The 117,417-nt window shown below is 39.6% G+C and overlaps 1 protein-coding gene across 1 annotated transcript; it reads left to right on the forward strand.

The window, feature by feature from the left end:
* Positions 1-43,270: 43,270 nt before the first annotated feature.
* LOC108893983 (roundabout homolog 2) lies at positions 43,271-115,957 on the forward strand. The gene is made up of 26 exons (XM_018692498.2): positions 43,271-43,916; positions 47,979-48,305; positions 85,665-85,822; positions 85,950-86,070; positions 86,225-86,363; positions 88,767-88,903; positions 90,760-90,884; positions 91,632-91,803; positions 94,958-95,163; positions 97,043-97,124; positions 97,251-97,416; positions 97,771-97,937; positions 98,023-98,144; positions 99,993-100,224; positions 104,950-105,074; positions 105,188-105,359; positions 106,492-106,668; positions 107,623-107,649; positions 107,821-107,860; positions 109,425-109,552; positions 110,198-110,470; positions 111,246-111,408; positions 111,756-112,013; positions 112,952-113,160; positions 115,382-115,543; positions 115,683-115,957. The coding sequence occupies exons 1-26, from the start codon at positions 43,862-43,864 to the stop codon at positions 115,955-115,957; spliced, it is 4,218 nt and encodes a 1,405-aa protein (XP_018548014.1). The 5' UTR covers positions 43,271-43,861.
* The last annotated feature ends 1,460 nt before the right edge of the window (positions 115,958-117,417 follow it).

Below are 117,417 nucleotides of genomic sequence, written 5' to 3' on the forward strand. Positions count from 1 at the left end.
TAATGCAGGCAGTTATAGTTCCTTCAAAACACCCTATATATGGCAAAACTAATTTCTAGTCTATAAACATAATTTCTTGGAGATCTTCGAGATTGAAGACAAGCAGTTAAGTAAAAGGTTTCCACACAGACATCTTTGATTAATAGATGATGACCAACACAAGCAGTCTGCACACAGACAGTGACTATTTCTATGTCCCAGTAAATGGAAATATATAGTTGAGAGATTGCACTCATTTTTGGCTTTACATCCAAATCAAGTATAATTTCTGGTTAAACTAGCAGTTTCTTGACATGTACAAGTTATCTACTTCAAGTCTGTGATATAATCATGTTCAATAAATTTTATTTAGTATAATGTTATTACAGACATTAGAAATGATGGCCCAAATCTGTTAAAATAATATCTAGATTATGCTAAACTGGGATTATCCTTCCACACCAAACAAAACTGATAACAATGTAACAACAGAGTAACTACTATATATTGCTCTGTCATTTCATTTCATTACAATATTTTCTTTATTTGTCTGTGAAGCCTTTTTAATAATACTTAATAGAGTTGAAGCAATAACAAATACAAGCTGTCACTTGCTGTGGGCTACTATTATTTTGAAAAGCTCAGTTGTAGTTATTGCTCCAATTCATCCCATGATTTCCCAAGCACCAGACATGCACCAAGAAAGGTTTATTAAGATCTAATATCATTATCACTGATTTCATTTGTGTATGATCACATTTTGATATCGAAACCCCTGACAATGTAAGGCTTAAAGTGTGCAGAGAGCAAGTTTCTTTCCTCAGCTTCAAACTTTTAAATATCTCAACCATATTAAAATGTAAAGATCTGATAAAAAATGCTCACTGTGTGTTTTAGTCACTTAGACCTCATGAAATATTTCCCAGAGTGCAATGAAGCGACCAAATGAGGCGAGTGGATGACTTCTTCCAGGCCTGGCCACAGCTCTCACATTAGACAGCCCATCAACAGGCACATTTGCACAGGGGGGAAAACACTAATGGTGTGATTAGGCTGGAGGTGAATCTCAAGGCCTCAGACAGCAGTTTACATCTTGGCATCCAATGACCACAGAAAATGTACTATAGTGTCCAGCTTACTATTGCACTATATTGGTTTGCCATTTATAGTAAATGTACTATTTGAGGAAAAACATAATTAAATATCATCTTCATACCAACATTAGAAAATAAGGAATATTTCCAACATAAGACGTGAATCTTTAAAGTTGAAAGAATGCCACATGGCAAATCTTTTAATCCTTCACAATCTGTGCTGCAATGTAAACCAGGGACATACAGGATGGATGAAGCCGTTTCCATCCATCTGGGTTCAAAGATCCAGTGCAGTTGTACACAGTAAGTCGGCAACTTGTGCTTTATATTATGTGAAAAGGATGAAAAATTTAAGATGAATGATGATAATAATAATTTAAAAAAATACTTTAGGAAAAGGTAGTGTAGCTCAGGAAAATGATCTTGTGAGGCTAGAGGCTATTCAGTACCACTCCAGGTCAGCTTTATCAGGAAATATTGGCAAGTGTATCCTAAGTAGCAAATAACCTGTAATGTTTCACAATGAACTCCCATTCCCTTTGTCAATTTCAGTCAGTTTTACTTCTTGCATTTCAAATATTTCTGGAATCTGGCAGATATTATATAGGATTACAACAACAACACATATAACTGTATGATCTTCAATGAACCTACTTGTGATGAATAGATTGGTTGGTGACTAATCTATTATTATTTATGACATCTACCAAGCAAAATACCAAACATTCATTTGTTCCTGCTTTTCAACCCTGATGTTTTGCTGCTTTTTTATATTATTTTTACATTTTGGACTGCCAGGTGAACAAAAACAAACCATTGAAAGAAATCAGCAGAATAATCTGACAAAGATAATCATTAGCTGCTGATGTGAAACTGCAATAGTTTCACTTTAATATATAAGTAAATTAATCTATAGGACACAATAACATTTCTCTATAGTCATGAGGAAGTAATTATCAGACTGACCTGGGAATTCCAATGCAGAGTTCAGCACCACTGTGGAATTCTAAGGTCAAAATAAAAGTCAGTTGCAAGATCTAAGGGTGTCTTTTCTTCTTCTTGCTGATATGGATTGTTTATTTTGCAGGCGTCACTATTTCAGAGAGTGCAAAAGGCAGGTATGTTTCCTATTGTTTGAGAATACACAGTGCAGTGCAAAAGCTGTCGACAGCACTTTCATACTATAATAGCTGTGAGGGAGAGAAGAAATGGATATGAGGAGCCATACATGCCTTTGTCCATTGTACTCACTTTTCGCTCCCCCACAGGCCCTCAACAGTTTCTGCCATGTGGCACACGAAATGCTGGCTGGAGATAGAGCCCAACTGGAGGAGAGCACTTTGATGAGGATCCAAATATTCCTAGAGAGGAATCACTTCTTGAATATTGTTTTCCAAACATCTCTTTCCATGTCGAAATGTAATAGAAGATAACCGCACACAAAGAACCAACAGTGTAAAAACATGCAATGTCAAAGTGTCTTATCAGTCATAGAAAGGAGCTGTCTTTCAGCCATGCGAGGCACGGCAGTGGTTAAAAGAACAAGCTTGTGCCAAGAAATGGTGCTTTCTTCAGCAGCAGCAAATCTGGTCAGGAGGCTGAGAGAGGAGCGACCTCACCTCTGTCATCCACCATAGCTGAAATGCCCCTGAGCAGGGCATTAAACAAGGCATAGAGAAACTGCAGTTGTAGATCTGCTCTGAGGCCAACAAGACAAGGTTGTACTGTTTGCACTTGGTAGCTTCAAGAGTGTGGGTACACATAGCCTATAACTTCCCCCCACAGCTATTGCTGTAAATAGGGATGTATTTTTAGCAAATATGGCTTGTTAAATCTGGAATAAGAATTCAAGTTTATCGAACACTGCCTCTGCAGTGACAGTGGAGTCAGTAAAGTCCCATAGTATCTTAAAGGTGGATGCCTCCTTGCACTCCAGGCAGTATATTTTTCTGTGTATGTAAGGCATAAGCACAAGTTTAGTCAGCAGTCTTGTAAATTTGGCATAATAGAGAGTGTCACCATCCCAACATCTTGTGCTCAGCAGGAAGTAACTCGACTCCCTGGTGTTGGTCTTGTTTAGTTTCTATGGTGGTGTGCAATGTAATGAATGATATGCTTGTAGTTTTTCCTTATGTGCCAGTATAAATGGCAAGCATATATTTGTACAAAGAAATACTTCTGCAGAGGCTGTGTGGGAGGAAAAGGCAGAGAGAGGAAGGGGAGAAGGGGTAATTGTTTGAGAGCTTGTTATATCATCACGGAGTAATAATTGCTGTAATTAGTGAGAATGTACATCCATCTCCTTCAGATCGGCTCATGGAAAAAGAGGGATAAATTTGACAATAGGGCAAACAGATTGTTTTGTTGCAAAGCTTGCTTAGAGTTTAAAATCATATCAGATGTGGGGCAAATCTCCTCTGTATTCAAGCAGTCAGTGATAAGAGTCTCTGGCGATCCATAATGTTTGTCTGCAGTAATTAACTTGAGGTGAAGATTATGGGAGATTTCTTCTCTAGTGTGTACACATCATGCAGAATTCATATTCTGACCTAAGCCCAAAACAATGGGCTTCGTTTATAGCTTCTGCTCCAGCTGATGGAGAATGGGTTTGACAGCGATCAAAACTGCACAGTAATCTACCCAGCTGGCATTTGTCATTGATATGTATTTATGGCAAACGCACCATGCATTTTAATGCATGTTTGCATTATACGCAAGAGAACAAAAGGAGAGATTTGCAATGTTACTGCAAGAGCCAGGTTGACAGAAGAAGTTCATATTATTGACTGTCAATATCCGGGTAGTCATACTATATCAAGGTATCATGCCTGTCATTTCTTCTCACGGAAATATGTCTGTATGTTGCTTCAGCTGCGGAGATCTCTTTGTCTTTTTCTGGTGACATTGTCTCAGCTGGATGGAGGCCATTTGTGTGAATTCCATATAGTATTTCTGAGAGGTATCTCTGCGACACTGTATCATGTGGGCTTAACTAACATTTAACTTTTTGTCTTTTTTTATTGCTTAATTGAATTTAATAAAAGAACAAGTTCAGTCATCGTCTGCAGTAGTTTAATAGATATGCATAATGGAGGAGGGATCTCGTCTCCTTTTGGGGATGGGGAAAAAAATATGACATAATGGCCAAATAAAGGTCATGACCTTTTACTGAGCAAATAATTAACCTATTCACACACAAAAAATGAAGGTTAAAGCTGCCAATGTCAGTTGTTTTCAATTCTGTTTCATATTGATCTGTAAAATGGATTCAAATAGATTAGTGAGTATCAGACATTTCATATACTGTATTACATATAGACACATGCTGCGGGTGAATTATTTTCTTTAATGGTTTAATGGTTTGAACTGGGAGGGTAACAGTGGCTGATGTTGTCCTTTACTGAGGAGACATTGAATGTGATATTGCACTATACAAACAGTCTTAACTTGTCAAAAGCTCCTGATGTCAGTGGTGCTATAGGCTGTGAGAGATGCACTTAGTGTAGGAATGCTATACTGCTGCTGGGCTTGCATGAATAGCACTTGGATTTAAATATGGAGAGCCATGTCCTTTTATGATTACACATTAGCAGCTTCAAGAACAATTGTAAGCTGTATGTGCCACTTTCCAGTTAATCCATTATACATCCATCACCCATCTTACAGAAGCCACCTCTTGTGCTCTCTGAGCACGGCCCAAGCCACGGAAAGGGTTTGACTGTGGAAGCTCCTGCTATTAACAGAATTAACTCCAGCCAGGAGCACAGTTCAGGGAGAACACACCAATTCCATTATCTCAGCTGGACGGAGGCCATTCTCTCTCTGCCACTCTGCAGCCAAAGTGCTCCAAGCATGGAGCCTACCAAACCCATTGTACAGAGACACAACATGCACCAACTCTCAAATGCACTCTATCAAAGCCTTTCTGCTTGAAATATTCATCTACCTGGAAAACCACATTTAAATCTTTTGAAAAAAATCAAATAAAAAGGTACAAATATATAATTCGTTTTTCCTTTTACTGAGTGAGTTAAGTGAACTACAGTGAACTCAGAAATATTTGGTGCACTTTAGTTTACATAAATACCCTTTCCCATGACATTCAAAACATTTTTTTTCCTCAGCTGTCCTTACCTTTGAATAAATATGAAGAGCTTCTCTTAGTGGACTCAGTGAGCAAGTCACAATGCTGATAATTTGTTCCCTGTTCTCAAAATATTGAGTGTTTCTGTAAAAATAGTTGTACATATCTCCTTAAAACATATATTACTGTATATACTCAATATTTTTTTTTAGATACATGCCTTCTGCTGCTCAGGAACACTAATACCAGTGCTAACAAGGAAAGTTGTAAAATATGCTTCAGCTATGTTAACCATATATAAATATTACTGAAGAAAAACACTCCACTCCAAGCAGGTTGACTTTTCCCTTGAACTCAGAGGAGGATGCATGGTTTGTTTGTGCTTCACAGTCAATTTGCCACTTACAAAGTCACAATACAGTGAGGAGACAGAGATACTGAAAAGTGTAATTATTATTATTACTGCTTTAGAAAATTTGTGCAGTTCATAGCATAAGGTAATTTATAATGGAGATAGTTATAATTGATTGTGTAAAGAGGGCTGACAATTTTATAAAATGTATTATTATGACTGGGATTATGGGCAGAAATATCTATCACTAGAGACTGAATCTGAATCATTTATATTTGAATTGATACTGTTTATAATGTCTGCACTAGCCCATAGCCATGCCATCTTTCATTTATGTTCATGAGCTATGCCATATTAACCTGCTTAACCTTCATCAGTTTTCACCTGTATAAAGCTTCTTCTAAATTTGCGTATGTTATATAAACCTGTGAATTGAGCCTTTGGTCATGCTTCCACCTGCTGACAACTGACAATGTTCAGCAGTATCAAGTCCAGAAACCAGAGAGTATAGTGAAATTTTCCTCAAGAATCAGACGTATGTCTCAGTACACTGAATTTGAATTACAAAAACTGAATGTGGAAGTGTATAGAAAGTTGAATTTTCAGTGAGGATCTGATACAGTTTAAGAGGAAATGAAATCATAATCTTACACTCAGTTTCAAGTTTATTGGAATACAGTTGCAAAATAATAAATTCAGTATCAACTTATGCTATTCAGATTCGGTTTTCCAATGCAGTTAGTCAAATTAAACAATACAAATTCAAGTTATGTGATTCAAACTCAGTTTTTAATGCAATCATTCAAGTTGAATGATTCATATTAATATTAATTATTCAAATTCAGTTTCTAGCAACACATATTTCTTTCCATGCGAAACTGCTAGCTCAGTCTGCCAGCCCATTCATTTTGGTAGGAAAAGAGTGAAATATCTGGAATTGCTATTTATGAAGGCAGTGGCAAGTGGCTCCTTCATCAAACAGCAGACATATCCTTGCTCCAGTCATGTAACTAAGTCTAAATTACAAGATGAGAAACTACTGTAATACTAATATAGTAATGTAATATACTAATGAATGCAGGTGGTGGTAGGGTTTAAGCAGCTTTTACAGTGCAGCATAGGTAAACGATTGGCATTTCCTGTTCACATTTTGTTTGACCTATGGTTATTCACCCTAATTTATCGATTGAACAGTTTGTGATGGACAATTAAAAAAATGTCTGTTAATTGCCTGTTAAGGTTCATGTCAATGAAGAGTTGATAAATGGCAAATGTACCTTAAATCTGGATGCAAGTGTGCACTCTAAGCCAAGGGCAGTTAAAGACTTATTGTGAATGCCTGAAGGCTTTATTTGCACATATCATTTGATATGGTAACTCTTGTCATCTTATCATAAAAAGTTATCACAAAGCAATATTTCTAGATGCTGTTTAAACCTAAAAATATCTCCTATGTGTTTTTGACTGAATTGATGGAGTATGTTTCATCATTTCTTTATCATTTTACATTATGTTTTTTAGGAATATCCTTGAACAGAAATGTCACATTTAAAAGTAAAGTAGAATCATTATGCTGAGAGCAGATAATAAGAACCTTTATGGACTTGCTGCTGTTTTTCACCCAGGTTTGTGCTTGGTAATGGAACCCACCACCCGCCCACTTTTAAAGGAAAGTTATTTGTCAGCTAAATAGCTTACTTTTGTGCTATATAGAAACCCATTATGTCCTTGCACGCATGCAACACGCCATTAGCATATGTAATATTTCTGTTCAGTTTTAATGTTGAATTCATAACAAATAAGGACTTGTTTGTTTTTCCTCCTGGCTGTTGTTAAAACAGGATCAGATAGAGTTAGAAAGAATGATACAGCCTGCAGGCAAGGCAAGGAGAAAGGAGAGAAGGTAATGATTAATTTGGGCTATAATAAAGTATTATCACATAGAGCATGTCATTAGTATTTGAAGACTGTTTTACACAAATTTGCCTCTTGGCTAGACAGGCTTTGGAAAGCATGTTTGTGTAGTTGTCTCCTCCAACATGGCCTCCTGTAACCACAAAGCTGGAGAAACATTGGAAAAAGCCCAATGTTACTGTTGTACTGTGACTTGTTTACAATATCCAGTAATAAGACACAAATTTATTACCATTTGTTTGACACACAGCAACTGTTGTTCCTTCCAACATAGAGAGGGTGAAAATAAGCATTCTGGAGCATTCTGTGAAAACCCTCCATTCTTTCTAAGCACAAAAACAGAACAAATTTATGTCTTAGTGGTTTTCAGTACAGGCATCAAAGAGAGAAACAGACACAATGAGAGCCAGGCAACAAGAGGGAAGAACAGCTAAGACTGCACACTGTGAACCGCATTGTTATTTCATACAGCACACTTCTGTGACATTTTCTGCAACATACATGGGTAATTCATAGCAAGTGCAAGATCAAAACAATAAAATAAATTGTCGGAGAATCATATTGAGGTTGTCAATACACTGATCCCAGGGGAGGCAGAGGAGGAATCAAAGAGAGGGAAAAAGGGAAAGCATTACAGAGAAAGTAAGTGACCAGGTAGCTCATATTATCAAATAGAGCATGTCATTGGTGTTATTTTCTGCAATTTCCTCCCCCAGGCAATCCATTCTGAATGACAGAAAATGTTGATGTGATACAGACTGATGACAAAATGAACCACTTCCAAATGATTCATATTTGAAAGTAGATGTGTGAAACCACAATAGATTCAAAAACACTGCTTTTAAAAATCTGAATTAAATGTACTGAAAATCTAACTTTTACCAGCGGGCATCTGTTTATGCCCAAGCAAGCTGAAACTAAAAGTGCATTTAATGAGGCATACCTTGCAGTGATCCTCAGTGTCAAACAGTCTACATATTGTAATTTTCACCTTTCACTGTCTTCACATCAATAAAACTGGATGGTAGACTCCTACACTTTGGTTATAATGAAAACCTGCGTTCTCAGGGGCCACTGATTTAAAGAGGTTTAAGAATGTAAACTGTGAAACGAGTTACTGTTGAAAACCTGCCTGTCTGCCTGGAGCACCAAGTATGATACATAGATTTCAAAAGATTTGTGGGAGAAAATTCATACAACCTTGCATATCTCACTGGCATTGGTGTAGAAATGAGGTATTCAGTGTACTTTCTCTTTAATTTTACAATGAACATCTGAAGAAGTTGAACACAAGTAAGAATGTACCTTCTTAACTGATGATGATGATGATGATGATGACAATGGTAATGATCAAAGTTTCTTTTTCTTTGAAACCCCAGTAACTGGAACAACAGTGCAACGATGATTCTTTTCATTCTTGCAAGCTGTTGAACTGCAGTGAATACACTCAGGACTGGTTCATTTAATTCATGATAAATTCCTGTGAATGTGGCTGATCAACCGCACTTTTCTGGAGAGCATCCAGGCAGAAGTGAAGTAATTCCCAAAGGTAGACAGAAAATAATTGTGTTTGTCCTGAATACTCGTATTGTGTTAGCAAACTTGCCACCACAGTTAGATCTGTATAGGCTGGGCTATAGCACAATCACTGGACATTGATCTATTTGCAGTTTAAGCTCAGTTGAGCTGAGCCGTCCAATTTAATATATTATTCAGTGATTCAGTGATATTAATGGTTAGAGTTAGAATAAAAAAGTCATAAGCACCATAGATACCTCATGCTGTTATTACAGCTATCAAGCTGAATATACCTTTGAAAACAACATGCAGCAATTTGGAAAAGCTATTTTACAAAAGGTTTAAAAGCAAAATGTATACAAATGTATACGGTAATCACAAGATGAAGTATGTGAGTGTATTGTTAATGCCTAAAAAAACATACACAGGCTGAATTTATTCAAAACTTAAACTTAATCACTCAGACACTACCCCTGTGATTTTGATTAAAGCAGAAAGGATGATTGTTTTTGGCACTGTGTTCTGGCAATAGCACACACTTATGTGCCTCACAGGGACATAATATTTCAAGGTCAAAATTTCAGAAATACTATAACTACAAATCCACTGGGTCAATTTTGATTAAAGCAGGAGGAACAGTATATGTTTTTCTGTTTGATTTTGTGTAGCTATCTACTACTCTCTACATTTTACTATATGTCATATTTGTACTCTATATGTACTTGTAGTGTATATAAGATTGTTTGAATATAAAATTGTCACTTTACTTAAAATATTCTCATATTATAAAACCAGAAATGAAACCTCTGTCCATTATGTGCAGAATGCCAGATCAGGTTCTGATGACTCTTCTCACTAGCCCTGAATTTGCTGATTTGCCCGAGGTTTTGCTGAATTTGTCATAAATGACTGAATGAGTTTTCATAATTTGTGTGTTAAATGTTAAGTCTTCATTTGTCACTGAAGCCTGCTGGAACCCTCGGTTCAGAGGAATAATTTATTAAATAGTTCAATATAAATTATTCTTCCTCTTTTTATTGCCACCCAAGCTAAAACTTCAAAAGAGCAACACTTGCAGTCTTGCTACTTACTTTGACAAAAATTAAGATGTCTTGAACTTGCATCAGAAGACACAGAAAGATTTAAAAACATTTTCATAACATAACACATCCAAACAAAAAACAAATGAAGATGAGGAGTTGAAAAGCCTTTGGTGTCAAATCAAGCATTAACTATTAATGCTTTTTATTAAATAGTATAATCAAAAGGAGGTATAAGTAAGCTGTGTGCAGTTCAGCACACATATCATCAAAGCAACATTAGCTAACTTTTACCTTAAAATAACAGTTTCAAAATCAATTGTTGATACACTGACATGCCCCGAATGCCTGTTCTTGCACTGTGTAACTCTGGTGAGGGGATATGATCTCCTGTGAGAAGTACGTTACTGAGATATATTCAATGGCTTAAACTGCTGGAATCAGGCCCAGCAAGTTCAATATTAATTCTGAACTGTAGATTCGTTAAAAGTCTTTAAAAACCAGAGTTCATCTTGGATATTCAGCAAGGAAACTTTTAAAATCTCAAGAATTCTAAACAAAGTATGGTGTGTTTCTTACAGTGAAAGCACTTCCGGCTCTGGAGGCTGGGCATCATAGGTAATATACACTGGCTGTGTTTCAGTTCAATAAGTGGAACTACACAGCTGGTGCACCGGTCAAGTGATTGATAGGCTATGTTTTCTGTACATGAAAATTGCTTGAGAAAAGACATGAGCCCACCAGAACTAATCACCACGTGTGGCTGCAGAGGCCACAGTTTTAAGTTGTAACAAAGACTGACCAATAATAAAAGTGTGTGTGTGCACAGTATCAACAATGAACCCATCTGCACTTCTATGACATCTCAATTAAGCTTTCCATTTTTATACAATGTTGTAGTAGCTGGACACAATGGTAATATACCATTCAGACAGGTAATATACCATTCAGACAGGTATTCACTAATGCTACAGCTTGTATTTGCAGTAAAGTAGCTCAGCCATAATAACCACATTTTCTGTCCTCCTCTCAGGATAGTAACTGCAACCTTAGCATACAGAATGAAGATTATTACTCCTCCTTATGTATCTATATTCTTTCTTTAGCATGTCAGTAGTTTCATTTAAATTAGTTATTATTCTTTGTGTTAAAAATTTGATTTGGGGCATCCTAGTAGAAGTGTCTATACTACTAGACAGTCCAATAAAAGCAGAGAGCAGGACTGACTAGCTCAGGATATGATATAAAATAAATGTTAAGGGCGATAACTGCTGCCCTTTATATATTGCCTTGCATATCATAAATGAGAAATGTGTGCGCTAAATTATTATGTATATGACATATTGTGTCATAGACTTGAGCATTCAAAAGACTGCATCAAGGTTGTTGTGTTAGTAGTCTGCTGCACCTTTGGAGTCTCAAACCTAGTAATTAAATCTGCCTTATATGCCGACCAAGCAAGTCATATGTGGTAGATCATAATACACTCCAGCAAGTTCAAGTTTAAATGGTGCAAATAAGTGTTACCCTAATTTCCATATTTTTTAAACACTGAGTACCAAGGAAGATTGCTCTTCCATTGTGTTGAGTATTTAAGTGTTATTCCCTCTTCACAGACACATATGGGTACATTCCTGTTCTCGTAATCTCTGCCTGAAATTGGAAGCTGCTGTGCACAGTTTTTGGGGTGTATCTTCAGTGTATACAAGCTTTATAAATGAGCCCTCAGAGATTCATGCCTATGATCTGTAATGTCACATTGATGTACAGCCCGGAGCTGTTCTTCTACTTCAATGGATGGGAAACTGACTGGGTGGAATTTTTAACCATTATTTATCCAGTGAAACCTGGATAAGCACACATTGCTACCATTCAGCATGATTGTGCTTGATTCCCACAGCTGTTGAGTAGAAACATAGCACAGTGCTATTGATCAGTCAACCTCTGCACTTTACCACTTTAGTGTTTTGAGGGCACAATTTGTTATTCAAGTGTTAGCAATCGGACTGACCCACTGCTAAATGTCAAAACCTCAGAACCTGATGTTGCTGTCAGACTGACTGACAGGTCTTTTAATACCAATGTTAGACAACAACTGTATCTAGATTTTTAAAGCCTGCTGATATTAAAGCATTGCTTGCATCACTGATATTATAGACACTGCAGAAAACTGCCTCTATACAGATAATTTTTTGCATTTTAAGTCAAGCACCTCAGTCACAATCAGTATGTGAAAAATACCTGTAAATTATCTGGTCAAAAGTAACTGATGATGACTTTTCATGTTGTCTTGTTTGATATGCAACATTGACCACACCTGTCAGACACTGGTGTCTGAAACATCTCAATCCACCAAGTACCGTTTTACAGTGTTGATGATGGCAGTATGTCTGGGAAAAGGCATTTTTCATCCATGTCTTTCAGCAGTTTCATCAGATATTGGGATCCAAATAAATAATTTTACAGTCACTTGTCTGCTTTTCCAACTGCAGCCCATTAGAGCAGAATTTCTACACTATTCTTACAAGCTCTAACTTCTTCTGTGTTCTTTGAGAAATCTGTTCAAACCAGTAAACCTACCCTTAAACATCAAACACTGTTCTGGTTATGTCACAGTTTCCTTTTCAGTCCTTTTCCAAATCAATTATGCATCAATGTGGTATCTCAGATTTGGGGCTAAAACAAACTCTCTCCTGACATTTTTTTTGGATACACAGGAGGAGACAGTGGTGAGTCGTCACTAATGCTGAACAAACTGTCCAAGGGCAAAGGGACTGCATTTTAAAAATTCACAGGTGTTCCCCTGGAACATCCAAATTTATTCAAATTCACTGGCATGGAGTTAGATTTAGGATATTTAATAGGCTGCTGGAATCCAATAAGACTCTGGTGATTTAGCTATAAAAACTAGAAATTATCTATCCAGAAAGAAAAGAGGAATATGCAAGTTAAATGTCACAGAACGATTTCTGCTCTTATGTGGACCAAAAGGTTAAAGGCTTTTCATCCATGAGGAAAAATGCTTTCCCCATGCATTTATTTATACTCTGGCTGTTATGGCTTTTTCAAGTGTCCCTACAGGGCTGTCTGCACTTCCAGCACCTCTCCACTTTGACGCACTTCCCCTGGTGGGGCCTGACTGCACTGGTGAGCATGTAAAGCTCGTCTCAGAGCACTCTTCCTTCTGCCTGGGGAACGACACCCTCAGAAAACACCTACATGAAAATGCAATTAAAAGCTCCTTTCTCTGAATAGTACAGCCTGTTTTAGAGGACAGTGGCAGGAAATGTAGTGTGAGAGCAACATGGTGCGGGATGGACAGAGAATAAGGGACCGAGGTGGGGAGGAGTATGCCATCTACATTCTTCATCTAAGCCACTCATCTTACATCCATCATTGCAGCACTCAGTCTTAATCTAACAGTTTTTATCTGATGAAACACACTGACACACTCACTAACCATAACCCATACACACCCTACCTATTTATAGCAGGTCTAAACAATGCTAATGCCAATGCTCTACTACATCCACCAGTACAGTATGTAACAGGGCCTTTTGATTACAAGGTTCTGACGACATTTATTGCCAATTTGACCTTCCTTATGATACAAGGACTGACCAGTGCAGTGCGTAGCAGCTTAACTATGTACTTTATACTTTTCAAGATATATTACAACTTATTGTTTGTAATCCTCCGACATGCATCATGTATTTTGAGTCATCTAAAAGGTGGAGGGATTATTTTCCATGAGTAATTCCTACCTTTGAGGACCTACATTGAGTGCACAGTGGCAAGGGAAAGCAGAGTTATGTGAGCCAAATATTTAATTACACAAATGTTTCTGTTAAGGATTAGTCAGTCTCTTAAGAATTCTACGTGTAGTTATGGATTTCAAGCACTACCTAACTTTGTCCCAAGAGCTCTTGGATATAATATAGCATACACTTTCAGTACATCTTCATTAAACCTGATTTTTGAGAACCTGACCAATCAAAAGACTCCATAGCTATCACCCTGTAGCTACTGTAAGCGTTATTATACCCACTTGTGATTGCATGCCATTGTGCAGACCTCTGCAAGAAGAGTATAATTTGTCAAAAAAAAAAAAAAAGGTTTATTGAGCAGCAAGGGACCAAGCAGTACGTTCTTTGCCTAGTATTTATGTGTCATATGGAGATGTGAAATACCTTTGTGGTATACGGAACACCCCCAGATAGCATTTGGCAGCAAAATGCTCCAGGTGAAGTCGTCTCTTCAGGAGAGTCTTGAATGGTTCTGGTCCTTCATGCAAGCCACTAGCAGGTCCAGGAGGAATCCTTTAATTGGCATAAAATGGGGCACATAAAGACAGCATACCCTAGCCAGCACAGGTGTCTTTGGGCGAGTGATGCCTCAGATCTATAGATCAGAGTGGATGTCTTATATGCTTTGTGTGCAGCAGATGTTAAAAGGAATCAGATATCTCTCTCTCTGGCCCTCAGTCGTCTGATTTAAACACTGAAGTAGAAATGAAATTTGTAGCTTAGAAAGCTGTTGATTTCAGGCAGCAAATGACTTTAGGCTCAAGGCACACCTAAGGTGCTGTACCAGCATTTTAACAGGGGTTCTGGAGCTGGTTAAGAAAACACAGTGTTGTTCTAACAGCTGGGTCATTTATCAAGTGTTATCTGCTCTTTTAAAGGAAAGAGCTGGGATTCATGTGTATCTATCTGTGTTTACAGAAATCTGTGTTTCTGTCATGTTTTTGCTTGTTGAATCCAAAAGCAAAACAGCAACAACCACAAAAACACCTCATTTAGTTACAACAACATGTCTCTAGTTATCTTTACCATGCACTATTTGCGCACTGTTGGAATGGTTTCAAAAAAGTAATTACCATGAAACAACATGAAAAGTAGTTGTTGTTAGATTGCAGTGTGTGAAACCGTGAAGAAAGTTATAATTATTTAAAGAAGACCATTACTGAAATCTATCCCTCTCATGGATGTGGCATTTCTGTGAAGACACCATAAGTTCTGTGGGTGCTTGATTGTATACCTCCCATTGAGTACTTAAGTACGTGTGTTTGCTGTCACCGTATAATGCAGACATTCATTGCAGATATGGGTAACAATCACACATGTATAACTAAAAATGCCCTCTTGTTTTTACATCAGTCCATTTGCATCTTTAACCAGCCACATGTACATGTACTGTACTTCCAACAGAAATGAAATGTGCAACATGATTAGCTCCTGAGTGTTGCTATGAAATGTGTAAGCGTGGGTTGCTCTTGCTTTGTCTGTTGTCTTTCTTCTCTGCTGCATGATTTTCAGACATTACACAGTTCAGAGTACATATGAAGTACACACAGTTCAGTATAGTCTTGTTTGCTGGATGTGATATGAATGAAGGCTAAGTGTGCAGTTTAAACCTGATTATGCTTGCAAAGCAATGTCAATGAAAGTGACAAAGCTGTTAATACACATTGAACAATGAAATCAGAGGTATGGTGGAAAACTAGATGGTGGATACAGGATTTTTGTCATACCACTGAATGTCATTTGCTACTTCTCCTATATTTGGATTTAACAGGAAGCACAGGGTGCGAAATCAAAAATACTTCTGCATTAATGTTATTTTCCATTGGTTCTCTTCTTCAGCACAAATGAAAAAGCTTTTGTTGTGGTCACATGTTTGCTCTCTCACTGCAAGCATTCCACTGCACAGTATGCTTTAACCCTAGGTTCAAACTGCCTGCACTGAAAATTACCATGGGCTTCTTCTCCTCTCTAATTGCTTAAGATGCTAATTGGACTGTGGAAACATCCTCCTGTGTTTCATTGGGGATTTCCACAATCTGAATGCAAAAATAAGAAGCAAAAAGGTTTTCCAATTGCCACAAGACATCTGGATGGCCTTGCCCTGAAAGCATATTCATAATTAATACACAAAGTCTGGTGGAAGGTGGCTTGTTTGATTGAAAGGTCTCTGCATTACTCCAGCTAAATATAAAAAAGAAGATGTAAATTTGGCATGCAAGAATATGACATCTGAATTAGAGCACACAGCTCTCATTAAATTTAAAGTATAGAGGCCAGATGTAATTTCTCTGTGCACAGCCTTGTCACTAAATGTAAAGGACAGAAAGTCTTTTAGATGATCATAAAACCTCATCACAGACATCAGGTTTTCTTAGTCTCAAGCAGCTGCATCTCTAAACCTGAGTGCTGTGTAAACGTAACGTCAGCCAACATTTGTGAAAAATCTTTCTAGTACCTTAATATAGAGAATACTGGAGTAAGATAATGCTCTTAATTCACACAGCAGATGTTATGGTTAAAGGCTGAAATCAAACAATGCAAAACAAAATGTTTTTTTTCTGTGCATTTGAAGTCACTGTCCTTGAAATTGTAAAGGGTGAGGGAGGAAAGAAAGAATGGCTCAGGTGTGAAGTGCTGCATTTGTATTGTGGCAAGTGGTGTAGCATTAGACATAAAGGTCATATAGTTGCTGAGCTGCCATCGTTACGTTTTGAAAAGTGTGGCAATCTGAAAGCGATGGCTGCCTTGAATGACTGTGTTACAGAAAGGCGGGGTGGCTAATGGAGACAAGCTCTTTCCATTACAACACCATCTGTTCCACTGAACAGTACTGCTGGCAGCTGCACACATGTTGGAGTGAGACCTAGAAACCAGGCAGAAAGGTCCGAGTCCCTGTGCTCTGCGAAGACCTGATGGAGCCAGTTATTTTCCGACAAAGATCTAATTAGCTGGACTGAAGTCCTTTGAATCCTCTGCTTGATGTGTTTTCTGACTCCGCAGATGAACGATGTTTTTAGATGTTCTAATGTTAAATTTAATTGACTAAGGTGAGGCATCAAAGGTAGAAAATAATTACTCTGGAGCATTAATATTTGTTCTACCACAAGGATGTGACTAGACAAAATAAAAGGATGGTTTTATGTAAATATATTACAAATACAGGAAGTTCTTCAATCTAACAATGTGTTTAAATGTGAATGTGTGTGCAGGTATGTTCCATATTGTACATTTCTGTCACTGCTATGCCATAAATTAAATGAAAGCAATAAAACGTGGCTGTTGATTTGGTCAGAGGGATTCACCGTCAAGCCATCCTTCTACATGAAACATTTATTTCTCCTAATTCTCCTTGCAGAACCTTTGAGTGGTAATAACATGTTTCTTTCCGCTTGGCCGTGCCAGACGAGCGACAGGAAGACTGTAGGCCATAATTATCCTGTTTGTTCAGAGGCCCAGTGCTTTTTATTATTTAAATCTCCTAGGGCTGTGAAAGTGCTGAGAGGCAATTCTTTCTCCCATTTTTCGCCATGCTGTGTTAGTCAGTGTTAATGCTGCTCTGTAATTTTTTGATGTTCTGTTTGCTCAGTGTTCATCAAGAATGTGAAAGATGCCTTAACCAAGAAGAGGAAGTGGCATGACAGTGTAAACAAATAACTTGAACAAATTGCTTTATTCTGACTTAAGTACTGATGATAAAAGACATCAAATACCCATATTAGTATTAGGAATCAAGTTTTGCACTGGATGTACAATGAACTGATTCCCTTCCACAGTGAAAACACTAAGGCCTTAGAGAGGTGACAGCTTTTTTTTTCTTTCACTGTGAACATTTTCTGCATAAAACAGATCATACAAGTGGTTATTGTACTGCAAGATCAGATATGTTTGTGGAAAACAAATGTGTTCTCCGGGAGCATTTTGCTCACGTTCAGTGTCAACATATTTGCGACTTGCGCCAAATAAGTTAATTAATAACATAACCTCATTATGTTAATAGAAAACAGAATTCCCTACAAAATATATTTGCTGTAGCAGATTTGTTGCATGTTAATATAATTTCAGTCTGTTGTACCTATTCACATACCAGTTATCCATTTTAATGTTGTGTCTGACTGGTGTGTCAGCATCAAGAAATTTCTTACTCCAACTGCCATGATGACAGGTATTTACTGGCACTAAATTAATGGCTTAACAAGTCCAAACAACGAAATACATGTTTGTCAGTGCCTGCTACAACAACACAGCATTTTTTGATCTGACAAAATAACTGTTCAAAATTAATCAAGTTCAAATCACTGTTGAAAAATAAATCAGTTTTATGATTTGGTGATGTTATAGTTGAGGTTTGATTTGGTTTTGGTTTAGGTAGAGATTATAGATTATAGATAACATCAGAAAGTCAGTGGTTCGATCCCCAGTGCCTCCAGTCCACGTGCCGAAGTATCCTCTGGGCAAGATACTTAACCCCATATTGCCCCTGATGGCAAACCATCTGTATGTGACTCTGTGTGACTGTATGTGTGCATGGGTTAGAGCGCTCTACATGTACACAGCTTTTGTCATTTAAACCTTAAGTTTTTGTTCTGAAATGACTGGTAATGTCCTTCCTCTTAGGAAGACAGTCTCTTAAGACCACATGAAAGTAACTAAGTAGTTTGTAGTTTAGTTAAGCATGGTAGTGCCATGATTTTTCAATAATTAAAATAAATAAATTAATTACAAACTTGTAAAATACAATACATATTTACAGATCAAACCAATGGTTCCCTACCTCTATGGCTTGTGTCCAACCACAAAAAATACATATTAATGTACCAAAACTTTATTCTTCTATATACATGAATAAATGAACTAATTTCCCCACAGTTGAATCTCCTGACCCTTTGGAGGGGCCCAAGCCCTAGGTTTCCCACTAGATTAAATTCATAAAAATGCTTAATTGTATATAAAGTTCTTAAAATTTGTTGTTAAAATTATCTTCACCTCAACAAGCTACTGCTAACTAATGCCATTGTACTTATGCACTGATGCATTACACTTACAGCCTGATAATGTAACATAATATCAGTCACAGGGGTCAAGCTCTTATTGACTTGAACTCAAGTAAATCTTTGAGATCTCTGCACTTTCTTGTGCATGTGCAGCATCTCCCGTCCACTCCACGGCCCAACTCATGCTTCGAATTCACAGACAAAATAAAACCAGTTTCAAACAAAATAAAGAAAATTCCTAGGCTAAATGTTCTGCAGATGACAGTTCCCCCAGTTCTCTGTTTGCTGAAGCCATGGGTTCATGTTTCAGTGCCCAACAGGTCATAGATCAGATTTTTTTCAAATATCCAGGAGGAACAAGAGAACAAGGATTTAGAGGAGGAGGTATCTGAAGAATAAGGTGGCGAGGAATACCACATAGAGCACAATGCATTATCTCCAGATGATGAAGAACGGGAAGAGACGTTTTTGTCAAAGAACTGGAAATTCAGATATGCTTGAAAGATGGAAATCTACACAGGAATGCTGACCAGTGGAGGCGCAGAGAAGAACCAGCGGATGTGATTTGTGCTTGATGTGACAGATGGACTGACGTGGCACAATGTCGCATGTGACAATTTCTTCACCTCTTATGAACCCAGCCAGCTGCTCCTGAAGAGGAAGCTCATCATGGTTAGCACAGTTGGAAGAACAAGACTGAGCCCCCCCCCCCCCCCCCCCCCCGCACTCTTTGCAACAAGGGGGAAGAGAAGACATTTCGTCAAAGTTTGCCTTCACTCCCACCACCGTTCTGGTTTCTTACTTCCTTAAGAGGAATAAGAATGTAGCCCCCCTGAGCACTCTGCACAAAAGGGTGACCGTGAGGACAGGAAGCCAGCCATCATCCTGGACTGCAATCACAACAAACTCTGACAACCTTGACAAGGTGACTGGAACTTACAGCTGCAAGTGGATGACTGCCCTCTGGCCCTCTGGCCCCTGGTCATCCTCTATAATATCATCGATGTGTCCTCATACAGTGCCTTCGAGATATGGAACAAGATCAACCCTACCTGAGTGCCTGATAAGCAGAACAAGAAGCGTATGTTCCTGCAGCAGCTGGGAGAGGCACTTGTAGCCCCACACATTCAAAGAAAGGAGCGCCTCCTCCGCACAGCAGCTTCTGCACCGCTTATTAAAGCTGTTCAGGAGGCTAGATATTGTCCTGATCCACCTGAGGCTGCAGCTGGGGCAGGCAGGAGGAGGTCATGCCAATTCTGTCCTCAAAAAAGGAAGACCGTAAAACAAAACAGTATGTGCTGCACATGTGAGAAATACATTTGCAAAGTCCACGCTCACACACTTGCATCCTGCCCTACATATGTCAGTTAGAGTTGATTGATTTATGATCCGTATGTTGTAGTATTGCATCTATTATCTTATTTTATTCTAATTTATTGTTGTTGTTTAGTCACCTAGTGGGTGGGAGTAATGATGCAAAAAATGGGAGAAGACTAGTATTTTGTAGTTGAATTCCTCATTGTGCAGTATGACTTATTGTTTCCCTTCAATAAGCTGCATTCAAAACTACTTTCTGCACATTTCTCCAACTTTCTTAGGCAATATAAGCGCTATCTGGTTCTCAATAAATTAATGTATACACCTATGCAGTACCTATAGCAATTATAATAATAATGATAAATCAATTATTACAGGTGTGTTGTAATAAAAACAAGTGGAGTCCACTGATTAAATGCCATCTTTCTGCACTGTGAAGAGGGGAGATAGGGAAAGATAGGGGAAGATATTCACAACGTTTGTGACAAATTATGTTGTGTCTTCATGCAAGATAGATTTGAGGTTTAACATTTAATTAAGCTGCTTTAGTTTAGGGGTTTAGTGAAGGTGGGTCATTTTTATGCTTAGGATAAGGGAAGCATACAGAATTTTAAGACTACACAAGGGCTAGAAAACCATAATGCAATCCTAGACTCATATATGACACATTCGGTGAGCCAAAATTCATGCGACTCATCTTTGAAACTTTTACATTTAATTATCTCCTAGTGAATTCTGCAAGTATCCATATTCTGTGTCCATAGACACTTACTGTTCTGACACTACTAAGAAATACTGTGAGACACATTTGCTTTTTTTTTTTTTCAATTTCCCATCTTTTTATGACAATATTTACTATACATCATTAAAATATTTCCTTACTATGTGTCAAACTCCCTACAGGCTCTCTATGAAAATTAATTCAGAGCTGATAGTGGGCAGTCGCTCTCAGCACACAAGCTTATACAAGACAATTGTATGCAAGACAATTGGAGGGGAAGGAAGCTGGAGCCTGGGAGAGCAGATATATTTGAGAAGCATGTGTGTAGCTTATGCTGCTTGGAATGAGACCCCAGCAGGGCAGTGCTGTATCCTCTGTTAACTCAAGTGTGCATCAGTGAGGGAGTAGGCCATAAAAGGTGCATTGGTTAAACTCTCCCTGTCATTTGTAGCCATGTGTGTCTTCCTATCACTCGGAGTGCAGTTTTAGTCCTCTCCAGACGACACTTTGGTGGAGGTTTTAACAAACTGATTTCAGCACTTGTTTGACCGTGAAAGGAATTTATGCTTTGTTGGCCCTCATTAAGGGCTACTCTACTCTCTAGCTATATTTATATCTGGGTATGAACCAGCACTGGGCTTTTATTAAACATCAGTCAATTAGTGTTGTGAAGGTCCCTCCTTATGCAAAAATAATAAAACTTGTGATTGAATTCTCATTTATCACATCAAAGAATCCCTGGTTTTGTCTTCCCTTTGTTCCATGTAGCTGGAGAAACAGTTAAAAAGCACAAAGCTGTGCTAACAGCTGATCACAGTTTGGACAAGTTGGGATTTTGGGTCACCTGTGTTGAGTGGACACATTTTTTTTTTGTTTGTTTGTTTTTGGTTTGATAATGATTTTTTGAAAATGCATTTACAGTTTAAGCTATTTTGGGGAAAAAAAAACTAATTTAAAGGCAGAAACTCCTGCTTGTACTGCCATCTAATGGTTGTGCACTGCAGCAGTTGACACAATTGTAACAACACTATCACAGTGGGTGTGGCAGGGTGCGGTATCCCCCCTTTGTCTTCAGAACGATTAGTTATTAATAGAACATTTCTCAGTCTAGGCTTCTGAGTTAACCAGAACCATTTGGAAATCCTCTTCACAACAAAGCATACTTTGCTGTTTTCTTGACCCGTTTCTTCACCTGCTCAATGACACCGTCTCCAAAATGATTCTGTCCTAATATTTACAACCCTTAAAAGCCATTTGACAGCCCCACCATAAATTAATGAGACGTGTTTATCAGCAGCACCAGGCCACACTGGGCATTTTAAGGAAAGAATCCTCAATAGATACGGTAATCTTTCTTATACTTATCAGTGACTGCGTGTGCTTCAATAGTTATCATCTTGTATATAGTGTAAATTTAAATTGGATGTTAAAAAACTGTGAGAATGGGGTTTGAAACTGTGCTTCCTTATTGCCATTAAAATCCATGCAAATATAGTAAAACTGAATTAAGCAAATTGTGAAATTCATATTTTTTAGGCAACAGAAACTATCAGGGCACAACAGATAAAGGTTGATATCAGTTTGTCATAGAGATAACAGTAGGAGCATTCTTCTTCACTCCTAAGACACTAGCTTACAATATGACATTAAAGTATAAGACCTGAGGGTAGCACTGTCCTTTGGTAAATGCTGAGAAAGCACAATAGCATCTCTTCCCCTCCAATGCTGGTTGTTTACAGTAGGCTGAGTAACAGAATTTGGGATTTATAGGCAGTTGTGATATGAGCAAGAGGAAAGACATGAAAATGTCACAGTTTGTCAAATGGCTTGTGACCTGGAAAAAAGAGCACTGTTTAGAGAAAGCAGTGTGAGCCAGTGCAGTGTACAGTATAACGTGCATGACCACAACTAATGATATCTGCTGTATTTTAATGTACTTAAATATAACATCTGGAATGCCTGTAACAGCAAGTCAGTATTGGTCATTCTTGTCCATATTGTCTGAAGTTGTCAAAGTTAAGAAATGAGAATTGAAAAACCACAGACCACCTGCACATGAGCCTGTCTTTTCAATCTCTATAAATAAATGACAACTAAATGTATCTCAAGATAGATAATTAGCATGAAAACAGGAGCATTATTCAGTCAACTGTATGTCATGTGAACAGCCATTGACATACAGACCTTCACATATAAACCTTTTCCTCCATGCATTCAATTTATAATTACAAAGATATATCAGAGTTCAGACTTGAATAATATGGTATGTGAAAGAATTCCTGGGCGTTCATGTATATTGTCAGTGGCTGCTTATAAGTTTATAAACCTAAGTGGAAAGTCTTTGTTCACAGGTGGTTGTACTAAAACAAAGGGAAGGCTTTACCAATCTTCTACATCCTGACCACGACCACCTGTTCTCTTACCTACATATGTAGTGTATGTGGCTTCACAGTTCTGTTTGTACTGCACCTTGACAAAGACCTTGTGAGGTCACCTCACTTGATCAGAGTCTGTTGCACATGTTTTTGTAACAACATGTTCAGGAAGGTTCTGCTCAGTGTCAGCAACACTGATATAGATAACACAACAGTACATGCAACACTATTCACATACACCCTAAGCCACACGTTGAATAAAACATTACACGCTCTATATAGGTGCAGCGGTGTATTTCTGGAATAACTAAGAAGCAGAGTTTATTGAAGCTGTTCATGAAGCAGTATGTTTATGTTGCACAGAGACACTAGAGTCATTTCTGTGTTAGGGCCCAGTGAGAGACGCGTGACCCATCTTTTTCCTTAACATTGCCCATGAGGCACAAGAAAAAATGTATGATTACTAATTATCTTAATTTAAACACAAAGTGTTGTAAGAACCCATTATCAAGAAAACTTCCATTTAACTGATAACCTCACATTGGTGTCCTCAGTGTTCTGGCACATTTTGTAATTTGCTTGTTGTGATTCAATATGCTTAATGAATCTTGCCGAGTGGGCTGTGGAACTTAATGGGAGTCAGCTGTGCAAATCTTCAGTTTTAATAGCTGATGGTTTAGATGGTGGTTTGCTTACTTAGAAGCATATCATTATTATCATTCCACAATGTAAATATTCAATTGAACAATTTCTTTAATTGATTTTAATTAAATTAAAATAAAAGATAAAGAATTGTTTTATGCTCTGAATGAAATACAGGGGTTGCATGTCATATAAACACTTCAAGGACAAAGACTTAAACTGTAAAGTAACAATAACTAAATACAGCAGCAGAGGTGCTTCTTATTAGGTTGAATGCCAACTGGCAAAATTTGTCATCTATAAAAGAGAACTGCCAAACAGTATTTTCAGATCAACATGAGAAAACAGATACAGCTCCAAAACATCCCAATCATCTGTGGCCAGCTGCAGGAGTCACTGTCCACCTGTAGTGCTTTTGTGAAGTATTTACGTTATTTTGTCGAACTCTGTATAATACTAGTCTCGCATTTTTAACAGGCAGTGTTTTCAGTTGTCAGTTCCAATTGCTTTCTCCCCCCATCCCCTCGTCCTTATATCTGAACCAATTACCTTTCGTGTCCCTCATGGTATAAAGGCAATTAAATGTCAAGAAATGTACACAAAACAACAATCAACCTCCTCGTTATGAACGCTGCCCTCAAGCAAATTCCCCCAGTGTTTTTTTCTCCTGAATTTTTTCTTGCTTGTCAACAGCCTTTACCAAACTTGTCTATTGCAGAGACAGAAGCCTTTAAAAATGTAGAAAAGTCTGAGGCAAAAGGTAAAGGCTTTATGATTGAGTCTAATAAGAATAAAAAGTCTCACATGTGGTCTGTATACACTGCAAGTTTGGAAGGAACATACAATGCAATTATTTGATGAATTTTACTATTCTTTAGGCTGTCTAGAAATGATAAAGGGTGTGAACATGCTCACTGCTGGTTTGGCCTCAAAGTAATTTATATAGCATAATGTATAGAATTTATCTGCAATGTGTATTGTTACATTTTTGCATAAGGCAAACAATATACATTCATTTTTAAATTGGCTGATATATCTCTGGAAATTCAGATGTTCTTTTCATGTTTAAGCTTTTTGGTTGGATACTTGGAAGTTTGCAAGGTCAGTGGCAAGAGGAGTTAGAAGAAGAATTAATTTAAACTCTGTGGGTTGGAGAAGAAGGGGGAAAAATCCAACATGTGTACAAAGCTCAAAGTATAACTGCTAGGTTTGGTATCACAGCTCTCAAACAATGGCTCAAGCTGCCACGCAAATATTCTGTTTCTGATCCTGTGTATTCTGGTGAGGACACAATGGATTTGGATATTAAGTGCTAATAATGAACAGGTCACAAAGTGCAGATGTTCAGCAAAGGTTGTTTGTGCATTCATAATGTAACCTTTATCTCAGCCTAACCCTAAAAATTAAGTCAGACACTAACTGGTGTTTCTATAGTAACTCACTGAGCCAAATGAGCTCAGAACTATCCAAGGTAATTGTGATATGAAGAAAAGTCACTCAATTTTCACAAGTAAAGCAAAGTATTGATTTGGGTGTTTAGTTTGTTTTTTGGGGGTTGTTTTTTTTTTTTTTTTTTTTTTTCCATTTCTTTTGTTTTTGAAAGCAAAAACAATACTATTAAATGCAGCATGTATGAAGTTGATGCAATGAGACCTTGTTACCAGAAGATGGCAGCAAAGCTTAGTTTCATTTACAAAATACTTTTTCTGACTGTGGGTGTGTGATGGCAGATTGGTGTCCCTGTTGTTTATCCACTTATCATACATTTTAATTAAATACCACAATTCAGAATAGTAGATAGTAAACACAGCATACTTGGCTGAGTACCTCTTTATACTGACACAGACGTGTACATGGAATTTTACATTATTACATCTGTATCATCATGATGACTCAGAAGGTCAGCTTTTACCCCTGAAAATCTACTCAGCCATGCCATTTACCTTGCTCCACTGTATTTCAGTTTATCTCAATACCTTAGTGCATTATCTGTCATACACACACAAATAAAATGGTACAACAAATTGTCATGATATATTCTCCCCACTGTCTTTGTGGAATATTTATGTTATTTTCTTAAACCTTTCAAGCGTGTTCAAGCTGAAGACCTGAAGACTTTTTTTCAGCTGTGTCTACTGGAGGAATAAAAAGAGCAAGACATTTATCGAGTCTAGGCTGAAAAAAACAATGGTTTTGTCATGAGGAGTGACACCCATCCTCAACACCAGATTTCTGTTTTTCACCACTTGATGGCAGTGTAACTGTGGACATCTGCATTGGCCTAAATGAGAGCAGCAAATTGGCTTTGCTGTGAAAAATGACCCATTATCTATTTTATATGACAATCAGTAGAAGTTGTTTATTTGAAAAATATATTAAGAGGTACACACACATACACTGTGCAGATGAGATAATGCCATAAACATCAATGATCTAACAAGAATGATAGAACATCAAAAAAAGACATGTGATAACACATGAAAAGGGTCCAGAAGCACGGCAAGAGTCCTATATCTGCTATTCATTGGAACAAAAACAAGGAATATTGAGGAGAAAAAACCAACATGAGGGGGTCTAAAACCAGAATAACAAATCTGTATCTGTATGTTTTCCACTATGTTACTGATGGTGTATTCCCATTAGTCACAGCTTATTTCACAGCAAATAAAAGGGTCAAACAAAAACACATTGCTTTAAAAATGTCGCTAAATGATATATATTCCTCTGTTTTTGAGTATTGGTTATACTTCCAGTATCTTCAGTGTATCTTTCTTGTCCAGTGAAGCAGGAAGAAGTCCAGCAGACAGCACTGTTTGAAATGGTAAACAGCGTGTTGTGAGACAGTCACCATCAGTGTTATGAGGACTAGAGGCAGCCTGCTGGCCAACTTTTAATGTTAAACAGAGCGCTGTGTACTCTGCTAAGATGAATATTTCATTATGAATGTCATAGCATGCAGTGAGATGACCCCGGCACTGTATAAAACGACCAGCATCCTGCTACTATCTGCGCAGTGCTGTGGCAGGGATAATTAGATGAATCTATGCCCTGAAGATGTCAGGCTGTTCTAGGGTCAAAGGGGTGTCCAATCTGGTGCAACATGAGTGTAATATAATGTAATTATGTACCTAGTGTATTTCCCAGTGAATGTTTTTAGCTGTTGACATGTCTAAGTGGGCAACCCATAGGCATTTTAAGGCTACCACCTTTTCTCCTCATGACTCAAGTTTGCTTCTCTTAGCCATGTTTTACCAGAATTATTTCCCAGACAGATTTTGGTCTGTTATCAAGTTGTAGATAAACAAAAATAATATTAAGACTAAGCATAGGAAAAATATATATCTTCTGTTTTTTTGCTAATCAGAAAATATCATAATTTTATATTCCAGTCATTCTTTAACATCTCTGATTTCAGTTTTGTCAAAATTGTCTGCAAATGAACTTTTCTCAAGCTCTCTGTGTCTGCTTGAGTTAGGCTCTGGGGCTGTCATTCAGCGGGAGAATGTGGTGAAGTTGTACAAGGTGTGTCAGGGAGATACAGCAGAGTCAAAAGCCTGGGGCACAGTGTGTATTAAGGTTAATTTGAACTGATTAGATTAAGCAGTGGGGCTGTTGCTGTGGGGAGCGGGAGCATTGTGGTGTGTCCTGCTGTGAAGGGTGCGTTGAGTGGTTTATCTTGTGCCTCTAAGTGAGCTCGGAAGGGGTGCTACTTCATGCTTAGGGATAGTAGGTCGCATGAGTTCAACTCTTTGATAGCATATATCCAGCAGCTTGTCACGCTTGATGGGAGAGCCAAATTGGCAATGTCTGGAACAAGGGAAACACTCTGGAGGAGGTTGGTAAATGCTGGTTTTTATTAATAGTACAATCCTCCTCTGTATTTTCCTATTTCTGTTGTACTTGATGTTTATTATATTGAGTTGTGCTTCTCTTTCCTCTATATAGTGGCCTGTCTCAGGTAAGCTCAAGTCATTTCCCCTGTTATTCTTCTTTTTCTTATCTCCAGGTCCCTTTACTGCAGCCTGAGACAGAGCATGGAAAATGCTAAATGCTTTGCCTACATCTGCATGTACATTACAGCAGCTGCTGTTTGTCTTTTCTCTGTGTGAATTCTGCTCATCAGAAGCTTCAAAAAAATTCATTTTTTCAGGCAAGGTCCTTCCATTGTTGTTTGTTGTTTGTCCCTGGGCCTTTTGGAAGCCCCATTTTCTCACTGCACAGTATTTCCACCTTTTATGAATACTCTGTGCTAAAATCCAAACTGAGCTAGCAGAAAACCAAAGAGCTGAAACCTACTGTTTGCCTGAACAGATCACAAAGAGTACCCCAAAATCCTTGATGTTTTTTTTTTTCGTTCCTTTTTTTTCTTCTCTTTTTGAAGACACAATTTTGGCTTAGTTCTATGAGACAACACTTAAGCACAGCAGTACCCTGAGCACATGCGGTGGTGGTGTTAATGTGCTAATGTTTCGCAGATACATTTAATCTTTAACATGTTCACCATCTTAGTTCAGTGTGTTAGCATGGTAACTTTTGCTATTAGCACTAAACACAAAGTACAGCTTAGGATGGTGTCATTAGTTTTGCATGTGTTTGGTCATGAATGAAGGTATTGGCCAAACTGAAATTTGACTTGATGGTGACACTGTATGAAAATTCAGAGGATCACCAATTCATCCAGTGGGGAACATGAGTATGTTCAGATTTAATGGCAATCAATCAAATGGTTGCCAAGACATTTCACTCAGTGTCTGGGCCAAAGTAGTGGCCCAGCTGGCCAACTGCCACTGCCATCCCTAGAGCGATGCAAGTACAAGTACAAGATCTAGGACTCACAGTGGAATTCTACCTGCTCTCCCTAAGACAGCTTACAACTGACAAAGCATACATTTTTCATATTCCAGCCCTGACTCTGTGACCCAGCAAAAGAGTTTTGCATCCAGAGTACTGCCCCAAAAATAGTTCATTTCCATGCTGAAAATATAAACAAAAGGGAATGAAACAATGTGCCATGGCTGTGACTTAACTCATTACGAGATCATAACTGATGCCTTCATGTGCATATTGTAACATATCTGTGAGGACAAATCACAATGAAATAAATATAGAGAGATGAAGAATATATGTAACCGAGAGCAGAAACTGGAATCTGCAGGAAATTAAAAGTGCTGGGTGATTGTACAGTATGTGAGCATCACAGGAAAAAAGAGAGAGCAATGGAAAAATCTACCTGGTTCAGTCAGAGCTGGAGAAAATGATGAGCAGCTTGGCTAAGCCAACAGGCTGTAAATCTGCCTGTGCTGTTGTTTAGATATGCAGATTCATCGCTTATGAGGATGTGGCCAAATTCTGCAAACCTGTCTGATTACAAGGATGTAAACAGCTGGTATTAGATAAAGGAAAAACAATTAAGACATATCCATATGTCTGAAACCAACTGTAGAGACCAAATTTTTGTGGCACTATGAATTTTGACAGTATAACTACAAATTCTACCACTTTTATTTGCTTGGGTTTGGGATGAAAAGATTAATAATGTGCTGCTTTTCCTGTTCTAAAACAATTTGTTTTGATGGCTTCATTTCATTAATGGATTCAGACGAATGCGCAGGGCATGCTTTTTAATTGGGGGTCAGCGTTAGCTTGTGATGACTACACAGACCGAGCATGTTACTGATGATGCCCACTTGCAAAAAAATATATATATATATAAATAAACAAATAAAAAAATAGAGAATCCAAAAGAACTTAAAATAACTTTAGCAGAAAGTTAAAGTAAGGTTACTCTACACCCTCAGTTCAACATCATTTCCTGTGTCACTGATGGGATTTTCCTGCAGGTACATACTGCTCATCTTCAGATTTGTACCAAGCTGTGTGTTATTCAGTGCCAACTTCAATCTGAATTCAAATACATATCACCTAGAGAAAATTAAATCTCATGAAGACATGGCTGGATATGGATGGTACACTTGCATTAATGTTAACATTGTATAAAATTGCATCAGCCAGGAATGAAAGTGTCTACGTCTCCTTTCCAATTAAGCTCCCTTTACTACATATTAAGTTCTCAACTTAAGCTGCAGGCAGCAGAGGATGCATTTCAACAGAGCTGGATTTCCTTTCATTCTATCTGGCACATAGTATATTTGAAGAAATTACTAAGCCTCACAAGATTTTATTTTATTTATTTATTTATTTATTTTCTTTTTTTTTGGGGGGGGGGGGCGCGTTGGAAAAATACTGCAGCCAAATTGAGACTCTCTTCATCTGTAAGCTGCTTTAAGCCTCACTAAAGGCTTAGCTTTTCCTTATTAGTATTGGCTGCTGTGTAGATTCAGCAGACTACCTCCTTTCCCTTGCTTTGCCACCCAACTATTTACCTTTGATGCTACCATGTGCGCTGATCACTTCAAGCAGACCCCTAAAGCTCCCTCCCCCCAATCACCGAGTTGCACATTAAGACCAAAGCATGGTGATTATGTGCAAGAAGATCATATTGATTATTTGTCCAGCTTGTGTGTTCTTCAAACACAGCATTCAATCACAAAATCTGCAATTGACAGTCAACTCAGGCAAAATGCATTTTATTTGAGCTATTTCATGACCTGATTCTTTTCCGTATTTCTCCATTGGAGGTAAGATTATAGTGGGTGAGAATTTCTTGTTCCTGAAGACAACGCCATATTTTATATATGTGAAAAGCACATCCTTTTCTGAATAATCTAAGAATAGGCTGATTTTCTGCCTAGATGTGCGGTGAGGAGCACCTCTCCTGGGAATGAATGCAAATGTGTTGGATATATTCCTTTGTATCTTTGCAGTCTTGAGAGTGCCATCTATTGTATATTATGTGTCGGCTTTTCTCCTGCCTGCTTGACACTCAAAACAACAGCGCTGAATGAACAAGTGTCTAGAGGCTGCTGGAGACACTGACAGCTTCTGTCATTTTTACTTTTGTACATTGTTTGGAATAGAATAGATGTTTTTTTATGGGAATGGTAAGATCTGTCTGAAGTCTTGAATATTTAAAAAGTCCAAACTAAGCTCAAAAAATATTTTGTACAACTTAGTGAACATGCAGCAAATGTGTAGCTTTTGAGAAACTGATGTCTTTCTTACCTCCTGCATTTACACAAAGACTGACAAATTCCTCCTATATGGTTTGTTTACCACAGCCCATAAGTAGGGGGCAGCAGTGTAGTACAGACACGTGTTAATTGCAGCACTGGAGACATGATAATGAAAACAGCAGAGGCAGACAAGGCAGATGCTTGTGGCAGAGGTTGGATAAACATAGTGTGTGCTTTCTCTGCAACTGACAAATATAAATAATTCATAAATGTGCAGCAAAACTCACTGACTGACCATCATAATCAAAACTGGCCTATAGAGGAAATATGATTTATGATATGATTTGCTCTGAACACAGAAAAAAACAAAAAGGAAAAGAAACAGTGAGCCATTGGTGGCCACAAATATTTAAAATAAGTATTTCAGCAGCTGTTCAGCACCCACAGCTGTGCAACATTCTCTCTGATGATCTCTTACAATCCTCTGTGCATTACACAATGGATAAACACATGATTCCAGTGCTATAAACATACAGCAGGTGGTCGAAAGCCTCTCCAAACACATCCTAACTGTACCCGACTACACAGTAAATTTGGCTTTATTAATGATGCTGACCAAGTGCTCACCAAGATTTAAAGATGAAATTCTAAATGTTTTCTGAATCTAACCACCAGCTGAGATAACTTCACAAATGAAGGGCTTATTTTCGTTATTGACTAATCTGCCAAATCGAGTTTTGACTAACTGATTAATTGTTTTGCATATAAAAAAACTGTGAAAAATGCACATCACACTACCCAAAGCTCAAAGTGTCAGTCAAGAGGTGGCCTTCCACGTATGTCTGCTACTCCTGTCTTAGACCACTGCCAAGCATTTAAACTCATTAAAAGACCTTTCTGGCACATGTATGACTAAAAAGATTTACCAGATGAGGGTGTTAAATGCAGCTTGACACTGGGGAGACCTTATTAACTTTGACTATTAACCCCTTCTTTATTCAAGAAACTGGAAGTCGCTAACTTCCTCCATCTTGTCAGGGTCACATGGACTCCTGTGGTGACATGTCTTGTGGTGATAATCCAGTCTCCAGACATAAATCTGCGTCCAGTTAAGAGTATGTCTTCCCTGTAGTGACAATTTAGTGACCTAATGGTGATGTGAAAAACACATCCATAAAAAGTGATACTCAAAAAGCATCTTCCAAATATCCATGATGCCATTACAGTCTGGGTAATTTGAGTTTGCTTGTTATAATTGCTGAGGCCAAGAGTGCAAAGTATTAATGCAGTTATTGACACCATACAGCTTTGAACTTGTCACAACAATACAATCTACATCTTTTGATCACCTTTAAGTAGGCTTTGTTAAAATCACATACAGTTTGTTTCAGCTCTTCTATTCCCCAAAATTTAGGCTGACATGATTGATATCTTTGTTAACTTTAGGATCTCCATTTGAATTTTAAAAAAGTTCTGTGGGTTTTAGCAATGCTGCACAACAGTCTTTGTAACAAATGACCCACTCCTGGGCCACTACTTGTTAAATGTTAAAGAAAAGAGCTACTAGCTTTTTCAGTACTGGTTTATCTCGTCCAAACAAATGCAACTATTGAAAATTCCACCCCAAGTTTTACACAAAAACTCAACACAGAAAATCAAACTGAAGTAGAAAATGTTCACAGTCACAGTCAGGAAGTAAAACTACCTTACAATACTCACTCTACTGTAGAGTCTTCAGAAAGTATTTATGGGGTCACCAGTGTCAGCAGTGTCAGGACTTTAAATCCAGCCCGAAGGGAAACTAAATCCTTCCCCACTCTTTCATCCATGAAGTCGGCCTCAGGGGATTGGCAGCCTGTTGACTACAACTGCCGCACCAATGCAGGCATGGAGTGGGGCCCTGCAGTAGGTGCCTCTGGTGCAGACAATGATTAGCTATATGATTCAAGCAAAAACAGGTGCACTGTCCAACATGGAGACTGCAGCAAGTCATAATACCATCTGGTACAGAGGAGGTTGGATTCAAACTATGCAGGGGATGCTGTAATTGGATGATTGCTTGTGTGGCTTCTGAAAGACATGAATTATGACATAATTGTGACATATGACAACAGGTGATGAGTCACTTTCCACACATTTAAGTGCAAAAGAAAGGCATGTACAGGCCACACAGGCATTACTGGTCACATTACAATTTTCAAAACAATAGAAGCGAGTTCTTCTCAGTCGGGTATGTTTTTCTAGACCTACAAAAATTGGCCCACAGATCTGTGTGTGTGTGTGTAGCATTTGAAATTTTAAGAGTACCAGCTGTCATCATAAATCTGCATGAGGCTTATTTCCAGTACATACAAATATGCTTCAAAACTGTGGAATTTAGCACAGCATGCCAGCACCTGGAAATTGGTATCATTGCAGGGTGCACATTTTCTCCACTACAATTCACCCTGGCTTCAGGAGTAGTCATTGGAGTATCATAGAGGGTTGTGGGCTTTAGGGCAGCAGAAAGGGGTATAATTTCTCAGGGTGAAAGGCCCGGTCCAACACCTTTACCAGCTGATAAACAGTGTTGTACAAATTGCCTATACTACAGTAGTTACTTTATAGGCATGTTTCAAAATAAGAGTGAGTGTTATGGATAAACATGTTCTATCATGGCACATGTAGATTAGTTACACAGCAGGTATATATACCTCAGTTTAGTACACATTGTCTAAGACATTTTACAGAAAGATTTATAGCAAATGGCTGGACAGGCTTGTCTGTCTTTGGCTAATTCAATATCACCACTGCTTATTGCCCACAATGTCCCTGCCCTAAGAGATTTTAAAGGCGTAAGTGCCTCCGTAGAGACAATGTTTCAAAAATTCTACTGATTGATAAATCCACAATTTCTCTGTTGTTGTATCACTGAGTAATTAATAATTAGTTTTCAGGTAGCTTTTTCTCATTTGAATCTAATGCAGTAATACAATGTTAGGCCTAATGACAGCAGCAGAAATAATCCATCTGCCTGCTCATGTTATCATCATCTCTCACAAAAATACCCTGCATCACTCATCGCTCATCATTCAAATCAACAGTCTCATGTTGAGAAAAAAAATTGTTCGGAAGCTCTCATTTAATACAAGAATCCACTCAGCCAGTATTTAATCAGTATAAGGGATGACATGTAACATTAACTATACTTGACAGTGTTCTCTATCACGAAGGCCACTGCCTCTGCTGTTCACTGCTGGGGCATCACTATACATGCAGCTAAGTCTGCTATTATAGTTGACAAATGAAGTTATAACATTAACTGAGTTAGGAGCAAAGATTCATGGCACAGATTCAGTTTCCCATACCAACAGGGGCACACCGAGCCTCTTTTTGTCCTATTAGTTGTCTTGTGTTCGTGTGTATAGTTTCAGTCAGACAACCTCACAGGTGCCTTTTTTCCCCTAAACTTAATCACTCATCAATCTATGTTTATTACCTGATTTAGCCACAAATAATGAGCTTCTCCTTGGACAGTGATCTCTTTAATCTACCAAGACCTGTCTAATCCTTCCTGACTGTTCACCACCCTCAAGCTATATTGCAGCTCTCCTGATTAAAGCTCCAGTCCACATTTCCTCACACAGGAATAAATCCATGGCAGGTAGGGAAGAAGAACAGACAAAGACCATGTACAATATGAAGTCTTACTGTGAAGCACAGTTAGTTTTGATACAGTTGAATAGACAGGGATTATTTCCTAACTAGTATGACTTCATTTCAGGAACATCATGCCTGGCAGAAATGACAGTCATTTAGCAAGTGTGTATCAGTTTGTTCTTTCATCAACTGTTTTAGATGGGGACAAATGAGTCTGATGATGAAACTGACTCAGATCTCAGGCATAAGAAAGAGCTTTGTGCTGTTTCTTTACTTTTAGTTAAAAAATCCATCCTTGTCTTTCAAACCACCATGAATTTTGTAAAGTCTGCAAGGAACATTTTGATGTAAGACACCAAGGACCAGCAGGCAGGTTAACTTTTAAATACAAGTTAGTATTTCAAGCTTTTCAACATGCTTTGGATTTTATGCAATGTGGTGGGAGTCAAGGTTTGTCAAGGTCTGGTTTGATGAGTGCAATTACACTGCTGTAAAGGTTAATACGTCATATTTGAGAGCTGACGATTGTAGAATGATTTTAAAGTAATCATAAGTTCATACACTCCCACTGAACATTCTGCCCATTTTGAATTTTAATTACACCATACAATGAGCAGACATTCTACTAAAAATGTGCAGTTAATTCTAAAACCATTGTTAACTGCCCTGTTTCATACCAACAGAAGTATAAACATGCTTTGTAATATAAAGAGTGACTTCAGGTTGTGTGTTGGTGCTCAAGGTTACATCAGTGATATACTGAGCAAGTCCCGATTTCGCTTACATGGCCACTGAAATTGAAAGCTTTGTAGAATTAATGTGAAGGTGACATCTTCCTCCCTGTCACATGCCCCGTATTCCCACTGTATCATCTTCTTTCAAATCAACCCTGCACATTTAAAACCTATGGCAAAATTTAAACTCTTATAAGTGACACTGTCAACCACATTGTAGATCACTTCATTTAGTGACAGAAGCCCAACTGTGCCTTTGGGAAACACTTCTGTTTTCAGTACTTTGATTGTTTTTAATTGGACAAAAACATGCTGTAATGTTGTACTCTCTGTGCCTAAGGCTCACTTCTGCCTTTTCAACCAATTTCAACTTCAATATCCAACAGTTATTTTGTATTGTTTCATAGCATGTGTACCATTATGCTTATAACTATATACTATAAACTATAGCACAGCTACATTACCATGATGAGTCATATATCCTCTGCAGTCCTTTTTGAAACCCATTATCTGTTTTGTTGAGACTGATGGTGAGATCACATTGACTGTGTTCAGTGCTGCAGCAATGCAGGTGTAATGTTAAGTTAACATGGGTGTATAGAGTAGGCTTTTGTCTAGGCTGCCATTTGTGTCACAGTAATGTAGTGCAACCTTGGGTTCTGTACTACACTTTAGTCTTTTTTTTTTTCCAAAGTTGAGGGTCGGAACTATTGAATTTTTCACACCAAGTATGTGTCACCTGCAAGCTAAGCTCCATCTCATTTCTGTGTTCCTGTCATCACTAGCAACAAGATTGGCTGTAATGTAATGCTTAAACTACAGTCCTGTCAGGGCTTAGTATTTGTGTGGCAACAAGATGTTACCTTTAAAAAGACTAGTATGAACTCAAGGTGGCTATAAAAAAGAACATATGGTGATATTTAACTGGGGCTGAATAGGCCAAGGCCACCACTGACGTACTGTAATACTATAAACCTTTGTTTGGTGTAAGCATGATCAATGAAAGACAGTAATTCAGACAGATATCTTTATTCTGAGGCTGTTGTGCAAAACGATGACAACCAATCAATAAGACTCTTCACTTATTGCTATACAATGGATAAATGACTCTTTTCAATACATAGGAATTATTTTTCAAAAGATCGTAGTCTATTTTCAAGACAAGTTAATCAACGGTCAGTTGTCCTCCCTAACAATAGTTCCTTGTCCAATGACACACAACTTGCAGTGTAGTATCTTGTAGTGTTATTTCAGAAGCTACAGTAATTCAACATTTTGGGAAAAAATTATTTTGTCAGGAGTTGCCACTCTCATGTTACTGTACCTGGCAATGAGTCATCCAACCTAGACAACCGCAGGTTCTTGTTCCTACCCTCAGGTACAACCCATAGGAGTGTACCAGCGGCAGGTGCATTGGTGCCATAAGCCACCATTAGTTACATGGTAACTTATGGTAAATTAGGGAATGATCATGGATTAAAGAAACAACAATGACTACTGGGTTTCCCAGAAACTGAACAGTGGTCTCCTGTATGAAAGTCCTGTGATTTATTGAAGTCCCCAGGGGCCAGGCTGAACTACCGTAGCTTTTTCTGACAACGTGAAGGAGCAGCAATGATACAAAGGTCCTTGTGGATCACTAAACTCCTCACACTATCACGCAGACACAGGCCATAAACCCTCTGTCACTTGTATCCACAATCTCATTCTTTCGGTCACTACCCAGAAACCTCATGGCCATGGGTCAGGGCCAGATGGAAGACTGACCACAAAACCAAGAGCTTCAACCGATGCACAAAATCTGCTGTCAAGCTCACTATCCCTCATTCTTCCACTCTGACACACCTGAACTCTTCTGAGTGGATCATATGACCTCATTAATGGCGCAGCCCACCATTAATCCAGGAGAGAACCTTGTCCTCAGAAGTGGAGGTGCTGCCTGCGCCTGACAGTCATCTAGAATAAATGTATTTTTCCTCACAGAAATGCAAATGTGTGCCACAATAGCCCTCCAAAATCTAATCAGATCATCTACCATAGAAGACTACATGACAGGTTTCTAGGGGAAACCTGTGGTGTAAGTATTAGCTTTCTGGCATGTATTGTTCTTGAGTTATTATGTTCTCAAGACTGTGCCCACACAGACAGATACAACAGTGATGCATTAAGTCCCACACCTATTGCACTGAAGAGAGACACAATGTGTAGTAGTGAGTTTTCTTTTTATTACTACACAAGTATCAGGTTTTTCTACACTCCTCTTAGGAAGTGAAATCACAGGGCTATATTAATAAAACTTAGTTATCATCGTCATCATACATGATCAGAACAGCACTCTGGGAAATACAAACACGAAATGCTTTACTGTACTAATAAGAATTTGATAAAATTATGTATGTTACATTTTTCTCTCTATCAGCATAAAACAATAAAATGCTATTAAAATGCTGTTTCAGTTTCCAAATATTGGGCCTTAGATGAATTGAAATAAATGATCTATCCATATTGTTCATACAAAAGTAGAGCAAGCTTCAGCTTAACATATGTTCTGTTTCTCATTTTTAATGTTATGTGTCTATAAAACCTGCTGCTTCTTTGATTTTATGAATCCTGCAAAGAATACTATTACAGAGTCACATATTACTATTTATCAGCTGCTCAGAACATAAAGGGAGTGCTTTTTAAGAGAGTTAGAAGTAAGATTACAGCAAAATTTTAAGGATAACTATGACAACCCAGTTATTAGAAATGAAGTTGTAGATACATTTTGCATTTTTAAATGGTGGAGTCTAATCTTGAATTAGCTTGTTTCATCTTTATAATATACAACTGACTAAACCTATTTATTGTCCCTTTCTGGAACAATAGTAAATATGCTCAAATAAAAGGTAGTGACATGACATCAGGCCTATAAACCATATCTGATTGATTGAAAGTACCGTAATGTTTGAAGCAGAACTCAAATTGCCAACAGTGATGCATGTTCTCTTTTAGACTCTATGGTCCTGCGTTTTTTTCTATGTCCTTTTTAAACTAGAGAACCAGTGCCATTTTAGAAACATCTAACAAGATTAAGAGGTGAGTGCCACATAACTCTCTTACCCATGACTACCCGTTTGAGACCCAGAAAGAGGCCATTTCTATGGAAATGCAATGTTTACACGCATGGGAGAAGTCTATTATCTGCCATTTCGAAAATGTTAAGAGCATAGTTCTTCCTGGGGTTTCTTCCTCTTATTGCTCTCAGCAATTTCTTCCTTGTTTTTCTATTTTTTCTTCCTGTGCTCATCCAAAGGAAAAACAAATGGTGTAAATGTCCTTGCGCCTGATTAAACACAAACCCTTTCTTTCTCCTTCACATCTATATCACTAGAGCAATATCTCACTAGTCCCCTATCAAAGTACCTCTTCCAGGAGCTGAATGGGGCCTTTTTCACCTTGAAAGCATTTAAATGGAGTTGGTGGGATTGGGCCCTTCTCTCTCTCCACTCTAGCAAGGTGTGTCAGGAGTTCAATAGTGTTTTGTGGACCGTGAAGATATACAGAAGAAGCACTGTGTCCACTGCAAGAGAATAAAGTGATGGTAATGCATTGACAATACTGGTCGTCTCCCTGAGAGAAAACTCCATCTCTTGAGAAGATACATCGTCTAGATTTGATTTCAAGAGTCCTTTACACGTACACTTCAAAAGTGTCCCTAGAGGTATGTTACAGTTTGAGACTTAAAGAACCCTTTTGATCCAGAGAATCACAGTAACACATGAGTTCTGAATAACCCATATGGTAGAGACAATTGCCAATATAACTATGTTCTCAAATCTTCTTTGAAATTTGCTTTAAGGTGTAGACAAAACGTTGTTTTGGATTGCACAAGTATTCAGTTATTGTGCCCACCTCCTGTAGGGTCCAGAGAATACTTCCTGCCTTCACAAACTCAAAAAGACAAAGGGCAACGCTTCAGGGTGATGGGCAATGCCCTCTGCCCTGAAACAGGTGGTGTAGCATACATTGATCTCTCTACACATGTGGTAGTTTACATAACCTTTTTTAAACTGTACATACTTATAAACAAGCACTACAGTCTACTTTATGTACCTCTTCCCACACTGTAGTAAAAACTCTAGCAGCTCTAATAAATCAAAAAGACTCTGTAGAATAACCAAGACATCTAAATTGTGTGTGTTTGTGATCAAAAGAAGAAGAAGAAAAGAAAAAGCCACGAACCAGGCCAATGATTTGTGATAGGAAAAACTATTCAGTTTAACCTGAATTTCAATCTGATTTTTTCTTGCACCAGGAATACTGGGAACCAACTGTTAGGCTTTACAGTATCATAGTGATACTGTCCAAGTACAGTAGCCTACAATTTGACCATCAATTTTCCTGACTTGGTTCTTAGTCTGCTGTGGGGTGTTGTGTGTTGGGACTATTCATGCAGGAAATTCCCTAAAGGGATTTGCTCCCTGAATTGTCAGCTAGACCTTCCAAACATCCACAGTCAGCTTGAAGCTGCTGACTACCTCATGATATATTTGTAAGGAAGCACAGATCACATGTTTCCCCGACAGCCACGAAATCACACCCACACATTATCCTAATTACTCATGGAACTCAGCCAATATGAACAATAGAGGAGATGAGCTAGGCAGAATCTAACCACAGCCACCAAACCCCCCCAACTTACTGCTACTGATAGATCATAAAATACAATATAACATTACGTTATAATTGGTATTAATTTACAGCCTAGTACCATACAACATTATGTATCATGTGGAGCAATTTGAGGGCCAGAATGATGCAGTGATCTGCAATCCAAAATGATGAGCTGAAACCAGCAGCCTGGGGTGTTGGTTCTCAGTAGGACCTGTAATACTGTCAATCCTTCAACTAATTGGTTTTAGTGTTTATGTGAAAAGTTTTACTCAGTGGCACTTATAGCCAGATGTAGAGTGTTTTCTGCCATTTACAGCAAAACACTCTTATTTGACACATAACATTATTAGCTTTGGACATAAACCCAATCTCAACAAAAGTATTCAAATATTTTACTGCTGTAGTTTAAAATGATGTGTGATATATAAATTACCGTCTTTTCAAACTGCTTTATTTGTACATACTATGAAAATACTCACTGGTTTAAATTACAAGTCACTCTTTCACTGACCAGAGTACCCTAAGCTGTTAGACAGAGGTTTGTCACTTGCATGCAGTTTTGGGCTTTGTGGTCAGGACACATGTCTACTCTGTCTACTCTCACTAAGGCTGAGCATGCCTGGTGTTGAACACACTGTCACACACACCATCTGTTACCTTCAACACTCCTGGCTTGGACAAACACGGTTATGAGTAGGTAATGGTGCGGACAAAACTTGTGACCTTGACACTGTCTCCTATGTGTGATCAACAGAGAGAGAGAGAGAGAAAGCAAGAGGTAGATTGATGGGAGTTGGTAGCCCTTTTGATTGTGGTTTGTGTGAGAAAGGCAGCAGAATCCCACGTTGCCTGGAAACATGTCTGTCCCTGTGTGTGTGATGAGAGATGGAGTCTTTCTCTGCCTCGCTTATCTTATTCAACTTCAAAGATAAACATCAAATCACCTCACTCAATAAATGTACATTCTCTTTCTTCGACCTTATGCTAGGCATCAAATGCCATTACGCAACTGCTTATTCCACATGCCATTTTCTCTTTTGTCTCTCCATTTTAATGCTACTTTCAATCTCAGCACTTTCATATATATATATATATATATATATATATATATATATATATATATATATATATATATATGAAAGTGCTTCCCAAGTGTAGTATAGCTATATTCAGAGGGTGTATAAATTTGTGTCTTCTGTCTAAAAGTGGAGTGTCACTAAGACTGGTTCAGTCAAAGATGATCAGTATGTCTAATTTCTGTAATATGTCATGTTTATTCAAAGTATTACAATCTGCAAAAATACCAGTTTGATTTCATACACCATAGTGGTGTATAATTTAATTGCAGCAATCCTATACTATATTTATTTGGTGTAACATTTTACTTAATGTTAATATTTGGAGCTCCTGACTGGACCTGAGAGTGAGTCATTTAGAGTTTTCTCTGCAGGATAACATAAAAGGAAAATCAGTGATATACAGACAGACTGTGGTGACAAAAACTAGTAGCATCATCTTAGGTCCAGACAGTAACAACATAGACTCTCGGGTAGATTTTAAGCTGAATGTGTGTTCATATATAGGTTCTAACTGTATGCAATAAATGTAATTGCCTAACAGATGTAACCAAATCCCATGAGGTTAATGCTTTATTAAAAAATCTCACAGTTGTGTTACTGAGATGTTACCACGTGTTAAGAGAATGCTGGCCATAAATCCTTGCATATTTTCAGTGGTTTCAGCATAGCATGTGTTTCATTATACACAGTGTCACTTGATGATGCTTGGTAATCATCATATTTATCATTGTCAAGACTCAACATACTAACCCTTGGTTACATTTGACATTATTTATGCTTTAGCTCCATTACAATTTTCCTCTATGTCTATTACTCCCAATTGTCTCTGGGAAGAAATATAACATTAATACTAACATGTCTTTTACTCTAGGTTCTCATGATGAATAGCAGCACTACTGTGTATCAAGTCATTTGGCACAATTATCACTAACTGTGTTCTTGAAGTTTCCTTCTCACATCATTAAAGTTCACCTTGATAGATTACATAAGATTATTAATTTATCAGAAAGCCTATTTATTATCTCATCCTTGCATTTCTGAAATAAAGGACATGCAAAGGTCACAAATCCCTCACTGCATTGTGGTGTTTCTAGAATGGAAATACAGTACTATTTTTTCGTACCCAAAATGCCACTTAACTATTCCTGCACTTCAGTTTTGTTAAAAGCTTGCACTACTGAGGCATAACCAAATAGTTATTGAGAGGAAAGAGGTCTCCATATCTGAGCTGCTGCCATAAGAACAATCTAACGGGGGAAATTCTATTGAAAACATTATTCTCTGATGGATGAGATCTATCCAATTTAAATGATTGCGTTCACTTTACACCCCCTTCATATAGACTCGATTTAGTCATCTTCCACAATTATTATTCGATCTACTCCTGTGAACACAGTGCCAAAAATGGTTTAATTTCACCCTCTGGATCAATAGCACCTGATACAGCCCATCTCATTCTCATCTCACAGTGAGGTGCTGCATTTATAATACTATTGACAACATTGAGCAGTATTGACGACAAGGCAGGATAAGCACCTCAGGCGGTAGGCAGGGATGAAGTGCCTTTTCTTTACAGCTGTACACCTTCTGTGATGGCTTTTTCAACCATGAACATGAAAATGAAATGCCAGACAGTAAAACTGGAGGGCCTTGTTTAAATGATTTTATTCAACACCCATTGTGGTTTCTGGCATCTGACAAGATGGTGTAGACCTATCTGTAGAGCATAAAAGGTTAGGGCTGCTAGGAGAAAAAAAATACAGAAATATTAACACAGATATGATCCATCAACTCTCTAAGAGCAGATCTGAAAGATGGAGGAATGCTTGTTTGTTGGGCAAACAAAATGACTCCATTTACTGAATGTGAAAAAAAAAAAACCTGTCTATAATGTGTGCATGGAAAAGAGTCCTGATGCTGCATGTTAATAATATGAAGAACACACGAGAAGAATTACAGTTACAATACAGAAGAAAAGGACATTTAATGAGTTTGTTGTTATTTGTCAATTGTTCGGGGCAGCAGTCTAATTGAATATCGATAAATAAATAAATAATGTTATCACATCTGTCCACAAGACATAAAACGTGAAAGAAATAGAACAAAATCTGACCAACAAAATGGCCAAAGCAGCATATTTTCATTTAAATACACAATGATCATGCTGCAAAGACTGTCTACTGAATACATGAAGTGTTCTTGTTAAACTGCAGCCCAGGAAAAAAAGGAAAGAATCACTAATGAGCGTCTGTATCATCCAAATGTCCAGACTGTGGAGTACTGCTGAGCTTTAGTATTCACATCTATTGTGTAGGCTATGTTATATTCGCCGGTTAGTTTCTCCCAGGGCAGCGGAGTGTAGTGGAGAGGAGGGGCTGAGCTGTGCTGCACCGTGCAGCTACTCACCTCTGACTGAATCCCCGTCTCCACCTTTCATCTCCCAACTTGTCCCGCGCGAGGATGGACGCGTTTCCCCGCGGTCGGACCCGGTAAAGTGTGAGAAGAATGCGGTCGGACGGGGGAATCGTCAGTAACTGGAGTGTCTCTGGGCGTCGGTGTGATGTTTGCAATTGGTGACTGCAGAAATTTCCAACGTGTCGGCGACTCGACAGACCACTGCTTAACTGGTGCGCTCTTGGAGAGGAAAGAACGGACATGTGAATGAGAACGATTTCCCTTCAGCGGCTGATATAACTGTTCTGCTTGTTTTAGTTCACTAACTTGGAGCGGTAAATTGCCACAAAGTCGCACAAGTGAAAACGGAACTGATTGATTAATTGATTGTTGTTGTTTTTTCGCTTGAGGAGGAATTCATGCGCCTATAGCTCACGGGGCCAATATGCCAGAATGGGTCCTCTACAGTATTTATTTCTCTGTGGACTTCTGTACACCCAAACCAATGGTAAGTTTATGAATACATCTATAACTAAATGTTACGGTTGAAAGAATGTCTTGCCCCGCATTAAGCATGAGAAAACCACACCGGGCTGTGACCTGAAGCATGTTCGACCCGTAGTCTTATACCAGCTGAGGCACATCAAGAAAATACCGACTACGGTATCCCAAACGTTTTACAGTGAATTTTGCTGTTCCTCTTGAATTCCTGTGTATAATCACAAATACCCCATGCCAATACGCCATAACAGAACCGGTTGTTTAATTTTGTCATGATATAAGGCATCGTGCCAAGCCAAATATTTAATGGCATAGGTAGACTGAAGTTGTTCTTTTATTCATAAGGGCTGCTCTAATTGAACACATTTGTTACTTGAATAAAATCTTTGACAGCTTTTAAATTGCCAGTATTACCACGGGTATTGTTATTTGAAACGAGTTTGAAAATTGATTCCAGGTATAGCAACACGTAACTTTTCTCTGTTTTCCCAAAAGACAGAGGCCTTAACTAATTGGTTTTTAATGAAATGGGCTCTTTAGATCTCTTATGGTGTTTGTCTTGCACTTGTACAGTCAACACAAGAGTGTTGCAAACCTGTATTTTTTCAGATCGTGCCAACAGTTTGCTTTAATTATCTCTATCTCAGTTCATATTCTGTGTGGCCTAATGGCCTGGTTGCTTAGGCAATGATGATAGAGCCTCTGTACGTCCTACAGCTGAAATGTCTAATGTACCATAGGGAATATGCTTACTCATATAGTCTGGAAATCCACCCTTGGCCGTTTGCATGTCTAGAGGTTACTCATACATTGCAAGGACCTATTGTGCATATGTACAAACGCAGCTGCACCTAAAAGACATATCTAAGATTCTTGACAGGAATTGTTGTCCTTATCATGAAGTGTTTTGTATTACTCTGTCCCCTGTTGCCCATAGAACATAAATCTGTGTCACTGGGGTAAATGTAGTGCAGGTGTGATCAGCACATAAAGTGGGTGTGGGTATGGGTGGTTTCAGGACATTGGAATTACTTTGTGTTGCCAGTTTAACTGATACAGCGCATCCACGCAGTCTAAAGCGAAGCACTGTGATGACTCAGTTTTTGTTGACATAATGTCAGGGAGGTGTTCATTTTTAGGGGCTGTCGATTGTGTCGGACTACTGCTGACAGATGTTATTGATGTTTTCGCCACCCCATTTTCCATACATAGTATAGTGTAGTATAGTGAACTTGTCAGTCAGTGTGCATTTCAGCTATTTTCATTTAGTTGAAATATAGCGACGCCTCTGTGAGAAGATGGCACAAGTTATCTCACTTGATGGTTTTTAACTGACTATATGTCAGTGGCAACAATGCAGGTAATGCCTGTGATCTAGAGAGGATGATGTTGAGACTGTGCAGTCTGTGTGTAATACCATTTACGATACACTGGCAGTGTGCTCATCTTGACTACTTGTATTTAAGTCTTATTGATTTCAAATTTGCAGGACTCAGACTGACTTTGTGGTTGTAACATCTCCAACTAAACTTTTAAATGACATAAGGAACCTGAAAGACTTGTGCACTTTAATTGACAATCAAATTAATCTTCTATGACCTAAACCTTCTAAAAGCCTGAACTGAGTTCCTCTGCACTCTACTGGCAGAGATGTATCCCAAAGTGACTTTTACCCTTTTTCCACCAAGGCGGTTTGAAGGCCGGTTCAGACCTGGTGCATAATCTTGAACCAGTTTGTGTTTTGACAGCCAAAGAACCAGATCTTGGCTAGGAAAACAGGTTTGAGAATGGTTCCAACACTTCAACTGAGAACCACTTACATCAGGGGCTAGGTGCAGGATTATGGTGGCCAACTGAAACTTTGAGACTGCCATTTTTAAAAATTTTGAAATGTTCAAAATCAAAGTGATTGGAAGAGAATGTAGGCTCACTAAGGCAGGAGCAACACTTAGAAAGAAACGATGTAGTCCGCCATTGTTGTTGTTGTGCTGGGTGCTAGTGTTGCTGGGAAAGCAGATATGTGTACAGATGTATACCGTGATTCACTGATGTAGCTTTATGGTGGCTCTCTAGCCATGGAAAGGCAAACTGGTCCTTAGAAGGTTTGCAAGTTGAACCAACAAACTGGCACTAGCACCAGGCCAGAACTAACACCCAGGTTTGCGCTTGTGGAAAGGGGTGAAGAAAAGTACCCTACTAATAAGTCCTGATATGTCCCTGACCTTTCTTTTTCTGCAAGACCTTGAGTTTCAGCTTCAGCACCATGGACAGATCCCCATTAACAAAAATGATTTGATGCAAGCAACCCTAGACAAAAAGATAAGTCACATTTTGTCCAAAAAAGTATTCTAAAATGTTTTTTTTCCCAACAGCTGTTACAGTGTCAACATTTAAGTCTTAAAAATCATTCATTCTCTATCCAACTTATTGGTATTCGGGGTCACGGGGTGCTGGAGCATACTCTGAGCAGAAAGCAGGCAAACCCCCAGGATGGGTTGCCAGTCCATCACAGGGCTAACAGACTGACAGGACCCCACAGGACCTTCTTGCTGTTAGATGACAATACCAACCACTGAGCCAATGTGCCACCCACAACGAAAATCATCTCATTTAAATTCTGTTGTTTGACAGCATAAAACTCTACATTAGCACAGTGGAGACTCAGTAATGGGGTAACCAATTATGAGAATTCAGTATTACACAAACTCTGTGTTTATTTGTGTGTTATTGTGCATCCCCACAACTCTTATTTACACTAGAAACATATGTTTAGTGTTTTAAAAGCATTTTAAAAACGTAATGTATCACCATGGTTCGGCGTGTTCGCGCCAGCTAATGGAATTCTTTTTGTCAACAAACCTCTTAACATTATAGACTGCCACATCAATTTTACTCACATTTGCAGCTTTAATTCCAGTTGCTATGTAGCAGCCAATCATCATGGTTGCCTTTGCAATTTGTCACCATCAAAGGCAAAATGACAAGACACCGTGTAACATCATTTTTATTTATTTATATCTTATTTATTCCTTTGCCATATGACAGTCCAGAAAAGTCTGTATTAGTAACTCAAACATCACACTCTAGGTTTGTTTGCATGTGCACAACAGAAAAGAGAGACCTTTTAACACAGATATTATAATGTGCTCATACACCATAAAACAGACAAGAGTTGTCATGCTGTCACATTTGTAAACAAACACAGTGACACTACATTTGGGTCATAACTCTGTGACATTTAGAGGTGGAATTCATGAAACTGCACTGACTTGAGCTAAGGTGTTCACACAGGCCAAATAAATGGAAAGACTGAGCAGAGTAAAGGTTGTTAACTGGGTTGCAGTTGCACAAATGATGACATTATTCTTATCAGGAGAGTCAGGATTAGACATTGTCATGACATTTGCTGAGGATTGACTGTCAAATACTGGGGTTAAAATCTAAATATTATGCATGTTGATGTAGTAATGTAGCCTTTTGGCAGGAAAGAGAATTGTAAGCTTTGCATATCCACACTATTATGGTGCAAAGTGAAAAATCCAATGTAGCAGTCGCTGTTATACACCCACTGAGACAACATGTTTGACGATGTCAGTGTTTGATGGAATGTGTTAATGAAAAAGCTAATGAGATGTAATGACTCCTCAGCTCCTGTCTGTGAAAGTAAATATGGGAGTCTGAGTGTAATACCATGGCATATAGTGCTGTCAATAAGAACCTGACACTTATCAATTTTCCTTTCAAGAATAAAATTTATCTCATACATTTTATTCTATCAATCACATTTACAAATCTGTTTAGATCTATTGTTTACTGTTTGAAAAGCAGTGAAAATATGATGTCAGTGAGAGATGAGAAGTAGAGACAGTTTATTCAAGTGATCCTTATTTTTAGAGATATGGCTATGGCTGATCATCCACAGTTGCTAATGTTGCTCATGCTAACTAATATGCTTCATCCCAAACATACAACTGTGACTGCCTCAGAAAAATACACTATTTATGTGTGCATAGATAGCATGACTATTACTACTATATACTATAGTTTTTATTCTCTTGTTTCCCTCTAGGGTCTCGTCTTCGCCAGGAAGACTTCCCACCACGAATCGTGGAGCACCCCTCTGACCTCATTGTGTCCAAGGGGGAACCAGCCACTCTCAACTGTAAGGCAGAGGGCCGTCCAACCCCCACGGTGGAATGGTACAAAGATGGGGAGCGCGTTGAGACGGACCGCGACAACCCCCGCTCCCACCGTATGCTGCTGCCCAGCGGGTCCCTCTTCTTCCTGCGCATCGTCCATGGACGGCGGAGCAAGCCTGATGATGGAAGCTACGTGTGCGTGGCCCGAAACTATCTGGGAGAGGCCATAAGCCGGAACGCATCTCTAGAAGTAGCATGTGAGTCTGACTTTTCATCATGTCCCTCTAGGCACAAAGGTAATGTCCTGGTCAGTGGAATCTCACTTTTGCGTGACAGAAGAATGGGGGAATTGTTATTCAGTATGTATTGAGGTTGGTAACCTTTTGTTGGGTATATGAAAATGTGTTAATGTCACATTTGAAAAAGGTAGAGCTTCTGTTAAATTAAGCATAACATTTTGGGGCTGTTATGCTAAGGGATCCATATATAAGATGTCATCTGTCATAATATGACTAACGTCACCTATCCACTGAACCTACAAGTATGTGTGTGTGTGTGTTTGCTCAGCTGTGTGCATGCCATGTGTGCACATATGTGTGTGAATATGTTTTCAGACTGCTAGTGAGACCTGTTTGGATGACCTGTTTGAGTAATGTATGGGCAGAGCTGTGAATTGCTCCGGGGAGGGAGGAGAGAGGGAAAAGGGAGGGGGGGCAGGATTTTAACCTAACTCCCCTTCACTGTTTGGATTTGGAAAGATTCAGCCCGCTCCCAGCCAGTTCTCTCTCCCTGTGTGGGAGAGAGTCGCTCTGGGCTATTCACATTTCCATTATGTGCTAAACTGAGCTGATTTCTTGCCATGAACAAGATGCACACACGCTCGGACGCACACGCAGATATACATGCATGCACACACAAACACCCACACTGTCTCCCCTGCTCTCTGTTTCCCACTCTCACACAGATGTAGTATGCAATAAGGAAATAGGGAATTCCAGGCAAGAGTAAATTGCAATTTTATTTTAAATTTACTAAATATTTACCTACCCAAGCACGTCTACATACATGCCCACTGATAGTCCTGTTTTGAATAAAAAACCGGTGAGCTTAGGAAATAATATTGGACCTGATGACCATGACTATGATGTACTATAAACCATAGTTTGTTGGAATAAGAATTGGAAGGAACTCTTCCCAGTGCTATGGTCTTTATGGTGCTGTTTTAACTTGTGCTGCTTTGCCTTGGGAGATCATGGCATAGGAAGAAAAAGACTGAGATAAGAACCCTGACCTAACAGTGACTCAGTCAAGACATTATCTGAGATCTTTGTGTGTTTTTGTGCACTACATCCTCTCTTTGTCTTATTGCCTTTTCCACATTAGACACTTGTACTTTTACTGGTGCTGGTTCCTCTCCTTTCTCTTAAATCAATAGTGGGGAATTGTCCTGGAAATGCTAATGCTTAAGGAGATGCTGGGCATTTGAGAGGACATACAAATCTGCCTTTAGACTGGAATAGGTGTGTGCGTGTATATGTGTGTACTTAGTGTTACAGTATATAGCACTGGCTTTTACGCATAAAATGACACATGGTATTTGATATTCAGTTGATAACTATCTAGTGCTAAAGCTACAATAACAGTGTCCTTGTCTCTCTCTAATCAGAATTTATTCTGTGCTATACATGACATTTACATTGCACATCTTGAGCAGTGCAGTTGCGTTTGAAGACAGAGAATAATTCTCTCTCATAACGAAACCAGACACCCAAAACTGTCGTTATAGTGTCAAGAGACAAATGTTATAGCTGCTCCGCTGATTCCCTTGACTGAATAGAGGCCGACTTTATGAACACAATGACTGTGTCAGAGTGATTTTGTGGGGATTTTGTGGTTTTCCTTAAAATACAATAAAGCTCATTTGTATTTTGCAGCTCAAACAGTCATTCTGAATTCATTTTCTCAGTTAATTGTCACATTCATTGTCAATGTAGGAGCTGCAATTACTATAGGAAATAATTTTTCTTCTCTATTGTTGGAAGAGTGGGGGACCACTTATGTATCTGCAACACATATGTGGGTTAGAATAACAAGCACCGTATAATGTTGCAAATATCAACTACCAAACATACAAATGCTAAATCTAAATATCAGGAGGTAAATATAGAATATGCTCCCATTGCCCCAGAACAGCTTAAATGTTCCATGAAATGCTGTCATGTGGGTCTTGAATGATGTATTGTGGCATACTTGATCATTCTTGAAGCCTTGTTTCAATCTCTTCATGAATTTGTTATTTTGCTATATGGATGGGGGTAGTACCCTCATGGGTGTATAGGGACACCTTGAGGGAACAGTGTTTGCACAGTGGAGTGCATCAATTTTACTTCAATATGCCTCTGTATTCTTTGGCTGCTATATGACCATGCAGACCAACCACACAGGACCTAAATATCCCCACCTCCAGTGTACATTAAATCTCAAGTACCCGCTATTTGACTACTGTGAAACCCTGTGGGGTTTTCAATTGTATGATTGTCAGTTCTCTTTTAAAACTAGATGGCAACATGATGACTGTATAGGCTTTGAAATTTTGTTGCTTCAAATTTAAATCTGCTTTTCTAACCCCATGTATTTTTGATGTTCACTACCCCGCAGTGGAAGCTACATTCAAATGCCCTGCTCACAACCTTACCCACAAATGAAGCAATTTCAGTGTTGATCTTGTTTCCCAGTTCAAATAGCAGGCACTAACCTATTTTGTTCTATGCTGTCTCCTCTTGCACAGACAGTGTCAATAAGTTGTTTTTTTCTGACAGTATGACCAAGGCAGCCTCTAGTTGTCTTTGTGTAATTCAGAATATCATGGCTACAGGGACGCATAATCGCATGACTCCTTCAGGGGCTTCAGGATCCTGCCAGTATTGCTGCAGCCAAAGTTGTCATGCAATGCTGCGGGTGGGAGCAAGCGGGTAGATGAAAGTGCTGTGGGGATGCTATGACAGCAAGCCTAGCTCAAAATGGTTTGTTTCCTTAGGAGTCCGCACACATCCTCAAAATTTCTAATGGGCTGTAGCGTTGTATCTCAACCAGTGGCTTAGAAAATGTAGCTAACTAGAGGGGTGCTGCTCCCCCTGGTACATTTGTGCTGTACAAGCTCAATTTTGGCGGTTCGTCGTGCATTTTATGAGCTTCAGTCTGACTGAAATTTGAAGGGGCATTATTCATTCCATGTGATGCAAAACACTTCAGCTGTTTCAGATGGTAGCAAAGCTTAAAATATGTAAATTATGCAGATATGCCAGACAAATCTACAGCTGGCAGCCTGGCAAAAATAAATAATATACCTCATAATATTTGTTTGTCTTAATACCATAAATAAAACCAAGTCTTATTAAATAAAAAAAAAAAACACACCTATTCCAATACAGTTGTTTTTCCATACAAGTTGTATAATAGAGCTCAGGACAAAGTATCAGTAGACATTAATCTAGCAAAATCATATTGAATGTCTCCTCTCATCTGACAGTGGGTATGATGACAAAAATGCAGAACACACTAGCAAACAAACAAAATACGCCCCAAATGTCAGTTTTCCTTAAATCTGAAGAAATTATTACATTTGCTTCACCATGTATTGATTTTTTTCTCACTTGCTTTATTATCAGCTAACACGTTTGTTTTTAAGATTTTTCTTAAAGTACATTTGTTCTTTTTGTGTCACATCATTTCAGACACTTCAAGACACTTCAAGACAGAGACAGAGTTGTGACGACCATTATGACGCTATTAACATGTTTTTATTTCCATCTGTATGGTATTTTGTCTTTCTAAATCTTGTAGCATACTGTAGACAACGGATTTCCCAAAGAAGTGGTTCACATTGAGCACATACAGTGGCTTGCTTTAGTTTAAAATTACTGAACAAACCAGTAATTATTCTCTACCAACCATTTTTTCTCAGACTAGAAATAAGAAAGCCAAATGGAATACACAGGAAAGAAACAAATTTGATCCAAGGCCAGTGGGGGAACATGTCAGCTGATAGACCATCACTGGGCACAAATCTAGAGTATTTGCAACCTTGTTGAAATTCTATTTCCTGAACCATCTTGTTGGGTGCATATTTGACACAAATGATAACATCAGCCATTTCACCGAGAAATGAGGCCATGTCTGTTTATTATTAGAAGGTCTTGTACTTTTGCTTGATAAACAAGACTCACTACAGTAGCAGCATGTCACTTGTTTTTCACATCCAAGCATGTAATTTTAATAATCAAGAATCACCTGCTGTCAGTATGTACAATCGCTAGCCACCGAGCCAGCTTTTCACATCTTCAGTCTGTCTAGTCAGATGCTGCAGCTGAGCACTACTTCAGAACAACGTCAACAAACAACTGTGCGACCTCCAGGCCACCAGTGGACTGGCACTAATCATCAGAGTGAGTGGCTGTTGATGGAATTAGAACAGCTCCCTCAAACTATTAAGAAGGGACAGAAAGACATAAACAGTGATGTGTTGACGGGAGGTGTGGGCGGAGGGGGCGGCAGATGCAAGGGTGTTCATTAGTACAGAACTCCAGAACGAGATGAGCCCCCCTCTGTTTGACTGTTCTAAGTGAATTAGAAGTATAGTCACTCAGCCAGACAATCATCAATTAAATCCTCACAGTCACAGGCAGCCAACAAACTAAGCAGCCACAATGCTAGATAAATCTAGTGTCTGGATTGTGTTATTATTAGTGCACTATAATTTTTAAATTTATTTAGAGATAGATGTGCTAGACATTTATTTGGAATTTTAGTAGAATGAGTAGAATTCTACAAATAAAAAATATGTTGAAAATTGTCACAAATTTTTGTCAAGCTACATGTTCTTGCCACGCAAATGGGAGGTAACGCAATGTTGAGTTGGAGCCCAATCCAGTGTACATTAGGCAGACACACTGAAGGTGTTGGGACTGGTGGCAGAAATTTCTGAGACAAACCCTAAAACCTGGGCAAATAAAACCTAACATAACTAAGAGTCTACAGCCATGCTCAGCTCTGTAAGGCTGTAGTTAGGCACAGCAGTGCCTTGAGCTAAATGAACATCAGCATGCTAACATACGCACAGTGACAATGCTAATATTACTGTGTTTGACAGGTATAATTTTACCATCTTGGTTTAGCATGTTAACACACTATCATTTGCTACTTAGTACTAAACACAAAGTCATCTGTAGTTGATGAGAATACCATTAGGTTTGCAGGTATTTGGTCCATAAATCAAAGAACTGAAACCTAAATCTTTGATCAGTACATCCAATAGATGTTGAGATATTTCACAGGAATAGTGAAAACTTTGACCTGCTGGTTTATTAGGATTAGGATTCATTCTCTGGAGATCAGGAAAGTCTGTCATGACAATCCATGCAATAGTTGTTGAGATAGAGGCCAACCAGCAGATAGATGTGGCCATCCATAGAGCCTTTTAATGGAGTTCTGACCACTGAAATTGATATGATGCTATCAGCTATATTGTTTCACTAGAAATGACTCACCACTCTGTTGAGCTTGTTGAGCTACAAAACACAATCACTTGCAATCTCCTTACAACCAATGTTTTTGCCAGCTTGTCAAAAGTTTCATTTTGACCTTTGAGCAAGTTACAAACAAAATTAATGTTATTTAGCTACAAGTATTCTGCTACCAGCAACGTTAGACACTTGAACTGACAAAGGTCAGCTCCAGCTAAAAATGAAAGTCTGCTGCCTGAATATTTTGTGTGTTCCTGTGTGTTAAAAAAAGACTGAATGAGTCAGTTAATTAATTCCTTTGATTAGTTAACATCGAAAAAGCAGAAGCAAATTGGGTATATTTATACCCTGTTTCCTCTTTATTTCCTCTTGCTCATTTTCACACAGGTCTCACTAATCAAAACAAGCAGTATAATTATGACTCATGCATGAGCATGCAGAGAGTCCTGTAGCACTCACAAATTTATCTGTGATTTGTGAGACAGTCATTTGTGAAGCATGACTACACCATTTGGAATTGTTTTTGTGAAAAGGGGTCCCAAGATCCAAAATGGAAACAGCTACTGCAATCCAACCCCAAGCAAACATCAGGGAAATACCCAAATCAACAGCTGATCACTCATGGCCATACCTGTTAGCATCTCAGAGACAACAATTCATGTCTTTTGAAATGTGTGAGAATATTAACGGGTACTTACCAACTAACAAATTTATCAGTCCCAAATAACTTAGGCGCAACTGCCAAGATACTGTATATATACTTTGTGTGCTGCGATAAAAATGGGTCAACATTGCTCAATATCTTACACAAAGTACCTCTGTGAAGAAGCTAAACATTGATTTTTTTGATTTGAGTGTCAGTATCAACTTGGTTCATTTTAAGGCTATAAAGATTGTCAGATAATTATCTAATTTTGACCTCTGTTGGTGTTGTGTCTCTTCTCTGTCCTCACTTTCTGCTTCCTTGTCACTGTATTGTCTTCAGTGATGGGAATTCCTCTGAACCATTCAGCACTGTAGACTGTCCAGTCAACAACATTAGCCTAATTGGCATAATTTGAGAGCCAAAGGCATACTTTCTCCAGGCATGAAATACTGTTCTCTCGCAAAGTGCATCACATGGAAGGAATCATTTATCCCCACTTCCATATTTGTGCTTTACAACTGACATACACCACATGGGTAGTGGATTAGAAACTACTTGTGTTTGTTCAAGCGTCCAGTAGATGCAGGCGTGGATTCTGGGTGAGATTTTTGTTGTGATACCAGAAATGAGGTTGGGGTCAGCCATTAATATTATTTAGGACCTAGTTAGCGCTGGTGGTGGGATTCTGTAAATGCTGTACACCACTTAAGGTTCAGTAGGGGTTCCATTGGGAGACATTCTCCTGTGTTTTGGAAAGTGGCAAGTCGCCATTAATCCTGCATTTCACTCCCACCCATTGACATCATCCAAAGTTAGTGGCTGCCAGCCTTGTGTGTTCCCAGGCAGATTGTCAATGTTTTCTGTGGGTAGATAGGTTGGCCACATTGCACCATCTGTTGCCAGTCCAATGGCTCTCATGTGTACTTATCCCCTGTTTGCCTTCCTCTGCCTTGCTTGCATTAAGCTGGTATAGTGCACTGAGGTTTGTGAACCCAGCTGACCAAAACTGATCTTTCTCAGTTGTCCAAGATAAGTCAGTGTTTTTGTTATCTTTGTCATTATTACTATATCCCTTCACTATTGGCAGTCATCTTCAAATGAACTTGTTCTGATTGAATTCAGTTCTGTTCAGTTTTACCATAATCCAAACTGTGGTATCTGATACAGTGTATATGAAGGAACAAATGTAGGGAGAAACATCATTAGTAGTTGAAGCACACATGTATAGGAACTGAGAAGTGTATTGAGATCATTATCATTTTATATGCTTTGAATGGTAAGACGCTTGGTGGATTTGTGGTAAATGAGCTGTCAACATACCTGTGCTTCAAGAGTAGAATTTTTTAAAAGCCTTAGGCCGTGATTACACCAGAAAAAGCCATGCCTCCCTCTTCATCATCATCTGTTATCCCAATCCCAATCATCATCTGTTATCCCAATCACGATGAGGCACTTTTTGTTGTGGGGGGTATCTTGTTGTTGCTAGGAAGCACATAATCACCAGTCACTTGTGTGCTAGTGACCTGCTAATATAGAGGCTACGCTAAGGCAATCAAAACAGTGCCATAACTGAAGCACAAATCTAAAACTTTACCCAAAGGTTCAAGTGCCCCACTAATGTTCCTCTAAGCTCGATTGTTTATGTTGTGGCAATTTTTCTCTGTTAAATTGGAAACTGTTGCTCCGGGTGGTCAGCAATAAGCACTAATAGCTTTTCTCTCCTTTTCTGTTGTTGACAGTGTATTTGGACAATTACACAATTAGGACAATTAGAGCTCGTTTAGAGTCACACAAAAATTAGAAATGCTCCAAATGCTTTAAACCCTGTAAATTCATTTGAAAAATGTGTTATCTAGTGTTTAGAAACTTGCCCAATGTAACTGCCATCTTTAATTGAGACTCCATGTTTTGACAAATAACTTACAGTTATAAGGTCTGTGGTTTGAATTTTTCTACAGGTTAGAATTTTATGTTTACATTAGCTTAAATCCTGCTATAATATATACTTGATTGCCATCTATGTTCTTACCTCAGTTAGAGTGGTTAGAGTAGAGTCCCAATACGCTGTCTGTAATTGCGAACTAGCACAGTGGTTGATTGTAATGGTATATTTGCCTGTAGTATGGCTGATGAAGTGGCCAGACAACCTTTTAAATAGCTCAGTGTATCTCTCCATTTGTTATTTGGTCTATGTGTCAATGTTGTATCAGCTTCATGTCATATAGGAGATTTATTTTCCTATTTTTAAGGTGGTCCCTTGCTTATAACAGTGCAAATATAGAGGTGGCCAGGGCATGCAAGTGGAACTAATTTATGCATATTTTTTGGCTGAAGACAGTGAGATAAGGGGCTAGCATCTGGTGCTAACTGGACCATGCTCACTCCTTGGAGGTCTGTGCATTATGAGGTTCGGTAAGTTAGCTAAGGGCTAGCATCTGTTGTTAATTGGACCATGCAAACACCTTTAAGAGCTCTGGTGCACTTTCTTACAGTTGGTTGGAAGAAACATATGCCTGGTGTGAAGAAGCATACTAACTGGATTTACTGTGTTGACGCTTGCTGTAGGTTTTTAATTCTTTTAAGAAGCAGATGTACGTATGTATAAATTCAAGATAGAATTCAACATGTTATATTTTAGAGCCAATTAGTGCCATTTTCATAAATTCATATCTGCGTATCTGTGTTTTCCACAATGGTTCTAGACAGTTTTTCAAATGCAACCCTGTATCTATTATATCCTGGTTATACCCATGTCATGTCATTCTCTCAAATCTTAATATCTATCATAAATTAAAATGGATGATATTGCTTAACTCCAAAGTGTTTCTACTTGGCACTACTATTTCTTTATAATAATTCTGATTAATCCACACCTCTCCTTCAGGTGATGTACATACTGAACCTTACTTTCAATGATATACCAACTTACCATTACAGTATCTTTCTTTCCTCATCAAGAGGCAATGGCAGTTTAGTCACAGAAAATATTAGAGTGCTGACGTAATAGAAAACAGGGTATTATATCAAAAACTATGATCAATAACTTAATAATTTGTTCATTTGACTTAATGTTATGCTTAGTTTAATTTATTTTCTTTTTAATTTACCCTCACATAAATGATTTAACCCACCTGGATATTATTTCTTTATGATATGTATCATCAAGTTTAGGATATTGTTAAAATTCCTTCTAAAGAAAAGACATATTTAAAACTATAATATCATAATGCCTGATGAAAGAGTTCATAGAATAGTGCAACTTGACAGAAATATTCAAAAATGAATAACTGAAACTATGACTGGATTATTGTTACTTTTAAAACTAAGAATAATAATGACTAAAATGTATGAAATTGACAGTTATTACAGTTATTATTACAGTGTATCTGGTTACTGGGTTCAGAGATGGTATATTTTCTGTGAAGTCTAGTGACAGCAGCAGTTAGTAACAGTGGCTGTGTTTAGGAAGTTGTTGGCAAAACTCTGGTAAAGGTCATATTGGGTCAAGCTGTTCTCATGCACCTGTCATAGCCTGTGACTGAGGATCCCTGTTATGAATAAACCAAATATTCCTGTCTGCCTGAGGTTTCCTGCCCACAGATTGAAAATCCGCCAGCAAAACAGTGTGGAAGGGTGCAGCTGCCAGCTAGTCTGTCCCCTCTCTGACAGACATTACTTCTCACACAGTGAGAAAAAAAATGTTTGGATCTGTCAAAGTAGCCAGAAGTTTTAATGCTTAAGTTGCACTTGTCCAAGAGAGGACTATGTGGAAATACTAAATTAAATATACTAAATATGTTTTTAAGTAGGGCAAATTAAATAATGTAAATTATGCTCTTTGTCGGAAGCATACCTGCTACCCATGCTATACATACATTTGACATTTAATGATGTTATTTTGTGTGTTCATGTTTGGGGTGGGATTTGGCAAAGACCATACTGCACAATCCATTTTCAATATGACAGATCACAAAATGATTCATTACATGCCACACTACCTTTCAAGGTAGTATATATCGTGATGCCATACACAGTACATTATTGGCTATAATTTAATGCAGTCATGTTTCTACATTTGAATTTGAAATATGGCCATACATCTCCTTTTAGATGAGTTGGCGCTGGCTTAAGCTACTGCATTAGCAGACCTTGAATGAGGCCTTCACACCATTATTGATACAGCTGTAACTTATTGCTGCTGTCATCTGTGGGAGCTGCAGCTGGGTGCAGCCTTCTGTTTTCAGAAAGCCACATAAAGCCATGTTTTATAACCATTATATAAAGCCAGGTGTCAGTATTGGAATGTACAGCAGGCATCATGATGAAACCAAGTAAAATCACTTTATTAATTTTAAAACTTTAAACTGACTCCTAGCATGCTTATGTTCTCATTCTGCATGTATATGTCTCTGTGTATGTGGTTGTAAACGCCTTTACTGGAGTGTGACAGTGTGTGCATCTGAGTGTGGCAAACTAAGTCATGTGTCTCTCAGCAAAATGATAATACTTCATAATTGTCGCTGTGCAGTGATTGATGTACAATCTCTGCATAAAGACTTGTCTTGTGTGGGTACGAGGGCATCTTCAGGCACATTTGTTACTAATGAGGGAAAAAAACACCAAGGCACAAGCAGTAGCATTAAAATATATTATCTTCATTCTTTTCTGGTATATTAAACAGGACTGGAAGCTAGTCATTGTCTTAAAATATCTGTTTTTCATGGTGTAATACCACTAATTTGAGTAAGCTTATCTGCTCCCTTCAGTTGTCTCCAGTCTGGCTGGGGTGATGAGAGTGAGGAACATCACCAGGCAGCCAGAGGGGCTCTGTAGTTGGTTTATTATTCATGCGGCCTACCCAACATTCCACCCAATCTAGGCCAAAGCGCTGTTACAACTGCTAAATGTTACTTTCCAGACCTCCGTTTGCCCATTCATTCACCTCCATCACATTGGTTTGCCCAGAAATTGTCAACAACTCCATCCACTGCATCTTCTGATTCACAAAGAAGTGGAAAGTGCCAGGGCCGGGGCAGCAATAAGATGACATCAGACTTCCCCAGTAGACACATCAGCGAGTAAAAAGGAAAGGGAATATCCGGAAGCTTCATTAATTCATGAAATCCACTGAACGTAGTATCTTTCTTTTATCCAACCCCCAAGCCCACACACTCAAGCATCTGTCTCTTCATGCTTTTTACCTGGGTTAGGTTATTTCATAAATAAATGGTCCATACAAGACAGAGTGAGCACTGTGGCCTCTCAGTGTCTTTTATACCCACACCCCAATGTGTGTCAATTCATTCTCCACTGTTGTACAGAGTGTAATTGCAACAAGGCAGCAAATAAGATTCCATTCCATCCGACATGTGTCTGTTTGTGTAAAGCAAGAAACGGTTACTGTCAGTATTTTGAGGGCAGAACTGGATGGCAGATCTAGAATCAGTGCACTAGGGGTTATCTGATAAGCAGACGGCTGCTAACTGTCAGAATCTCAACGTGCTTTACTCTACACTTCACTTCCTATATCGTTGCCTCATCTGCAACCTTCAAAACATCATGCCATTTGGTGCCCTTCATTTCCTCAGCCCACAGACCTGATCTATGACTCTCTCTATATATGTATGTATTCACATTTCGTAGAATTTACATATCCATTTAGTTTCTGTGTAGGTTATGGATCTGGTGCCTCCCGCCTCTTCTCATTTTTTTGGACTGCTACTATGATCCATTTACTGTATGGTGTGAGGGCTCTAAAGTCCTTCACCGTAGCTGTAAAAATCCCTGAATTAAAAGTGATAGGAAACACATGTCATGAGCCACAGGGTCTGTGATGGCTTAGCTACTTAAAGACACTTTACACTAGTTCACAATAAAAGATGACATGCCGTGTAATTGCATTTGTTGCAGAAGTGATTTTTTTTTTTTTCCCAAAGACTCTTTTGAGAAAGGCTCTTTCGTTCACAACCAGTGTTTTTTAGTCACACCAGAGACTGGCCTGGCTGCTATACACAGTAGGAAGAGGGTTATTGTAGGCTGAATTGAGTGTAAATGTGAAGCAGACACAACAAGCCCGAGTGGCTGTTGCACAATAGCAGCGTTTTAGTAGATCAAAAGAGCCACAACACTTTGCTATTTTGTCTCTTACCCTTTCCAAACCTTAATACCCTATGCTGAGTGCCAGAGAGGGGAAGGTAGCACATGACAACACCAATACTGAGACCAAATTCATACGCATCACGTCATTTGGCCATAAGAAACGAGGGAAAGTCATAGCAACTCCATCTTGACATTGCACTGGAGACCAGTGATACACATTTGTTGCCAAAACAGGCCATCATGAAAATTTGACTGTACTGTAATGGTTATCGCTGCACTTTTTAGAAAGACAAAACTGGTATTTTGTTTTAAGGTATACAAGTAATATACTTCTGATAATACACAAGGCAAAATGTGGAAAGGTCCTTTATAAAGCACTTGTGTTCCTGTGTAAGGGATGATGCGCTCACGGTTAGTGGGTTAGCTTGGCCTCATGCTCCAGTAGTTAATGTGCACTAGTCCATCGCTGCAGATGTTGTCCGTGTGGGGACTGGAACTGAGGAGTGACCAACAGAGCTCAGCATGGGGAGGGATGGACAGTGTGTTCCAGAACAGATGTTGCCAGCCTTTGTGCGTTTGTCATTTGGGCTTTAATCTGGTCAGTGAAGGGCATTAGAGTATACAGAAGGCAAAGGGGAGGGATGCTGCAATGCATTGGGACCCCAGCTGTCACCTCAGGAGACACCCCCACCACCACCAACCCCCTCTCACCCTAAACCCCCCCCAATATCCTGAATCCCCTCTCAGAATTCAAGTTCCCCCCACTCGGATCTATACCCCTGTACACATGCAAACCATCCAAGCAGCGCACACTTTGTAATTGGCTCAGAATTAGGGCACATGGTGTATTGTTGAACCTGTGGAGATTATGCATAATGCTTGAATCTGTGGAGATTATGCAGCACTGGGATATTATGCCTCCATTTTCTCTGATTGCCTCTCTGTTTTATTTCCCTGCCTGTGCTACAGTGAATATCACACTCATTTTACCCCCCCCACCCCAATATTGTACCGCATTCTCTTTTTACTTTCCTCTCAGTTCCCCTCTGTTGTTCTGCACCCTCTACTCTCCCTCTACCATTCTCTTTCATTCGCTCCTCTTCACTCCCCCTTCCCTCCTCTCTGCTTCTCCTCCTTAGGGCCTCTGGCTGTCTCCCCACAAGTGATGTTCTCCTGGCCAGATGATGCATGCATATCTCTTGTGTCTTCTTGATGCTAACCCACGTCGACATTTGCACGGCATTGTGGGATTCTGCTCTCGGTCATATTTCATGTAATGATGAAAATGATGATGGTGATGAGGATTCAGGGAGGGGCGGGGGGGTGGGGGGGGGTGGGGGGGCTTGATTCTATTTTCTGCCCTTGTCTTTTCTTCAATATCAATCAGAGCAGTGAGTTAAGATTGAAGGTAATGGGTGTTCACAAAAAAAAGTATAGAAGGAATAACAAGTTTTGGTTTGAGTTTGGATGGGTTCATTTTCACTTTCCATATCTCTGGAGCGGTACCCAGTCTGCAACACAAAGAACCAGCTCCCATCGTTCCTAGCGTTGTTTTCAATCAGTTTTGAATTTTAAGCTGCACCACTTTCACAGCTGCTAATCCGTGGGGTCATTTTTTGTTCTTATTTTTTCGTGCTCCTTCTGGGCAACCATGTTTACACGAACACTGTGTTCCGATCAAGAGACAGGAAGTGAAAATCAGCCCTAATAGTGTAGCATTTTCCTTGCAAGTGCGCTAACAAGGGGAAATGTGTTTCTAAGCGAAAACAGAGTGAGAGTGAGGCAGGGAGGATAAACACATTCAGGGGAAGAGGGAGGGGGTATGATTATAGGACTAACCCTGGAGAGAGGGGATGAGTGAGGGCCATGGCAGACTTTTGGCCCTCCAGCAGTGTCTCCTCTGTGTGTGTGTGCAGTACATTCGTGCACATCTGAGGGAGTTAGAGCGAGATGCGGGTGGTAGTGTGCACATTTCAGGGACTTGCCGGTATGCAAAGCTGTGTCAGTGGATATAGCATCTTTGGAAGAGAGATTTCTTCACAGTCTTCGCTACACCCTAATTAATCTGCTTAAACCTGCTAGGCCTGTCTCCAGCGCTCTTACACATCAGAAAAGCCAGGCAGCTCTGAATCCAACCAGGATTTTCTCCATGGATGCCGGTGGAAAATCATTCCAGTCCCACACAGCTGACAGCTTTCTGTCAGTGTGTGCAAAAATGCATATAAAGTGGAGACAAACATACACATCATCATTTCCCATGATGGATGTTGGGTGGGGAGGCAGTTGTCACATGGGGTCATGAATCCCCTGAAACAATCAGGTTGCTGGTTTATATTGCCTTCCTGTATCCGCTGCCTATGGGATAACAGACACTTCAATAGCCAAGAGCAGAAGCAATTTATGGTCAGCAGTGTTCTTTTAGCCTTGCCCTCGGCTGTGGCTGTGATCTTACACAAATACTAATGACAAAAGGCAGATGGTCATTTTTTGCCTCTTTCACTCACTCTTAATGCAAGAACAGTTGTAAATAATTCTCCTTGAATATGTGTTGGAATCAATTCAGCTATTAATGAAAGCTGTTGGGAAGAATTGTCCAAACTTAACATAAATCCAACTCACTCGCCTAGCTTCAGTCAAGTCTGCCGAAGCAATGTGCTCTTAAGGCAGAGTTTTTTGTATAGCACCATTTCTACAGCTCTTGCTTGCCACAATACACTGCAGATTCCCACACTGAGTATCAAATCAGAGCTGGAGATAAGGTTTCAGGGTTTTGGTTGCACTTAAGCAGATTACAGCGTAACGATTGGTGAATAAAGGACTCATCACTGAAGCAAAAATTAAATGTCCAATAGCAGCTTGGCAGTATGCTACAGTATCTACAGCACGTGAACTAATATAGTGGAGTGCATATACTCCTGGGATTTAGCAAATTAAACTTAACTGTAATTCTATACAGAGTAAACAAAAAATATTTAAACCTGCAGTGCAGTAATTTCCTCTTATTTTCAAAATGACTCATTCTTATATGATATATATGCTCATCCAATTAACCAAGATAATGGTTATAGGAAGTGTATTAACAGACACAACATGTGTATTTACACGTAATCAAAACTATCGTCTTCAATCTTAACCAAAGTTCTGTTGTTGCCTAAACCTAACCGCAGACAGGACTGTGGGTATGAACCACAGTGTCTGGTGTGACAGTTGTTTGCTCTGTATGCCCATCCATCTCAACCACCTCCTGGGGAGTCCACTGTCGTTAATAACTGTACCAGTTCATTCATTCAAAAAAAAAAAAAAAAAAGAAAGAAAGAAAAAAAGTAAAATGTAATGTCACAATAACATTACTGGGAAAACAGCTAAGTTGTATATTAGCATCATCTCTAAGGATGTTGCAGCAATATTTCATGACCAAATTTACCTGTAGCTGATCAAGATAATGGACCTAGTATTGTGTTGCTTATTTAAATATATTTGGATCTATAGAGGTACTTCTTTGCTCAGTATTGTAATGTTTTATGATGTGTCTTTGTGTGGTTTTGTGGTTTGAATTGACTGATTGTGATTAAGCAAGGATGAATGCAAGGATTAATGACATTTTGGTATGTTTGCACATTTCGACTACATTCTCATTAGCAAGGCCTTGCTCAAGGATGATTAAATGTGGAAGTGTTTTGGATATCAAACCTGTTCCCATTCAACTGTAAGACAATTACAGTATTAACACTTGACCTGCCTGCTCTGTTTGGAATTAAACATCTCTTTTGACGGTTACTGGATCTCGCGTAATGAAGAGAGCAGCTGAAGCATTAGCAATTGTACTTATTAAACTTTGAGACAGTCCACACAAACTTGATTAACTGACATCAGTGTCAGACATTTAAGTGCTAAGGCTTTTAAGTATTTTTGGAAATGAAGAATCTAATTGACCATCCATGTGTAGAAGCAATTTATGAATGTCTATTATATTGAAGGAACACAGACAGTCTTTTTGGGCTTTTAACATATTTAATTTGTATTTTGAGGTGTGCCACTTGTTGAGAGGAAAATAGATGAGAAGATTAACAAAATGACTCCATTCATGTAATTTGCTGAGCCAAAAAGCACAGTTTGTGCAGATTTAAGTGATGTGTTTTGTAACCTGCCAATATAACAATAGCTAAAGGGAAGGGACAGGAGAACAATGAAAAGGGTGAAGATAAAGATGGGAACATTTCTCTGCTTTTGAGTTTTGCAAAGTAAACCAAATCCAATGTCTTTTTGCGCTGTGGAGAAAGGGATGTGGAACTCGCCTTTATGTTTTATTTACTTCATTTCCATATGTATCCAACCCATGTACAGTATATTCATGTTTAGAGGATCATGATACACAAATCCACATTTTTTTTTAAAAGATGTTAGTTTAAAACAATATGATTATTGACAGAAGAATTGACATAACTAGTATGAAAAGTCTCAACATGTCCAGAAAAAATGTTGCTCTACATGCTACAGACATCACTAATTTCACAGAATTTGCAATTCGGGGCACAAGTTTGTGTGAGTGCACTGGTAAAAAGACCATACCTTTTGCCTCAGATAACATGACTCAGCTACAGCACAAGTCTATCCTTGTGCAGTCATCCACACTGAATGTTTTTCGGCATCAAATATGGACATTTTTCCTGTCTGTTTTGCATATTTTATTGAATTAATTTGTGTTTTCATTAAGTATTTACAATAATAGATTTTTTTATGACATGATTGTACTTGTACAAGATGAGTGCCCTGTGCCACACTGCCACGAAAAGAGAAAAGTTTGTAAATATTTAGTTCTTTTGTTGAAATGGATTCATTTATAATTTTGCCTGGGCTGTTATAAATAACCAAAATGATTCTTTTCAGCTGACAAATTTAGCCTGACTTTGGAATGGACGTGTTTGAAGTCATTATCGCCTATGCAGAGGAGTGGGTTATTAAGATAATTTATGTCATTTTGTGTGACCTGATTTTACTAATAATTTTTAAGGCTTGGTTATGTCAGTCCAGCAGCTATAGCAGTCTACTATCATCAGGCACAGCTCTCTTGTTCATTATAAAATCAGACCAGAAGTGTTCAGAGTTTTGCCAACAGTGACCTAGAAGGGATGCCTTGTCTTAGGCAACTAAGATGGCAGTGTTTTTGTGTGTTAGTACAATAAAAGCAAGACAGACTTCCTCATGCAGAACTGCAAATGTGACCTTATCAAAATTCTTGACCTTGGAAACAGCAGTTGACAGAGCAATCTCAACTCAAGGTCCAACTATTTGCTTGATCTGAAGCTTGCCGTGATATTACACGGTCCTGATGAGCAGAAATTTGCACAGTTTTGTGTGGTGCAACCACATCATACACACATGTGGTGACAAATGCACAAATAGTGAACAGACAGGCAATCAATTAAATGATGTTTTAATTGGAGTTAGGACGAATACTAAGGCAGAACAATTCCAAAACCATCCCTCTCCTTCTGTGTTAGCTCAATTAATCCCTGATTGGAGCTAATTGCTTGTGCAAAGTCTATCTGCTACTATCTGAAATAGCAGTGGATCTGAAGTAGGCTGAGCATGCTTGGCTGTGTCTCCTTCACTCTTTAATGCAGTCTTCCTGCCAAACAAACCAGACATTTGATGACAGAGTGTCTAATTGCCTCCTTTCTGTCTCACTTACTCTCCCTGCCTTTGATTAAGAAGCATGGACAGGTGCATGCTGTGCCAATGTATGCAGGAGTTTAGATTTACATTCACCCGCCATGGTTTATACATTAACACCGATATAGACGCTCTCAATTACTAATTCACCATCCACCAGCCCAATAGTCATACTTACTGTTCTCCAGCCATTAGAACACTCTGGTCTGCCTTCACTCAGGCTATTAGCAGCTGTTAAGCAGGCTGAAAAAAACTGTGCTAATGATTAGAATGCATCTGCAAAATCTGAACTCTATAGCACCACATTTAGCAACACTTAATTAATCTTAATGGATTCTGAAATAAGCCAGCCAAACAAATATCTTATCCATAAATTACATTTCTCTGTTCTGTACCACACATTCCCATAAAGCACTCCCCAAGGACGCTTTAACTCTCGCACATTAACGTATATGAGTGTGGTATATTTGGGCAAGCAGAAACGCTTACAGTGAACACCCGCTGTAACACACATCGTCTCCCCCCCTGGACAATAAGCATTCACCACCATATTAGCTCCTTAAATCAACCTCTTTCTCATTTTTTCCCCTTTCTCATCATCTTCGTTCCGCTCTTAGATTTTTCTTTTCTTACACCATAATTCTCTGTCTGTCTTCTCACAATGAGAGGAAACAGAAAGAGTCAGGGTCTGCACCAGTGCAAGCTCAGTTATTTGAAGGGATGCCATTTAGATTTAATGTTGAAGTTGAATGAGCAGTTTCACTAAGTGGTATTTGCTGGAGTATGTTTATTTGTTTGCATGTATGTGTGTGTGCGTGCTGTGTGCGTGCGTGCGTGTGTGTGTGTGCTTGTGTGTTTATTTGTGTGACTGCCTGCCATAGCGTTCTTATCACCTCCTCACACACCTGCTTCCCTCGAAGACTGAGCCTTCCCTCTTCTCATGCCTCCTCATCAAAGCCAGATCCAGCCACAGTTGTCGCTTCCCTTTCCCTGCATGTGCTCCCCCACCCTCCCCCAGTTGAGCTGGTCTGGCTCTCATTCAACAGCCGCCACTCCCCTTGTACTGTATCACTGTTTTGTCCAGGCAGTCAGACCTTCCTGGTATCATACCATCCCTGGGAGGAAAATTCATGCAGCTTGGCAGATGTACATACAGGTGCTGTACTTCTTGGAAGGACTATTAAGGATTAGGAAGGATGACAAACTGCTAAAAGCAGCCAGTGGCACTGGAGGGAAGCACATTTTACTGCAAACCATGGGTGCAAATCAGATGTTTTAACTAACAAAGTCAATGTCGATTAATATCAAAAACACTCACATGCTTCAGCCCTGCCTAATTAAAAGTCATCTGTGTAGGTGGCAACAATTTAATTTGGTTGCCAGTTCATCTTTGTCCTCTGTTGTAAACAAAACCCCTCATGCCCAACAGTACAAGTTAGAGGCACTGAATTGTTTAATTGAGCCACAAATCTAAAGCAAAACTAGACAGAAAAGCAAATCATCTGAACCTGTAAATTGCAAAAGTAAGGACCATAGTGAGGACTATAATTAAGTCTGTGTGTGTGCCTTTAAATCTCCTTTAATAGCCAGTGTTAGAGTATCTGAATTTATTCTACAAGGTGACTTTGCTATGTGCTGTAGTGTCAAATAGAGTCACAGTTATAATGATTATTATCATTGATTAATATGTTAATTATTTTTTCAATTAACTGATTAATTGTTTGGTGTATAAAATGTCTAAAAACTGTGAAAAATGTCTGTTTTCCAAAGCCCAAGGTGACACATTCAAAGCATAGTTTGCTTTGACCAAGAAACAATATTCTAATTAACTACCATAGAAGACAAGAGAAACTGGGAAATAGTCAAAAATGTGCAGGTGGAACCAGAAAAAAATCTTTGGATTTTTTGCTTGAAATTGACATAAATCATAAATTAACTATCAAAATTGTTGCAGGTTAATTTTCATCAGTCAACTAATTGTTTCAGCTCTAGTGTCAGACCTGAAAGACAAAGATTAAGGTTTAAGGCTACTCAGAATGTATTCATCAAGTCAGGCTCCTAATATTTGCCTACTGCCCCTGCTAAACCTTCTACTTTGCTCTGTTTTGTGGGCACAGCTCTTAGCTCATATGCCTGGAAGCAATGCACATTCATCTCAGTTCCGTAACATGGGCTAATATATAAATGTTAAATACATCTTGTCTTCTTTTTTTTAATACCTCTCCTCCTTCTTTCGTAGAACTTACAGACCTTCAATCATCCAAGCGTTTAACTTCTCCTAATTGCCTTCCTGCCTGCCATTAATGCACATGCAACATGAACTCTCCATTAATTTCCTTTCCTTTTCCTTCTCATTCCGTCGTCTCTTACTCTTATGTTTCCTTCTTCCTCTTCCTCTTCGTACTAGTGGTTAAAGGTGCACATTTTAATTAACTTTGCCAAAAGAGGGAATGTCTTTGGATTTCTAATTAACAGTCGCTGAAGTTTATTGGAAAAGTAAAATGAGAATCTCTATTTCTTTGTCTCCCTCAAGGCTGGGATTTTAGGAGCAATTTTGTTATGTCTCATCAAGCATCTAGTGCAGGGTTATCATATCTGGGCATTCAGCGCTTTCGTGATTGGTTTGATAATAATGTGTCTGTTAAAGGATTAGCTTTTGCTCTGCGCTTTCTGTTTCTATAGTGGGTGTGTATTTATTCAGTTCTTCACCTAACAGGAGCAGCAGTTTTCTAGTCACTGTTCATCCATGCATGTAATGTAAACAGTCCCACCTACAGTCATAGACCTTTTATGCCGGCATGCGTATGTGTGGTATGTATCCCTCCCTCACTGCCTGCTCTGTCCTCCCCGGAGAGCTGCAGCATTAATAACTGTAAGTGGATAATGCCCTAGCTCGAATTCCGATCAAGGTTTAATAAGAGCACGATTCAGTTGGCCAGTGGCAGCAGGAGGCACTTTGTGTGTGTGGGTGTGCAGACACGTGTAACTGTGCATGAGCCTTAACGTACGGTATGAGTGCTTTACTGCGGGTGTGTCCAAGGGTTTCTGCGGTTGTTTTCAGACCTTTTGCCCCATATTGACACAAATGTGGAACCTAAATGTTCGTCACGTCTCTATCTGGGTCAAACAGTGGCCAGTCAAGTTAAAAAGGGAATTTTATGAATCATTGATAATGTAATCAATAGGAAAGAGGTACTTTTCTGTTTATGCACCTGCCCTCTCTTTGGTTACAAACTACCACAGGGCCTTATTTTGGACTTGTGCCATCACATCAGTGGGAGACTAAGATGATTTTGTCATGTCTTTTTCTTGTGTCAACACATTGGCATTGTGTTTGCAGCTTTTGATGGGGCATATCTGTGACACTGTCGAACACGATGTACAATCAACTGCTGTGCAGCTCTGCGTATATAGTTTCCAGTGAAGTATAAATGCAGCTCAACAGAGTTAATTGGAGCGTTGCATGGATTCTATATGGGCTTGCATTTAACAGCCAGTGTTCTAATACAAACAGACTGGTAGGCACTGAATAACATAGAACATTACAGCAAGAAGAACAGGGAAGTTCAAATGTACTGCAACACCACATGGAAACACTTAAGAATTATTAATGTTTATATGTATTATGTAATGTTAAGTTCCCAGTAGAAGTCAAAGGACAATGCAGAGGCAGTGTTATTCATGTTGAGAAGACGCGTGTTTTGCGCAGAGTCTGAGCCATTAAACATGCTATCTGTTCATTGCCATTAGCTCCAAATGCTCAGAGAGCAAACCTGACTTTGACATCTAATCCTCTTACTGAGAAGAGGACTAATGCACGCAAAGCATACACTATGTCCGACAAACAGATCAATTTTTTTATGTGCATACTGTACGTTGAATGGTACAGTATCAACGAGAGTCTTGTATTTGTTGTCCCCCCAATCTCTTTTGACTCCCCATCTCTGTTCCTGTCTCACCCCCCCCTCCCTGCATCCAACCAGATGGCCTCCCTCTAACAGAGCATTGACACCAGATGTGCAGTTCCAGTGTCGACTCAGAGACCAGCTGGGCTGAGTGTGCCAGTGGTTCTGTTAATGAAAATGGCTCTGCTGTGTGTGCATGTGCATGTGTGTATGTGTGTGTGTGTGTGTGTTGTTTACTGTGGTTCAGTGGCATGTGACAGTTGGGGAACTCTCAGCGGGTGAAGGTTTCGAGAGTGAGCCACAGTGAGTTGCACTGCAGCTCAACTCAGCCATGCAGTGCTCAACAGCACACCCACCAAGGTTGGAACTATACAGCTACCCATCCAGAATAAACACTCCTCTCTCTACATCGTATCCACCTCAACATCTTGCTATCTGGCAGTCTGTTTTTTTTTTTTTTTTTATTCTGCAGAGCTGTCTTTCACAACCCCCAGTTTCCCTCATACATAATTATATATTCTTTCCTCTAACCTATTTAGCAGCAAGGGGATCACTGGGCTTATTACTAATTCATACATACTCCTCAAACAAAGAAGTAAAAGTACACACTGTCTAGGGTGGAATATATATCCAGCTGTAATTGCTTACAATGAAATATGTTAATTTTCATGAAATATTGCTCTCGTTTTGATTGGCTGCAGATAGGAATGTGAATGCAAGGTAACACTATAATGAACGTTTCATTCTGATAAAACCTCAAGCCCCAGCTAATGAAGTTGTTACTACATGCTGCGCTCTGTAATTTATGAATTTGCTCAGAAACAATTCATTATTACAGATCATTCTGCTGATCAATTAAATGATAAGGAAACAAAGAAATTCTGTTTGCTTGGCAATAATTGTGACAGCCTCCATAGGCTGAAGACAAATGAGCTAAGTGAAAAATTTCTGGTGAAAAAAAGTGTTCGTTTTTTCTAATGTAACTCAAAAATGGTAGAGCCTACACCTCTGCGACAGCGTAGTTATCTGAGCTGATTATGTTTTGCCCATATCTCCCATGCACAGAGATCATGAGGGTGGGGGTAGTTCAATACCTACACCAAATGGCTGACTAGGTGGATGTGTTTCCTCAAGCTCTTAAAGCATGCTCTGAAAGAAGATTCATGCATTTACAGGAAAAATCATAGCCTTTTGATTTTTTTTTTTGAAGGGAATGTGGACTCCACTCACCTTTAGATTGTAACATTTTTAGCATTTGTTGTGGCAGAAGTGGTGCAGCGTGACACAGGAGCGAAGGCTCCCATAGGATTCAGTCCATTATGCCAATGGGGGCCGAGATGTGATTCCAGATATTGGAGACTTTTAAGCTCCACAGTAATTTATCTGGCTGCACCACAGTATATCCATGAATACTTTTCACCTGACTTCTCCTGATAAAAATTCCCCAATTTCCACATGGCCCCTTCTTTTTAAAAGGACTGGCACTTATCACACTGATAGGCTACCGTGTGATGTTTATGTGTCAGCAGCTGAAACTTCATTCCGTTACCATTCACGCTATGACAAACAGCTGTGAACAGAACATACAGTACATCATACACATTATTTAAATTGGCTACCTCATGGGATTCATTTTTCACTTTTTAACTAAACTTGTTCCAGCAGAGTTAATATACTGTAGGTGTCCATTAAAGTAGCTTATAAATACCAACGGTATAACACTGGCAAAAAACATGACAGTCACTAACCTCAAACATTTAACAGTTACATTAATTTAAACTATGGTTTGCTGAGGATAAGCTGTTAGTCCAATAAGGGGTTCTAATGATAGCCATGTCAGTCATTTGGTCAGGCAAAACCACTTTTTGTCTATATTATAATATTATGTTAATTTTGGTGTCCCCTGGCTCTTGGTTTTTATCTGAGTCAACAGCATATGAAGCAGCATGACAACACAACAGCTATGCTAGCAGCACTACATAGCTGTATTTGGAAACAGAGATGCTTTGAGCTAATTGCTAAAGTCAGCATACTAACTAAATATTAACATGTTGATGTTTAGGAGGTGCTTTGGTCATCATCTTAGTTTAGCATGTTTGTATGCTAACATTTGCTCCGTAGGAGCATACCAGTGGCAGTTGTATGGGACCTACATTGTCATAATTATAGTAATAAACTTGGAAACTAGCAATCCATCTAATATATGATTTGATATTTCAGTCAGGACCAGTGTGGTGGATCAAAAGACAGACAGATTCACAGTACCATTGCAATTGACTCACAAGCCATATTCAGTCCAATAATGTACTTGGTGGTAACCTACAACCAGGGAAAACCTAACAAAAAAGTGACTTGCCTAGTTTAGTGCCCTACTTTTGTTCCTCTGTCTGCTTTTTATTTGTTAAAATATCTCTAAATTGCTTATTCTGCCCAGAGTAAGAGGATGGAGTCTGTCCCAGCAGACACTGACTGAGAGGCTGGGTTCACTCCGAACAGGTCACAAGTCTTTCACTGGAATAACACACATATGGACTGACAAACACATTCACACCTAAAGGCAATTTAGAGTTTCCAATTCGCCTAACCTGTCTTTGAGCTGCAGGAGGAAACCAGAGGACCCAGAGGAGACCAACACAGATACAGGGAGAACATGCAAACTCAATTCGAGCCCAGAACCTTCTTGCTATTTGGTGACAATGTTTACTACTTAGTGTTTGTGCTGCCCTAATAGTCTTTTTCTTTCTTTCTTTAATTCTTTTTTCTCTATTTAGCAAAGTACACTTTTCACACTCTCCCTGTGGATTTAATTCTGACATAAACTTCAATATATGCAGATACAGAAATAGTTTATTTAGCCTTAGATTCAGAGAATTTTGAAAAACAAGCATTAGTGATGTGTGCGTGCTCAAGACTCAGAAGCAGTCTGAATGATGATTCCTGTGCTGCTATGTGGATTAGACTGTCTACTGAACATGCTTTGAGTGCAGTTGAGTTTATGCACATCACTGCTGCCAGAAAATGTGAACTTCTGACATACACATACATTTATACATTTTTAGCTTCCCTGCAAAAATGTTAATTATCACTCTCAATTCTATAATTCATGTTAATTTTTTTAAGTTTTACTTTGAGTAATTCTATTTTTGGCATTAACTCTACTATTGTTGTATTTATACAACATTTCCAACACAGTAAAACTGTGACAGTATGTTTTGTTATATTCAGGAGACAAATGTCATGAAAACAACATCCAGGTAGACTCCACACATACTGTAAGCCAAGTAATAATTTGCCGTGGGACTGGATGCTCCAGTGGGTGTGTTGTTCCACGGGTCTCATCAATTACATTCCCTGAGAGAAAACACCCGGCTGTTTTCTGTTTCTTCGGAGGCCGGGGTTAATGGTGCTTTTCTCGAATGCCTCTGCCAGCCAATAATTGGTACAACTTAACAATCATAAGCGCAGTCTTTGTAGTGTAGGGAGCACAGGCTTAATACACAGCTTTATTAAGTGTAAAAAGCTTGCTTCTTTTCATTGACCCCTTCTTCATTTCTCTTTTTACCCTCTCAGTTTTTGTACTTCACATTGAAAAACACCTCCAACCAACTTAGAATGAGAAAAAAATATTTGATCCCATTCTGGTCCTTTTCAGTATGCTTTTGGGGCGCTTACCTGGAAGATTAGAAGATTTGATAATTAGCACTGAAAGGAAAACCTGTTAATTTGTTTTGGCATTTCTTGAACTTCTTGCTTTTTTAAAAGTCAATGAAATAAATGTTCTAAATCAGTTAGGTGTTTCAGCACCTGTACATACCAATTAAGTTTGTCTGAACTCAGCTTTGGGTTGTTCAGTGTCACCCTATTTCAGAACTGCTGAATTACATTTGAATTTTACAACAGCAATTTCCTCCCGCTGGTTTTGATGCTGTGATTTTTCAGTTTTGTAGTAGAGTGAAATGAATATTTGAATTTCAATAGTGAATTGAAGGAAGACAGGCTGTGGAAGCCAACTGGGTATATTTTGTTTGCACTGTCTGTTTGTATGCTGGGGGGGTGTTGGTTGATTTTCCTTATCCAGTAGATTAAGACAGGATTGTCAGTTTCCTTACGCCTTGTACCTAGAGAATATGGCTTGGCATCCATGTCCATGCTTACATCTGTCAGTCATTTATTGCACGTCTTACACTTCTGACCTTTCATCTTACTGATACGTGACACAGATGTTGTCTTGTCTCTTTCTCGCTCTTGTTCATCTGCCCACAGACAATTCGGTTTGGCACATGGCGCTGTATGCAGATCAGACAGTAAAGTCAGTGCAGTCAGACTGGCTCCAGTGTGTCAGCAACAGAGAAGTGCAGCACTCCATACTGCAGAGTCAGCCTCTCACAGCAGTCATTTTTACCATGATTTAAGGGGTTATTACACTGCCTGCAGGAAAAAGAACCATCCCTGTCTCTTGTACGCTGTATTTCATCCGGGGGAGCTTTCTGTGATCAGAGACAGCATATCAGGTAGAACTGTGATTGACAGGTTGCTAAAGCATCAAAAAATGCAATTTGATTTTGATCAAATCAGATAAAACATGGGACTGGAAAATCAAATGTGTGTGATCCCTCTGTATATGGAGGACATCTGCACTAACTGTACTGATACATGTCATATGTAGCTGTTCCTGCCAGTCCTAAATGGATTTTTTTAGTATCTAATGTAAAGAAGAAAGAAAGAAAGAGACAAAGAAAAGCAGCTGATAAATCCTAACAATAGTTCATACAATGGCAGAAGCTTTTATCAGTCATATTGAGACAGATGTACTGAATGTTTCATGTTCAAACAACTTGATAATAGGTAATAGGTTTCATCAAAATATTGCAAAATTTTAAGCAACTTTTAAAACATTCTGCGAAAGAAAAGCCATGTGTGTGTTCATTTTGTGAAAATAATATGACTTTTTTTTTATTAAGTTGTCTGGAAAAAATACCAGTATCTCTCCTGTGTCTATCCTCTGTTTTTTTTCTTTCTTCCTAGGCTTCCTGTCAGGACAGAGGTAGATAACAATAAAAAAGGGGAAAAGAAGGAAAAACATTTCAGAGTTTTAGTGTGCTGTGAGATTGCGGCAGTGTCAGTCATATTCAGTCAAAAAGAGCTGTATGATGCAACACAAAGACTGTGCTTGTTGGGGCTGCTCTCCAGGACCCACAGATTCACAGCTTATCATGTCTGAAAGGGAGCGTCAGGCCAGTCTGCTGCCTTTAGCCCACTTGGCAGCCTGGTGGCTGTTGCTCATCTGTCCCCAAGCCAGTGTGAGCACATCACCGATCTGGACCAGGATTAAAGGACCTAATACTAACAGCTGTGCTGAGATTAGCCATGTCAGTATTTACAGTTATTTTGTCAACCATTGCACCGCACACTCTGCTCAAATAATGAACTGCTATATTTGAATTCTTTGCCTGTTCCTTGTCTTTTTATTGGACATTGGTTTTAGATTTACCCTGAAAAGCAGTGCATGCATTTTTGTCTCAGGGGAGAGATAGATGGAGGGATGCAGGGGAGATAGTGTGGTAGAGATAGACTGATAGTTGGGGCTGATACTGAGGTATGAGGGTAAACAGAACTGTATGAAGAGTTGGAAGAAGCCAGCTCCTTTGTTTCACAAAATATACCATAAATGGGGGAATGAGTATGAGAGGAATACTGACTGATGATGAATGTCTGCAGCATAAACACGTTGATGGATTGACCAGCTTTATCTTATCTATGTATGTATGTGTGTGTGAGAAAAAGAGATGTTATGTGTGATTGTGTTTGCACACGTACCTCCCTCTGTGTGTGTCAGTATGTACCTTCTCCAGCAAGCGCATGAATATGCATGTGTGTGTTCACACGGAGAACTACGTGCTCTCTCAGAGGAGACTGATCACCCCATGATGGGTGATCACTGGAAGATTGGACTGATTTTCCATACCCATCTCTCTATGGAAATGTCATATATAAAAAATTTATGCCATTTTCTGAAGTGCCACCACAGTCCTTTTTTTTTTGATAGATGTGCATATTAATCTGCTTAGATGCTTTATGCAATGGAAGAGGAAGAAAGAGACCCCAGGAAGGTGTTGGAGAGCAGCAGGTCAGCAACAGCCACCAACAGCTGCTCCCTTCCAGTCCCTATGTACAGTACATACAGGATCTGTGCTGGGTGGCCTTGGGCTTACCAGGGGTTGTGCATGGATGTGATTAACAGAGATTTGGGGTGAATAATCTTCTAAGCTGCTCAGTGGAGCATTGGTGTTGGGGGCTGGGGTGGAGATGGGAGGAGTTCAGGGTTACTGAGAGATATACCTGGTTCCCCATCCTTGTGGAAGATGATTTAATGGCATTTTGATGCCTGAGTGGGGCCTGATAGATAAATCAACATAGCTCATTGATTTTTTTTCAGTGTATATGTTGATCAATAAGTAACAAGACTTGCATTTGAAATTTCTACACTGTAAATCTTTGCCTTGGTCAAAATTCTTGGCAGCTAATAAAGAAATGTAAGCAGCGTGTGGGAACACGTTTTCAGTTGGGAGGTTCCCCTTCATAGTGACAGATACAGGGGAGCACAGATATAGTACCTTTTCTGTAGTAAAATTTGAAACACGTGGAAGTAATATAAGAAGAAAAGTGAGTAAAGAAAGAGAAGAGCACTGGCCAATACATTGTTGATGTAAGGGTGGGGTGGGGGGTGGGGGATGAGGAGGCTATGTGTGTGGTTATGCATAGCATCACCTCCAGGTTACATGAACTTTGTGTTCTACACTCACATTTGATCATTTCAGTTCATTTATTCATTTAGAGATCAAAGGTCAAATCAGTGTAATCAAAGCAACAATGCCTGCCATATATTATCAGTTAGTGTGATAGCACTACATTACCATATTAATTAGTTTTCTTTTGTGCCGAATGCCAGTAGTCGTGGGGGAGCAGTGCCCTGCTTCAACGCTCCAAGCATTTATTCAAATGCATCCATACATATCTATATACTATTCAAACATGCCCATATTGTGAACCATCTGTATGTACCCATGCAAAGAAGGATATAACCAGGATGCTGTGGTAAACACAGCTCAGTACCACCATCTCTGGTGGCCATCACAAGATGTGTTTGATCATGCTGGATGGTGCAGATGCACAGATTATCGTAGGCATTTTTTTCCCCTTTCTCTAGCATCACTTTCTTCCATTAGATTCCACAAGAATCAAGGTAATGGAGCAATATAATATAGCCTGCAGTAATGTATATACAGCAAAGATTCCCATACATCATCACTGAAGCAAAAGTGGTTGAAAAAGAAAGGAGCAGAACCATAAACTACAGATTGTGTTACATATTGTGAGAGAACACATTTAGCTTTTTTTATCCAGTTCAACATTGTGATGATGACGATGATGATGATGACTGTGAAACACAGCAGCGTGCATAATTTCAGTTAGAGAAGACGAGTGCATGTTAGAAAGCTCTCTATCCCTGGGTGACCACTGCTTTAGTGAAACAAGGCGGATAAAAGGCTAGATTCTGATCCCTGACTCATTTTCCAGCTCATGTTGTACATCTCTGCAATATTGCTGTAAGGGTCTATGATATCCATGGTCTTTGAGAGAAATTGTCTTTATCTATATTTTGCTTTATTCCATTTTTCCCCATCCCAACGCTTCATATTCCTCCAGTAAAAGCCAGAGCAGTATCAGGATTCATCAACACAGGTCATATGTGGCTCCTAGCCCAGTCAGTCTCTTTAAATACTAAAGAAGATAGTGTGTTCTCTCCAATTAATGACGAGGAATTCATCATTCTTACATGCAAAATCATGAACTAAGGCCATGTACAAATGTTTGCATAATGCCATCCACAAATTTGTATCTGGATTTACAGGTGTAAGTAGATGAGATAGTATGGGCAGCATGCGGAAGCAGATTTACTTAGGTTAGTCTGAGAGATAGAGGGATGCGTTCTTGTGAAGAAATGCGTGGAGACAGGAGTAATTAATTATAGATGTGGAAATGTGGTCCAAGGGAATGCCGTTACAGTAACTAGAGGCGTAGCAAGTGAGAGATGAGGAAGTGGAGATGTGGGGAAGAGTGGGGGAGGGGAGAAACACTCCTCCTATACCATCCACAACTTCAATTTACATTACATGACAAGTGAACGGAGGTTAATTAAACATGACAATGGTAGGGCGTTTTTGTTGTTAACCCTTCGTGGTGGTTGACTGACTCCTAACTCAAAGGCCAAGGAATGCATAACAAATATTACTCTACCCCCAAAGTGTAAATTCATATTCAAATATCTTGTGCAAAGAGAGGTTATGAGTTAGAATCTGGGTAAAATGGGCCCTAAGGTTCTGTGTGTTTTAAAATTGGGCAGAAAGGATAAAATGTATGTCTGTGTCCATTTTCAAGACCAAAGCAATTATAAATGGAAACAGTGTAGGGAACAGTATTCATCATTAAATTCTGTCTCTGTAGCTATGCTCACCCCCAAGTTCGTAGAAACTAAACTGCATCTAAAACTCCGCTAAATTTTGTGTTGCCACAGGCATGCTCACATTTCACCGTGCATCTATTTCCAACCTTCATATTGACACTAATTGGACTTGACACTAATGATGCCAAAAAAGCAAAGCAAAGCGGTGCTAGGCTTTCTAGCTGCCTGCTTACAAATTTGGAGACTGCTGACTTCGGTTACTATGGACCTCCTGATCTCACGCTGCCTTTGAGATTACATTTTATGTCTGGTTTTAAAAATGGAAATGAACTTCAGTCATATTTGATCTCGTTGCACCAATTGAATGTTTAAAGGGGATTTTTAGCCACATACTCAAGTTGTGGTCAGTAACACATGCAACCAATGAGTTTTACTGACTATATCACTGAAAGGATTCAATTTACCTAATTCCAAACCAATGTTGATTTTTCTTTTATGCCCTTTCTCCATAAGTATATTGTCTGGATATCATACGCTAAATTCCAATACTTGAAATGCATTCTGTGTGCTGGGTACCATATTCTCTCTGTGAAAGTGGGCTTTAAATGAACTCATCTTGTGTCCTCCTGTTGGGAAGGCAAAATTATAATAAGTAATGTACGTCTGTGCTGGGCTCATGGCCCCAGGGGACATTGTGTAAACGTTCCTGATCTCCACGCTGATCGTAGTCCTGACTGATTGCTGATGACTTTTTTAGGGCAGGGACATGTTAAGTTGTTTATTTATTCAACAAAAAAATAAAAAAAAATCCCCCAATGCAAATAGCCTTCTCCACTCTAGGTTTCTCCACCCCCTGATTGTGTGTCGGCAGAACTGTCTCGGTTTCAGTTTCTGCCTCTTGGACTGGGATGATGTGTTGTGGTCATAAGCAAAGTATGTGATATAAGAACAGGACAGCTGTTTTTTTTTCCTCCTTATTTATACACATGTATGTGTCAGTGTGCGTTTTATGCATGTGACAGATATGGGACATCACTGGCTGCTGTTGAGAATGTGACACACCCCTACAGGCTAGCGTGTTCAAAAAGGATCTTCAGCAAAGTCCAAACCACAATTTTGCAGACCACTGTCACAAGAAATCACTTACAGTAGCTGTTGTGATGCATTTTTTGACACTGGATCACTAACTGAATAAGCCTTTACAATATTACCATGGTTATCCTAGCATTAGCATTCAGACATTAGACACAATATATACATAGAAAAAGTGTCACTACTCTGCTATTTCTATTAAAGAAGACCACCTGATTGCTATTTAAACCTGCTGTTTGGCAAGCTTTGTCTACATGCAGAACATCACTTCCTCATTCCATCTGCAATTCCCAAAAGGAAATACAGCCATCTGTTACATACAACAACTGGCAAGGTGTTAGTGTCTTCATCTTTCCTCTCTACTCATATACAATTCTGTTTCTTTTTGCTTCTGCAGTGTTAATATACAGTACTGCCTCAACAGTTTTCTTCTGGGTAGGGTTGAGAAGTGTGAGGCTAAACAAACGAGCAGATCTCTACAAAATAAACAAAATGTCGCACAAGTTAATTGGGGTTTGTAATTTTATCACACATCACCATCTGTCTGTCACACCTTGTTTATTTACAGTTTTGTATTATGGGGTAAATTCATGTCTTTTTCAATTAATTAATGCCCTGAACTGACTCAATTAGTGCTTAATTAATAGGTCAGAAATGATTAGAAAATGCAACTCCTTATTTGCATTAGAGCATCTTGCTATCTCTTCTGGTTTCTTCACAAATGCATGAACATATATGGATAGAAAATTACTACCTGTGTAATTTTATGCTTATGTTACACTTGTCAGCCTCATGGTGATGCTAGAGAAAAAAATCAAATGATCACCAAAGCTGTTCCCAGAGGCGACCATGAACATCTACATGTTGAGATATTTCACAGAGTAAGTGAAAACTTGGACCTGCTGGTATCACTAGAGGACAAGTCAGGGACTGGCCAAGGTCACTGGGGTTCATCCTCTGGGCACCATATGGATATTAGTATCACATTTGCTGGAGTCCATCCAGTAGTTGTCAAGACAGATTAAAAAACAAAAAATAAATAATATTGACCTCCCCAACCAGGGGCCAATGTCTGTATAACATCTAAAAGTCAATTGACTGCTAACAGTAGTGTCATTCACATACTAGCACTTAGAGTATTGGAGTGGCCAACAGAAATGCCCTGCCTTGTGATGTCCAGTGTCCTTTTGCCCTTTGTTTCTATCATCACCTTTACCTCTATCACAGTTAATTTTGTGGTTAGGTCATTTTATAACTGTTGTATAGTTTACAACCTGCCTGACTTTTGCTACTGCATTGCTTGGTATATGTAATAGATCGACTGATATTTTGTCAGTCGACTCAGGGTCTTCTTGACAAATACATCGCCTCGTTGACTTTTAGGGGCCTGCCCTAGTTGTGGGTGACAGGTATCTTCCCTGATGGCATGTAACGTGACAAAATCTTGCATCATATAAATACAGCCTACCTTTTCCACCTGAGGTCACCAGACAACTAAATTTATGGTGTAAGGAATAATGGGGAGACAACTTTGGCAATTTAGGCCATGTTAGAACATCTCATACTGACATGCTAGTGTCAGCACTACATAGTCAAACTTATCAGCCTGAGCTGCACCTTGTTGGCGTCAGTTGAATATTATCATTCTCAGCAGTGGTTTGAGCAGAACACTGATGCCGCTGTCTTTGGCATATTAGCATGCCTATACATTAACATCCTAGCATTAAGGTGGTAACACAATAACATAAAGCATTGCTACTTTATGTTGCTTTGTTTTGACACTCAACAGCACTGACATGCATGCTTGAAGACAGACACTGCAGTGAATGCATGCAAGCTTAATGGATACACAAACCATTAACTGTACAAGAGAAGATGATAAATGTCTTGTCTGATAAATGTACTGCAAGGTTTTGAAACATCACCAACTGTATAAGAATAAACAAGCTGCTCTAAACCAAATGGAGTTGATATTCAGCTTCTGGGCTGAGCAACACGCATCAAGACCTCAAGTGGGATCTTCAAGGATTTGATATTGTGGTGAAATCTTGAAATGAAATTCAGTTACTCATTGCTGCTGTGGCTGAAGAGGGACTCAAGAAATCAGAAAGCTAAGATGGAATATATAAAAAATGAACAACTACACAACCCCCCTGCTCTTCTTAATCTTATAATGAGTCCCTGTATGGTTATTTGTATTCAGATACTTCCACCTTGTCACATATTTTTACCACCCATTGTGCCACGGAATGAAGCCCATTTACAAATCATTCTCCTTCCGATTTGATAAATGAAAATGGTGAATGAGTGAGTCCCCTGAATGGCTTGTTTGAATAATTGAGCAGTACTCAATCAGACAACATTAGGCTGTGGCGGCGGCACAGCCATCGGAAATAATTACCACACGACAACAGAATACACATGGCTGCCTCCCCAGGGTCCCCACATTTGAGACCAACAGATTGGAACAACACCACCCCCACCCAGTATATATTGCATTCCCTCATAAATGCCACCTAAAGTAACCTGCAAAGGCCTCACATTAAGAGCAGGAGAGGAAGGGGGTCACCACAGCAGTGTTGGGGGTGTGGGATAGCTGTCATTGCAGTGGCGTAATGTATACGAGCGGGACTAAGTAAATCACAGCTACAGTACCAACAGTAACACCTCAGCCATTTAAATTTGCACTAGCCTATTACCAAGAGATTGTGTGTCATAATTTAGTCACTTCCTGTTAAGACATGATTTATTATGCACACCATCAATCATAAAAAAAATCATTAAAATCTTGATGTTCTTTGAAAAAACATACAACAGAAATTAAGAATTTTGTGGGTTTATAGCAAATGGATGAGATCCTGATCGCCCTAATTGGTACCTGTAGCAGACAGAATATAATTATTTGTCTCTTTTTATTATTGTAATGTTTTTAGACTAATGTCACAGTAACTGTGCATAAACTCTCCTGTTCATCACATTTTAAGTGCATTATTTTCACTTCATGTCGTGAATTATCCGGTACTCCTGATTTTCCTGTGTGTCTGGGTTTCACAGTCTCTTGAGACAAACTTTGCGGGTAGAGAAGCATCTTTACTGTGACAGCACGGGAACACAGGGAGGTAGGTGTGTGACTGGATGAGTGGATTGTTGCCTTCACTGGGATGGTTCACTAAGCGTATAGTACCATGTGACAGCCAGCCAGGCATATGTCTGTGCCAAAGTAGTCTCTAGCAACTGAGACTCATTTACTCCAGCGCAGGCTAGATGTGATTGACAGCTGGGCCAAAGGGCCTTTGGCTCCTTCCTGATTTTCTTTTTCACTAGAAGTGTCCTCTGGGACTTGGAATTCATGCTGCAGTATATCAGCAGAACCGCTTATGGCGGTAATGAGGATAAAAAGCAAACAGAACATCGAGCCACTTTATGTCAGTTTTTGCTGCCCTGAGTTTTACAAACTATCCTTTAGTTTCAGAATCGCACCTTGCATTTGATTTACATTAGACATTTCCAATAAAATCAATTAGAACACTGACAAACTGTTACTGTTAGCTGATAAACATAAATGAGATGATTGAAATAAAAAAAACAAATGGCCTAGAAATTAACTCAACCAATGTTATCTGCTTAGAGTAAGAGTGAATTATAATTAGCTCACTAGTTTTTCATTAATTAGTCATTCAGAACACATGAGATCAGAATTGGCACTTAGCAGCTACTTTTTATTCACAAGCAGAAAAAAATATTTTTTTCACAGTCATGACTGTTGTCACACAATGGAATTTTATAATTATATTATTCAAAACTGGCCTACAGTAAGGCATTTCACAAAAACAACATGTCATAAGCTATTAATGCAAAGCAGCCACAACTCATTGCAGGATCGACATCATGATCTCTATTTTTAACTATAATTCCAGTGATGGCTTACAGTGCAATCATTCCTGTAGCTGCGTAAAGAAGTAGCTTTTGAATTGATATTTGGAATAACAAGTGTGACAGAATTAGGAAGATTTGAAGATGTAAGCTTTTAACTTAGCAGCAGCTAGTGCATACCTTTGTTCAAAATGCGCTAGTATGGCTTTTACATGCATTGCTTGAAAATTCTTGATGCTCTCACTCCTTTGAACTCACAAAATCAAGCACAGACACCCCTGCCATGGATAATTTAAAATGTTTGTCCAACAGTGGAAGAAACCTGGAATTTTAAAGAAGTGAAGGTATCTGTGTTCAAGATTAAAAAAAAGAAGCAATTGTAGCATATTTTACTCACCAAATCTCAAGCAGTTGCCCATATTTCTGGCTATTCTTAGTGTTATATAGTTGTCCCTTTTATCACTACAGTATTGATTTGAAAGTGTGGAGGACTTTTAGTCTATTTTGTCAAAGGCAACAATATAACCCTGTAAGAGGAGTATCTCAGTGGAATTTTTTTGCTGTTAATGAGATATTTTGAAACAATTTTACCCTTGGTATTAAATGAGACCTTGCACCTGTTCCCTTGTCACTTTATAAAGCTACATAAAGCAGTATTTGATCCAGTCAATATCCCTGGTCACTGGTGCTTTCTCTCCCAATTTGTGCATGCAGTGCTGCAACTCCTTTTCAAGAAACCAAGGTCTGACCCTGTGTCAGCTTTAAAGTACAGGCCCGTTTTTATCCAAGGTTTCAGACAAAAAAATGTCTCAGCCAAACTGGTATATTTTATTAGTCAAAATAATAACCCTGAAAATGGGTGTCTGATTATAGAGAACTTCACAGCGATGATACTAAAGAGTAAACCACGGCTTTGATGGCTTTGATGACAATGATGGCTTGGGCTTTGCTTCAGATCTTACCTTTGCAGCAAATAGTTTTCAGTCATCATGAGCAACTTATCTTCACTGTAGCAGAGATTACGTCCAAAGCTCTTCACTTAAATGCCGCACATGGACCTAACCAGTATCTCTCTTTATTGTGTTGCATTTATAAGTTTCTGTTGCAGAAGATGATAAATTTGAATGATTTGAACTCCCTTTAGCACAGTCATCAGGTCAGTATCTGCAAACTTTACTACTTATATTTCTACTCAAGAAACTTAGGGTGCTTTCACAACAGACCCTCAGACTTTTCAGTTTGATCCAAACCAAAATAACAGGTGCAAGTAAAAATGAGCTGTGAATGATTAATTGGAATTTGGTCTGACGCCTAAATCAAAAGTCAACTTGAAAAAACAGGAAACAGAAACTAGATTATGAGACCCATGCCTGTCTATAAACCAATCAGCGTCAAGTAAAGGGAGATGCAGCACACGCAGGTGATGATGACAGGATGTAGGTATGTCATGCAAAGTTCTTTAGTGAGCTCACAAAATTTCCCTGTGAAACCAAAGCTAACTAAATCAAATGTATACACTGTAACAAAAACATGAGCCCTCTGGACTTTGAGACATGAAAACACCCTAACTTTAATGCACCGAGTCCATTCCTACTCCCCAGAAGATGATCCTGCTCCCTTTTGCACCTCATGCATAGGTTTCCTATAGCTTAAGCTTCAGGTCAAATTGCCTACTTGCTCAAACATTTGCATTGTTGCCACCAGTGTGTGGGTTTACATAAAAACCACAAGTATTGGTGTTTAAATGTGTGTCAGATACCACCAGTGTGTTTTATGTCAGTTATGTACAGTGCCAGTAGGTTATTTGTTCTATCCAATACTTTTCACATTGTGGGATGTAGCCTGAAGGAAGCTGCTAGTAGGGTTTTACAGATTCGATGTTGCTTGAATTTTGAATGCAGGATTTTTCATTTATGGTTCCAGACCTCCCTGTTTGTGTTGCTTCAATAGTTTTACTGTGCTTTTATGTTTCTCACTTGTCTTCTAGGTGTCTTTCCTTTGCACCTTGCACTGTTAATCCTACATGGCTTTACACACTCTTACATTTATCTACTGAGAACAAAGAAGAGCCTGTACCTTTACCCCCAGGGTGGAAAACTGTATTATTAAAGACAGATAGATTGCTGAGGGTCCTGTGAAGCAGTCTACTTGATAGAATTATCTCTCACATTAGAAAAAGGTGGTAGAGGTCAGTAAGCCTGTGACAGCTCAGTCAGGAAGCAACTTTCTGGTTCACATAATGGAGCAGCTGACCCCAAATAAAAATGTAAACTAATCAACTGAATAAGACATTGTTACAGTCAGAGAAAAAACCTCTGCTCCCCTCTTTTTTTGTCTGTTAGTGTTACGTGATGACTTCAGACAGAACCCACAGGACGCAGTGGTGGCAGTTGGGGAGACTGCCAGTCTTGAGTGCCAGCCTCCACGTGGGCATCCTGAACCCACCACCTTCTGGAGGAAAGATAAGACTCGTCTCGACCTCAAAGATGACAGGATCACGGTGGGTTACTCTCCAGAAGCCACTCCTCTGCCTTTTACTCCCAATCACATACTCAAGGATTCACTTTTGCACTGTAAAGGACTTCATATTGATGTTTCTGATTCTAATTACATGCATTTTTTGACAGGTACGTGGAGGAAAGCTGACCATCTCAAATTCCAAGAAGAGTGATACAGGGATTTATGTGTGTGTGGCGGCCAACATGGTCGGAGAGAGGGAGAGTGAAAAAGCTCAGCTCTCAGTGTTTGGTAAGAAGTCTGACATGCACTCTTTGCCTGGCTCCAAAAGTAATAGAGCATGACATTTTTTCTCAGGTACTTACTGCCCACTGGCACATACAGTATTTACCACTCTGTCAAAAGTATATTTAGCACCCATGTTGTGTGTACTGCCCACATCCAGAAAGACCAGTGTTTGTGCAGCGGCCTGTGAACCAGGTGGTCTTAGTTGATGAGAGCGTGGAGTTCAGGTGTCAGGTCCATGGTGACCCACCGCCTACACTGCGCTGGAAAAGGGAGGACGTGGATATTCCCCGTGGCAGGTGAGGAATGTGTTTGAATGTGTGCAGTGCCCATGTCTGTATATGCATTTGTGTCTATGTGTACATATTAATGCAGTATAAGTGATAAAGGGTAAATGGTGCACTAAAGCACTAAAAGGTCCAGAAATGAATACATAGCAAGAGCATATGTTTAATATAAAGCACCTCAGCACATTAGCCCTACAAGGATTAGTAGCTAATGTTTATAATTTCAGAAAGCTGTTGATTCAGTTCTGAGGTAATTTCTGGAGCCAGTTTATAATGCTGTTGTATTGGATTCCATTATATTATAATGTATTCCTGTGATTTGGTCTACTAGTATGTACCCATATCATATGCGTATGAAAATTGCTTCTTAATCCCATCAGAGCACTTATTTTTAAGTCATTATTAACCTGTCATGTGAGTTTTTAATTAATAATTTTTAATAGTTACTGCTCAGCACATTATACTTTTAAATACAGATGGCCTCCTTGTGCAATCTGCCCATCCATCAAAACCTTTTAATTTCATTCTTAAGTTTTAAAAAGTTCCTCTATTTGATATTAAAATTCTGTAGACTAGATGCCAGACATCTCACACTGTCAGTCTTCAGAACATAACTTACATTAACTCAAAACCTCACACATTTTTAAATACTTTTACAACTTTATTGACTAATGGTGCAGTTTCATGTAACAACAACATTTTTTAAGATCTGAAAACAAAACATAAGCGAGCACTCTTTCTGAACTTGTCAACTATTTCTATGGCAGCACATATATTTACTATATACCTTACCTATACCTGATGCATGTAAATTCTGTGATATGTTTAAAATAACATATACAAACTTGGGTACACCCAGTCTCATTGTGAGAAAACAAGTTAAGTTCAATACCTTAACATTATATTAAAACAAACTTGCACAGGGTTATTAATGCAGCACTGGGTACAATATCAGTGCATAGCTATGTCATCTGTTTTGTTTATTTCTAGATTAGAAATATAGATGATGTTGCTGGATATGTTTTTCATTGCTATTACTATCAAGTAAATCAAAATGTGTCAACTAAACAGTTAAAGCTTAAGTAAATATAGGGCCTGTGATGCTCAGAACCTGGTGAGTCATCTTTCTTTATGAGAAATTATTTACTTGTGCTACAAGTTTAACAAACACCTGTTACAAGTCATCACTGCTATAAGGAGGCAGTATGGTTTCTTCACAGATGTGTCAAAGTTTTAGAATATATTGTGATGTAGACTATACTAACTGTCTCTCTAACCGTCTCTCTCTCTGGCAGTCTGTCTGTCTGTCTACCTGTGTTGTGCCCTCTGCCTCAGTACCCCTTGACTCCAGAAACATGTCCTACTTTCAGACCTGCCTCGCCTCACTTCCCTCCTTCCACTTCTTTCATTCTTTTCCTAAACCCGCCAGCCTCCTGGGAAGTCTGTATCTGGGTCAGGGATGTGCTGTGAATGGAGTCCTCACCAGACTCCGGACAGACCCCACAACCCCCATCGATATTCTGCCCACACCCTTTGGAACATCTATTTCAGATGTGACTTTTTCTCACCCCTTGTGCCATTTCTCTGCCTGACTTGTCTCCCATCTCTGAATCAGTATGGCTGGCTAGACAATTTCACAGGATCTCTCACACCAAAAGGGACCCCAGAGAGGGAGAGCCCGACTCCTTGCTCCTACACTCATTCTGTTTGTAGCCCCTCTGAGGCGCTTATCTAAACTCTGGTAGCTGAGATGTTTCTCTCACTCTAACTGCACCTCTGCTGCATTACAGTATGCTGCACTGGTGGATACACACTGATGCATGGAACATCACCATGAATAAGTCATTTCTTACTGCTCAGCTCATTCATCAAATTCAGTTTGTCAGACTGTGCCACTCCCTTACTCTCAGACTGTTTGTCTATCTCTCCCTCTTTCTCTGTCTCCTTCTCTTTTTGCTCGCGCTCTCCCACATATTCACTCACACACGCACACACATATATAGCATAGCATAGTGCACAGCCCACACCACAGTGGGTGGCTCGTCTTTATAAATATTGAAATAGTGGAACAGTCAGGGTTCCAGCTGAAAGCACCTTTCATTTTGCCATGCCTTCATCTCAGCATAATTGCTCCCCTTTTTCTGCCTCTGTAGGAGCGTGTGTGCAGCAGAGTCTTAATTGCCTTAGAAAGTCTGTCTTTATTCATCAAAAATGACACAACCCTTATAAAAGCATAGGAAAAAAACATCACATAAGTTTACACAACATTGACTCAATTTTGCTGTTTGTTGATTGTGTTTAAAAAAAAAAACATTGATTAAAATGTGCATTTTTATTCACATATAATGTTTTTTGATCCTCCGGTTTTATGAAAGCAGCATGAGATGTCTCTTGTCACGCTTCCTCTGTCACCAGGTATGACATCAGATATGACAAAGAGGATTTCCTGCTGAGGATAAAAAAAGCATCCATCAGTGATCAAGGAACCTTCACCTGTCTAGCAGAGAACCGTGTGGGTAAAGTGGAGGCCTCTGCCTACCTGACTATTAGAGGTGGGTATAGCTGCTTGTGGACTCGTTTGCGGTAAAGCTCATAACCCATCCCTGATATTTTTTGTGTCTCCCAAAGCAGGCCACAGGACAATCAGTCCTTTATTGCCCACTTTTACGAGCGTTATTGCCCCCCTGCTGAAAGGCTGGGCCTGGCCTCGGCTTTTCTTTCATATAGCGGGGCTGATGTAGTTGATTGCTCCAGATCTCCAGCTAGGCTCCAGATATGAACAATCTAACCAGCTTTAAGTGAACTGTTATGACCTCTCCTGGGGGTCTTATTCTACCATCCAGCCCACTCACTCCATATTTACACCATCTCAATGGGAGGAAGCCATTTCGTGGTAAAGTTTGATGTTGCAAAAATCAAAACAAAAAATGGTTCCCGTCTGCTTTCTGCCCTTTATGTTTTCATTTTAACAGGAGAGTGTGTAAACATTGTTCATACAACTTAAGTAACACATTCTTAACACTTGAATAAGTACACCATTCATCACCATACATACTGCATATCATAGATCTCATAACATAACTAATTAACTTTTCATTCCTTTTTTATTAGGATAAAATTTTTCTTATTCCTATTTTTATTTTTTTCTTGTGTGAATCATCTCACACAATGAAAAGCTCCTTGGTGTATTTTAAGATTTGTGTGAAGTCAAGGCATAGTTTGACTGATATCCAGTATGTTAAGAGCTGTGCTTGTGCTTAAGCAGGATATTCTGAGAGATGTATAGTGTTAACACAGTTAACACAGATTATTAATACAAAGTTTGCTGTAAGGAAGTATATGCCTCACAGTTTTTTAGAGCAATTAGAAATTTTCTAATGAGATGACCAATGATAAAGGAAAAAAAATAGACCTTAATTGAATGTATCACTTAGTGTTGTCAGTGTTGATATGTTAGCGTTATGGGCTGATGTTGAAAGAGGAGAGGTGCAACAGAAGTAACACATTCAGCCAGATGAGCTAAATTTAATCCATTCTAGCCCTGCACATGCCTGTGTTTCTCTTACACAAGGCATTTGATATACAAGCAGATCTGTTAACTGTGTGAATGTGTTATTTTCATGATCTAAGTGTTACAGATAAATCTGCTCAGTGGTTTGTTGGCATCGGTTTCCCTTCCCCTCCCAACTGTTGCCAAGGTGCCATTTCCTTGAGGCCCATGCCATCACCTCCTTTGGTGACTGAGCATTACCCTCCACCTCATTCATTTCTGGTTTTCATTTGTTTCTTTTTTCTGTCCCTCTATTCTACTCCTCCTCTCTCTGTGTCGTGTGTTAAAATCTCACCCACACCATTGTTGTGTCACCAGCTCGCCCCGTCGGTAAGTAAGAGCTGATCCCATTGTGCATGCGTTGCTCTCTTTCTGTTTTCTTTTTTGATCACACATGTACAGTATGCATGTACTGCTGTGGCATTCCACAAACACATTCATTGAACTAATACTGGACATGCATATCTACATTGTTACTATCAACCCCTGACTTCCCCTGGCAGTCTTTCGTAGAAACAGTGGATTTACCACCTCACTTTTTTTTTTTCCCCAAATGGGGTTCCAGATATGGATGATACTCCCTAGTGGAAAAACTTGAATTGAGAAGGACATCACGTCACCCTGCTAATTAGCTGGTATCATTCATTCTGATGTTCTGGCAGCTGGATGAATGGCTTGTGCGATTGGCATAGTCAAGAAACAGCTCTTAAACAAAGACCTAATGCATGAACCTTTTAGCTTGCAGCTAGACCTTCAGTCCAAACTTTTCTTTTAAAGGAGTCCTTCTGTAATACACACTCAGAGTTCTGTGGAAATGTGTTGCTGTTGTGTTATTGTTTATTTTACCTTAAACCTCAGAGGCGCCCCAGTTTGTGGTGCGACCCCGTGACCAGATCGTGGCTCAAGGACGAACAGCAACCTTTCCCTGCGAGACCAGGGGCAAACCTCAGCCCACTGTCTTCTGGCAACGAGAAGGTAGCCAGGTGAGGATACTGATATAGACAAATGTACTTGTACATTTGGGAGTTAGTGGCTAAAGAATCAGTAGTAAAATATCTAAAATATAAAAAAGATTTGGCTAAAAGGATCAAACCAGGGGACAGCAGAATATAACATTGTTCCACATACAAATGAAGTGGTCGTTTATCATCAATCTGCACCAGTCTGACCAGCCAAATCACTTAGCAAGAAACAATGTCATGTGCTGCATTAGAGTCATTAGACATAATGAAAGCAGGCTAATGTCCTTTGCTGCCCATCAGCTTGTCTGCTTGGGGTGCAGAAATGGACAACGCTGATGCCTCAATTTCATGACTATGACTGCAGGTTATTACAGCAGGATTATCACTCTGGGGGTAAACTGCCATTCAGGCATAGTTGGAAAAAGACACTGACCCACTTTTCTAACTGAATTGTACATAATTGTCAGAATGTGTAACCATATTGAGGGCATGTCTTGAACACAGTGTTAAAATACAATAAACTCAGTCTTTCCCCATTTAGACAGTTTTTTTTATCACAGTCATCACTTAATTTGATGAAGTAATTCTTCACAATAGAAAAACACTTTGGAGAGGACGGCCATGAATTTCTCACTTTCACATGGAAAATGTGCTTGTCATTAACAAGGTAAAGAAAAAAAGTAGGGAGGGAGCTTCTAGTCTTCATTCAATACTTCTAAATTGTAAATTTGATTACTTATGGTACTTTCCACTTTCTACTCCCTCTAGGATCTACTGTTTCCCAACCAGCCGGCGCAGGGAGATAGCCGTGTTTCTGTGTCCATGAACGGAGAGTTGACCATTTCATCTGTGCAACGCTCTGATGCAGGGTATTATATCTGCCAGGCCCTCACTGTAGCAGGCAGCATCATGGCCAAGGCCCAGCTTGAGGTAGCAGACGGTAAGGCTGGACACATTTCTTTTAACATGCTCTAATAGCAATAATGTTTAAACATTTTATACTTCCATTCTATTGTTACGCCCTGTTAGGTATATTATGCATCAGGGAGGTACACTGAAAACATTATTGCATGAATGCATGGCTGAGTACACAGGTAATTTCACCTGAATGAAGCCATAATCCCCCCGCCCGCCCTGGGCATTATCTTCTGATGTGATTTCCCCAAATAGTTAAATACGTAGATGACAGAAAACTGCTTTTCTTATAAAAGTATAAACTTAGCAGTTTGTAACTAACTTGATTTGTAGAGTCAATGGTGCTGAAAGCCCCTTCAAAGTGATATCATCTGGGGATCTCAACAGCCGACTGCTTCTTCATGTTCTTCTCAGCAAACATACTTTATTTAGCTTCTTGAAATCACATTGTTTTGGCAATGTTGTTCAGACTAGGTCAGCTAACAACATGCATTATAAATTTAAAAGCCTTGTTAGTGGTATTCTTTATCAGTGCATTTTTTTACTGAGGTACATACTGGGCTTTAAAATCATGCAAAAAAAAAAAAAAACATGCATAAGCTTGCAGCATTATGCAGACCTAATAAAACACTGAATGCCAGTATATGACAGGCTATTTGTCTGCCCACACATATAAAGGTGATGATGTGTCTGTATGTTCTAAAAGCCAGTTACCCACCAACATCCTTTTCATTATCACCTAACTGTGGTAAATGTGAATGGTCTGAAAAGACTGTAACTGTGTAAAATACAACTGTCTCCTTGATGGAGAGACACTTTGCACTTTTTTTTTTTTTTTGACAAAGCTTTAATGTCAGCATTAAGTGCTGAGCCGCTGCCAGCTGGGAGCTGTTTATGCCCTTCTCTCCATTTGTTTCTTGGCTTTTTCTCCCACACATTATTAAATTAACATCTGTTGAAGTGTTTTTTGGAGAGGAAATGACTTCTGTTCTGTCACTCAGAGGAGATGGATCAATATCCAAATGTTTGGTGTGGAGCACAAGGGATGGGAGAAATGCCTTTGATTGATGGCTGTAAACAAAGATGGATGGAGAGTTGGCGTGATGCCTAGTGGAGATTTGGAAACTTGTGCAGTGCAGTCTCTGGCATTACTTATGAATGGAGAATGGGTTCCCAGTGGGGTGTCCAAAAGGGTCTTCCACTGGATGAAAAATTTCTGAAGGTTCAGATATGGAGTAGTGCTCCACCTTGGTCTTTGCCTTTGGTGTGTGACAGACAGGTTTATTAATCATCCAGTTAGACTTGAAACAATGGAACTTGCTGCAACTTAAAGATGAAGCTATAGTCGTCCTTGTGCAGAATTAGTGAGTACAGTTCTCCTAAAGAGCACAAGAGTCATGCACTCTGATGCACACACATTCTGAGGAAGGTTGTGTGTGAGGACTGAAACACAGGTGTTGTATTCAGCCATTTTTTTGCTGCAAGTTGTTTGGTGCCCTCTGAGCATACCGATAGACATTTGAGATACTGCAGAAGTGGTCTGCCAATTTTCTGTGGATGTGAAACTGGGTCACTGTGAGAATCCATTGTAACTGCAGTGAATCCAAGATGACCACAGTCGCAGCTCTCTCCAAGCAGGGGCAAGCTACACATTTCTCAAAGCCATATTTCAAGCCCACAGGGGGGCAAGTATTTGATACATCATAGAAGATAGACTTTGGGTGAACTTGAACCTGTTTGACTAATTCCTACAGACACTGAGGATGCCTGGAGGCTAATGGTGGCTACTACTGTGATGCTTGATCAAAGAGTACAAACCAGAACATTGAGCATTACGTTTCAACTCGAGTTTTGAGTAGTGGTGGTATTTGTATTAATGCTCTGATTATATTAACTCATCTAATAATTGTTTCCAGACACATTCACATAGCAGACATACAGCAGGTAACTGGGTCTCCCATTGTCCTTTTACTTGCAAATCTACTTTAAAACAATTGTTTTGGAAGCCTGAGTAGCCGTTGGTCGTGAAAAGTGATGAACAACCTCAAAAAGCAAAATTTTATTATTACCTTTGTCAATAAAGCTAGAGAGTATGATTGCATTTCTTATTGGACTACAGCTAAATCAGGAACAGCAATATAATGTTGGTGTTTGCTCCCTAATCACTCGGGATAATGATAACTCACTGCACAATAGATGTAATGCTTTCCTGAAAATGCAATGTGGGTTGTCTAGCACTACCCTATAGAGACTAAACTTATGTTCACCTTAAAAAAAGAAAAGATTAGTGAAGTATTTATTTCATAACAGTCAAATCTCAATAGATGCTTTATAATGCCACATAAATGCAAACAATTCAGTCTCAATGAAATTGAATATCAGATGTGGTTTTCCTTACTGTATACTGTGTATACTGTGCTGCACCTAGTTGTACCTCTCTTATTCTGCCAGAGTTGTCATGTTCCTCATTGTGCTGAAGGAGGTGTGATGAAAGATAAGGCAGGGGGAACCTGCTGTAAACACTTGTGCGAATGGAGACAGACCTGATAACAGTGGAGAGCAGCAGTGAGGAAATTGGAAGCGGGGGGTAGTTACAAAGCCTAGAGAGATTCAACACTCGAGAAATTACTGTTGTGGAGTGCAGAGGCTGTTTTCTGGATGATATAACATGCTTTAAAAAGCTGTAAAAGAGATGTATTGTTGCTCTGCTTGGCATGCTAATTCAGAGTTTAGTTTTGTGAAGGTGGGGGGGGGGGGGGGCAAGAGGGAGGAGGTGCAGCCATGAGTCAGAGTAGTAAGAGAGAGGACAGGCTTGAATGTGTTGAGAGGTGTTATAAAGAAGGTATGGTAATTAGCACCATGGGTGAAGCATCGTTAATCCTCACCTAGTAATTAAAGCTCAAAGGTGTGATGCAGTGCCATGAGCACACTGCCCTACTGTGGAAAAGGCTCACAAAACAGTCACTTCCTCTCACAACAAATCCATCAGATTGAACCCTAACATATTGGGCCTGCAATCACTAATGCAATTACTCCAATCGCAAATTAACACCTTGTGATAAGGTCATGTTTTTTTTTTCCTCATTTTTTTATTTTTTTTGCCAAGAGCGTGACATCAAAATTACACTGCTAGGAATGTATTCAAATAATAACACCTGTTCCGTGATTATTACTCTTAGCCCTGAAGGACCGCCCACCACCCATCATCCGGCAGGGCCCGTCCAACCAAACGCAGGCGCTGGGAGGCGTGACCGTACTGAGGTGTCAGGCATCTGGGGAGCCAGAGCCTATGGTCTCCTGGCGTAAGAATGGGGCCAGTTTGCTTGGAAAGGACCCACGGTTTTCCCTGCTTGACCACGGCAGCCTTCAGATCGAGAGTACCAAGGTGGGTTATAGTGGATTACAGAGATGCATATACAGATGTGAGAATGCAGCATGGACATGTAGCATTGGGTGGCACAGTGGCCCACCATTAAAGGATAATTCTGGCTTATTACAATTTGGCTCTTATTTTCATAGTTTGTACCCATCAAAGTAATTGCTCAGATCTGAGAGCATGGCACCGCTGCCGTTAGATGAACAACCAAGTTGTAAACAAGCCTGCATGTTTTAAACATGTATGATCACCTGGCTCATGCTTGTTGCCTCATGAGATACTTGTTTTTAAAGAGCAGCCATGTTCTCAGATCTCAGCGATTAACTGAAGTGGTGGTTGGTGAGTACAGCGTTATTGTTATATTATTATATTATATTATTACCAATGGCAATGACGGCCAAAAGCATGAAAATAAGACTAACCAATACTGAAAAAAACAGAATAATTCTTTAGCTAACTGCTCCTGGGTGAAACTACATGATAACAAGCATACCGCTGAGGACCATAATTCCTTTTTTTGTTACACCTGCACAAGCAATTTCAGCAATTGAGTTTCACTTGCGGTGGTTTCATCAGGTCCTGGGGATTAATTATATAAAACAAAGAACTTGTAATTAATCTTTGGGACAATGTTTTAAACCAGATAGAAAACAGTTTTCTACTCAGCACCATATCAGTTGAATCTCTGGTAGACGTCTGCCTGCAAATAATCATACTGTGCACACCTTTCACAGTCTACTGACCTGCAAGTTATATATATATATATTTATGTATACAGTGCCATGTCTTTTTTTTTTCCTCATTGGAAAGGACTTCTAATTCAGTGGCTGTGCTGCATTATTTTGATTACAAACCTTTTACTACATTGTCAGTAAAAACAGCTATAAAAAGGATCCGCATTTATTGCACGTGTAAACACAAAATCTCAAACACACATGCCTAGTGTTTGAGTTTTTTTTTTTTTTTTTGCGTTTGTACATGACATCCTTCCATTGCATGAGAAAGAGGAAAGAGAAATTCTCTCATCTGCCAGCTGATGTCAGCTGAATGTAATTCAAATGGACAAGTGCAGTTAGGTTGCTTTTAAAAGATGAATAGCAAGTATTGATTTTTATAAGTCGTTAAATGCTGCTATTTAGCTTGAATCTCTGAGGCAGCAGTTGGACTCAAGGACTCAAGGACAGGGACCAGGGAGCGGAGTCTAAAGGGGGGTAATATAACGGAGGAACTGCAATATACAGTGTCCTGTCAGGGTGTCAAAGTGCTCTCTTTGTGTCACTCTCTCTCTTGAGAGATAGCGTAGTTGTCAGTGACTCCTAAGGCACTGCCAATATGAAATAGATTGTCATATCTCCTATTTCCTGTGTCAGCACTGATGATGATAATGTTGATGGCCCTGGGAATGGGGGGGGTGACTATTATTGGAGGGAATCAATTAAGAAAATTAATGTAAGCTCTTACTGGGTTCTTTTTTTTTCATTGGCCGGTGTTAAAGTTTCCTCTCATCCACTCTCGGGCTTTTCTCGTGCCAAATGCAGGCCAGTGGAGGTTAATGCATTTTTACTGTACTAGTAGCTGTGAACCTCCTTCAAAAGCCCAGAGTGACGCAAGAGCCTATAGAAACCACCTGGGATTAGAGTTACAAAGGCTATTGGATTCAGTTGAACACAGCAATTGAGCACAGCCTGAAGGCTGTATTATTTGTGATTTGGATGAGCAGAGAAAATCATTAATGGGCCAATTTAATAGAAACAGAATCACCTCTTTGATTTAAGTGTTTTATAGTGGAGATCACAGTTGTCCTTTCATTTCTTAAAGTTGTAATGCTGTAGACTAAATAAGAGTTTTTCAAAACATTAATGATAATGTCATAACCTATATTCCGTAGCTGTCTGACTCTGGGCTATACACCTGTGTAGCCACCAGCTCCAGTGGAGAAACATCGTGGAGTGCCTTCTTGGATGTCAGAGGTCTGCTTCAATAGGAATAATTCTTTTGAAAAATTATCACAGTGTTATGTGAAGCACAAAATACCTCAATATCCTTTGCTTTCGCAGGTATTCATTTAGTCTCTTTCCATTTCTTCCTTTTGTCAGACTCCACTGACCTCGTAGACTTCATGTCTCACAATGCAACGGTTCTCCCGGGGCCGCCCTCCAAGCCAGAGGTCACTGATGTTACCAAGAGCAGTATCTCGTTGTCATGGGAACCGGGGCCAGAGGCGGGCTCCCCAGTGTCCTCCTATGTCATTGAGGCCTTTGGGTATGTCTGTGACCTATGGCCTCGGGCTACGTTTAGTGACCCCGAACTTTCATGGCAGTAACAGATGTGGGTGCCTCTGTGGGCATTCAAGCAGCCAGGACTGTTTTAAGTAGATTATTCCGTATTGGTTATTCCTTACAGTTTTACAATTAATTTGAGTGAGAAACTCTCTGGTATTTAAATTTAAATGCTAATTACTTAGAAAGTAAAAGTGCATTTTAAGCAGAAAATGACTCTCCCAGTCCCAGTGATGCTCCTCATTCGTCAGTTCGACAGTATTGTCCTCAATAAATTATTTCTTCTACAATAATAAAACAATTCTTACCAAGCTGATTAAATTTATTCTCTCTACAGTCAGTCGGTGAGTAACAGCTGGCAGACAGTGGCAGACCATGTTAAGACCACCGATTACACAGTCAAGGACCTACGACCCAATACTGTCTACCTGTTCATCATCAGGGCAGTCAATGCTCAAGGGCTCGGGGACCCCAGCCCCATGTCTGAGCCTGTCCGGACACAAGGTACAGAAGCAAGTATGTATTGTAATGGATTTGAAGAGATAAGCACCACTACTCCACTCTAAGTGCCTTTCTTCTTCTCTCCCAGACATTAGTCCCACTGCACAGGGAGTGGACCATCGTCGCGTGCAGAAGGAGTTGGGGGAGGTGGTGGTCAGCATGCATAACCCAGTGGTCCTTAGCTCCACTTCAGTGCAGGTCACATGGACTGTGAGTACTCAAAATATTTTTGTAAAATTTATAGTGCTTTATAGTAGTTGTGCTACTATTACATTCAGAGCAGCAAAACAAATCTTTTCTAGGCTTGTTTGAGAAGTTTGTACTTGGCTTGTCACTGTGTTTTGGATTAGTTGGCACACACACAGAGTAAACATTACGGGACGGCTACACATTCATAGACTGAACAGCTGGTGCTCCATCAATTTAGAATGGTTTGAGGTGATGCAGGAATCAAGACTAATGTTTCTGTTCAGGACAAATAAATCACCATTAGGCGCTACATGTGTCACTTCTGGAGTCAGTTTGCAGTCAGCCCTTTATCTGGGTAATGTTATTCCTGTCTGTTGGCAAGGTGTCCCTGCTGCCTGCTGCTGTAGGTTAATGACACACCTAGGATGGGTCTACACCAGTCTGCTATTTCATGCTTGTCAGTACGACAACCATGAACTGTAACTCTGCAATTGGACTGACACAGAGACAGGTTAAACTGGCATTTGTGGTCGATCCGAGCGGGTCTGTAGATGTTGCTTGACCTGGCTCCATTTGCGGGAGGAACACTCATTCATTATCCAATGCACAAAGCACAAAGTGTTGGACTTTACATTTCAGTAACCTTTAATTTGACAATGAGACACTAAATACTAAATGTCAGGTGACAAAACAGAGATGGTCACCAAGTTGCAACAATTATCCTCATTCCAGACATCATATCAAACTCATACCTAACCCTGGCCCATATGCTCAATAATACAAGCTACTTCTCAGACTCTATTCACTTGTCGGGAACTAATATTTTCCTGTCTATCTACATACACATCCACAAGGCAACAATACAGTTCCTCTTGTTTTGGGAATTGATAGCTATGCATGCATACGTTACATGTGCTTCAGCAACTTAATCATGCTGAAGGATGTACATGACAATGCTAATGTATTTGTGTCATATAAGATAAAGGAAAGACAGGTATGATTGTGGATAATAGAACACGATTGCATGATTTTCCACACTGAATGGCAAGGAACATGTGCAGCAGATATACTGCAGGTCTTGATTAACCGTGCGGCCATCTTCAAACACAATAGGAAAGTGAATACATTGGATGGTAATTTATTTTGATTCATGGTCTCAACCATAAATTCTGTTTCAAAGAACATAGAGGGACAAAAAAGTGGGTGGAGCTACTTCCCCTGTTTATAAGGCTTTTAGATGCACAAATCATTTTGTTAAAGACATGCAGACTGAGGCTAGAGAGAGAGACAGAGAGAGAGAGAGAGAGAGAGAGGAGATCCATCCTAATATATTTCGACTGGTCTGATGATAAACAGCTGCTTTATATCACTTGGAAAAGCTTTTTCTTGCTTCTGTCCCTGTTAACAAGCCATTACTATGAGTTGTATCTGTTACATATTTTACTCTTCCCTTGAAATGCACAAGCTAATAAATAAATAAATAAATAAAAGAGGAAAAAAAAAAACAGACTATTTTGATCCAGTAGTTTGAGTCTAGCCTGTGCTGAAGATCTCTGACTCAGGGGTACTGTTGCTTTGGCAAGTACCCGACAACTCTCTTCATATGGTTTCTTGCCTCTCTGCTGGTAATTAAACTGTATCATTAACTAAGCGTGCATTGTCGCTGACAGAGGGTACAAACTGAATGCTGATCCACAACTCCAAAGCAGTTTTCACACAGATGCATGACACCTCCCACATTATTACCATACAGAATGTCTTGATCCCTCTCTCTTTCTCCCTCTCCCTCTCTCTCTCTCTCTCTCTCTCTCTCTCTCTCTCTCTCTCTCTCTCTCTCTCTCTCTCTCACTCCCTCTCCACTCCTCTCAGGTGGAGAATCCATCCCAGTTTATTCAAGGCTACCGTGTTCTTTACCGACAAACGTCAGGGCTGCCCTCCCCAGGGCCATGGCAGATACAGGACTTGAAGGTTGCCTCAGAGAGGGACATAACTCTCTCTGGTCTGAAGAAAGGCATCGTCTATGAGATTAAAGTGCGGCCATACTTCAATGAGTTCCAGGGTGCAGACAGTGAATCCATGACAGCACGCACCATGGAAGAAGGTAAGCGACAAATTCACAGTTCTGACAAAAATCAATTTGTCTGCCTACTTTGTGTTGCAAGAAATGTAAGATTTAGTTACTTATGCATGAGCAGACGCTCTTGTGTAAATGATTCTTCCTACTTTTATATTTAGCTGCCGCTGGTAATGGCTTCATGGCTAGATAGTAATAGATAATGGCATTTCAAGTACACCCACCCACACACGCATACTGCTGCAGTGCCATGTCCCCTGTGTGTGAAAACAGGTCTCCCAGACAGCGCAGTGGGGGTCTGTGACAAGCCTGGGCCTCTGTGGGTTGGTGGGCAGAGTGTCTCTTTTGACATAAGCTCAACTCTTAGTCTGCTGCTCCCCTGTGGACCTCTGCTGCCATGTCTCCGTCACACACACCAACCAGACCTCTTACCCCCCCTTTCACTAATGCACACGCAGTCTCAATCTCCAACGAGCCTTATTGGAGATTCTTGGTGTCTGCCTTGTCCCCCTAGTTTAGGTCAATTGGTCAGTCACCGATTCTTCCCAGGTTTATAAATAAATGTAACATACCATTACATACATTACATACTTTATTCATAAAATGGACAACTTGCTCTATAATTTATGAATTAACTGTAGCTTTAACCCCCTGTGGCTGATGCAGTTTGCATCAAAAATTGTGCTTGCTTAAGGTCCACTTGCTAGCTTTTAATGGAGGTCCGTATTAGCTTATTCCTAGAAGTCATCAAAGACCTACAAGTGACATCTTAACAGCTACTGAGTTCTCATGGAAACAGATCCAACTCCATCTACTGACATATAATGAGAACATGTCAGTGGCCCTTGAGATGGGAATGTTTTGTCAAACTACAATTTCCATGGTCCAGGATGAACCTTCAAGCTTAATTGACAAAAGTTGTGTTATGCCTGCTGGATGGGCAGACCTCTTCATGTTACTGCACTCAGGTGCTACATCAGTTGGAGGAGCACCTTGAACTTAGAGCAAGTCATCATGAGGCCATTAATGGGATAAAAAAAAAAAAAAAAAAAAAACTTAAACCCACAGCATCTCTTTGTGATGATGTCAGGAGCAGTACTGTGCACGTTAGTTCCAGCAAGAGGATAAGGAAGGGTTGTGAACAAGAGATTTTGGTGCAATTGGTAGAGAAAGAGAAACTCGCCTCACTGGAGTCCAATTAAAATGGCCACACAGGATCACTGGAGGTCTTTGAAGACTGCAGCACATGCTCTAGTTACTTGAGGTCCTGGAAACAAGGCATCATGGGACAGGAAAAACTGGCTTGATCTACTGATACTTTAGAGTCTAGAAATGTGCTGCTCTGCAGAATTGTGAGAAAAAGACTCGTTATCCATCAAAGGTAGATTGGGAATGTGCCACTGCTTTTGTGAAACCCTAGCAGAGGGCACCTTAAGGGTCTCAGAGGTCAGAACAACTGATGTCTCCCCCTGCATACGGGGGGAAAATTGTGTATCAAGATTAATGATACTCACAACCCTTTGATGATTTTTTTTGTGAGAGCAATGTGGCCTGAGGCAGTAGGCTCTGTGACATCACCACCATCACTGTGGTCCATAGGATACTCAGACTTTCCACCACTGCTGATGACTAACCAAAAGAAAATGCCATAGTGTGCTGAAGTCCCAGGCAGGTCCAGCTGTTAAGATGAGGATATAGTGATATTATGAGACCAACGCAGGGGGATCAGTGAAGATAGAGGATGCCATCCTGTGTGGATTAGAGAACTCTGATCCTGCTCAATGGTTTATTTTACATTACAGATGTGTTATATGGGGACAGGTGTGTTTACGTAGAAATGTTTGCTAATTCATGAATTAATTAGCTTAATTGATGCAACCATTTGCATAACAGGTTATGTTTACCACTCTATATCCTGTATATCAGGACATTAGGCAGCTTAAGTGCCTTCTGTTTAATTGCATTGCTGTGAGTAAAAACTGAAGCATTCTCTCAGACACTGGAAGCATTAATTGCTCTCTATCTACTGTGTTCATCAGTCTTAATATCAGTATTAGTCACATTATTAAGAACATACTCTTTGACCTTTTCTGCTGTTGTGACCATTTGTTATAATGGTATCCTGAGTCATTACTGGTACTATAGCTATTATTCATCCTCAGGGATTGTGCTTCATACATATATGGAAACTGCAGGACTACACTTAATGCTTTCTGTCTTCTCTTAATGTAAACCTTTGACTGACTGGGCAAGCTCCATCAGTTTGCTGAGACAGCACCACTGAAATGATATTTTGAAAACTGGAGCTTACTTGCTTGATGGTGCATTCACATCAGCAACAAAAATACATATACATATAGTTTTAAGTTAACTATCCTCTTTGTCATGATTGTAGTGTGAAAAAATACAGTATCGTCTCCCAGTTTTCGATTCTCTTATCTATTTCTTATTTATTCAGTTAATATCCACATACACAGTGTTATAGCTGCTGATATTCTATGCTTACTGCTAGCAAAGTGTAGGAAGAGGTCATTAGATCCAGCAATTAGCATTACCAGCACCAGCATTAAGCAATGCTCAGGATGTAACACAATGTTTGAAAAAACATTTGAAAGAATCACTTAAATGCACTATAACCACTAATTAATATGAGATTGTAACTGCCAGTGCTGAAATTATGTTGTATTCTAGTCTTTTTATGAGGTTTTTTTTTTTTTTTTTAATATATATTTCAAAGAAACAGTAGCTTTTGGCTCAAGCCCAAGGATTGCGGTGCCAGTCCAGATGTGCAATTTCCACTACTGAACATTTTTTTAATTTGAAGTCACAACTATTATTCTGCATTTATGTGCTAGTACAAAAGTCCCACATCTGCAGATAACAACCAAACAATAAAGAATTTTTGCTCCACTAGATCTTTTCATTTGTTTTTCCCTCAACAGATATAAGTAATGATTTAACTTTAAGCCAGAGAACCAAAGATTGTCTTCCCCCTGCTACAGTCTACCCACAGTTATACAGGATAATATTAGTTTAAAGTATCGAGTTAAAGTTATTTGTATGTATGCCAGATGGAATTCAAAATAAATGTATTGTAAGTGTGGGATATTTTCTTCAGTTTTATACTGGGCTGTCCTTAAATAGATGATTTCACTTTGTGAACTTTAGAATCGTCATTATATTGTGACAGTGCATCTGTGAGACTTGGTTTAACAGTAATTGCTTCAGAAAGTCGATACAGTCTAAATGGCTGAATATAGATACCCTCAAACTAGGTTGAGTCAATTTGTTAAATGTAATAAAAATAAACTGCTTCTCATATGGCTGATTTAATTCCTTTGTTCTGCCGGCCTGTCAAATATTTTGCAGACATGTCATATCTGTTTAGAGCCTCTTTTTGAAGCACAACTTAAATCATTTGGGGGGGATTTGTTTCATCTATTAAACCTAAAAAAAAAAAAAAAGGCTATTACTATATGAGTTAACTGCACCAGATGTTGAGAATCGTCCAGATGTCAGAGGACTGGCAGAGGTCAGTCTAAGGACTAGCGCACACTTTATTATATGTCTATCATGGCCTGGATTCTTTAGATCATATCCACCAATGTATGCACTATGTACATGACTTGCTGTTGCCTCTGAGATATTGTGTAAATGTTTATTGAATTCCTCACCAGCTATTTGCAGCACCAAGTCCATCTGGAGAATTTAAGTCATAGTGTCCGTGTTCCTCTCTGGCCAGGTGGCAAGCAAGACAACCGTCGTGGTCCACCTGCTCTGGCTTTTCTACATTTTGGTGGCATTCATTACCTTGCTTACATGGATCCTCTGCGGATAGCATTATTATTTTGCAGCTCCTTAATTGGATTCAGAGTAGTTATTTCATCCACTCAGTCAGAGCATAATGATAGTTTTAATGGGAATCATGAGAAACTATGCGCCCAGAGCGGTTGTGCAGTCCGTTCGACGAGAGATGATGATTTGCTCAGTTGCATAGATATGGTGTTTGCCTCCTGCTGCCTGCAGTCTTTAAATCTCTGTTCTGTCCGTGCAGGTTATCAGGCCAGTTTGGTACATTTTAAAAATGACCCATTAGAGAGGGAGTTTGAATTTGGCATCGTTAGGCATGGCTCCACATTTCTGTTGACAAACCATCTCAAAACCATCATTACAGGACATGGAGATTGACCATTTTCATATCATCAAGATATGCAAAATTGAATACAGCTACTCTGGAAGCATTTACATGTGGTCGTAATGGTGGTAATCCATTATGGAAGTGATGCTAGCTACCGGGCCCAGCCATTTTTTCTTGGCAGAGAAATTTCTACTCGTATCTAAACTTGCTGGTCTGCTTGGAATAGTTATCATTTCTGCAATTAGTAAAGCACAGTTTGGACCTCAAACACTTGGCATGAATAACTTTGGATGCCAGTAATATAATGCTACCTTAAATCCAGTATAATGGAAGAATTGTGCCTTTTTTTCCATCCCAGTGAATCCCAGTTATGCAAAATAAATCTTACCATTAAGATATGAAATTGAGATGGAGTGCTCTGGTAGCCATCTGCCACACTGGCTTAGAAAATACCTTGTTGTATGGCTCGCTGTATGAATATGAATTGAGGTAGTGGGTGAGACAAATCCCTCTTTGACATAAAAAAACAGAAGGCACACACTTCTCTGTCAGATCATTTTTTTCTTATGTATTTACTTTCCTTCTTTAATATTTTCGCCCCTTTGACGCATCAGCACCCAGTGCGCCTCCACAGCAAGTGACAGTGTTGACAGTGGGGAGCCATAACAGCACGTCCATCAGTGTATCATGGGACCCTCCTCCCTCCGATCAACAGAACGGCATCATCCAGGAGTACAAGGTAGAATCAAACTGTGCACCTGATGCACTAAATCAAGCTGAATATATTTTAGTGATGTACTATACCACCTTACAATGAACTTTGTCTCCATCTGGCATGTCTGTCTTTGTCAGATCTGGTGTTTGGCCAACGAAACGCGGTTTCATGTCAATAAGTCTGTGGATGCAACCATCCGTTCAGTGGTTGTCGGGGGCCTGCAGACCGGAGTGCAGTACCGCGTGGAGGTGGCTGCAGGCACCAGCGCAGGGGTGGGGGTCAAGAGCAAACCCCAGCTCATCATCCTGGGTAATCTACTCACACACACATCACACCTGGAGAGTCAAATGAAATGACCTCATAATGGGTGACCTGGGTCTCCATCACAGATTGGAGGGTCTGGAAAAATGATTTATCAATTTATCGCACTTGAAGAAAGAAGATTGCGCTTTACAAAGCAGGCGTCTGCTGAGAAATCAATAGCAGTTCATTAAGTGTAGAGTCTGGTAACACAGTGCCAAATACTGTTAGCCATATCAATAATCCTCTTCAATATGTGGGCAGCTGGCGCTAACAAAATAGACAGTGTTTTTGTAGGAGCTTATCAGCCTATCACATCTTATCAAATAGCTAAAGGATGCCTGGAGTATATAAGCCCCGAATCAATATGGGAGCCCAGGCCAGATGCTCTTCATCTGTGACTTTTGACTGATATATAATAACACCCTTAACGCACAGAGAAAGGGAAACACAGGCATGTGGACTGAAGCTTAATGATGGGGGGAGTTTCCTGCTGGAGACTGTGAATCTAATTTCACAGCACAGTAGCCGCAACAGAAAATCAAACTCTGTCAGAGCTGCTCTGTCAATCTCGTGTCTTGCAGCTCAAGTTGATAAGTGCACTGCTGAATTGATTAACTCTGCCGACATATTGGATGCACTGATGCTTTTTTTTTTCCTTTTGCCCTGTGTGTTGTTTTTTCATTTATTCATGGTCTCATCTTTTGGCTCCTGTGGTCCATGTGGCCTGATGTGTGATATACTGTACAGTATTCCACGCTGTCTTGATTTTCTTTTTAAAGTGCATATTTTGGCCTGAAAACAGTTCTTCTGCTTTTATTGAAAATATGTTTTTTTCCTTATTTTAGTAGCTGTGAATTAACAAGAATAAAGAATAACATATACATTAATTATGAATTATTATGTTTGGCTTCATTCACATTCTTCTTTATATTTTTCTATATTTATTTATTTGCTACATGCCTTGCTGTAAGCTGAGGACCACAATAGAAAAGCAATGTTTTGTCTTTATTTCATTTTTATCCCAAATGACTTTTATGCACAGCAAAACACAATCATTTCTTTATTCACATGCAGTTAAACTGACATTTAACCATTCACTTATTTCTTTCCTCTGTGTATGTGTGTGTGGTGCCCCCAGGTGCAGAACTGCGGGATGTAATGACGGGATCAGAGGGCAACAATAGCATCTCAGACGTAGTGAAGCAGCCGGCTTTTATCGCCGGTTTGGGAGGAGCCTGCTGGATTGTCCTCATGGGCTTCAGTGCCTGGCTGTACTGGAGGAGAAAAAAGAGGAAGGGACTCAGCAACTACGCAGGTAAAAAATCAATTTACATGGTTCTGCATCAACACAGGATCTCAAAGCACAGCAGGCCTCTCTCCCTCCAATGAGAGCTGATGTCATCACAGATGTGACTCCATTTGAGCTGGCTAAAACACAGAACAAAGGAAATATATTCAGCACAGATGGAAATAGGCCCTATTTACTTTAATTCACTGTGCACTGATGTGCATCAACTGTGCTGAGTTCCATCAGCACCGCACCTCAACACTCTAATACATCCACGCGAGATAAGTAATTTAACATCCCCTTCCATTATCAGACCATAGCTGGTGTTGTTTGCACATTAACAGGAGGTGTGTCCAGGTTTAGGTATGAAATATTCCTTTATCCGTCCATGAGTCAAGCATATAGCAGTGTGCCATTATCATAATGTGTATTGCAGCTTTCGTTGTAGTGACTTGGGGAGAGAGAGCTGTGATTTCCTAATTCAATAGGGATTTACATGATTGAGTGCTGCTTCTCTGATCCCTTCTCTCAAAACAAATTGAGGAGTTTAATTCCAAAACATCACATTTCCATTTTAGAATTTTTCTTTTTTTTTAATAGTAAACATCCCCTTTCTTTTTTTTTTTTTTAGACAAACTCCTCATCCCAATTTGTTTTTTGGAAGAAATAAATATATAAAATGGTGAAAATGCCCCAAGGCAAAAAGAGGGTCAAAGGTGTCACCTTCATTTGAACTTTACCCCTAAGGTCAATCAGTGTAATTTCCAAAAATGCTGGAATGCAATGGTCATCAAAATCTGACCAGTGTTGGCATACCACTAGTGAACAAACAAAGCACAGATAGAAGGACTTCAACCATATTTCCACACCTGAGTTCATGATTTTTTTAACGCGAGAGTATTCCTGTATCTTTCTGATATGTATACTCATGAGTCACGGCACTTTTATGTGAACACTTACCTTGTCTTTTTTAAATTACAGTTCAGTCCTTCACCTTTACTCGTGCAGGTATGTCTTTACATTGTTGTATTATATTTTTAAATATCACAGTAATTAGCTGCCCACATTCTGACTGCAATAATGTATCAGTCATTCAAATTGATGGAGGTACTGTACATTTTTTAGACAATATAATTGGTTTTAATTTTTTTTCTCTGTCCTCTCTCTTTTCTCCACAAGTTACTTTCCAAAGAGACAGAGGACTGATCAGAAACGGAAGGTGAGAATTTAAATTGACTTATAAAAGCTGAGAAACTTTTCCCACTGACGAGAGCTGAGAGCTTTCCCACTGACGTTTTAGTGCCTCAGTGACAACAGCCCATTGTTATACCTGAAATAAAGAGTTCTTCCATGATGAATGGAATTTGCATAGATGTTCCAGTATACTCACATCAGTGTATGATCTGCGCTGATGTACACTTGATGAAATCATTAATCACTCCTTTGAAGTGAGTGCTACTAATTAATGCAGGTGGCCGCTGTTTTTATTCACTGGCTCTATCTCAGTTCATTTGAGGTTGCTGGCAGAGTGAGAGGTCGTGGGAGGAGGAGAGAGGTGATGAATGTGCTGTTTAAAAAGCCTGGCATACAGTGTGCCACGACGGGTGTGCACGTGGGCACGGAGAAACAAAGTGTTGGACTTTGAGACCCAGCTCGGCGCCCGCGAGAATCTCCTCCCTGCTCAGAATGTCCAGAGTGAAGCCTACCTTTGCAACCACTGAATATCAAAAGTGCAGTGAGACAACAAGAGAGAGAAGTGAATTTGCTTTGCAGAAAGTGAAAGAATGGAGGCCCTCTTCCTTTTTTTATTCCACCCTATTCCCTCTTTCCTTTTTGTCACACCTAAGCAAGCAGATAAGCCCAGAGCCAGAACAAATGTTGCAAATAATAGACTAAAAATAAACAGTTTCTTGTGTGCATGAGTGTGTTTCTCCACACTGAATACGCACATGTGGTTTTCTGTTGGTTGTACCGTGTGTTCCTAAGTAAATGTATGTAAATGTATGTATATGCTTGTGTATTTAAAAAGGCAAATTATTGACATAATTGTTTGAACACCTTTGAGCTATCACCAAGTCAGCTGTGAACAATTCCCTTGGCGCTCGGCAAATCAGGCTCAGTGGAAAATTCACTGTGTAGCCGCACATTAAGTAAACATATGCAAACCGGATGCATGAGGCATGTGAATGTTGTGCCATTTTTATAGCAGCTGATACAATACGGTTATAAATTGTCTTTTTCTCCCTGAATTGCTGTCCACAACTTTCCTACCTTGAAGTCAAAGCCTGTATTCATGACTGTTGTATTTCACTAAGACAAAATGACACGGTAGCTTTCCTAAACCACCTAATGGGCTTTTGCTGTCTCTGTTGCTATGGAGATGGTGCAGCAGTGTAGCTGATCTGCCAGAGGCTGTCCATGATTCTCAATTTAAAATGTAAATTTCTGTTGTGCTAAGGCTCTAAAGTGGATTTAGTGTGTATTTAAGCCTGTCTTGTTTCTCCAGGGAGAGTTAGGGGTGGTGGAGTTGAGGGGAGGCAGAAGTCTGATTTATAGACTTGCCATTTTATGTCTCTCTGTTGTTTATTGTTGCCTGTGCACTGGGCTGCTCCACAGGCGAGAATATGCTGAATGAGTTTCCGCATCAATTTGTTGTTGATGCAGCAGGAAGAAAATGAGCAATACTGTTACGGCGCAGACTGGATATTTAACTATGTCACCCTCTCTCTGTCTGCCCCTCCCTCCTCTTGTCTCTTTGTCTCTCTACAAACATCTTCTCGCAGTCGTCCGGGGCTGTTGAAAGCGGGTGACCCAGGCCTCCCCTGGTTGGCTGACTCCTGGCCCTCCACGAGCCTCCCGGCTAATGGGGGCTTAGGCAGTCCGAAGGGTGGCAACAACTTTGGCCGAGGAGGTAAGAAAACATAAACAGGCCAGGGTGTTGGAGAACACAGTTTTAGGAATGCCTGGTCAGACAGTTTTGACGCTCATCCTTAGGGAAGCACAGTGACAGGACATCACACATAAGCACGCACACTCAAACAAACACACACATCCAAATTAAAAGAGCCTTTGAGGGCTATACTTTACTAATTTGATTTGACAGGCCTGATATTTGGCTTAGAATAGTGGCGTTTGCATATATTTTTTGCCTGTCATTCGTTCTCATGCCCTGCTGTTGTGCATTTTCCGAGGTTGTGTGAGGTTGATAGTCCAAGTATGTGCTTTTGCATTGTGTATTTGTATGTTTGCATGTTCTCCAAGCTCATTGGAACCCTGGTGAGCTGCAGGCAAGACAGTAGAGCTGAAGGTTAGCGCCGTTTGAGTGTCCCACTTGTGAGCACTCCACTGGGCTCCCACGGCGTGTTGCATGCTAATTATGGTTGTAGATAATCACTTTCATTTATATCAAGTCCATTTGAGACCTGTATTTAACTAATACAGAGTGCCAGAGCAGCAGGGAGTGTTAATGACCTTAAAGATCGTTAACTTCATGTCAACTTATCTCTCCATGATTCCTTTTCCCTCCTCGCTCTGTCACCCTCCTACTTTGTCTCAGATGTTTTGCCGTCTGCAGCCGTGGAGAAGACGGGCACCATGCTGTCTGATGGTGCCATCTACAGCAGTATTGACTTCATGGGGAAGGCAGGCTACAGCAGCCCAGCACGAGGCACCCAGCCCACCCCCTACGCCACCACTCAGATACTCCAGTCCAACAGTTTCCACGAGCTGGCCGTGGACAGGCCAGATCCTCGCTGGAAGGCTTCTCTCCAAGCCCAGCAGGAAATAGCAAACCTGGGCTACTCACTAACTGACAGACGCCCTGGCAGCGGTATGAGAAAATGTAATGAGTAATGTGCAAGATAGAGCCCATTGTTTTTTGCCTTTTTTTGTGCAATGTTTGCACTCCTGTGTATGTATCTCGAGTCTCTGATGACTGCAGAAGTGCTTGAATGCACGGTAAAAGCAACATTTTTCCAATAAAATGACAGGTAATAGGTTTTTTTTTCTGTGAAAAAAGGGCATTGGCAAACTAAACCAGGGAAAGAGCAAAATGGGAAGGATTTTATTTACATATTATATTTACATATTTGCTGAAAATGGACCCTTAGGATAATGCTCTTAATTACTCTTCTGTCTTCATCACAATTTTACCCTGGGAGCTTATCTAGCCTAGAAATGTCACACAATCATGACGCATTTCTTTCTGCCAGCACTTGATTAGTGGTGGCAGAAAATCCCTCAGTGTTCTGAGTTATTTATGCAATGTATATACACGCTTAGTAAAGTCATAGAGGCATTTCTGCCTGTATGTCTTGTAGTTTTGCACAATAGGCTGTGCGCTCAGCTAAATGTCAGGCTTTCCAGAGATAAAGTAGAGCAAGTGGGGAAGCTGTATGGAGGCAACTTAAGGTGGAACATTTAGAAAATGTCCTAATGTGCTGTCAGCACACAAAAAAAGAGAAATAATGAACATTGGGTGGGAGACAGGTTTGAAAAAGTTCAGATAGCAGAGAAAGATATAAGATAGCTTTCAAGTCAGTGCTGGGATTTTTTCATGTTGTGTAGAGAAGGCTAAACCTCCTTCCCTCCTTACCTACCCTCAGGTGCAAAGGTTGGGAAGAAAAAGAAGGTGAAGGGTGGAACAAAGACCTCTAAATCAAATGGGACATGTTGGGCTAACATGCCCCTGCCTCCGCCACCCATGCACCCACTCCCTGGTACAGAGGTTGACCTTGACCATTACCCCCAGGAAAACCACAGAGGAGGGTAAGATACATTCATATCTCATCAATCTCTGCCCTGTGGAACACACAAATACAAAAATACATGTCGACAGAGGAAACACATGCAAACACACAGGTCACTATATCCTGCACCTGTGGCCAGAGTGTGTGTGTGTGTGTGTGTGTGTGTGTGTGTGCAGTTTTCTCCAGCTTCACACAGTTCACGCACTGCTTAAACATATCTCTAGCTGTGTATTGTCCTTACAAAAACAGGTTTATATTAAGCTTACAAATGTAATTTGCAAATAGAGGAAAAAAGTATTTTGATAGACTAGCATGGAGAAGTATGCTTACGTGTTTCCTGTTCCTGGCCTTTTGTACACACACCAGATATGACAGCAACAGCTGGGCCCCACCCATGTCTGTCCAGACCTACCACCACCAGAATCTGGACAATGAGGTAGAGGAGGACAGAGGTCCCACCCCTCCCCTCAGAGGAAGATCTTCCTCTCCGGCAGCGGCTCCCTTCAGCCAGCCCTCATCCTCCTCTCTCAGCTCTGCCCACCATGAGGAAATGCAGTCCATTTTGCAGGCCCACTTGGACGAGCTGACCAGAGCTTATCAATATGAGGTGGCCAAGCAGGCATGGTAAGTTAACTACATATTAAGACCATCTTTACTCCATAATTTGATGTCTCCTATGGTTAAAAAAAAAAAAAAAGTCAAGTCAATTTTATTTAGATAAACCCAGATCATAACAGAAGTGATCTCAGGGCACGTTTCATATAGAGCAGGTTTAGACCATACTCTTCACATTAAAGACCCAACCTAAATATTCCCCCAAGTAGTTGGAAACAGTGTTGAGGAAAAACTCCTGTATGAATGTTAGATCATTTGAAAGCTTTATACGGTGTGCATGCATCGCAATTTTGTTCAAATTTGTTCACTTCGCACAGAAGGAGAGATACCTGTAATTTTCTTCATTTTATTCTGTTGATAGTTTGGGGTTTTGCATATCAATGGCCAATGTTTGAGCATCTTATAATGCTGGTATTTACATGTGTCAGCTGGAACCTGCGGTCCATGTTTGTCGCAGGCGATAAAAGCAGTTCTCCATTGATTACACCTTTGATGGAGCATTGGAAAACTTGACAAGTCAGTGGTGACATGTGTTGTGAGGGTAATGACTGGGTTTAGTCTAACATGCTGTTCTGACATCAGTAAATAGAGTTGGTAATTATGCATGCATCTTCCTCTATGGTGGGATGTGAGCCATCATGGAGGACAGCTGTGGAGGAGATAACAGGCATGTTGGTGACAGCCCTGCCCATCCAGATATCCTTTATCCAGTCCAATTACAACTCCATTGTGTTAGCACAACACACACTAGTGCTGAGAAAGTAATCAGTGAAACCACTGCAGGCATTCATAGTATCGGCACATTGCATCTCTGCCTCCCTGAATATGCAGTGATTATGCATTCTGAAACTTGTTTTGCAGTATTTTCAGCTCATTATATGACCTCCATTTCTCTTTTGAAATGTATTTTGCTTATTAATACACAATATTTCCCAACAATTAATTAGGCACATGAAGAGCAGTCCAAACCTGTCCAAGACCCCCATCCCTCCGATGGACTTTATGTCCAGTACACTGGGCTCTGATCTGGGAGCCACTCTGCTCTCCGAAGAAGACGAGGAGGAGGAGGAGGATGCAAGATACGCTGTGGTGTCAAAGAATCTGTGCGGCTTTGAATACACTCCTGGCCATAGTGTGGATAACCTCGAGGGCTCAGGTATGTTTGATACATGGTAAAACTAATTTTACTGAAGGCATCGCTTTTACAAGTAGAGCACCAGATCACAACTAACTTGCCTCACCATGTCATCATTTCTACTGCACAAAATGCAATGAAACACTTGAGAACAGTGCAGCTGTAGATCGGTTAATAATAATGTTAACTAGACATGGGCATGTAGAAACAATTTCAACAGTAAATACATTTATTATGAAGGTATAAAAAAATCTGAAAATGCTGAAGAAGTATGAGAGCATTGCTAAGTAAATGACATGCTGTTTATAGTCAACAGCTATAATTTGACTTATTCTCATTAAAATTACACTACATTAAAGAGCATGGCTATCTATCTAAAGGATGTGGTTTATACAATTGTTGCATGTAATTGCAGACAGAGAATATGCAGATTTGTAAATATATATATATATATATATATAGCTCCCTTTGCACCTTATATGGATTGTATTATCTTATCATTTTCATTAACAAATGGAGCATAAATTCAAAACATTATACCCAAAGATACACATGTAACAACCTAATAAAAGGAAATGAGGAATGTTTTCATGTAAAAGGGCTGTGGAAATACATGTTTTTAAATATTAAACATTAAAACACACTAGACACACTTTTTCCCCTTCAACTTGTAGCTGCAGCCACTCAGCCCAATATGACAATGTTCAATCCCACTTCAGGAAGAACTTTTTTTAATGGGGCAAGGAAAGAATTAGTGTGTGGAGGTCAGAGTAGTGAGTGCAGATGTGTCTGACCAATGATCAGCCACAATCTTTCACAGAACTGGCACTGAATGTTCTAAAACGTCACATTTTGAGTTTTGCAGAATTGTCCGATATCAACGTTTGGTCTGCCAGTAGGGTTTGGGCTACTGAGGCAGAAAACACTGTGCAGTCTGTTGGTTGGCTCAACTATCACCTATGGACACGCTGCATCGCACAAAGACCATGGCATGCAATAGCCATTTTAATCACACACATACAAGCACACACTCTCTAGTCTAGTGGTTGTACTTTAGGATATTACATAAGCGATCAGGAACATGTTTGTGTAGCCAGCAGGGACAGTGAATGACACTCAAAGTTGTCGTAGAAGTCGTAGTTGTCGTCAAGTAAAAAAGTTTTATCAGCTCACAAATTCAGTTATTCAGGTAATATCCTAATGTAAATCATGGATGCCCTTTTTCAGTCTTTCAAAGGGGTGCTTAGACAATCTGTTCAAAGTTACTTGAAGCCATTCTTGTATAGACATCAAAACCATAACATATAATCTTTTAACAATTTTAGTAGGTCTCTACTTAAAAGTCACATGTCTAACATTTAAGATTTGATGCATTTATAAATAGGGTTCTGTCTGAAAGCGTTTCTTTAGAGACAAACTTCAAAGTTTCTCCCGCGGGGACAGAACTGTACCATTTTTAGACTCTGTTGTTTGATAAGTTAAGGGATTGACTTGTGCATTGAGAATATGTGTTTTCAACACTTTTAATAACCCACTGCGGGGCAGAATACAGGTCAGTGTGACTAAAAATATTTACAAACATTAGCAATGCAAACATTTTACCGCCCCGTGTTTAGCTGTCATATATTGTAAGTCATCGTATTAGAAGTGCATTCAGGCAGACTGAAGAGAATATCTTCAGTCCAGTGAATCAAAATATGAACAAAGGTAGTGTGGTGGCAGTATTTCCACAGGGAGTGCCATATTGCAGATGTGGTTTATTGCTGTAAATGGCATGTTTGTTTGTACATTGATGATGTCTGATTAAGATAAAACATTAAATTTCTTTTCTACATTTTGAAATTACCAGATCTAATTGCTTTTGTTGCTGCAATGATGAAAATGGATTTTAAAGCCTACTGATGAAAGCATTTAGTAACACTACTCTCTAAGCATGTATGCTATGTATGTATACTATATTTTCACAAATATCCAGTGTGATGGAAGCAGTGTGTGGATCATCTTTCCATGTTCTGTCAAGGTATCACATATAGATTAGTATGTTCAACACAGGTCTGGCCTAGTAATTAATGTGGTTTGTTTTGATGATTTCTACATCTGACACGTCTGGCTGATTGCTTTGTACATCCCCATCATACTTCAGTGTCTGGCTCAATCCACTGCATGTGAGTCAAATACTTGTCCAGGTGATGCTTAGCCAAGTTTTTATCTTTGTTAACTCTCTCGCTGCTGCTCATCGTAGGTAAAACCTCTCAGCAATGTCGCTCAGACAGCTCTGGCTCAGCAGACCATGGTTCACAGGGCACACATAGCCTTGGCCACAAGAGGGCGCCACTGACTGGCCTCAAACCTCAGACAGACAAGGTTGGGACTCTGCCCGGAGGAAGAGACACCAACACAGACAGTAAGTTAAGTCTTTAACACTCTCAGCCATTATTTGTCAGAGAATCCTCAATTAGAGTAAATCCAGCGAGGAGGGCCTGTAACATGATGTCTCATTCGTGTCCTCTGCCAAATACCCTTGTCTACCATCCAATCAACAGCCCACACACCAGCCATGAGGTCCCTGCACAGCGTGGGCTCCCGCATGCACAGCTCGTGGGCAGCTGCAGGCTCAGACCCCTCTGAGGAGTGCATGGTGACCGTGTCGACGCTGGAGCGGCAGCATATGGCTTCCTGGAGCGGCACAACAACATCCAACAGGGCCACCCTGAGTAGGGGTTCCCACAAGAGACCTGGCACAGATCCCTCCCACAACGGGCATCCTCCCACGAACAGCACAGAGAAAAGGGAACACTGTGAGTGGCTATCCTCATGAGGAGGCACATTACACATAATGGATGCAACCTGATGCAAGCGAGTATCTGTGGAGAGCAATAACATGCAGATTTTACAGAAACTTAATTTACATTCATTCCATAGTTTTATTTTCTTATACCCTGACTGAGGAGCTACAACAAAGAAACCATGTTGCTATAATTATAGACAATATGTTAAAGCTCAATTAAGATTTCAACTTTTTTTCATTTCGAAAACAGCATACAGAGTGGAACTTCACTTGCATGTAATTTGGGGCTGTCACTTTCTTTGTAAAGAGAGATCAGACAAATCAGATTTGCCTCTTGTAGTCAGTTGCGACGGCACCACACTATTATTTTGTGTATATCTGAATCGAGATAAAAGCAAAGTAATGACAGGACATGAAAATGAAAGGCCAGTCAAAATTGTAGATGTTTAAAAACAAAACAAGGAAAAAGTTCCATCGTCTCTTTTAATAAGGGGTCATAGAGTGAGAAATTAGTGTGAATGGAAGCATTGGGAACACTGCACAAGCCTCCTACAACTTTCCAGATCAATATGATTTTTATATGAAGCATTTCAAAAGCTTGTTTATGAGTCCAACCAAAAATAAACAAACCTTCACCTGGAATGGCTATTATGGCTAACTGCATGGGGTTACCTAACGACCCTGAAATAAACCAGAATGTTCCTTTAATTAATGGCAGAGTAACAGTGACAGCTCAGAAACAACAAACACATTGCAGCTACAGTATACAGTATGTAGCTACCATCACTAACACAGTTTTGGTGTATGGATCGAATAAAGTCTTCCAGCTTGAATCCAAGCTAGGATACATCCTAGGAGGGTAAAATGAAGATGCAGATACTGAGAGTGAAGTATTCAGTTTCACCCAGATTTTACAACATTGTTCCTCTTGCTGTGTGTGCCTGCCTCTCTTTCAGAGTATTTGTGAAACATCGTTCCCTGCAGTTGCTCCCTGTCCCAGGACACCTTGTTTATAAGCGCTATGAGATTTTCTCTCTGCGAGTGACACAGAATGATGCCGGGAAGATGGAGCGGAGACAGAGCGAAGACAAAGAAACGGAGTGCGCGATAAAATGCAGAGCTGTAAATGTCATGTACAGACACAGACACCAGTCTCACAGTGTTATTTTCACCCCCACCCCCACCCCTCCAAAAGAGTAAACAGTATGTTAAGTGTCCGCTTCTATTTTCTGTCACATGGTGTACAACAGTTCACACAGTGGAGATGAGGAAGAAAAATCACAACGAAAATGACTAATCAAAATGAAAAAGGACTTGCATAATTTGTAAATATGTTTTTTAATGTTTTTTCTCTTTCTTTTGCTTTGCTATGCAAGCCAAACCTAATGTTGTCTCTTTTGTGTTTTATTACTGTGAATCATTTTCATTAATGCTCAAACTGTTAGCTTATTTTGATGAAGCTACTGTATTGTTGTACTTTGCACAGAGCG

Source organism: Lates calcarifer, linkage group LG20 (genome assembly GCF_001640805.2).
Source record: "Lates calcarifer isolate ASB-BC8 linkage group LG20, TLL_Latcal_v3, whole genome shotgun sequence".
Lineage (NCBI taxonomy): Eukaryota > Metazoa > Chordata > Actinopteri > Centropomidae > Lates > Lates calcarifer.

Bases quoted from the DNA above. Each gene is read 5' to 3' on its own strand.
- LOC108893983 (XM_018692498.2), top strand. From the start codon at position 43,862: ATGGGTCCTCTACAGTATTTATTTCTCTGTGGACTTCTGTACACCCAA. The intron at 86,071-86,224 runs GTAAGAAGTCTG...GCCCACATCCAG, and splicing joins AGCTCAGCTCTCAGTGTTTG to AAAGACCAGTGTTTGTGCAG. The intron at 91,804-94,957 runs GTAAGGCTGGAC...TATTACTCTTAG, and splicing joins CCAGCTTGAGGTAGCAGACG to CCCTGAAGGACCGCCCACCA.